This window comes from Neofelis nebulosa, chromosome 6 (assembly GCF_028018385.1).
Source record: "Neofelis nebulosa isolate mNeoNeb1 chromosome 6, mNeoNeb1.pri, whole genome shotgun sequence".
Taxonomy (NCBI): domain Eukaryota; kingdom Metazoa; phylum Chordata; class Mammalia; order Carnivora; family Felidae; genus Neofelis; species Neofelis nebulosa.
This window is the reverse complement of record NC_080787.1, coordinates 35,891,610-36,016,092: the sequence shown is the minus strand read 5'-3', so window position 1 is coordinate 36,016,092 and position 124,483 is coordinate 35,891,610. Positions and strand designations below refer to the sequence as shown.

Genomic DNA, 124,483 nt, shown 5'->3' with positions numbered 1-124,483 from the left:
GAGAGAGAGAGAGATCATGACCTGCGCCGAAATTAAGTCGGACCCTTAACCGACTGAGGCACCCAGGTGCCCCTAAGTAAGTTTAATTTTTATAAAAATAACACATGGGCATCATTTTTAAAATCAAATGGTGTTTCATGGTTGGTACATAGCAGGTGTCCCATGAATGAATGAATGAACGAACGAATGAACAAACAAAAGAGGAGCCCCTCTTGATGTTTCTCCAGTTCTTCACAACAGGGGCACCTAGTGAGAGAGGCAAGGAGCATTCACATCTTGCCTAATAGGTAAGGAAACTGAGGCCCAGAGCCGTGGTTAGGGGTGTTAGACAAAATACAGGCAGCCCAGGGACTTGACTGAGGTCACCTGCAGTTTGGGTCTAGACCCAAGCCCACCCCTGCTCTGGACTCTCCAGTCAGCTTGGGGCTGCCCTTCCTGGCAGAGCCCTAGGGCCACCGTGTTACCCCAGCCTGGGAAGGTGAACTGGCTTCTCACATAGCAGGCCTAATTTTATCTGCTTCTTTAGAAGGGCTGGAAAGGGTGCCAAAGGAGGCAAGGTCAGAGGGCCAGAGCTTTGGGGGCAAAGCTGGTCCAGGGCTGCAAGGGACTCCTCCAGCCCCAGAACCTAGGGTCCGGGCCTCCAACCTGGTCTTTCCTAGAAGGGCAGGCACCAGGTAGCCAGCTGGGCCAAAGTAAGACCAGAGGTGAGAGGGGAAGTTTGCAGGGCCTTGTGGGATCCATATGGCCAGGTCCTCACTGCATCTCACCTGGATCACTGCTGTACCCCCAGAATCTAGTGCCTCCCAGGGGCTTCTCAAGGAGAAGTACACTGAGTTGGGAGCCAGTGCCTCAGTCCTCCCATCCATGAAATGGAAATAATAATGGCACTTCCGTTACTCCATTACTCTGGGTGACTGGAGGGTTAACTAAATTGAGAGAATTAGGGTCTGTCTACAACAGTGCCTGGCACATAACAAGGGCTTCATTTGTATCTGCTGATGTTGCTATTCCAAACGTCATGATTTGAGCCCCTACTCTCACCCCCAGGCCACACAAGCCTCCCCCCTCCCCGCACCCCCTGGGGCTCCCAGGTCCTCCCAGCCCCTCCCCTCGCTGTCTGCAGCCTTCTCCTGGGGCAGGGGAGGGGGAAGGGGGAAGCAGCCTGCAGAGAACAAACTCCTTGACCACCAACACCCCCAGGCCCTGCCTGCGTAGGGATGGCTGCCAGGGGACAGGGTGGGGGCAGACCAAGGACGGATGGCCACTCCAGCCCTGCTTGCCCGACTCAGCAGAAACCAGGGCCGGCAGTAATGGGCTGGCGGCCCCCAGCTGCAACCAACTTCATTTTCTGTCACAATTAAATGATCACTCGAGTTTGCTCACGCTCACTTATTCAATTACCTTCTTGGCCCTGAAGGACTCACAGAGAAACAGCCATACATAACCCACATCAGCCAACCCCCCAGGCTGTCATCCCTGCACATCACTCACTGGCCCAGGCCAGACTTGTCTGCGAGCCCAGGACCATCGCCACGGGCATCCCTGTCCCCCAAGTCAATCCTCCCCGGCACCCATGGCCCACATCCGAAAGTCAATCCCTAGCCCGAGAGCTGGCAGATCTGGGCCTCTCCTGGCAATGCATGCCCACCCGTGTATCTCTGGGGGGCCGCTTCCTCCTGCAGGCCTCTCGTTCTAGGCCTCTGTCATCTGTGAAATGACAGAAAATTCTGTGTGAGTTGTGAAGTATTACCCTTGTAGGAAGCTGTGGTCCTGGCTTCACAGTCAAAATGTGGGCACGATCAAAGGTGAGACAAGGTGTCCTCTCTACCTGCCTGCACCCCCACCTCCTCTCTAGGCCCCTCCACTCCAGGCTTCCACACATGCCCTGCTCTTCTAGCCACCATGCCTTTGTGGGTGCTTTTCCCCTTGCTGTTCCCTGCATTCACTTCTCTTCCCTGCGTTCGCTTCTCCACCCTTTACGGTCCAGCTTGGATTCCATCGCCCCTGGGAGGCCTGAAGTCTGCCCCTACGGCAAGCATATTGACCTCTCCCTCCTTATGCTCCCACAACATCCTTTTTTTTTTTTTTTTTTTTTTAATGTTTTCTTATTTTTGAAAGAGAGAGCGTGAGCAGGGAAGGGGCAGAGAAAGAGGGAGACACAGAATCTGAAACAGGCTCCAGGCTCTGAGCTGTCAGCACAGAGCCCGATGTGGGGCTCGAACCCACGAACTGTGTGATCATGACCCGAGCCGAAGTCGGACACTTAACACTGAGCCACACTCCCACAGTATCCTAGGCACTTGTGTGGTACCTACAGGTTCTGCACATGGGAGACTATCCCAGGATCAAATATTCTGGGCCACTGTGCCCATAACCATGTCAGGGTACGAATCTCACTTCAGGGTTGGGAAGTGTAGTCACTGTGGTTCCCCTCCCTGAGTCCCATCTGCACAAGGTCTAACCATTTATAATCATAACAGTAGCCAATATCTTGGAGGCCTTGTGTCACACACAGTGCTAATCGGTTTTTACTTGCATTATCTCATTTAAACACTACAATAACCCTAAGAAAATTATCCCGGCTTTGCAGATGGGGAAACGGAGGTTCAGTAAGGTTGAGACGCTTGTCCAAGGTCCCATCACCAGGAAAAGGCTGGGCTGGGACTCAAACCCAGGTGTGTCCACACCCACAGTCCACGGTCTTTGCCTGCCCTCTGCCCGTTCGGCAAGAAGAACTAGCCGTCTCCGGACTTGGGTTCAAGTGTGGCGTGCGACTCTGGGCACCTCTCTGCTGTAGCCTCTCTTTGTCTCTCACCTTCTGTAAAATGAGAAGATTGTAACAGGTGGCCTCTGGGGGACCCTCCAGCACAGATGCTCTGGGATTCCACTTCTTTCTGTGAAGCACGGCTCTGACCAGCCCAGTGGAACCAAAAAAGCCGGAATGGGCTGGGGGTTGGGGGGGGGTGAGGCGAGCTCATCCTCCAGGAATGTTCTGGGGAAGGGCCCGGGCATGTTCCCGGAAGCAGGTGGCAGGCCGCCTGTTGTCTGGAGGAGGGCAGTTCTTGAGCCTAGCAATGGTGGCAAAGTTCTGTGGGCACTCACACGCCGGTCAGGGTCCTTCCTCTTATGGCCTTTGATGCCTGCCCCCAGGGAGGGCTGCTCAGCTCAACTGCGACTACAGTCGTTTAGGAGCAGAGGAGACACGCACCGCAGTACTGACAGCACTGGGTTCTCCGTGCCACACGTCAGCTCCTTCTCCCGAGAGCTGTCTTGGGAAGGCGTCCTCTCTGAGCCTTGGCCAGATGTGAGCTGGGGAACGCGGCCAGTAACGCCGCGCTGTGGGGAGAGCCAGCCCCAAGCTGGGTTCCCAGCAACACCTCCTCCTTGTCACCTCCCCAGCCCATACCTGGCCTGTGGGCTTGACGGGGAAAGTGGAGGGATCGCCCTGTGCTTTCCCCCCTTGGCATGGGGATGTGGCCTCGCATCGGTGTGTGTCTGTGGGGCTGTCTGGTGAGTCAAAGAGTCATTAGGAATGGGGGCCCTGAGTTCAAATCCCAGCTCTGCCACTTAATAGCTGTGTGACATGAGGCCTTTCTGAGCCTCTGTTTCTCAGCTGTGAAACAAGAGTAATAGAGGCCCCTCTCCCACAGGGCTGCTGTGAGAATCAAATGAGGTAGAGAGAGAGAGAGAGAGAGAGAGAGAGAGAGTGTGTGTGTGTGTGTGTGTGTGTGTGTGTGTGTAGAACAGGGAGCCACCATATACCTGAATGTTTGCTGTCCCTGCGGGTGGTTCTGGTGGCTCCCTCAGCACCCCCCACTGCCCTGAGCCAGCGCCCTGACCCCCCGCCCCAGCACCTGGCTGGCATCTTGGGCGTTCCTGATGCCACTCCCAGTCCCGGTTGATGACACCCCGCAGCTTCCTAGTCCAGGAGTCCATCTGACTTACAGAGGGTGTCATGCCTGCCCCACCGTGTCCATCTCCTCAGATTCCAGGCTTCCAGGAGGCAGGTGGAGGTCAGTAAGGGGGAAGTGCTGCCATGGCCTGGTCCCTCCTCTCTGAGGGGTCTTAGCTCATCAGCCTTCTGGGAGCCCAACACGAGCCCAGGCAGGCTCTGGGACGGGATCCCAATGCCCAGGCTAGAAGTTGCCAGGTGGGGCCAGGAGCTGAGCGCCGGGTCGGGCCGGGTCGCACTCGATCCTCTGCGAGCGGCCGGCCACTAGCCGTGAGCCCTCCTCCAGCTGCAAGGGGCTGGACAGGGGTCTTACTGTGTGTGCTCCATCCTGGGCTTTCCAGGGAACGGGGTGGCAGCTGATGCAGGAGGCAGCTGACCCCCAGAGGGCCCAAGTCGCTGCCATCCAGGGAGGCTCTGGACGACTGGGGGCAAGGGAGAGCAATGTGTCCATCGTGAAGGAAGCCAAGGCGCTCCATCCCTGAGACCTTGTTCCGGGATTCCCTTCGAGGCACCTGTGACAGGTCCCTCAGTGCCCAAGTCTCTGGGCAGAATCCTGTGCCCCTGTCCGCCCCAGAGCACCCATTGCCAAAGGCCCACTAATGAGGACATGCTTGTGCCGCCCAATGCGCTCTGCCATATCAAGGCACTCACACACCCACACGTGGCCTGAACACAGCACAGTGAGAACAAGAAGTACCAGTAGAAACAGAAAAGGTGATGAGAGAATGTGAGAGAAAAAAGAAAAACCAGAGACAGAAAAAGCCAGGACAGCGTAGGAAATAACCAACAGGCAGGAAAAGGAGGAGGAAGAAAAGAGTTTGTTGAGAGACTCACAAAACTGAGATGCCTTCCCTCTCTGAGCCTCAACATCCGGTCCTGGAAAATGGGTCTCCTCACAGAGCGGAAGTGGGGGAGGGTTGGGGAGGGGCCAGGGAGCGGAAGAGGAGAAGGAAGGAGAGGGCGGTATGCCAACCTGGGGTGTGGCAAGATGGGCCCGGCACAGGGGAGTAGGGGCTCTTGCCGGAACCCGGGCGGGTCAGCAACAACCGCAGCAGCCACGATGTTGATGCCATGAGAAGGGGGTGATGATATGTCCTGGAACATGTTGGCTCTAGAGCGGGAAAACTGGGTCATGGGGGCAGCAGAGGGAGAGGGGGAGGGTGACTGGGCCAGGGAGAGCAGGCAGGGCCTCCATGCCCAAGGCCAGGAAGAGGAAAGGCACCCCTGATACCAGCTGTGGTGGCTCATGAGCCCACACACCCCCAGTTGTGAAAGCCAGGGCATCGGGAGGCTTGAGAGGGAAGTCGTAGACCCAGAACGAGTTCATTCATTCATTCATTCATTCACCAAATGGGTACTAGGAAGCTGGCACTGTGCTACATGCTGGGGACACAGTGTGAAGCAACACGATTTCCGTCACTGCCCTCGTGGGAGGGAAACATGCGGGGAGCAAATAATCACATAAGTAAGAGTGCAACTGTATCTGGGACGAGTGCTTCGAAAGGAAGGTCTTGGGTAGCAGACCATGTCAGAGGGGTCAGGGAGGGCTGCTTGGAGGAGGTGACACTTGAGCTGGCATTTGAAGGGGGAAGAGGAGTTAACCAGGCAGAGAGGTGAAGAAAGGGCATCCTAGGCAGAAGGGACAGCAGGTACAAAGGCCCCGCACAAGGTGTGGCTAGACCACAGAAGGCGAGGGGGCACCCCGCGAGATGGGGCTGGGGAGGTGGACAGGGCTGTGTCCCCCAGGGGTAGGGGCAGGGCTTTGGACTTTATTCTAAGGACAGGGAGTCACTGAAGTGACAGGACCTGAACTGCCTCAAAGCATCACTCTGGGGAGAATGGATTGTAGGAGCAGGGGTGCAACGAGAAAGGAGGGTACCGTGAGGAACCACCAAAGTCACCATGGGAGATGGCAGGGCAGCGGGCCAGGGTGGTGGCTGTGGAGACACAGAAAAGGAGTCCAGTTTGGGACTTGAAATTTTACAGGATGTGGTGATGGATAAACTGCCAGGGAATGCAGCAATGAAGGAGGAGGTCCTAAAAGGTCAGTCGGGTATGGGGGGTGAAGGGAGAGCACCCTGTGGCCTAGAGCCAGCAGGGTGCCTGTGTGCTTATGAGCCCCGGGCATTTCCTGCCTCCAAATGGTGGCATCCAAGAGCTGACCTGGAGTGCTGTGTCCACAGAGGGGCCCCGTGGGTCAGGGCTGATTTCCTAAAGGAGAGGCAGGATCAGGCCCAGAGGGTGGGTGGGGAGTTGTCGTGGGGGCAGAGGTGGTCCCAGACATGGCTGTAGAAGGAGGCTTAGCTGCAAGCATCTTGCAGGCGAAGCTGAGCTTCAGAAAAATGAGCATGAAGAGAATTTGGCCGTAGTCATAAACGGAAATAGAGTGGCTCATTTGATTGCATAACAGAAAGCCCCAGATCACCGGCTCTGTGACCATAGGGCCCTGTGCATTTTGTTTACTGCCATGTGTCTCAGATCACATAGTAGGGGCTCAAGAATGATGTGAAAGAAACGCATGGAAAGGAAGTTGATATGGAACTTTGCTCTTAACAACAACAACAACAAAAACAACAGCAGCAGCAACAACAACAACAACAGGACAAAACAAGAAAGCAAGTACCGGGTCGCAGTCAGACCCTCCCAAGGCCCTGGGTTTGGCCACTCACTGGCCCAATGGCTCAGGTGGGAGGTCCCTTCTCCTCTACCCCCAGGGGCCTACGGGCTCAGCCTTGTGTTGATTCTAGGGTTCCCAGAACAGGGATTTGAGTCCAGTAGGTGGGAATGGGGAGGTGCGGGAGAGCTGGGGGGAAAGGAGGTCATACCCTCTTTCCCAGGGCCAGGTAACCGGAGCCCAGCACATAACTGGGCAGCGTGAGGGACTGAGCGCACAGGAGGCTCGCAGGGCAGCCTGACCATCTGCCTTCCCTGGTGAAATGTGATCTGCTGCCCTGGGGAGCAAGGAGGGGCATGGGATCCACACCCCATTAAACCCAGCCTCAGGGTGCCCAGGAATCCCTGTCATGCCTCCAGGGCGCTGCCCTGTCTGGGTATGGGGGAGGACTCAGGATGGGGATAGGAAAGGAGGTTGGCCGCAGGAAGGGCAGCAGAGGGCAGCCCCCAAGCTTGCTATGGCCTTCCCCTGACACTCTGTCCTGTGTTGCTAACCCATCTGTCCAGCAACTCCTGCATGCCAGGCCCCAGGATGGGCGCACGGCACACCGCTGGAATTGTGACAGAGGGTCCTCTGGGACAGGGGCCAGGAGACCAGCGTTCTAGACCCATCTCCTCTCCCATTTTGGCACCTTATCAAAGCCTGTGGCTCACCCGCTCCGTGCGTGAGCAGAGATTGAGGAGATTGAAAAGTCATCGTGGCTCAGCGCTGCAGCAACAAATCTGGGAGAACCCTGTTAGAACCAGGAGACAGGTGAGGGTGCCCGGAGGGAAGCAAGGACCTGGGGGATGTTGCCTGGAGTCAGAGAGAGGCTGGACCAGACCAAGGGGCAAGCTGGGCCTGAGGGGTCTGGGCAGAGCCCCCGGCTGGAGAGGAGGCCGAGCCCATGGCTGTGGCTGAGCCTCGGGGGCTGAGTGCCCACACTTGGAGAAGCCCGGGCAGGACCAGCCTAAGGTCCTGGGCCAGTGGGGCACCCAGTGCCCCAGACAACGGCAGCCAGAAATCTGGGGTATGAGTCGCCTGAAGGGCAGACTTCAGATCTTCCTAATACTTGGTCCAGAGTCACTCAGACATGAGGCCTGATGCTTAACGAGCCCCTGTCCTTTACCCACACCCCATCTCTCCCCATCCACGTGTCACCAGATCTTGTCAAACCTGCCTCAACATCTCACGAACTTACCATTCCCTTCCACTCCACTGCCTCTTCTCCCCACCACGCTGTACTCACCCGGAAGGCAGTATCTGGCAGCCTCATAACCTGTCTGCCCATCTTTGATCCACTCCTCCTCAAATAAGAATGGATGTGCTCAAAACACAAACCTGAGCCTGGCCCTTTCTGATACAAAGCCCTTCTGTTTCTCCTGAGAAGCTCAGATTAGAGGCCTGTGAGACCCACCTCCCTCACTGCAGACTCACGGGTCATCACTCCCCACCTCTCTCATGCTCCAGTGCTCTGAGTGCCTCCACCTCCCTGACTACCCTCTTCCCTGATGCCTCTGGGCCTTTGCACATGCTCTCCCTTAGCTAGAGTGCTCTTCCCACCACCCTCTCCCCACCCCAACCTGGATGACCCCATTTGTCCTTCGGGTCTCTGATGGCTACTTCCTCCAGGATGCCTTCCTTGCTCCCCCCAAGGCTGGGTGAGGGGCCCCCCTAAGCTCCATGTTCTCCCACCAAATGCATTGGGATTGCCCTTCAACCTGATGAACACCCCTTCCTCCACCCCCACTGTAATCCCCTGTCAAGAGTCATGGTCTGGCAGGTTCCTGGGTCAGCCTAGCGGAGCATCCGGAACAGAAGGGCCTCCAAAACTACTTGACTGACTGTCTTCAAGTTGATTGAGTGTTGATGAGCTGACTGTCTTCCTACATGACTTTCCCTCTCACTGGAGGCCACAGCATGGGACAAACTGGCAGTGGGGAACAGGGTGGAGGAACGGAAAAGAAAGGAAGGGAGAACACGATCCCCTAGCCTAGCCTTACCTCCAGGAGTGAAAAAACAGCCAGGGTCCTTACGCAATTGGCCCTTGATGCAAAGGGCCTGCCATCCAGGCAGCAGAGCAAAACACTTCTCTCTCAGACTTCTCCTCTTCTTCCTCCTCTTCATCCCCCCTCCCTCCTAGGCCCTCAGGCCCTGCTCAGAGCAGCCATACACCAGCTGACAGCTGGGCATGCCAGCCCCCGCCAGCCCTTCCCGAGGGTCAGGTGACCTCCCTTCCCCAGGGCCACTGGGCAGACCTGAGTCTAGGCAGACCTCTCCACCCGCGCTAGAGTGGACAGTGAGTTCTCTGTGCTGGACACTGGGAAGGGCCTTTTCTTTGCCCAGGGCCTGCAGTCAGGCAGGCACTGAAAAAAGAGACTATTTTCCACTGGATCTTCCCTTCCAGACACTCCCTGCTGCCCTTCCAGGAAGGAGGCCCTGGTGAGTGCTGCCTCAGGGGTAGGGCAGGGAGGGCCTGGTTGATGGGGCCTGAGGGTCCGTGCAGGACAGGGCAGCCCCCTACATCCCGACAAGGCTCTACCCAGTGGAGGTGCCAGTCTGTCTGTGTGTGTCTGTACATCTGTGCGTACCTGTGTATATGGAGCGGGTGCTGGGTCGGTTCAGGGACATGGAAATTCTGTCGTTTGCTCTTCTCCCATCTCTGTGCCCTTCCCCTAGAGTAATTCCAACCCTTCCTAGGGTGTCCAGAAGTCTCTAACCTTGGCTCCTGCATGAAGGCTGGGAGGGTTCTGGTGCGCTGGGACTGTAGAGGAAGCTGTGTGGCAGGTACAGGGGTTGGAGCCAATGATTCCCACCGTTTAACCCTTAACAGCGGCAGCTGTCCCAGGAGAAGTTGGCAATGCCCCCTGGGCTCCCAGAACGGTGTGTCCTGTCCCAGCAGCCCCACCCTTCCGCAGGGTGGGGGCGGTGCGCGAGGCTGGGATGATGTCAGGGCCTGTGGGCAGTAGCCCGTGGCCTGGGTACGGGGTGCCCCCGTGGAGTGTCGGTAGACCACCGGCACCACCAGGGGCCCCCCTGCCCTGGGTCCTCGTGGCCCTCCAGTAAACCTGAGACCTGAACCTGTCTGGGCCTGTCACAGTCCTCAGGATCTCTGGGGACCTAAAAACATCCACGCTAGGTTCCTTCTCCAAAGATTCTGATCCCATGGGGCAGGACCCAGGCTTCTCCAGTTTTTAAAAGCTACCAACTTATGTCTAAACCTTTTTTACTATGAAAAACTTTAAGCCTACAGGAAAAAGTTGAGGACATGATATCATGAATGCTTGCATATCCTACACCAGGTTTTTCACGGTTGTTTGACCTTGGCCGTAATTGCTTCATCGACTACTCTAAGGCCAAGGTATTTGAAGTCGTTTATGGACATCACCACAATCCCCTCAAAGTACTTCAGTAAGTTCTTACACAACCCCAATGCCATTATCCCATTAACAAAATTAACAACTCGCAAAGAACGTCCACATCTAGTTCATATTCAAATTTCCGCAATGCCCCCCTAGATGTTTCATATTGCTTTGTTTACACCAGGATCTAATCAAGGTATACGGGGTCACTATGTCTTCTAAGTCCTTTTCAATCTGAAAGCAGCTCCGCCAACCACCTCCCGCCACTCCCCACCCCACCCCCACCCCCAACCCACCTTGCTGACTTGAAGGGCCGGTTGTCCCACAGGAGGGTGAGAATATGGCTGGGTCAGAGAGCTCTCAGTGCAGAAAGGGAAACTGAGGCCCAGAGAGAAAGGGACAGGGAATCTGAGGCAGAACCAGGTCTCCTGGTCCCCTCCTGTGCTGTGCTCCCCCAGAACTCCCTCAGATCTCCTTATCAGAGATCTGAAAAACTCCTCCTCTGCAAAGGGCCTGTGGCCCCTGGGAGCCTCCCTGTGCTCTGTCCCAGGGCATCCTGGGGACGGCAGGCCAGGCTGAGCTATCCCATGGCTCCCCACCCCCCCCACCCCACCACCCCCGCTTTCTCCTGCTGGGAGCAGGGCACCTGAATAAATCCTTGCCGTATGGTTGCTATCTTGTTCACCAGCAGCCACAGGGAACAGCAATCAACTTTACGAGCATTGGGTTGTTCAGGGGAGTAAGATGAGAGGACGGGAGGAGCTCCAGGAATGGGGGACGCGGGGGCTCACTGAGTGCTGGTTACTCTTCCTCATCGAGCAGGACCGGCGCACCTGTAGCTGCAGGGGGAGTGGGGTCCAGCCGCCCCAGGGAGGGACTGGTTGAGCGGAGAGGCCGAGGACCACATTCCCCTCAACTCAAAGGTGCCCTCCAGCTCCTGTGCCCTGTCCCTCTTTGGCAAGCCCTGTGCCTGGCCTCACCCTGTGAATGGAGCCAGGCACGCCACTCCTCAGAACATGCCTCACCAAGGGCGGGAAGCTCCCCCCACTCCTCCGGCCAGATACCCCTTAGAAAAAGTGGGGTGCAGTGAGAGGAGGAGGGAATGTGGAGGGGCATTGACCTTGGTGCCAACTTCTGAATTCTTGAGAAACCGGCCCTGGGTAAGGCAGGCCCTTCAGCCACCGTTCTGGGCTCTGTGAGGACAGGCCTAGCAAACCCAGGTCCGGGATGTGTCCCCCCTCGGGGGCCGGGGCTGGCTGGCTGTGGAGTGTGGGCTGCAGTGACTCCCTCTCTGGGCGATTCTGGCATGCCTGCTGCTGCCCTCTGCTGGGGAGACGCCAGCTTGCGTTCTCCCTGAACAGGCTCGCTCACCAGAGTTGGCCAGTCCCACTCTGTGGGGACCACACACTCACACACGCGCACTCACACATTCGGCCGCACGCTCACACGTTTGCTCCACCCATTATCGCATTTTGACCTTAAAAGGCCGTTTCTTCTTGCAGCCACAAAGTTGCCATGCTAACCACTGACAAAACCTTCTATCTCTGGCTCAAAGGCCTCTTATGTAAGGCAGGTGGCTGCTGATCGTAGTACTTAAGAGAAAGGTGGGGAGAGGCGGCAAAGGGGGCCAGAGGCTGGGAAATGTGCAGGTCTGGGTGGTGAGCAGTATCCAAGATCCTGGACGCAGCTTCAAGGGGGTGAGGTCCTGAGGGGGTGCAGGGAGTTGGAAGATGCTGTGCAGCCATTACTAGCAGGCGCAAGGTGGCCGAGGCCCTGTGGTGCTGTCACGAGGTCAGGATGTGTCAGGAGTTGGGGAGGGAGAAGCCTCCCAGCCTCTGCCTCTCCCAGAGCAGGCCTTCCAGGGGCACTTGGATTCTTGAGTCATCTTTGGCCCATGCGTCTCCCGCCCTGACAGCAAGCTCGGAACATTGCTGCTGCTGCTGCTAAGGACATTTGTCAGTGGCTGAAGGGCTTCTAAACTAATAATCGCTGTATTAAAATCGCATTTGGTCCTCAAACTGGAGGAACATTGGGAGATTTTAAATGTTAAGAGAAAAGGAAAGAGAGAGAAAAAAAATCTTCTCTCAAAGGATGAAATCAGCCCCGAAATAAGTCTATGTGACTGGGGAATATGAAGCATTGCTCTGTGGTTCTGGGTGTCAAGCCTTCCCTGGGGAACAGAGGCTCTGCAAAGCCACATACTTCAGCCACGGCTGGGAAGGTGACGTGTGAAGTCCCCCAGTGTTCGGTATTGATCCCATCGGGTGGGGGACCACGCAGACGGGGGGCACACACCATCCTACAGCCCTTGAGTCATTTTTAGAATGGATTTTAAAACACGACTTTTTTTTCCCCAGAAAATAATCTTGTGCTTTCCCGGCTTGGATGGCCCCGGATGATACACAACCCTCTGCCACATGAGAAACTCCAAAATCCTCCTGCCCATTACGACCTAAGCAGTTTTAAACGGTTTTCGGGTCCTCTCATCTCTAATAGATTAAAAAAATGCTCCCTTGGGCATCGCAAAGACATTGAATGGTACTTGTACCAAACCTCTGGCTCCGAGAGACCCGTGAAATGTACGGCAGAGCTTCAGAGGCGAGAGGGCACCCATAAACCATGCTGGTTTTGAGTCCGCAGCCTGACACATCTCATACTGCGGTCTGCTTTTGACACAAGCTGTTTCGTAATTATCTCCTACCCTGAACGCTTCCCCCCATCAGACTTATGGGGATGCGGTCTGGAAGGCTTCCACACCTCACGGTCTCAAGCAGCCCCCTCCTCCCTGGCCTGAGCAGGAGCCAGATGGGCACCTCCGGTGCGTGTGGCCAGGCCCTCTCTGTGCCCCCTCTAGGCCAGTGACTAGAGCAGTTCGGAGGGCATTGAGCAGGCCAGGCTTACCGCCACTCAGAGCCCTTCCTCTGGTCTCCTGGCTGGTCCTGGCTCTTCCCTGTTGCTCCCTGCACATCCCCTCCCTGAGACTTACCACCACTCAGAGCCCCTCCTCAACCTCCCCCACCGCCCAGCCGGCATCTCTCCCCGTCTCAGACCCCATCCTGGACCCGTGACGCCACCCCTCCTCAGCCGACAGCAGTATCCCTCCTAACCTTTTCAACCAGGGCTCCATCTCAACATAATTTGTTCCCTACGAGTCCCCCTGCAATACTTATTATACTTTTAGTATCTGTTGATTGAGAAAATGGATGCTGATAAAAACTACTAGGAACTCAGTAATGCCTTTAAATGGAATTTGTATTTTGGTAATCACCAAAGTGTTTATATACATTTGAGAAGTTATCGTGCTCCAAGGGTATTACTGTTCCAGCCGGAAGATGATGCTGGATGGTGGTGTGGCTTGGGGAAGGTCTAGACTGGCCCACAGGAGGCCCACAGGAGGGGGCCTTCACCCTCGGCACTGCGAATCCACACCGCTGAGCGCCCCGTCGGACCCCGTCCACCAGCAGCACACTGCCCAGCCGGGTGCAAGCTCCTGGAAGGCCCCCATTTCTGGCCACTAAGGCACACAGTGTGGAGAGGGCCTCGGACAGGACCCTGACCCTCAGGCCTTTAGAACTGACAGGCCCCCTATGGCTGAATCCCACCTAGAGTACTCACTAGCTCTGGGCTGTGAGGAAGCTCTTTAACGTCTCTGACCCTCAGTTTCTCCACCTGAAAATGACTCTCTTCAGAAACAGAGATGGGGATGATAAAGCCAGTGATTCGCAGGAGTAGCTACCATCACGTAGGATATATTTGTGCAGTGAAGTATCTGAGGGCCCAATTCAAGTGAGGTCGCTTTCCATTTCCAGGCTCCATGCTGAGGACTGGACCGTGAGTTGGTCCATTAGTCAGGATGCACCAGGCTGTGTTGTATAACAAACTACCCCCAAATCTCAGGGGCCTACTAGAGCACAGATGTATTTCTCTATTAGGCTGCGTATCCAACATGCAGAGTCACTCAGAGAGTGACCGTGCTTCCGAGATGACCGGGGCCACCGTGGAACTGCTTACCGCTCCCACCAGAAATGACGTATGTCACTCCCGTTCCCGTTGTGTTGGTGGAGGCAAATCACGTGGCTGTACTTACCTCCAAAGGGCAAGGGAAGTGCAATCATCCCACATTCCCACAGGAAAGACCGGACTCTTTTTTTTTTTAAAAAAAATTTTTTTTTTCAACGTTTTTTATTTATTTTTGGGACAGAGAGAGACAGAGCGTGAACGGGGGAGGGGCAGAGAGAGAGGGAGACACAGAATCGGAAACAGGCTCCAGGCTCCGAGCCATCAGCCCAGAGCCCGACGCGGGGCTCAAACTCGCGGACCGCGAGATCGTGACCTGGCTGAAGTCGGACGCTTAACCGACTGCGCCACCCAGGCGCCCCAAGACCGGACTCTTTGTGAACAGCGCTGACAATGACCGCAGTCAGCCAGCTTGTTTCCAGGTATAAGGAACTGACAGGCTTTCATGAGATATAGTTCAGGACTAATTTAGTCCAAGTTTGCACTGGTACAAGTTTGATTTGTGGTTTCGCCTGCCATCTTCCTCTAAAATGGCAGTGGCAAGCTTGAAAAGAGGCCTATCTTCTGTAATTTTTAACGAACTTGGGTTTCGCATGTAGGTAGAGATTACACACACAGACTCTCAGGAAATAAAACGTGCCAACTGGTAGTGATGAGCCATGAGGCACTCATCCACCTCAGCTTGATGGTGGCCTCTGTCACTGTCCCTGGCATCACTTGTATTGTCATCTGTCTCCATTCTGGAAGCCAAATACAACTGCAGGCCCTGCTGTCCATGACCCTCCCCCCCCCCCCCCCAGCCCAGGGAGTGTCCTGCAACCCTACAGCAGGCTGACTCAGGACCCTTGGGGCTGCACTCACACAGGCATTTAACAACCAGCTGGATGGGGGGCCCATCAGAGAATTTAGCCCTTGAGTCTCCTGGAGTGAGCCCAGAGTTATTTCATTCAGGACATAACCCAGCGACAGGGGAGGAGGACACAGGGACCTGGGGCCATTTGTCCACCACTCCGGGGGGAGGGGGCTTTAAGCTGAGCTCTTCTGGCTGGGGGCATCTGACCCTCTTCCCTCCCTCGGTCTCTCCTCCTCCTCCCTCCCCAAGGAACACGAGGGCAGGATGCTGGGTGAAGGGGGCAGCTGTGGGCCTCTGGGGGCAGGCGTGGGCTGGAGAGAGCGACACTTGTCTCCCTTTGACGCACTAGAGAGAGCCCAGCGTTCTCAGCAAGTGTGTCAGAGGGCTGTAAGGTCCTGTCTCAGGCGGCGCCTCACCTGCCTTCCCAGCACCCAAGCTGAGTCAGTCCCGAGAACAACCCACGCAGTGACAAGCCTCGAGTGGTGGAGACGCTTGGGGAGAGGACTCCACAAAGGAATGCTGTGCATTTTGTCATCTGAGCATCGTGACAAGGCTATGGCAGTGGGCGGGAAACCAAGACTCAGACGAATGTTACCGGTTCGTCCTAGGGGCCTCAGCAAGCTAGTGGGAATGCCTGGTACAGATGTGGGCTCTGGACTCCTTGCCCAGTGCTCTGAGGAAACAGAACAGGGCCCAGAGGCACTGATCGAAGGCCAAGGCCCACGCCAATGACAGACGTGCCTGCATGTGGCAAAAGGAAGGTCTGGGTTGAGAAAGATCTGTCAGCTTGAATTACTTATCCGGCACTTTTGAGGGAGGATGGGGAAGAACGGAGGTCTTCCCTCGCTCATTCCCACAGAGCAGGAGGCTGCACGCAAAGACAGTGACACCCTGAGTTTCCTTGGGAATGGAAGGTCAGCATCAGTGTCAAGGGGAAGCCATGGTGTGCCTCCCTGAGCAGCACAAAGCCCACCTGCCCAGCTCAGGCAGGTGCTCTGGTGTGAATGCCACTGCCCTCCAGCCTCCCTCTGCCCCTTCGCACCAACCTGTGTCAGAACCCCAGATCATACTGTACTATGCTATCACCTCCTCTATACCCTAAGGAGACCCTCGAGAGGAAGGATCTCCATCGCCCTGTTGAGTCTAGATTTTTTTTAACTTTTTTTTTTTTTTAAGTAATCTCTATGCCTTACATGGGGCTCAAACTCATGACCCCAAGATCAAGAGTCACATGCTCTACCAACTGAGCCAGCCGGGTGCCCCAAGTCTAGATTTTTTTTTTTTAAGTACAGGCTGACTACCCATCAGACTCCCCATCACTACGACCCACCCTAAGTTTGCACTGCTGTGCCATGGGTTGCCTCGGAGACCCAGGGTCTTCCTGGCTCACTCTGCGCTCTCTGAGAAAGTTCAGCCAGGGCTCCTGAGAACATCTGGGAATGCCAGTGCTTCTCGGGTCTTGTTGACATCCTTAGCCAGAAAGTACCTCAAGCCCCAGCTCTATAGGTAGACCTCCCCGGACCCCTCATGATGGTTTTTGCAGAGGTACGGAGCCCACCCACCACTAGGACAAGCACTTACTTCATCAGGTTGGAGGAGGAAGGCTAGGGGTGGTCAGGAAAGGAGAGACCAGGCCTGGGGGACAAGAAAACCTGGGTTCCGTCCTAGCACAGCCAGTGACTTGCGGGCGACTTTGGCCAAGTCCCAGCCTCCTTGGGGCTCAGTTTCCTGACTGTCAAAGTGGATCCACAGCAGCCCTCAGCATCCCCGCAGCATGGCGGGTAAATGCGCTATGGGGCTAAGGTGTCTGGGTTCAAATCCCTGCCCCGTCCTTAACGGCGTCGTGCACATAGGCAAGTTACTTAACCTCTCTGTGCCCCATTTTCCCCATCCGTGAAACAGACTGCTAACACTACCTCATAGGGTAGTTGTGAAGCTTAACTGGGTTGATCTATATAACAGAGACCTGGCACACAGAAAGCACTCTGGGTTTATCACCATTTATTATTTCCTCCCCACACCACCACAGCAAGGTGACACTGATGTCCTTAGAGCTCCTTAGGGAGACAGGAGCGTGGGGAAGAAGGGCGGTGGGCCGCCCAGCGCGGCTGCACGAGGGCTTGCCTGGGATACCAGATGGACCTGTCGGCGCTTGCTCAGCAAGGCCAGGCCTGGTTGCTGGTCCTGGGCCACTTTGGTTTTTCTCTTCTTTCTTCCTTCTTGCCTTCGCCAAATTTGCAAGCAGAATTGGGTTTGCCAAACAATTGTGCTATCTTGTCATATACCAACTGATCCCCGAGCCAATTTCTGATCTGCCTCTGCATCTAGATGCCTCCTACCACCTTCCCAGCTTGTGGACCAGGCTCCAAATGGGGTTCTGTCTGTGCCGTCTTAGAGCAGACGGGATTAAGGCCTAGGGTGTTGTGTCAGCTCGGCCCCTTGCCATCGGGCCTCAGCTCCCACCCCCACAACACACACACCTGTCGCCTGGCCCCACAGCCCTAACCTCCCCAGTCACGCTCCAGCCACGCAGGCAGCTCTCAGAAGCTTCACCCTGCATCCAGCAAAGCAAAGGCACATACCAGACAAAATGCCTCACCCTTCCTAAAGGGGCACTCACTCTGTGGCCTGAAAGACAGTAGCCAACGTGAAAGAGGCCCTTGTAGGGCTGTGGGGCATATAAATGGGCTGGGCTGAGGCTTTCACTGCCACCTGGTGCCAGAGGTCTAGGTGGGTGGCGGGGGTGTCTCTGGGCTGGGGTCCTGAACAAATTGATAGGTACTCTGTGCATGCAGCCAGCTGGCCGTGCCCGTGGTCTGGACTGAAGGTCATTTAGAATGTTAATCATGTCCAGTCCTGCCTAGCTTGGTGGCATCCGTGGCCAGGAGTCCAGCGGAGAAGAGAATTAATAACTCGGCGGTGATGGGCACCCCTGTGAGAATGTCCTCTCACACAGGACAGGACGTATGTGGCCAGAAGAGCCTCCCCTCACAGTGTCTCCTTGGCACTCTCCTGAGACAAAGTCAGGAAGTCTTTTGGGGCTGCATTTCCAGCCCAGAGTTCCAGCAAGCCCACCCTTCAGGAGGGAAAGGGAACAGCAGGGAACAGAGGACAAGGCCCAGAGACAGGCGGCCCCCACTTTGCTCCTGCCTTGCTCCTGGTCCGCACCAGAGCCCAGGTAGGGCATTTCACGCCTCAATTCCCTCACGTGCAAAGCGGCAGTGAGAAAGGCTCCCTTTCTTACAACCCAGAGCTGTTGGGAAAATACGACTGCCACAGCAATAATGCTAGAAATAATAATGATAAATCACATTTATTGAGTCGTTAACTCTGGGCCTTCAGCTAACCTTTTCATGGGCTTTATCTCAATTTTGTCCTAAGTCCATGAGGTAGGTATCCTTACTATTTCTTTCTATAGATGGGGAAAGTGGGGCCCAGAGAGGTTTGGTAACTTCTCAAGGTCACACAGCAATTATGTTGTGGAGCCATGATGCAGACGGATGTGCACAGCTGTGCCGTACAAAACTGAAGCTTTCCTGTACCCCCTAAGCCCATCCATGCAAGAGGCCGAGTGCCCCAACAGCGGGGACTCTGCTCTATTCTGGGCCTGGAACGGACGTTCCCAAAGGCAGGCAGGAACCATGACAGGAGTTAAGACAATCTCTGCATTCTGGAAGGCTGCAGTTGTGTGTATTGTTTGATTTTTTTTTTAATTGTTTCAGTATTTAAATTCAAAAGGCACAGAACAGTATTTACAGAAGTCTACCTCTCATCCTGGCTCCCTGGAGCCAATCACTGTTACCAGTTTCTTGCAACAGATTATTCTGGAAGTGATTGATGTCTCTTTACAGTCTTGTTCAACTACCAGTGGGTCGTGGCTGGGGACCGTGGGTCCTTCTGCTTCCCCCAGCACCCCGTCTCCCTCATGTCATTTCTACCTTCCTCCTCTGCTCTCAGGGGTCCCCTCCCAGGCTCACAGAGAGACAGCTGTGCCCTGACGGTGGCAAAGGCCAAGAAGGAGAAAGCTGGGGAACACTGACAGCCCGCCTCCTGTCCAGGAGCCGCTACCCCTACCCCAGGCCTTCCTCCTGTGGATACATGGTTGTGCAGGACAGCACGGATGCCGGGGATGCCAGAGTGGGCGTGCAGCTAGAGCCCTTCCTGCACCAGGTCGGGGGGCACCTGAGCGTGATGAAGTATGACGAGCACACTGTGTGCAAGCCCCTCGTCTCCCGGGAGCAGAGGTTCTACGAATCCCTGCCTCTGGCCATGAAGCGGTTCACTCCTCAGTACAAAGGTGAGTGTCCAGACACGGCTCTGTGCCTGCCACACTGGGTGAGGCCTAGCCGCGTGCGCCCGCCGTTTCCTCGTGCCGGGTGGTGTGTGTAAGAGTTGCCATGGAGACACGCCCCCCTCCCACAGCCCGGTTGACCTTCACTGTCCTAGTTTCTCTGAACCCTTCAAGCCTCTGGGCCTGGAGTCTAATGCCGTTTGGCAACCCTACAAATTAGCGCAAGCCACCAGACTTCGAGGAATTGAGAACGGAATAAAATGATACCCCAGCCCCACCCTGCTCTGCTAGGGTATCCGGTCTGTGCTTCAGGAGTGCCATGGCTGGGTCCCGTGACCAGGGCTGGGAAAGACAGGACGGGCTGAGGCCTCCTTCACCTCTGGAGGCCCAGGCGGGTGAGAGGAGCCTCAGGCCTGGGTCAGGGCATGAAGGAGCTGGGACCTGACAGGTTTAGAAAACCAGAATTGCTGCCCTCAACTTGTGGCAAAGCCAGGGCCATGGGTTGTCTTTGAGGTTTAGCTGGGGAAACTGGGTACAGAGCAGTGTATGTTCTAGATCCGAGCACAAGGTGGGTTCTGGGGAGTGAAGGCGGGGTGGGGAGGGCTGCCGTCTGTGGGACTCCAGGCAGGGGCACTCTTGGCAGCCGGCCAGCATCCATGGGGCAGGCTTTTTTGTGCACACCCAGCCTTCAGTAAATGCAGTTCATAGGGCTCTGCCAGCCTCCAGCCCCTCAATGGGATGAGTGCCCAAAAATCTCTTTTAAAGGTGTTTAGATGTTGTGACTACAAGCTTCTGCCCTCATTATCTAAGCATTTGTAGTAAAAGTGATGATAATCTCCAAATAAGTCAGTCAAAAACTCACTTGCATTTCAATGATGAAGATACTTGGGAAGGATAGAGCCTATCTTTATGGGTGTTTCTCAGAGTGTGACCTGGGATTGACCAACTTCACCAGAATTGCTGGTGTGTGGGTTACAATGCAGATTCCCACGCTCCGTTCCAGACCTGTGAACCAGAACCCCTGGGGTCAGGGTCCAGGAATGTGTATTTAGCGTGTTCCAGACTGAGACTGACTGATAGGGGGTCAATGAGCCCTAGGCATTGCTTCAGCCCCAGCCTGCCAAGACCTTCTGAGAGTCTGAGACAAGACCCACGAGCATCATACACTGAGAGACGGGCGGACAGGTGGTGTGCAGCCTGTGTGGGCCTCCCCTGGGGCCTCTGGGGCCGTAGGCCGGTGTTGCCCATCAGTTGTGGGTCACTGCCCATCTTGTCAGAGCACCCACTGGAATGAATGTCTGTCCTTTTGCAACTAAACTCAACCTAGCAAAGCGGTGGCAGGATCTTGCGTGGGGTGGCCTCCTGCCCACAGCATTTCACGCTTGTTGGACACAGCCCTGAAGCTGAGACAGACTGCCAGGACGGCCACAGGCAAAGCAGGAAAGTGAAAGAGGCTCGTTGGTCTGCAGGACCCCATCCTGATGCTCTCCCTGTGTCCCATCTACACGTGCCCATTCCTCTGGGCAGGAGAACAATGGCACCACTCTCAGGCACCCTCAGGCACTGGTCTACTGTCCAGACCCCTACTCCACCCTGCCTCCCAGTTCTAGCTGGGCCCATCCCCAGTACTGCCTGCCTTAGGGCCCTGATAACTTGATAGATTAATTTCAGCCAAGGCATCACAGCTACGTGTTATCAATGGCCATAGAGCATGCTTCAGTCTCTGCCTTCCCCTAGGAGATGCCGTTTCCACACAAGTCAGGAGGGGACTGGGTCAGGGAAACACATGACACCCTCCGGCGAGACCACACAGCCCTGCTGAAGGTGAGGCAGAGCTTCCACACTGGGGCGACACCCAAACATGAGGTTTCAATGATGCAGAAACACGGATTCACTCAACAGCCAGAACACAATCCACGAGGTGCCACAGGCCAGGCACCACCTAAGGAAACACACATCTAGGGAGACACTAGAGAAAGGCGCCGAACCAGGACCCTCACACTCTCAGATGCCTGGAACAGGTTGCTGAGGTCAGGTTTTAGATGGGAAACAGTCCCTACAAGGGCCCTCGGGCTGCGCGGGCTTCTTGTTTCACCGGAGAAGAAAAGTGGTGTCAGCTTAGTGTTCACTCAGTAGTTTCCACGTGTTAACTCAATCCTCACGACAACCTTCTGACGGAGCTACTACTATTATCCCCGTTTCACAGGTGAGGAAACTGAGGTACAGAGAGGTGACATGACTTGCCTCAGGCCACACAGCCAGTGAGAGGCAGAGCCAGGATTCAAAGCTCTGAGGTCTGGCTCCCAAGCGTGGGCTCTCGGGCACCCAGACCCGCTCCACCAGCACGGTCACCCAAGAGATGGGCTCCTCACATGCCAGTGCTCAGGGGGTCATCTAGCCCAACAAAGGAGGGGATGTGACTTGCCCTGATCCGCTCAGCTAGTGACCTTAGATCAGGGAGGCTCGAAGGCCCACAAGGCTGCCACAGGGGGGTTTCCCTTTTTGTCCCCCATGGGAATGGCCCCAGAGAGAGGGGTTGTTTCTCTAGTGGCCACTGCAATGCCATGGAGCACACCCTCTCCCTTCTCACTGCCCCGTGCTGTGGTGGCATCAGGGAGTGTTAGGCAGGGATATCACTCCCAAGGGTAGCCTCCCCATGCCAGGAGCTTGCCTCGACCTCCTGCTGGGCTCCTTGGCCATGACATCTTAGGGGCTGCATCCCTCTGCCTCCCAGTGTACCTGTCAGCTTTGAGTGAGCAAGGACGTACTTCTAGGTCCAGCTGGTTGACGGATGAGCCAGATTCATATTACAGACACCGGCAAATAAATGCTCTCACGAGCTTAAAAATAAATGCATGACAGTATATTCATGGAGGCTGGGGAAGCTGCTTGGCCAAACCAAAATTGCTGAGATGCTCCGGGCATGGCGGTTGGGCCATAAGCACTCTTGTCTGCCCAGCTGGCAGGGCTGCAGGTTGAGGTGCTTGGGGAGGGCTGGTGAGCAGGCAGGCAGGGCTCCCCTGGCCAGGCAGAGGCAGCAGAGTGCCGGGAGCCCATGGCCCTCTGAGGCCTAGTTCCCACGGACACACAAGGCAAGCTGGAAAGCCAGGCCGGGCCCAACATGATTCTTGACTACAAACCAATCCAGGGCCCGAGGAGTCTGGATTCCGTTGACACGCTGCTTTGGTAAAGAGCTGGCATGTTGAGACAGCCAGGCGGCTATCTGCTATGGGTCTCAGGCTTCAGAAGGAAGGTCTGGGCTGAGCTGCAGAGTGATGTGGGAGACGGAGGGAAGGCAGATAGATAAGGACACAGAGCCAGAGGCGTGCAGGAAGCCGGAGCAAGAAGGCACAGACCTGGAGTCTGGCTGTGTAGCTCTGACAACATGAGAAATAGAAATGCCTTTTGGATTTTATTGGTTTTGGGTTCTCTGCACCTCTGCTCGCCTCCATTTATTTAGACACTCAGATCTGATGAGACCAGACAAGAGCTGGAGCCTACGGAAGCGGATGAAGGTCACATTTCTTGTCCTTCCAGGGAAGACTCCTGGGGTTGAGGCTCCCCGAGACAGCGGTTTCTTGCAGGCTTGGCACCACAGTCCCACAGATGGGAGAGGCCAGACGGTGAGCTGAACTTTACAAGTCCCCAAAGGGTCCTGCCCTTGGCTGGCACACCATCCAGGGCTCCCCCAGGCAGCCAGGAGACTCCAAGCTCCTCAAGGACAAGCACCAAGGCCGGTGCTCTCCTTTCTCCACTGTGGAGTGGTGGCTCTGGGGCCTGGTGCTGGTTTCTAGGTCAGTCCTCCTCCCCAGATCATGCACAGAGACCCTCCTGCCTGAGAAAACAGGAATGGAAATGTAAACACCATGTCCTCAGGCTTCTCGGCACTCCCAACCCTCTGTACTGATGACCCTCTCACACATTGGTGGCCTCATGGCTTCTCTGTCTGTTCCCACGGAACAGAATGGCCAAAACAAATGTGACAGGGACACAGCAGGAGTGTGCCTCGTCTACACACAAGTAAACACAGCATGATGACACCGGAGTCTCCCGATGAAGTCCCTGGCTCCGTGGTACAGCTTGTTCCTTCTTCCGTATCCGCACCTGGTGTGGCCTTCTCAGAGCTCCACTCCTCACAAACTGTGTGACCTCGGGCGAGTTATTCCAGCTCTCTGAGTCTCGGTGACCACAGGCAAGCACCTTACAGGCTAACTGTCACTCAGTGGAAACAAAGCAAAAGCATGCAATGCTGGCACCTGGCAGAGATTATCACTACAGTAGCTCTTGCCCTGACCTGCATCAGCCCTTGTTCTCACGAGCGGCACAGCTCAGGCGGGCTCCACCAAGAGATGCGTGCCAGTGTGCAGGTAAACTACAAAATGCCAGGTTCAGGTACAGTATTACTAGCAGTATCATCACTAGTTCACAGGACTCAGGGGCCTGAGAGATGCTGAGGCAGAGCGGAATTTTTTTAAAGGAACTGGAAAAAAACTGCATGTCACTGTCAGGCTGCAAAATTAGGGCACTGGGAATCTGAGATGACAGGACTGGCCCAGAGAGACCGCTGAGCCAGACGCAGATGGCCCTGAAGAGCGACTTGCTGAATTATAGAGCAGCCCTGAAAATGAGCGTCCGCCCTGACCAGCCCAGGCAGGGACGCGAGCAGGGAAATCAGCTGCCTTGAGTGCTGGTTCAGCAGAAATTACCACTTGTGCTGAGAAAGTGACCAAGTGGTCGGAGTAGGAAATGAATACCTGAGAGGACATGATCACATGCAACCCACCTTCTCTCAGTCAGAGTCCCAGCAGAAAATGAGCAGTGTGTTTAAAGGGGTTTAAATGAAGAGAATTTTTAGAGGGACTGCTTGTAGAAGGGCATGCAGGATTAAGGGAACAACTGGGGGTGACGAGGCACCCAGGGACCAGCACCACTGCAAGGCTGTAACCATCCCTAGACCTGAAGGGCCAAAGTCAGGGAGTGGTGTCACTGACCCAGCAAGAGGAAGGCCACAGAGGGACAGGATGACGCTGGGATAAGTACCTCGACCTCTCTCCCGCCCCGCCCCATCTCCTGCCAGTGCCAACGTCCTCCAATGGCCAAACCCATGGGAAACTGGGCGGGGGGGAGGGGGTGCAAGGAAGCCACTGGTGCACCCCACAGGGTCAGCCTCTGAGGCACAAGGCAGGTTGGAGACAGGCGGAGAGAAGCTTGGTGGGAGGAGGAGCAAACTGAATACTCATGGCATCAGCTGCAGAAGAACAGGGAACTAAGAACTCCAGTGATCCAGTCCTCACAAAACCATTCACATGGCTGTCTCCTGCCACCACCGAGAATAGGGTTCCACCTCCACCAGAACTCTGGCGAGGCTGAGCACCCATTGATACTGAGCCCCACGGAGGAAGACCTGGGCTGTGCCCTCTAAGAAATCCAAAAGGGGGTGCCCACAGAAGCACTGACATACACGCCAGAGCTAACTACCTGACCTGGCCGACGTCGTGGAGGGGAAGCCCAATTAGCACATTTGTTCACTGGGTCTCCTTACCCTCTTCACTCTCACAAGCAGCGACTGGAGCAGGCTGTCGTGCCTTGATTACAAACACCGATGGTCAGGAGGTACCATAGCTGGAGAAATCCCACCAGTCCTCTGTTTTATATCAAAGAACCATGTTCTGTCAATAATATTCATGTGCTATGTGTCTAACTGAAGGAAATGGTGAGCATCAGTGTTAAAGCCAGAGATGGGGCGGAGACAGGGTATAAATGAAGGCAACAGAGAAGCAGAGCCCCCAGAAGGCGGAGGCGAGCTTCCTGGCAGGAGCTGGTCAGACATAGATTAAAGGAAGGGAGAGCAAGGATGATGAAGGAGGTAAAGGGGAGGCATGGGATGGGCCCCAACTTCCCGCAAAGCCACCCTGGGAGAGGGGGCCCTCTTTGCAGAGGACCGGCTCTGATGACCCAAAGTTGGGCCCCTCTGGAAGAGCGGTGTTGTCACTGGGAAGGTGCCACTGTGCCCAGAGGAACCAGAAGGCGAGAACAAAATGTACAGGACCAGCTTTGCGAGCATGAAAGGGCAGAGAGATGCAATAAAGCAGAGGCTGTGCCCAGATCAGCCCAAGGCTATTTTTTTGCAGGCTCCATGGCCCTGGGCTCATTCTGGAACAGTCCCCATAGCTCTTCCTTGAGAGGAGAGTTAGGGAAGCGGAGAGGTCGATCAGTGCCATTAAAAACTACAATTCAAAAGGATGTCACCCCTTGTCACGTGTCCACCAGGTAAATTCCATCTGGTCTTCCCCTCCTCTCCCTCCCCCCGTGTGCTCTGCAGGCACCATCACGGTGCATCTCCGAAAAGACAGCCGAGGCCATCTCAGCCTGGTAGCGAACCCACTGAAGGAGAACCGGGGGCCCTTCAAGGTCTCCACGGAGTCGGCGGCAGTGGCAATATGGCAGACTCTCCAGCAGACCACCAGCGGCAGCGGTGGCGCCCACACCCTCGCCCAGTGGCAGCACACTCAGCTGGCACACTCATTCAAGGAGAGGTGAGGGCCACTTGGCAGGATGACAGAAACCCACTGGGGATCAGCACCGCTCCCACCTGGGCCAAGCCTAGCAGCTCCCCAATGGGGCCAAGAAAGTGAGAAATTCAGATGAAGGCTCCATCTAGAAACACCAATGTGACCAAAGAAACGAAAGGACTTCCGTTCGTGCCATTTTAGAGGGAGGACTCCGATGCCTTTCTCTCAGAAGCTGCCACACATGCAGAGTCCTGCACAGAGCAGGCATTTAGTACACGCTTGTTTGATTACATACCTGTTTCACTGAGACCATGAAGTGTCTCTGGTGGGGGGAGGGGGTGGAATCCAAAGACCCAGAACAGTTGACACGAAGGAAAAGTGGCTAATGGCAGTCAGAAATCACCTTTCCTTAAGGGCCAGGAAGGGACGAGGAGAGAGATCAACACAGCCACCCTGTGGGACCTAGGAGACGCAGGGAGCTCGGGGCACCCGAGGTCCTGGAGAGGTCTCCAAAACCTCTGATACTGTTAGCTGACCTTTCTCAGATGGAAAGCACCCCTGGGGACTTATAAACCATTTACGGGGAAACAAAAGGGAGCTAATACAATGAAAATACCTCCCTTCCCCAAGGAGCACAGCGGATGTAATTAAGCCTCTTGGCTCAGCATCAGGAAGCGGGTACACATTATCTCCATTTCACAAATGGGGAAGCCAAGGTGCACAGGACAGGAGAGAGGGTGGACCAAGGATCCCTGATTCCCACCCCTGTTGGCATTTTGAGGTCTCGAGGAAATAACAACACGGCACACAAACAGCCTAACCCCCGAGACTTCTGATTCCAGGCAGGGTCGCCGCCCCCGTGCTATGTTGCCTCAATAGTGCGAGAGTAATCCAGATCACTTACAAGTGAACTGAAACCACCACAGCCCTCTGATGAGGTGACACGCTCTAATGAATTATGGGGTTTAGAGAGACCCCCTGCCAGGGCGGCAGTGTGGCCTGATCTGGTGCCCAGGGCCTGAATGCAGCAGGAGGGACTCTCCGAGGCCCCGCAGGCTTCCTGGAGAGTAGCCAGGACAGTGCACTTCAGCGTCCAGCCCAGGAGAGCCCAGTCACAGGGACAGGCACCGGTGCCCTGACTGTCGTGCGCTTCCCTCGCCCACAGCTCAGCCACGTCACTCCTGAGGTCAGAGTTCCACCTCAACGCCCACGTGTCCTCGCTGGTAGAAGATGCTAACGGAAACCAGGCCGAGAGGAGGAGCTTTAACCCGTGGGGTCTGCAGTGCCACCTGGCCCACCTGACCCGCCTGTGCACTGAGTACCCGGAGAACCAGCTGCATCGTATCCTTGCCCGCACTCCCTGCCCCCTAGTGGGGTGGGGGTGGGGATTAAGAACAGCCATGCTGACGGAGGTGGGAGGGGGCCAGGGCCAGGGCCAGGGGAGGGGTGGGTGGCGAGACAGAGACTGACACGTGAGGGAGACTTTGAGGCACAAGCCCTCAAGCCTAGGACCTAGAAGAAATCTCATCTCTCCAAAAAAAAAAAATCAGAGCGGATGGGGAAGTCAGACTGGGATCTGGTCAGGCTGCTGGCTCTGCCACCCAGGGAAGCAAGGACGGGCTGGGCCAGGGGTCTCTGGGGGCAGACAGGAATGATGACTGCCACGCCGGGTGGGGGCGGCACACCCCATCCCCTCTTCTATCCCTCCAAATCCTCCCTGCAGATGTCTTCCTGTGGAGCTGATGGCGTGAGGGGGTGTGGCTCCCCCCTTAGGGAAGTGCCCCTAAGTGGACTCTTAGAGGAGTCACTCCCCCCTCATCCTCAGGCTGCCATGTTCTCAGTGAGCACATTTAGGCTTGCAATGCCCCTTTGTCAGCGCCGGGCTCCTTCCTGCAAACGAGTGACTGGTTTCACAGTGTTTACTAAGACACATCTGCAACCCTAATCCCTAAGAAGCTTTTGCAGGATAATTACTCCGCTGAAATTAATATTCCTGCAACTCATCTCCAAAGCTAACATCAACCCACTTCTCCCAAAAGGTATTGGCCCATTCAGTGACTTGAGGTTTTAGCCTTATGATTTTCTGCCATAAAATGTAAATTGGGCATGGCCTGCCAGGGATTTCACGCCCGCATTTAAATTTCAACCTCAGAGCAAAAAGGAAAAGGAAAAGCAGCTCACAAGCTCATAAACTCCCCCTAAGTAAATGGACTTATTAAAGCAGCCTGCAAAGCTAATACCTGAATTCTTAAGAGGGACGCCAGACTTGTCTGTAAGGAGAGAAGGGAGAGAAGGACTGGCACTCAGGGTGGGGGCCTTCACGTCCTCGGAGCCTTCCTGAACTTGGCGTGACCAGGGTTTCTGTTGCTGGAAAACGTCGTGTCACAGTACAAGTACCCCTGTATCCTTGACCTGAAGATGGGGACCCGGCAGCACGGGGACGATGTGTCCGAGGAGAAGAAGGCCCGTCACATGAGGAAGTGTGCTCAGAGCACGTCGGCCTGCCTGGGCGTCCGCATCTGCGGCATGCAGGTAGGTGGCAGAGGGCCCGCTGGAGGACGGGGCGTCCTGGCACGTCCACTGTGGGGCAAGGGTGTCTCCCAACTGCCACCACTGCCCACAGAGCCCTTCGCTTGGGAAGCAACACAGGAGGCAGTCGGGCACAGCCCTTCCGCCCCGGAAATGCATATCCTGGTCTGTGACACGCTGGGATTTTTTTTTAAGAGACACTTTCAGGATAGTGGTGTCAAAAATCCACCATTTTTTAAACTCCATCTCAGGGTCTCTGGCAGCTGAACTTCCCGGCAGCCACGTGGGTCCTGCCCACAGTGAGAGCAGACCTTTGACCGCAGCGTGTGAGCAGGGGCTGAGGAAAGAGCTGAAAAGGAGTCTCTCCACTCACTCGCTCACTCGGCGCACTCCGCTTCCTCAATTACTTGAATGATAAAGTCGAACCTCTCCTTCTCAGGGGCTGTTGAGGCACTCTGCTCTTTGAATTCTTATTAGCCATTCCTTCTTCCTCCTCCACCTTTTCTGCTTTTCGCTGCCTGTTCTGGTTAGTGAAGTGGGAAGGTGGTAACCTGTTCAGCGGAGGCAAAGGAACGGTTAATTTTTTTATTGCCCAGACTCTACCCTGTTTTTTGCAGCTCTGATGTGGCTTGTGGCAGAGGGGCTGCAGAACGGGAAGAATAAACTTTCCCCACGCGTTCACTCTTACAGTCTATCTCCTCAAAGCAAAACCAGACACCGATTTGACGGTACACGTTCAAGCTTTCCTTAATTGAAACTGCCACCCCTTGAAGCTGGAAGTTGAGTCTATAAATTTGTTGCACAGATGTCCCTTGGGAGGCTTGGAACGCAGTCCTCAGGAGAATGCAGTGTGATGATTTGGGGTGTAAATGGAATCTCTCTCTGGACCTCAAATCTTCTGAAATTGATCTGATTTATTTAGACAGTGACACCCGTCGTGTACTTATGACGGCTAATTTAGCAGCCGATCTCCAGCCCTCCAAAGCAAGTCTATCATATCTTTCTGATTTTTTTCCACACTGGTAGAAACATATCACATAATCTGAAGGCAGGAAAGACCTGAGAAACTGTCTTGGCCAGGTATGGGCTGCCCTTCCCAGGTGAGCCAGGGAAAGGTGTGCCAAGTCATGGCCATGCCAGCCACTGGCCTCGGTACAGCCTCTGCCATCTGAATGAAATGGGAGAGGTTGCCACTGTCCCCCCAATCAGCATCTCCTCCATCTGCTCCTTTCCTGTGGCCAAGACATGACAGGGGAGGGGAGAGGAGCTGGTGCCAAGGAGGACCCACCAGCCCCACAGACCTGCTGTGAACCACCCCCCACCCACCCAATCCAGGCTCCCCTCAGCTGCACTGGCTGATCCATACCTGATCGAGCCCATCTTTTTATCTTTTTCTCTTCAGTCACCCTGCTCTACCCCAAGAGCTCTGACTATTTCCTTAGAATCTGCAGAGAAAGGACTTTATAAACTTCATTGGGGAAAATTGAATCTAGTTGGCTTTCCAAGGCCATTGGCTGTGATTTCAGATTCCTGCTAAAGCTTACTAGCTTGGGTTTGCTAATATTTGAATTGAAGAGGGCCAGAAGCCAGGGTTTAAATCATGATTTGGAGGATGACATTGGAAATTCACAAGAAAGGCAATCCAAAGCTTTTCCTCATGGGTGGAGGGTCACCTCTGTGGGGTGAAGGATCTTTACACCTTGGATTCCTATTAAAGGCTTGCACAGAAAGCATTTTAAAATGTGAAAGTTCCACTGGTGCTTGATGAAAGATCATCCTTCCATTCATTTCAGCCACTCTTGCCCTGCATCTCCCGGAAATCTGTTTATATATCACGTTAGCTTGTAACACTGCAACCATAGCAGGGACAATATTTTTTTTAAGTTGGCAATTCTTCACATTTTCTTTCTCTTTTTATTGGAAGGTTTATCAAATTGATAAGAAGCACTTTCTCTGCAAAGACAAGTATTATGGAAGAAAACTCTCTGTTGAGGGGTTCAGACAAGCCCTCCATCAGTTCCTGCATGATGGAACCCGCCTCCGGACAGAGCTCCTGGAACCCATCCAGCGCCAGCTTCGGGCCCTCCTCTCGGTCATTCGGAACCAGAGCTCGTACCGGTTCTACTCCAGCTCTCTCCTCATCATCTATGATGGGCAGGAGCTGCCAGAAAGGACCTCAGAGGGCCTGCATCCTCCGGAGGCTCTGCAGCCGGACCACGGCAGCTCTTCTGGAAGCCTCTCCAAAGTTGACATCCGGATGATCGACTTTGCTCACACAACATACAAAGGCTCCTGGAATGAGCATACCACTTATGATGGACCAGATCCAGGCTATATTTTTGGCCTGGAAAACCTCATCCAGATCCTGCAGGATATTCAAGAGGGAGAATGAGGCTTGTTGGGCCTATCCAGATTTTTCTGGAGCGCAGATATCAAAAGGGACCTATTGGCAGCCGGGGTACTCTAGACACTGTTAGAGGTCTTTGTAATCATTATATCCATGTTCGAAAGCCATACGTGGCATATTAATGGCTGCTAAAGAAACCAGCTCTGGAGATAATTCCATGTACTCTGGCATCTTATGCTAATGTTGGTCGTCAGAGGCTGGACACGCAGTGTGAAATGGCACCATTTTAGAGTATACTGGAAGGCTGCAGCTTGAGTGAGAAGCCAGCATTACAGTGAGATTCTGGAGAATTCGCATTTAAAAATGCTTTTTGTTGTCATGCTGAAGTCTTGGCAAGCTGTGAGGCAAAAAACTCTACTTGAAGAAGACTCGAAGAGGGCGTTCATGAGTGTATGGCTTGTCTGCTCGCATGGGCTGCCCACTCCAAGGGCAGATACAACATTATAATGAATGACTGTCTCTTACCTTCTTAAGAGGCATTCTCTGTGGGGCAGGAAGAAGTGGAACAGATCTGCCCATCTCACCACCTTCCTGCCCAGGGTCTGAATGGACAAGGTCAATCCAGATACAGCCCAGGCAAATCAAGACCCCAGGTTCTCCATTGTTTCCTGTGGAGGTAAGGGTCTCTTTCTAGACTTCCGGGTACCTATTGGAAGTGATGACTCTGCCAGAATCTGGCCACAAAATGGCTCTAACCATGAAATGCAGCTTCCAGGTGGGGGTGGATTGCACAAAAGAATGAGCCACTGATGTTACATTACACTCCCCGCTTTCTATTTATTTATTTTGGGGGTGGGGTGGGGGAGTCAGAAGAGAGAAGCCTGGAGGGCCAAAGAAACCAGGCGCAATGTTTACAAGACTGGTGGACAAGTGTAAATACGGAACAAAGAGCAAACAGTTCTAATTAATTCCTTCTTCTGCAGTGTGGAAACCTATTACAATGCCCTTGAGTCGAGCACTAAGATACGTTACCCAATTAGGGAAATAAATTTGTTAATAAAATTGCTGAGGTCACCAGTGATTATTTGGTGCGCCTTATTACCCTTTCTGTTTGTTTATTCTGATCATCACAGTGCACGAAAGTTCCAATTTATGGCTGACTAGAGTATACAGCAAGAACAGTTCACCGATTTCCTGCAATCCTTTGGGGATCCGTGGGTGGGAAATGGTGGCTAATACAATATTTCCATGCATCTACAAGGCAGGTAGCAGGCCTGGGAAGTAGGTGGTCCTTTTATCTGAACTTTAGACAATACAGAGTTAAATAATTTCTGTATTCTCGTGGCTAATTACCATCAACTTTCCAAAATCCACATTTAGAGAAGGAAAGAGTGGCCTGGATAAAAAAACAAAAAACATTGTTTAATTTTAGGATACATTATATAGATTTCAAAGCAAGTTAACTTCCCTAATTAGGTTTGGCTGAGGTAACGATGTGTTAACTTGCATGCTTTGCACCCATGGTGGGAGAAGTGAGTCCAAGTATGTTGGGTAGCAAAAGGAAGTCAGCCGAAAACTAAATATTTGCTAATGACAAAATGGAGCCCTAAATGCTGCTTTTTCTAGGCCACTTCCTTGCTTGAAAATCTGGTTCACCAAGTCCAAAGCTCCCTGCCTTCGCTTCTGATTCCTGCCCCCGTTCTCAGCCCTGGGTGCTGTGGGACCTGCCTGAGGATGAGGGGGATGATCAGCTAGAATACAAGTCTTTTAGGGCTGGCCACCCATGTCACTAACTGTGCTGCCATCGCTGTGCTCACTCTTGCCCACATGACCCTTCTTCCCTTTAGTCACTCCTTTATCTGACAGTACCCTTCATATGAGGACTTCTTCCTCCTCCACCAATCACTCAAGCCCCAGCCCAAATCCCCACCTGCCCCTGAAGATGTCACCAACAAAAGCGCAGTTTGTCGCAAGGGGCAAAGTTGGCTAGTGGTTTTAGATTGTGCGTCCCAGACCACTGGGCTCACAGGGGTCGCTGCTGTCTGAAATGTATATGAGGCTTTGCTGACCCAGCTGAATGAGTCAACCCAAGCACCATAAACCCGGACAGAAGGAGAAGAACAGAGACGCATGGAAAGTAGAGAAGATGGCGGCCATGTATGTATTTGATCTCCAATGGGAGTTTACTTTAAAATGGCAAGAGGGGTGAGGGAGCCCTGAATATCTAGTAACCAGCAAGGGTACACCGACCTGAGAAGCTCTCCCCTGTCCATCTTTTTTGCTAAGCACTGGGGAAGATCCAGCTCTTGGGAGCATAGATTCTAGTTGAGGGGGCAAGAATAAGACACATGAACTGACGACAAACCGCATAAGACAGTACCCAATGATACAGAGGATTCATCTGTGTGGTGCAGATGATCAATCCTAAGAGTTGAAGAGGTCGGCTGACAGACAACACACATCATAGAAACTGTCGGAGGAGGTGAGACTTCATCTGGGCGCTGAAGGGTGACAAGAACAGGGAAGGGGTTGGCTGAGTGGAGGCAAGGAAAAGTCCAGCATGCTCACAAGTCTGCCAAACCATCCAGAATGAGGATTCTGTGGTTGGGAGTAGTACAATGAAGAGTAGAGAAGTGGAGTGAGCCCAGATGGTAGAGACACTTGAAAATCTGGCTGAGTAGCTCATTCATTTGTGATTTCATTAATCTGTCCTTCCTTCCTTCCATTCATCCATCCAACAAATACTTTCTGAGTGCCTGGTACATACAGCACAGTGCCAGGGCCGATGTAGAAAACAAGGAAGAGTGAGGATCATGTCGTTATCCTTAAGAACCTTATGACTTCAGGGGCGCCTGGGTGGCGCAGTCGGTTAAGCGTCCGACTTCAGCCAGGTCACGATCTCGCGGTCCGTGAGTTCGAGCCCCGCGTCAGGCTCTGGGCTGATGGCTCGGAGCCTGGAGCCTGTTTCCGGTTCTGTGTCTCCCTCTCTCTCTGCCCCTCCCCCGTTCATGCTATGTCTCTCTCTGTCCCCAAAATAAATAAAAAACGTTGAAAAAAAAAAATTTTTTAAAAAAAAAGAACCTTATGACTTCATAAGAAAGTGAAGCCTCTCATATGAAAATACCATGGCGGCTTCGACAAGGCATGGGAGCCGTTTGCTCAGCCATACAGAGTGCTACCCAGGAGAGGAGAGGCAGTTAGGGCTCACTGCCATGTGGGGTGATCATGGAGGTGTTTGAGCTGTGCCTTGAAAGGGAGGCAAGTCTGAGAGGTGATTAAGAAGGCAGGTATTATCGATGAGCGTGGGAATAGGAATCAAGGGTTTTGCTCAGGGAACAGCAGCGGAGGGTGTGGGCCACAGGGGCTAATGTGAAGAGGTACTAAGAGAGATAAAGATAGACCTGGAGAAAGCCCAGCACTTGAGGACTGAGAAGGACCTCCCAACCTTCCACCTCTATTGCTCCCTCTTGCAGGAAGCCCAGAAGGGCCTCCTGGCTGGCTTCCCTTTCCCGGTGCTGGGGAGCGCTCTTCTCCCTTGAACTGAGAAACATACAGGGATTAGTCAGGGTGGGTTAACCGTTATAACAAACGCTCCCCAATAACAGGAGCTTCATGTTACAATCAGGTTTGGTCAGCAGAGAGCCTCCGCTCCACACAGTCATCCAGGGACATTTCATCTTGTGACACCACCACCTTCAATCAGCCTCAAGGACTAAGAGTGAGACAGCACAGAGAAGGCACGCACACATTCCATAGGCAAGAACCAGCCATGCATGGGCCCTGCCCAGATGCCAGCAGGCTGAGATGTAGTTTGTGTGCCTGGAAACAGGTTTGATGAGACCCCGGTCAGTCTCTATTATAACCTCCAGGATCCTCATGTCAAATTGATACCTGATTTAAGGAAGGAGAAAGAAAGACACAAAGAGCACATAAGGGGGCACAGGGGGCAACAGGGGCCTGGCAGTGCCAGAGCTGCGGGCCCTGAGCAGATCCTTCCCCCGGCCATGTCCTCATACAGTGAGGGTGAGCCCAGAGCGCTGGTGGACCTGGTTCACGTCTCCCTACCTCAGCTGCCTCATCTGCCCCCAGGAGCTCTCACTGGGTCCTCGAGACAGGTGATGCAGAGGAATAACCTTCTCCTGACCTCCCCCCCAAGGGGGGACAAGGGCAGCCTGGGAGCCAGTCACCCAGCCCTGCCTCCGCCCTCTGTCGTCGCGGTGTGATTGAAGAGGAAGCGACAGTGTTATTACAGCTTTTCCATGACGCAATGTCATCAGGAAGCCCTGGGCCTCTGGACAGCACCCTGGCAGTCCCATCGCTCTTCCCAGCTGCCTGGAGTCTTGTAGCCCATGCTGGAAAGTGCAGGAAGCGGTCTAATAAAACAAATGGCCAAGCAAGGCCACTCATCAGCAGCTCTTCAAAATGATCTAAACTTCTGACTTTTGATTTAAATCTGCATCCACTGTGGCCAAAAACAGAAAACAGAAGATGAGGGAAGGAGCTGAAATGAAGGCATGGGTGCCAAGAACCGGAGGGGAGGGAGGGAGGGAGGGGGAAGCAGCTCTGGGACAATACCAAGTTGAGCACCAGCCAGGCCGGGCTGACTTGTGGCCAGGTTGGGTCCTTTTCATTAGGCATCGCTCAGAACTTCCCTCTTCTGTTCCTAGGCTGCCCTGGAAAGGGACAGGAAGTTTGAGGGCTAATCTGAATCCAGAAATCGATCTGCTCCTGATTTGCCCTTCACCCTTCTCCCTCAGACCTCTCAAGAGAAGAATCTTACAGGGGCGTCAGGTGGGGCCTGGCAGGCCAGGGGACCCGGGTCTGTACTCTAATGCCGTCTGTTCTCTTCAGATCGTTTACTGAGAGATGACTGTACCGCCAGGGCCTGCTGTCGAATAGTGACTAGTGTTTTGCGGGGGCCAAGAGTGGCAGGGCCACTCCTTGAACTGGGGGCCAGGGAGGACCTCTCTGAGGTGACATCCACTAGAGCAGAGTGAAGGGAGGGAGGCAGGGCCCAGGGCAGAGGACAGACGTCTCCACAGAGCGGAGGGGCTCTAGGTATGCTGGGCTGTGATTTAGGACCCCACCGAGGCCTACCCCGGCACACCTCAAACACCCGCCGATCTTGGTAAACAGCTCACCTCCGGAAAAGGGCCACAATCTACTGCCAGCCCGACCCTTGCCGGGCTTACCTCTATGCAGGGGCATTAAGTGACTAACTTCTCCCAGGCAAATCCAGACCCACTTTTGGTGGTAACATATCTGCATATTGCAGCCAATCATTTTCTCTGGTTGAATAAGTTGAAGGAAGAAAAATCAGGCGATTGTGCCCCACAATACAGCTAAGTATTTAATTCGTTTTTAATGTTTACAGTATTAACACCGGCATTACAAAACGATATTTTTACTTTCAAGCGATTTAAATCTGCAATTCGGTGTCTCAATTACTGGGATCATTATAACCTGAAAAACTGAAGCAACGCTCGCTCCCTCCTCTCCTCCCCCTGTGGTGCCGGTTTCTATAAGGAGCAACCGGGACTCCATGGAGCCCAAATACCCATTCCAAATGGATCAGGAGGCACAGCCCTGGTAGAGGTTTTCAAGAAGCCAGGGGAGGTCGCAGTCGGTGTGGAGTGAGTGACAGCAGGCAGGTGGGTGTTAAAATGGTCATCAACTCTCCGAGGACTGGCACTAACCAAGTCACATTCCAGGCGGTTGCCTATTAATGTGTCCAGAATGGTGCTGGGTGACTGACAAGCCAATGAGCTCAGACTCTGGCTCCAGCCACCCACAGGCATGAGAAGGTGGAGGGCACAGGTAAAACAAGACTGGAGAGGACCCGAGCCCCTCGGGAAACTACAGTGTGTCCTGAACCACACCACACATGCAGTTCACGGTAACACTGCAGAGAGGCCGGAAGGGGCATCCTGATGGAGGGGGCGAGAGCGGGGGCTCTGGAAGCCACTCAGCTAGGGTGCAAGTCCAGGTTTTGCCACTTACCAGCTAGTGACCTTGGCAAGTCCTCATCCTCTCTGTACCTCAGTCTCCACCTCTGTAAAATGGGGACAATGGTGGTACTTCTGAGCGCCATTATGAGGACGAAATAGCCAATATTGTGTAAGGCGTTTGCTGTGTGCCTGACACACAGCAAATACTCAGTGAGTGTTACTTTATCACTTTAATTCCCATTTTTTAAAGAACTGAAGCTCAGAGAGATTAAATAACCCACCCAAGGTTGGCTGCTCCAAAGACCTCTGCCGCTCCTGTGCCTGGAAGCCACTCCTGCCCCTCGTGTGACTCCGGTCTCTCTCAAATACAGGCTCCTCCAGACCACCCAGACCCCACCCCTGTCCCAATCGCTGTGGACCCAGCACCCTGCCTCGAATCTCTCCCTAGCACTTACTGTATATGAAATTATCTTGTTCCTTTATTAAATGACTTAACACATTTAAAAGCACTATTTTCATCGTTATAGGACATGTGTTCGGTTTGTTGCCCATCTCGTCTGACTTAAATGTAAAACCCACAGATCCGGAGGGGAGAATGGAGGGAGGCGGAAGCAGCTTTGGGACGATACCAAGCTGAGCGTCAGCCAGGCCGTGCCCTCGCCCGTCTTGTGCAGCATGGGGAAGGAACTCAGGACTGGCTTCATGGCTGTGTGAGCTGTGCAGTCACACAGGGCCCTGCGCTCCGAAGTGCCCCACACTTGGTTTAATGCTCTGCTGTTATGGTCTTACAATTCTTAATAATATTTTAACAAGGAACTTTACATTTTCATTTGGCAACGGTCCCCCACAAATCGTGTAGACAGTCCTGAATGAATGAATGAATGAATGAACAAGCCCACATTCCAACCCAGGTCTATAAGACTCCGAGGCCTCACTACTGAACCACCAAGCCCAACAAGATTCCAGTGGGGGTAAGAGAGGTGGGCAGAGCAGTCTGAACCAGGGGCAACCACAGCCTGCCTAGAAGACATTGTGATGGGGAAGGGAGAGCCTTAGAAGCAGACATTGGTTTGAGTTTCCTAGATGTCTAGTTGTTCTCAATCTCTCATTCCACTTGCGCCTCAAGTGGGGTGAAACCATTTAATGCCACCTAATGCTACTCTTCCTCTCACTGAACGAAACAGGGACCTCAGACCCTGCCTCCTAGGACACTGTCAGCCAGCCATGTGCTCTTCGAAGCCACAGCTGTGGTCAGGCCTCAGGCAGAATGACAAGGCCTCTGGGCACCCAGCACAGCCCTAGGCGCCTGGAACTTGACAGTAAACAGATACAATCCTTGACCTTTTAGGCCTGGGGTTGGCCATCAAAACTATGTGGCTATAAATACAGCTGATGATGAGAGCAGGGAGGTACTGTTGGACCGGGAACGAGGTGAGGGTGCCCCTGAAAGCCTCATTTTTCCACTCCTCCTGAGCTCTTCTAACCTCAGGTAGGCACCCCCTGAACTCACTTACCTCAAGTGAGCATTGCACACCCCAGGTCCCCAGTGGTTCTCGTTCAATAGGTATTTACTCTTAAGGCCTTCAGAACAGTTCAAAGCTGATCCTTGCTAAAATCATTCATTGATCTTTCCTCAAATTAAACCCCTCCCTCCTCTTCTCTCTCCCATTTCTGCCCCAGGCCTGGCTCTTACTGCTCACGTCCCTCCATTCCCACTTATCCAAATTCTAACCAGCCTTCAAGGTCCAGCCCAAATGCCATCTCCTTCAGAAGCCATCTCCGATCTTTCTCCCCTCACTCCCCCGAACAGCTAGAAGTAGTATTTCTTTCTCCAAACTCCCCAGCATCCTCTAACATTTCAAGTAAGGCCCTCGTGACTTTGAACTTTGGGTTGCGTATTCACTACTCCACATTCTACTCCTTGAAGGCAAGAGTCTCCTGGGTTCACCTTCACAAAGTGGGCAGGTAAGAAGAAAGAGGTTCGGAGAAGCTGAGTGTTGTAAGCAGAGGATGGTCTTGGCTAAATGCCAGGACAGTGAAGCTACAGAGCAGGGCTGAGGATTTCTTAAGGAAACTGGTGGGGTTATCTTGGGAAGAAAAATGATGGGTGCACCTGGGTTGCTCAGTCGGTTGAGTGACCGACTGACTCTTGATTTCAGCTCAGGTCATGATCCCAGGGTCCATGGACAGAGCCCCTTGTCGGGCTCGGCGCTGAGCATAAAGCCTGCTTGGGATTCACTTTCTCTCTCCCTCTCTCCCTCTCCCCTGCTCACGCTCTCTCTTAAAAAAAAGAAAAAAGAGAAGAAAAGGAAAAAATGATGACATTCCACATGATGTTGCAGCTGGAGATGTAAAAGAGAAGACTTGGTAAAACAAGTTTCCGAGGCTGAATCAACCCAGCTGACTTCACTCAAGCTGGGAAATCTGTGCCTCCCATGGAAAAGTGCCTGGTGTGGGCAGGGGGGCGCTATGAAGGGATACTAATATGGCTGGGTGAGAGGAACAAAAGCTAAGGAGCAGTACCAAGTGGTAGTGACAGGTACAGGGGCTGTGAGAAGAGAGAAGGGGAGGCGAACAACTTGTGCCTGCTACATGATTAAATTCAAACACATCTTCATCGAATAACAACCCGTATTTACATGCAAATGTATTCGTTTATGCAAATTAGCAGAGGTCTCAGAGGAAGTTTTTTAGTCTGGCTCTTGTGCAGTCATTGAAAAAGAGAAGCAAACCTGTCCCTGGGGTACTCCGCGTCTGACTTGCCCCTGGGAGCTGGGCCGGCTCCAGGAGGAGGAAGGCTGAATTAGCTCCGCGAGCAGAGACAGGAGAGCAGCGCCCCCATCCGGAGAGCGCCAGGGCGCCCGCGAAGTCGCGCATGCTCGTTCCTCCCACCCACCCCATCTCTTCGGGAAGCCGGAGAGCCTAAGTGCGCAAGCGCCACCGGCCGCTCCGACTCCTCCCATGAGGGCGGGGACAAGCGGGGCCCAAAATGGCGGCCAGCCGCTACCGGCGCTTCCTTAAGCTCTGTGAGGAATGGCCAGTGGACGAGACCAAACGGGGCCGGGACTTGGGCGCTTACCTGCGGCAGCGGGTGGCACAGGCCTTTCGGGAGGGAGAGAACACCCAGGTGACCGGACTGTGGGGTCCTCCTGCAGCGGGGAGGCGGTTGGGGCGATGGGAGGAAAGGACGAGGCAGGGACGGGGCCAACGAGCGGCTTGCCGAGGTGTTCACGCATGCGCGCGCCTTCCCACCCCGGTCGCACGTGCGCGCGGACCCTCCTGTACCCCCGGGAACTGCAGAGAGCGACGACCCAGCCTTTTATTCAGTGCTCTCATCTGGCTGCATTTTGGAGTGACTGAAGAAAGCTTTTTAAAAGTCTAGATGCCCGGGACCATCCTGAATCAGAACCACTGGGGGTGGGGCCTTGGCCTCAGTATTTTTTAAAGTTCTCCAGATGATTCAAGGTGCAGCCAGGGTTGAGACACACAGCAGCAGTCGTAGACAGTGACAGTCGCAGGCTTATAGCTCCCCCGACACGGTGCTGGTACCTCGCAGTGTTGTGCACTGACGTTGAGCTGAACCTCCGGGACCTCTGTAGGGCCTGAGCTAAGCCTTTGTGTGCTACCTGGGCCCCTGTTAGCCCGTGCAGCAGGTTTGGGACCTCAACCCATGCCCCTGTGTGTAAGTAGTAGACCTGATTCTTGCTATCCTCCAGGTTGGTGTGACGGCAGCTCTGGGACTCATTTATAAAGCACATCTTCGTTGAGCATCCACCATGTGCTAGGTGCTGGGGAGACGGATGAGGTCCTCTCTGCATCTCAGCGTGAAATTTAAGCTTAAATTCTAGTTCGGGACACAATAAGGAAGTAGACCTATGTAAAGTAGTCCAGATCAGTACTATGCTGGGTGTAAAACAGTAGCATGATAAAGGGGTACTATTAGTTATGGTAGAGGAGGACTTGCTCGGGAGGTGACACATAGATGAGACATAAGGGAAGATGAGCTGAACTGATACTAGGTGGGAAGGGGCATGCCAGGCAAAGGTCCTAGGCGGGAAACTGATGTGTTAGGGAGCCGAAAGAAAGCCAGAGTGGCCGAAGAGGAGTGAGTGGGAAGGAGTTTGCTAAGAGTTGAGGTCAGAGGAGGACAGGAGCCAGGCACAGTAGGGTCTTAATGGCACTGGCTAGGAGTTGGATTTTCTCATAAGGCCAGTGAGAAGCCATTGGCGAAGTTTGTGGAGACTTGAGTGTCCTAATTTAGTTGTTTTAAAAGATCATTCTGGTTGTGTGTGGTGAATGAATTATAGGGGGCAAGGATAGAAACAAGGAGGCCAGGGGTGCCTGGGTGGCTTAGCCGGTTAAGCGTCCAACTTCGGCTCAGGTCATGATCTCACGGTTGGTGAGTTCGGGCCCCGCGTCGGGTTCTGTGCTGACAGCTCAGAGCCTGGAACCTGTTTCAGATTCTGTGTCCCTCTCTTGATCTGCCCCTCCCCCATTCGCATTCTATGTCTTTCTGTCTCTCTCAAAAATAAATAAACGTTTAAAAAAAAAAGGAGGCTAGAGAAAAGGCAAGAAACAGTGGTGGTTTGGATGAAGTTAGCAGCACAGGAGATGGAGTGGCCAGATTCGGCTTGCAGAGTGAAGGTTGCTTCAACAGGACTTGCTAATATAGTGGATGTGACGTAAAGGAAAAAAGAGAAACCAATGATAACACCTAGATTTTTTTGGCGTGAGCAACTGGGTGGGAGGAGGTGCCGTTTATCAAGATGGGAAAGACTAGATGAGGAACAGGTGGGGTGTGGGAAGAACATCTTGAGTTCGGTGTTAGACATGTTAAATTTGAGATGCCAAGTGGACTTACCTCCAAGTGGAAATGTCAAGTAGTCAGTGAGATATTTGAGCCTGGGGCTCAGGCAAGAGGTCAGAGGGAGGAAATGTGATACATAAACACACAACCTGAACTTTTGCCAAACTTGGCCAAGACCTATCAAAGCAAGGACATGTTTTTTTTTTTTTTGCAACTTAGCCCAACACAGAGCCAAGCCAGCCTACCTAACGGAGCAGGAACATGGCCAGTGGCATCGTTGAAATCAGATTCCAGATTGGGTAGAGAGCATGGATGGAGTGTCTGGTTCAGGGCTTGTGAGGAGTGAGGCACTACACTGACACGCCTTTTACAGCGGTCTTCACTGGTCTGACGTATAAAGATCTTGAAAGCAAGAACTGTATCTCGCCCCAACTCTGCAAACTCCATAGACTTTCTAGGATTCTGCTCCCTACGTCATTTTAGTGTGAGCTTCCTGAGAAAAGAGATGGTGCCATTTTTATCTTTCTCCCCTGTCTAGCATAGTTCTTGACACATAAAAGACAATCAGTAAGTGTCTGGATAAACAAATAAATGACTGATTGGTTATGGCTCATGAGGTAAAAATCATTTGAATATGGTTCCAGATGTGGCAGAACTAGATGGACAGAAGTAGTGAAGAGAGAGAAGGAATAATTCTGTGTCCTGAGTGGTGAGAATTAATTTGAGAGCTTGCTGTGCGAGAGGGGGGCGGGGGGTACTGTGGGAACTCCAGAAGAGGGACACAGCCTGGTCCTTACCGCCAAGACAGAGCCGGGCAGATATGCAATTTACGCTACTGAAATCCAAGTGGTAAAACCAGCCAGCAGTGAGGCTGACAGAGGCTGGAGCCTTGGGGAGGAAGTGTGATGTTCGCCTACTTGACTTAGTGTAAGAGGAGCCAGAGGAGGAGGGTAGAGCTTTCTCTTTTGGAGTTGTCATCCTTTGTCATCACTTGGGGAGATAGTTCTAATCAGTCGAAGGCGCACACAAATTTGAGTCACGGTTTTAGATGCAAGTCATGGCTCTGTTGATGGTTCTGGAGCAGCTGATGAATGCATCCCTAGTAGAGCAACCCAGTATATCATGATGGCAGCGAGCACATTACTCAGGACCACTGTCATGGTACCTCATCCTGATGTCACCTGAGGATGCTCCTGGGCTTCGTAAATCTTGGTGATAATTTTTAGAGGGAGCAGCCCCTTGCCAGAATTGAGAACAGCACTGTGAGTCGCTCCCGCTGACGCCCGCGGGTCATCTATAAACCTTGAGAAAGAGAGGTGGTTCTTGTAGACTTTTCATTAAGCTGGCAGCCGGCAGCAGGCATTAGACCCGGTTGGCTGATTGGTGTGGAGTTTCTCCTTGGTTATGCCAGTTGCCAGAAACACAGCGACTGGAGGGGGAGGCGGCTCTAGTCCACAGCCTCCTTGTTCCTGTAGAGGAGAGAGGCAGGCAGTCCTCTCGGCCTCTTGGCTTCCTGCGTCTTAACAATAACACTGAATACATGCCTGGCACATTGTGCATGCATCATCTCATTTAATTTAATCCTTAGTGCAGCTGACTGAGGCAGCCATCGCTTATTCCCATTTTACGGATGAGAAAACAAAACCAGAAAAATAAAACAGCCTCCTCAGGGTCCCGTGGGAGTTAGGTGGCAAGACAAGTAAGCAGCAGACCCAGCTGTTCTGGCCCTGATCTTTCCTCAGCTGCCGTTTCTCGCAAGTTCTTTCTTGTTAGAAAGTCCCCTTGGTCCACAAACATCAAGCCACTCCTTTTCCCTCGTGCCCTGCTCGAGCCTTTTTGGACCATGGACAGTTTCGCCAAAGAATTAAATACCTCCCTGTGTTTACCCACCTGCTTTTCTTTGCCCCGGCCATGACCTCCCTAGGGTGGATGGGAGGAAAGATGACCCTCGGGTGGGACAGCAGTGCAGGAGAGCCAGACTCGCTGGAAGGCAAAAAAAAAAGCCCTTCAGACTTGAAAGCAGAGTACAGAAAGCACTGCCTCCATTTATTCCACCTCAGGATGCCCTTTGGGGAGTCTCACAGTCCACCCAGAACCCACCAAGAGGGAGGTGTGGTGGGAAGCAGGAACACACTCAACGCCTCTTACACCCTCTGTCCTTTTGTACAGTTTTTTCAAAGTTAATGGTTATGGGCTTTGCCCCCTTTGAATACAGTTTCTTCAAGAAACACGTACCCTGCCACACCAAGAGCTTAATAAAAGAACCTCAATGTGGAGGAAGGTGGCAAAACAACCGTAATTGTTCACTTAAGTACAGGGAAAGGAGCAAATCCTTCTACTGAGTTCATTAGGTACCCAAGCAGCTTCCTTTAAGCTCCCCAACTGCACACCAGCACCCACTAATCCAGCGTGGGGCACAGCTGTGAGGAACAGCCCGGAGATGCAGCCATCCGGGAAGGGGCTTACCCACCAGTGAGTTCTTGTATTATGTCCAGGTTGATACCATACCCACCTCGTTTGGAAAAACGTTGAACTGTGTTCTCAGGCTTGCAGTAATGGGAATGCTAGTTCCAGTTCTCAGAGGAGAATGTGAAAGTGTGTATAGAATTCTGTTTTCTCGGTCATCCAGCGGAGCCCCGGTCTTCGGCATTCCTGTGTGGCCAGGAGCTGGCTCCCAGCTTCCTGGCATGTGCTGGCAGGGGTAACGCTGCCTCCGCGCTGCCTGGCCCATATGTGGGCCCCCCGAAGGCAGGTTTTTGAGGAATGGGCTGAGGACAGATCATGCTGTTTTTGGTTGCGATATTGAACCCATTGCAAAACAGGAGTTACGAGGAGAATCCTCTCTGAGGCGGAATGCAGACGTCTCCATCTTTCCTCCTCTCCCAGGTCCAGGTGGAGCTAGAGTGGGGTGAGGTAGTGTTTAGACCTGGGGATGGCAGTCTTCTGTGCTTGGTTAAGGATGCAGGTGCTTCTCGGTGGGGGACAAACTACTGACCACTTTCAGTGGGTCTCCGCTTTACTCAGAGCTCTTTGGGTCTGCTTGTTGCCCTCTGGACAAGTGGCAGGCAGGTTTGTGAGGCCTTCACCATCCTCTGATCCTTGGCGCCAGCCTGAGTTTTGCCTCGCACCACACCCCAGCACCATACCCTGGCGTAGGGTGTCTTCTCTTGCCTCCCAAAATGGCTACGACCCAATTGGCTACGAACCAATAAGTGGTTCTTAACCCTTGAGGATCTCGTGCACTGTGGACACCGCCCCCCAAACACACAAGGCTCGCCAAGGTTTGCTGCCTTCCCAGGCCCTCCTGTGGTGGCTCAGCTTAAGACCCTGCTTGTCTTTGACCCATGCATCCTTGTCCCCTGCCTTTTCACACGTCCTGCCAGCCACTCCTCTGATCCGTATACCACCCCAGGCTCAGTCCTAGCCTTGCCAGGACGCTCCTCAGTGCGGGACTCTGGCTCCCCCTCGCTCTGTGAACTGTCACCCGCGGTGAAACTTGAGACCCCTGCCACACCTGTCCTGTTAGCCAAGCCTGGTGACCCGCTCCAACCTCTGATTTCCCGTTAACTCTGGCTCTCAGTTACACGCTACCCCGGAGCCATGTTTGATTTTTAATGAGCGCATGTCTTGTCTCCTCAGCATGATTGCCAACTTCTCCAAGGCCGAGGCTGGGTCTTTATGTCCCCTCACAGCCCCTAGCAGAGCATTCTGCATAGTAGGTGCTCAAGAAATAGATTTGCAACTGAAGGGAATAGGCTCCCATAACGGAATGAACTCATTTCAAAAGTTCATTACCAAGCCATGAAAACCTTTCTTCATAGATCCTCCTGGACTGAATCCAGCTCTACCTTAATTAGCAAAGCAATTTGCGACACCCTTTCCCAAAAGTGCTTATGCGTCCCTTTGTGTGACTAGAATCAGGGCCGCCGTGTGTACCAATTGCAGTCACCACCCAAAATTCAATTTTGAAAATCTACATCAGTGCCTGCGGCACTGATGTAGATTTGTATGTATAAAAGTTTAATATGGTAAAGAGAAATACACTGACGACTGAGCAGGGGAAATGCAAAAGGAGCAAAAATAGAGCCATAAAGGACACTGTGTCAGTTGCACATCTATTTTATTCACATTTAGGGAGCAGAGCTGAATTTTTCATAATGTCCCACTGCTGCCTTTCTCAAACCCAGAGCTGCTATTAGTCCTAAAATGTCCGTAATCTCATTAGGTGTGAATGCAAAATCAGGTAATTTAAAGCTTGTCTATAAGAATATTTCTAAAAGTGCACAGTACATTTCATCAGGAAAACTGTATATTTCAAAATTCAGAAATGTTTGTGCTGGCATCTGTGAATAAAAGTGTACGATGTACAAGTGTGGCCAGGCTTCTGGAATTAGAAAGATATTTCTCGATAATCTTTTGAGCAGTAACTGAGACTTTTTTAATTGCTGAGCTTGGGTTGGCTGTGCCTGGGACCCAGAGTTGGCCATGGCCACTTCTCTCCTTAAGCAGTAACATCTGGCCAGAAGTTGGCATACCTAGTTCTCATCGCCTCCGTCAAGCCACTTTTACAGCCTGATAGAGACATCTGACTTCAAATCAGAAGTTGGGTGACAAGTTCATTTTTTGGTGGTTATTGTCAGGTGTTTGGTTCCTTCTTGGATCGTTAATGGAGCACCAGGCATTATGTAAAATATCTAGGAGACTGTGTCTTTACTACTGAAGGAATTTTAAGAGATGGAAAAAACTCAGAGGATCCCTTTGTTGTTTGCACTCAGTCCCTGTGTTCTTTGCCCTCCCAGGAGCAGTGCTCTGCAAGGGTGACCTCAGCCTCCTCCTGTGCCCTTCCTCTGCCCTTTCAAAGAAGGGAAAGGACAGGAAGGGAGAGGACACCTGTCACCCACTTGAGGGTGTATGTGGTAGGAGGTAGCTGAGTAGCCCTGTAACAAATTCTCATGGTTAGAGAAGTTGGAGGAGCAGCAGGAGGGGAGCTTGCATGGGCAAGATTTTGGAGGGTGAGGATCTGGTCAGAATGGGGGTTTGATCAGGAAGCGCTGTGTTGGTGGCCGAGGAGGGCAAGTCCAAGGTGGGAACCCCTTTCCTCCACTTGGGTGGGAAGGTGGTCGGATGGCGGTAAGAGGGGAAGGTCCAGATGGGCGGCCACCAGGTGAAGAATAAGTGTGACAGATGACTGCTCACTTGGCAGAAACCGAGGGTTGGTGTTTCATCCCCGGCGAGCTGACCGCGGAATGCTTGGTGACTGCCAAGAGCCACAGGTCAGAGCCGGTGGTTCGGTCAGGTGCGGCGATTTTCCCTGCCTATGTTACTCCGTCTCTAGCCACGCCCCAGCCATCACACTGGCATCACTGATCCACCAAGAATGCCATCACTGCCTTTTCCCTGGACATGTGCTTAAGCCTGCCCTGGGCCTGGAAAGCCCCCACTCCCTTCTGTAGCCATGACCCTCCGGCCAGTCTTCCCCGGCAGTGTCCACGGCACCCTTCATGCCACTGTCACCAGGATTATCACTGTCTCCAGGCTTGTCCTGAACTGTTCTGCTCTTTCCTCTTGTAGTTTGCAAGCTAGAGGCCTGTGCTTCCTTCTACAACTATTCACTACCAGTAATATTAACAAAAGCTAATCGCTCACATTTATCAGTGTTCCAGGCCCCGAATTCAGAGCAACCCAGGCATTACCTCATTTTTCCTCACACCGCCCTCAGAAATAGGGGCTATTATTATCTTTTCTTTTAAAAGAAAGGTTAAGTTGGCGGGTATGCTTCAAAAATGTCAGTGCTTGAAAGACAAAAGAAAGGCCGAGGCACGAGGAACGATCCCAGCTGAAAGGAGAAAGATACACGACAGATAAATGCAGTAGGAGATCCTGGACCAAAAAGATTTTTTTTTCCTGTAAAGAGTATTACTGAGACAATTGACAGAATTGGAATATGGATGATGAACTAGATAAAAGTGTCATATCAATGTCAGATGTCCCGTATTTGATCACTGAACTGTGGTTATGTAAAAGAACGTCCTTGTTCTTAGGAAACATACTGAAATATTATGGAGTAAAGGAGCATCGTGCTCCAACTTACTATCAAATGGATCAGAAGGAAAATGCATAGAGATGGAGAGACTGATAAAGCAAATGTGGCAAACGTTTTCTTTATAATTTTTTAAATTTATTTTCAAGAGAGAAAATCTCTCTCGAAGCATGCGTGCACACGTGTGTGAGCAGGGGAGGGGCAGAGAGGGAGACACAGAATCCGAAGCAGGCTCCAGGCTCTGAGCTGTCAGCACAGAGCCCGATGTGGGGCTTGAACCCATTTATTTATTTATTTGTTTGTTTGTTTACTTATTCATTCATTCATTCATTCATTCATACATATTTATTTACTTACGGACTTAGTGGGAAATGTTTTCTAAAGTGTGGGAGGCAGGGGGAATTGCACGATTCGCCCAACATCCTGTAGCTAGCTGATAAGTGAAGGAGCCAAGATTCAAAGCTAGGCACTGTGACCCTACTGCTCTCCACAGCCACGGAGACCTGCTCATACACAGGGCTGAGCACGCCACGGGTTCTCGGTGCGCGATCTTTACATGTGTAAGTGAACTCATCCTCCCAAGAACGAAGACAGCAAGCAAAAGATGAAATGCGTGATTTTCTTTTGATAATTGACAGAATATTCTTCAAAACTTTGTGCTGGCATTGTTCTCATTCCTTTTGTGTCATGTACCTTCTGTTCCCCTACCTTCCGTGTTAGCTCTTGGTCGCACGTGCTCTGCTGAAGCCAGGATGTTCCATGTGCTTTCCTCCAAAGTGCATCCTTCAGAATTCTGCTCCAGCTGGACTTTTCCCTGGAAGCGCTGCCCCGCAGGGGTCAGAACGCGATCTCTGGTAGCACATTTCCCCATCCATTCTTTCTGTCCTTCCCTCAGCGCCAATCCACTCAAAGAAAGACTTTGATCATTATTCAGCGAACACTGGCTACCTCCCCAGCCCAGAATCCTCTCTCTTCTGATGTGGCTACCTGGGCATTCTCGTGATGAGTGGCCTGAACCCGGGGATGGATCAAATTAAACTAAGTGATGGATCGTCTTTTTTGTTGGCAATAAAGTGGAGACCTCATTTGACACGCGCACAGAGGCAGGAGCAGAGCTGCCTTATTAAAACGCTTAACTACTGATTTATTTGTGCTTTGCCTTCTTCGAGAAAGGATTTAAGTTGGAAAAATCCATCATTTGAATTCTGGGGAAAAAACATAAAAGTGAAAGTTTTGGTTTTGTTTTGTTCTTCTGGGGAGGTTTCAGAATTCTTGGCAGAGTAATATAAGGAACTGTAGATAAATAATAGCAAGAGCAGAAGGAAGGGAAAACTAAAAAGAGGTATGAAAGGGGAAAAAACACTTCACATCTGCACGGGCCCGTCTTTCCTGGAATTTCCAGCAGGGGCACCAAGGGTATTTCTTGTTTTTTTCCCCCTCTCTATTCACAAGGCCTCAGTGTTCGGGCCCTATCCTTTCCAGCGGCACTTAATTGGACTCTCCTTCTTGGTTCTCCTCAATTCAACTGTCTCATCTTAAAATACTGCCTTCTTCATGTTTCTTTCCTTATAAAATTGCAGCGGCTCACCACAGATGAGCGCTCACACGATTTTCTTTTTTCTTTTTTGCCTTTCCTAAAAGAATATTTAATACATTTCATATTGAAGGTTTAACTCAAAAAGCTCCTTCTCCCACCCAGGTTCTTACTGCATATTCGGGCCCTCAGCCAGATTGGTCTGGTCTGAAGCATAGATAGCATTCCTGCCTCCTCTTGCTCACACCATCCCCCCACCCGGAAGGCCTCTCAGCTCTCCCTTCTGCTCCCCAATTCCTTTGCATCCTCCAGAACCCAGCTTAGTGTCACTTCCACCATACACTGAGCACGGGAACTCCCCCTCCTCTGGTTCCTTGGAGCCCACACTCTCCACCACCACTCCCTGTCATGAGATCCACCCTTCTGATCATCTATTTTGATTGTGGTGCATCCCACTGCAGCCGGTGTGGGGGTACACGGGTCCCAGATGCCAGTTGATGGATGGAGTTTTTCTGCAGGTTGGGGAGTTGGTGAGGTGGAGCCATTACAAAAAGGTGATTTCTAATAGCTTTCTAATAGCTGGAGCTGTAGGCCAGGTTTGCCTCCCATGGAGTGAAGAAGCCAGTGCGGAAAGCCTTCTATAAGCGGGGTCCTACCCAGAGGTGCAGACACAGCGTGAGAGGCGGGGCTTATTTGCCTACTTCCTTGGGGGGTTCTTTGTTTTTCAGATCGCTGAGCCTGAGGCCTGTGATCAGATGTATGAGAGCTTAGCACGACTCCATTCAAACTATTACAAACACAAGGTGAGTGGGCCAGTCTTTTATATCCCCAGCCCTCGGACTGGAAATGACCAATGAGAGTGAGTGAAAATCTGATTATACAATCCTTTGTAAAGGATCATGGTTTTGCTACTTTCAGATGTAACCAGTAATTTCAAGCAAGCCAACAAAGGCGCCTGGTAGAGGCTTTTAGGTCACCTAAATAAAAGCTATTTATAATTTCGAATAAAGGCCATGTGTTTTATATGCCAGTGCGTGCCCAGGGTGTATCTGACAACCGTTGGGTCTTACACATATTTTCGCATCTACTCTGATGGAACTGGTACTTCCCCACACTCCGGTGATAAAGTTGGGTGCTTTGGGAAAGTCCTGTCAGACAAAGCTGGGCTTTTCCTCAGCCCTGACATGATTACTGTCAAATTCCACTTAGTGTGGTTTTTCCCAAGCCTGAAAAATGTGTTCAAGTGACTCCAGAAATATACACAGCCAAATGCCTAGCCTACAGGGAAAAGGGATTTCTTCTAAATCCTCATAACTGAGAGTGTGGTCCGTGAGCAGCAGCACCGGCGCCACCTGGGAGCAGGTTAAAAATGCAGGATCTTATATGCCAAGTAATTTGGATGTAAATTTAAAAAAAATAAAATTAAAACAAAAAAAAAAGAAGAAGAAATGCAGAATCATGGGCCACACCCAGACCTCCTGAATCACAGGCTACATTTCAAGAGGATTCTTGCGTACGCTCAAGCGAGGCCAAGTCTGACCTCTAGGTGGCGCTGCTCTTCTCCCAGCCCAGTCTCTGGCTTCCCAAGGCCCAGGCTGGTGAACTTTGCCCGGAGAGCAAGGCTTCCCCCCAGGATCATCAGGTCTCAGGTTGTGCTGCAAAACTAATCTCTCCCCCACCGTCTCTCTCCTCTCTGGCCCGTATGACCAGTACCCTCGCCCCAGAGACACGAGCTTCAGTGGCCTGTCCGTGGAAGAGTACAAGCTGATCCTGTCCACAGGTATTGACAGCACAGCTGCCCTTTCTGGTTGGTTTGCAAATGATTCTTTGAGTTTGAGCAGCCAAGGGGAATAGTCTACTAAGACCGCTCTGCTTGATGGAAATTCTTGTGGAATAGCCCAGAGGAAATTCTGAAGCTTCGGGGCTCATGCTTTTTGGCCGTAAAATATGGAGAAGGTCAAAGGTATTATTTAAAAAAGAAAATCCATCTTCAGAGCTTTTAAATTCAAAGCGTGCAGCAGGGAACCGGGGAATACGTATTTGCCAAATGGAAGTAGTTGAAATCAAGATGGAAGGAAAATAATTTTATTTTTATGGTCCTAAGGGGGCTTTATAAACAATGAGGGTTTTAATTAAAACAAAAAGCCATTCAATACACTTGTATGGGGATATCCGTCTGAGAGTTATCTGACCCAGGGGACATGGTTTGTGGGTTAGATATGGGTTTAACTAGGTGTGTTTGGGAGTTGTTGACAGACCTCGATTAACAGAAAGGAAATACCCTGCCTAGCCCATCCCCTCCTTACTTCCCCACCTCCATTGTCACTGGACAGGGAGATGGGGGGAGTGGCAGGGGGAGCCTGGGTTGAGGTAGGCAGGTTCTGGAAAATTACTATTTTTATCGCCAAGGATACCCTATACAAAAATAGGCTAACCTTTTCTGCAAGGGCATGGCCCTGAAACATTTGCCTTTGGGTACTCTAGAAATTTCTCTCTCCTAATCCTCTGGCAGCCTTTCAGCAACCAAGTTTTGGGGATTTGGCCTTCCAGAGAACTCTTACCTTCTGAACAGATAAAACCTGGTGGTATCACCTGCTATTGTGTGTCAACTCTGATCCTATTTTTTGTTACAGTACTCTGGAAAACCGGGGTAAGGATAGTTTGGCCAGGCGGAATTCCTTTATCGACGGTTTTTTCAAATGTACACATAAAATTTTTCCCATGTTTCTGGGCCCATGCAGTTACCAGTATTGGTGCACAGGGTCACTCTGAGGGCTCTAGAGGGTTTGAGCAAACTTTGGACTTGAAACTAGAATGGAAATAAGTTCCAGAGGCCCAGCCTCCACCTTCTTGTTGGCCCCTGGACACCTGTGTGAGTTGGGGGAGAGCAGGCTGCAGCAGACGAGGGGGGCACGGAAGACTCCCCACCACTGGCCTGTGCTGCGGCTTGTTCTGGCCAGAAGTTCAGCTCCAGCAAACCTGCTGATGGTTCGTTTTCACAGTAAGCCTCCTATTTTTGTTGCGACCGTGTGGCACGGGCTTACTGATTGTTTCCTCTGACAGGGCAAGAATACACCTTGCAGTGTTTGAGGGCCTAGCGAGTCTGAAATGTGACTGAGGTCTGGGTCCCAAGCATGTTCACCTGGGCTTGGGGCCATGGGAGACTCTAAAAGAGGCCTCGTGGCTTGTGAGTGGACAGGGACCGCCCAGCATCCCACTTCACGCCCACAAGAAAACCTGGAAAGATTTCAGGGTGGGATGTTGGGCTCGTGGCTGAGGTATAGCATATGTCCTGACTTAGTCAAGAGCACACTGACAATAAACGTAAGCTGCCTTTTTGTTCAGAAGAGCTGTTCTTTTTTCTCTAGAAGTTTTGCTAACTGATGAAAATCTAGGCTATGAAATTTAAACAAGATTATGTGAAAATCTAAATTTAAAATACAGGTAAAATTAGGTGTCATAGAACTTTAGCCCTGGAGAGACTTTAGACCAGTTGTTGGTTCTCCACTGGGGGCAAAACTGCCACAGTCCCGCATGGACGATGTCTGGAGACATTTTCAGACGTCACAGCTAGGGGCCGGGTATGGGGGCTGCTACTGACATCTAGTGGGTAGAGGCCAGGTTGCTGCTAAACATCCTACAACGCGCAGGTCAGCCCCACAGCAAAGGACTGTCTGGCCCAAAATGTCAATAGTGCCAGGACTGAGAAAGCTGGTTTTGATTCCTTTGGGGCGTGAGCGTGAGTGTGAGCGTGTGTGTGTTTGTGTTCTTACACAAGGGCCTCACCAGCTCTCACTGGCTCCCTGCTGCCTTCATAGCTATGAAGACTGCCGCCTCTTCTTGAGTGTGGGCCAGCTGCCAGGGAAATTCCTCTATTATTTCTTTTAGTCTGGACCTTTTGAGGCAGGCGTTTTTATCTCCACCTTACAGATGAGGAGCCCGAGGCTAAGAGGGTTAAATCACTTGTTTCCCAGAGAGGAAGTGATCGTGGGGACCCCAGTCCATCTCCTTCCCCAGTGCCTCTTCAGCTCCGCTGGATGTGATGCAGAGCTTCAAATCCCACCTCCACCACTTCCTGGCTGTGCGACCTGAGCAACTTACCTAACCTCCTTCCGCCTTCATTTCTACATCTGAGAAGTGGAGACAGTATGGTCTGTGTGTTACAGGCCAAGTTTTGAGAGAAAGTCTAAGGGCCATGGGTCATGTCACTGACAAGGGCAATACCGTTTCTTTGCTGTTCTCTGGCACCGGGTGGAGACCACTGGAAGGGGCAGGATGTTCATGTGGTGCCTGCTGCACAAGTGCTGCATCCACACGAGTTATTTTGCTGTCACCCTGTCTTGATTTGCTTATCAGAAGTTGGGGGCCACGCTTCCCTCTTTCAGGAACATACTGTGTAAAAATCAGGGTGTGCTCGGATGGGGCCAATTTACATATTCATATTGTAGACTTCAGTCTCTTTATTTATTTTTTGTCTTCCCCTTTTGCAGACACCCTAGAAGAATTTAAGGAAATGAATAAAGGCATGTGGAAGAAGCTGCAGGAGAAGTTTGCCCCCAGGAATCCCGAGGAGAAGCAGAAGGCCTGGGCCCGGTCCTTATCTCGCCCGCGCACCTAAGCGTGGAGTCTTGTACATCGCCATCATAAATAAAACTGCCCTGATTTCCCCATCCTCACGGTTCAGGAATCTCACCCAGCCTTCACAGAAAGAAAGGCATTGCTGCTCTAAAGAAAGCTTCTGCCTGAGAAGGGATGCCATGGAGCGTCCACCCCCACCCGCCGGTCAGGGTAGGGAAGTCTCCAGAGGAGAGGAAATGCGGGTCTCCGTCTGGGCCTGAGAAGGGAAGGTGACGGGGCCTCTGGGCAAGGTGCTTCCTGTGCAGCCCCAGGAGCCCCACCTGCCAGGGGGGATCTGCTGGCTCCTGGCAGGATTCTCAGGCTCCCTTTTGTTGGAGTTCCTGGGGGATAGCCAAAAATAGCGGTAAACATTGAAGAAGGCATCCTGTTGCAAACAGAAAGCAGGAGGTGGTGTGGCCGAGAGATGAGAAGAGGCTGCTTGGCCGTCATTCGCACTGACTCAGAAGGACGGATCCGGTCCTCTGCCCCTGACCTTGCAGAAAACCCATGTTCCAAGTTGGTTTGAGGGACAGAGCAGAGACACAGACGGTCTTCGGCCAAGTGGGGCTGCAGACTGCAGGTGGCTTTAGCACCCTAGGCAGGTTCCGTGGGAGGCCACAGGACACCAGCCCCCTGGCCAGGGACACACACACACGGTCACCTCATCCCATGGAACCTTAGCTGTCATAAATGCTCGTGGTCCCCACTTGAGCATTTACTCTGTCAACAACAGAGCTGAGAGAAGGTAGGGCAGGGGCTGACAGGCACCCCTCACCAGGAAGAAGTGGAAGTGAGCTCTTAACCTCCTTTGTCCTTGGACTCCTCAGTATGTTTTGAAATACATACAATAAAATACAGACCAGTTCTACTGCGATACAGTTCTGTCCAGGAATCACTGCGAGACAGGATGTCGCTCAGGGCATCTACCGAGAGCCCGAGGTGAGGCCGGGCCAGTGGGCACAGGAGCCCCCACCGCCCCTGGGGAGTGTAGGAAATAGCATCCCTTTCTCATGGACTAGCGTTCTATTAATTTATTTAAGGCAGTTAACATATTAGTTCTCGGGCCAGAGGGTTTGTAAAACGTTACACCAAAAGGAGATAAAACTAACAGTCGAAACCCAGCCGCTCCGACATGCCCCAGCCCTGCCCTCTGGGCCAGCGACTCTTCTCAGGAGGCCTAGAAGAGGCAGGTCCCAGGAGCAAGGCTCTTTTCCTCGGGTCACCAGTCCACCTGGGGCCGAGCTGGAGGGGTGGCCTGGATGATGAGGTCTACGCGCGGCCTACAGCAGATCTGCGGCCCGGAGGGAGCCGTGGAGCCGTGGCCTGGGCTGAACACGGCACCCGTGAATAAGTTAAATAAAAAGCCCTAAAATCACTAGCGACAACAGCATTACTGCACCTCCCTCAGGAGCAGGCAGAGACCAAAATGTAGTGCTTAGAATAAAGACGCGACCCCACTCCTAATCCCACGGAGGAACACAAGAGAATGTCAGTTACTGCTTTAAGGAACAAAGCAATTGTCCTTCCGGAAGACTTCTCTCCTCTAAGGCATTAAGGTAAGCTGAGTCCCCGTAAGTTTCTGAGTCGTTTCTAAGGGCTCTAGGCAGGACTGTCAGCTCTGTGGCTCCCCACTCCATGCTGGCCAGAGCCTGGCACGGCTTGGGGGGTGTCTGGCAGAATGGGAGCTGGAAGCCGAGTGGGCACCTGGCCTTGAGAGGCTGGCAGGCTGGCCGGGCCCCCTGACCCACAGGAAGGGGCAGTGTTCCCGGTCACCACTCTCTGCGATGACCATCCCCTGCTGGGGCCTCCGGTGGCTCTCAGCGGCTCATGCAGTTCTGGACGTCCACAAAGCCCAGGCGTTGCCTGCGTTTCCGCTGCTCTGTCATCTGGGATTAAACGGGTGCCCACAGGTCGGGTCAGGCAGCCCAGAGCCCTCTCTCCATGGGCACTGGGGAGGGGCTGGTGCCCACCCGTCACCCCCCACCCCCCGCCTCCACCCTGCCCCTCAGACCCAGCTGCTGCTCAGCCCTGGCAGCAGGCCACAGCCCCCCCCCCCACCCAGGGTGCCTTGAGGATGTCAGCCCCAAACGCTTGTCCTCAATTAGTGCATCACAAACCCCTGATTTGGTGCAGCTGGGAAACACCCCACCTAAAAGAGGGGCGCCTGAGCTCATTTAGTCACTCCGGACAGAGAGGAGGGTGCTCTGGGCAAGAGGGGATCTTGAGAAGTGGAAGGGTGCCCTGATATCCCCTATCAGCGGTGAGCCCCTCAGAGCCCCCGAGCAGCTGCTGGGAGTAGGGGTGAACGAGGGGGAGGACCCCTCACACCTGTAGCAAAGGTCCACTTGGCCATGTCTTTCGGTGGACTCAGGGGCTGCCAACCTCAGTCTAACTTCCCATGGGGGAGAGAGCGTATTTGGAACCTGTCTTCCACCCCAGACCCACAAAGGAAAGGAAGGAGCGTGAAGGCCCCAGTCCCCTCCCCCTCTCCCCCATGGCAGGCTGGGCTGTGACCTCCCATGGATGGTCTGGTCTGGAGCTGCTCGGCGTGGGACCCCAAGGGTGGGGCCAGGATAGGCCTGGGTGCACACCTGCTCCTTGAGCTCGTTCAGCTGGGCGGTGAGGTGGGACACCAGCTTCATGGTGGAGTTGAGCTTATCCTGAAGAATCCGGATCTCATTCTGCTCCCCTTCCCCCTCGTTGCTCACTAGGGACATGGCCCTCATCCGGGGGAACCAGTCCAGGTTCTTGTTCTGAAAAAAATCACTGGTGGGATGAGCAAGCTCCGGCCCAGGCTAGGAAGGCCTCATTTAGAAGAGCAGTCATGGAGGGGGAACCCGCCGTCACACCCTGGACACATTCCTCCCCAGGGCTGTGTCATGGGAAAATCTGAACTGACTGGGGTCCTCCCCGGAGCCAGAATGAGCTGGCAGTGAACCCTCGGCGGGCGCGGAGGCCACCACGCTGTGACAGGCTAACTTCCTTCAGCCGGCCTCAAGTCTCGCCAGTATCAGCACCATCTGTTTACACTCAGAACACCCTGCGAGGTGGAGGAGGGCTCTGCAGCAGACCCTGAAGCTCCTTCCTTCCTTCCGCCCCACCCCGCCATGCACGCCCCACGCCCCAGGAAGATGCGAGTCGGACAGATGGCACACTGAGGGAGGGGAGGCGCCGCCGAGGATGGCTGGCATCCGACACGTGTCTCAGAGGCAAGGCCACGTTTCCCACGACCGAGGAGGAGCGGGAGGGGGCCACCAGTTTTCTGGCTCCTCGTCACAAGCTGGGAGTTGTCAGACCAACAGATAAACCTGCACTCCAAGATCAGTTCCAATTATACACTCAAGAAACAAATAGAACTCCCCCCCCCCCCCAATAGGTCTTTCCCTTTAGCCTGCAATTTATCTGATGTGCAGTAATCTGAAGATGTACTACATTGAATGGAACTGACGGGGCTTCCTTTACCCGAAAAGCTACGAGACCTTTTTGTTTTTTTGGTTCACTGCCTTCACTCCCTTTTAGTCACTACAGAAATTGGACGGAGTAACTTTGATTCCTCCGAAGTCTGATAGTTGAAAGTTTTTCCAGGCTCCCTCTCGGCCTGGACCATCCAAGCTCCGGGAAGCTGCCCTTCCCCTTGCCGAGCTGGAAAAGGCTCCCTCAGAATGGTCCCCCAAGCAGCAGTCCCGGGACAGGGTCTGCCTGCTCCCCCACCTCCTCGGTATCGGGCAGCCACGGGCCCGGGGACACCACGCACGTCCTTTGGGGCTGACAGGTTTGTTGTGGGCTTTTCCCTGACAACAGGGGCCATGCAGAAGAGCTCGAGGACCCTCGGTAGGTAGCACGGGCAGCCGGCGGGGCCCCAGTGAGGGCTGCCCCCAGCTGCTCCTCAGCTGGCCCTCCCACAAGGGTTCGCGACTGTCCCCCCCCGCCCCCACCCCTGGCGGCCGCTGCTCCCGGGCGGGGTCCACACCTTGATCATCTGGGCCACGTAGCTCTCAGGCCCCGTGTAGTCCGTCTTGTTTTTGACGCGGACCAGCACGATGAAGTACAGGTAGTTCCACATGTTGTGCTCGAACTTGATGTGTTCCTCAAAGGACACCGTCTTGTTATCAAACTTGTCTCTCTCCAGACCTGACGATGCAGAGGGTGAGGACGAAACCATCAGGCTCCCAAGAGCCACCGTGGGGCCACCTGGCAGAGTAAACACCCGCCTCTTGGGGCAGTGGGGGTATTTGTTCCCCGGGCTAAAAGGACTGGTGAATGCATGTGACAGCCCACCCTGGGCTATTTAGGTCACTTCTATTTAAAGCACCAGCCACTTAGCCGTGGCGATCCCGCCCTGCCACAGCTGTAGCCTCCCACCAGGGCAGCTCAGCACCACGGTGGCCAGAATCCCAAGAGCCCGGCAAGCAGGAGTAGTTGATAAGGGATTTGTCCTGCAGGTGCCACCCGCTCCTTAGCCTGCAGTGGGTGGGGAGGGGACTTCACACCGGGAGTGGGAAAAGCCCTGGACAGAGACCGGGGGGCTTCAGTTTCCTCTGGAAACTGAGAAGGTGTAAGGGGGCCTCACCGCAGATGAAGCACGTGGTCTTAAGAATCTCCTCCTTCTTTTGCTTCTCGCTGCGCAGGTCAGCAAAGGTGTCAATGATCACCCCAAAGATGAGGTTCAGCACGATGATGATGACAATGAAGAAGAACAGGAGGTCGTAGACCACACGGGCTGGGAAGAGGGACTCCTGCAGGGGGGAGGCAGGGAGGCTAGGCCCCGTCACCTAGGCAAGCCAGACTCAGGCAGGGGTCAGGGCTGTGACAGAGGAGGCTCGGCCCTCAGCAGAGGGGGACGAAGGCCCCCGGCTCCCGGGGCCCTGAGGGAGGCAGAGCAGACCCAGCCTCACTGTGGGCAGTGAGAAGTACAATCACAAGCCCTGAGTGTGACTTAGGAGACAGCGGACTCAGAAAAGATACCAGCGAGGCCGGTGCCCTGTGATAGGAGTTTGGCGTGGGGCACTGAGGCTGTAGTTCGAGGCCTGTCTCTGCCCCTAACCTTGGGCTGGGGACAGAGCCAGCTCTGAACCCCTCTGCCCCACCCTCAGGACACCTGGCCTCACACATTCTAGAAACACTGTCTGACCTTGGAAGCGGCTTTCCCATGTGGCCGAGGACAGACTGAGTACTGGTAACGCCTGGCTGCCTGAGTCAAATCCTGAGGCGTCCTCACGGAGCAGACTCAGCTTCCCCACCCTGCCCTCCCCTGCTGTGGGCCGGGGCTCTGCCTCGCAGATGAAGCCAGCGCAGCCGGGGATCCGCCCGGTGTCTGACTCACGCCTTCCCCAGCCTGGGCAAAGCTCGGCTGCCAAGGTCTTTCCTGAGAGCAACTACAGGGAGCCGGTGGGGAGGCGTGAGCAGACGGGGGTGGGGAAGCTCAACAACCATGTAACCGCGCACTGGACCCGGTGGCCAAGCAGGGAGAGGGGATGCGAAGTGGGGGCTTGCAACATCGGAGAGGGAGGGGGGCCGAGCTGCTCCCCCAGGCCGTGACCGTGACCCGAGAGCAGGACCTCGCAGTGGCTGACGTGGCCAAGGCTCGGGCCACGTGGATTTGGGAGCGGGGCAGGGGATGCTCACGTCTTTGGAGGGCTTGCGGAGAATGTCGCCCACGCCACCACCATTGCGCAGCCCGTGGTTCATGACAGTGACGATGCACATGAGCAGCGTGTCGCAGGCCCGCTCCGTGCTCTCCAGCTCTTCGTTCCCTACAAGCGGAGTATGTGCTCACACCCAGGCCAAGCCACCCGCCTCTGCGCCCCTGCCCCAGGCGCCCAAGACACACTGCCCTCACCTTCCAGGACCTCAGGCACTGAGACCCCTGAGACACAGTCCAGCTTGTCCCCACTGCACGTGCCCACAAATGTGGCAGCTCCATGTGGCATCCCCAGGGGGCTGGCTAGAGAGGACGTGGGTGAGGTCACCAGGAAGTCCAGTGGCCATCATTCCCCTCGCTGTGCCCCCCGCCCCACATCCTCCACGAAGCCTTCCCTGATCCTGCGAGCTCTCCCCTCTGTCAGGCTACACGTGAAGGGTCCTCATGCCCCTGCTATGCACAAAGGACAGGAAGGGGGGGGGGGGTCCACACCCCTGAGCCTGGCACACAGGCAGCCCCTGCAAACACTGAGTTTCAGATGGATGCCAGGTCTGCAAGCAGGTGGCTCCTCAGGGAGCAGAAGACCAAGGCTGTCCCACCCATTCGGTGTGTCCCGGGGCAAAGGGAGTTCACAGATTGCTGTGAACTAGAAACCCCCACCCCAGGACCGGAGAGGAGGAACTGAGGCAGGGCTCCTGGTCCTGACACGGGTCGTCTGTGCAGCCCCTCTCAGCCCCCACACCCTCCCAGGAGAGGAGCCGCCAGACCTCCAGAGTGATTGCCGGGCAGCCGGTCAACCTCAAGGATGAAGTCATCCTTGAGGAAGAGGAAGCCAACGATGGAGAAGAGGTAGACCAGGATGAGGGCCAGCAGGGCGGTCAGCAGGATGGAACGGCCATTTCGAGTCACACTCTTGATGACGTTGAACAGCGTCTCCTCCCGGTAGATGAGGTCAAAGAGCTGCAGGGCAGGGACAGGGCCTTGAGGGGCTGCAGACGCTGCTGGATCCAAGGGCTGCCCGGCTCCCAGTGGTTTCCCACAGGCTCCTCCAGGAGGGTCTGTGCTTGGGCAGGTGGAACCAGCCTAGTGGGCCTGGCGGGGAAGGCTGCTCAGAGGCACCTGGAGTTCTAAGGCCAAGGGAAGGGAGTGGCCCGGGAGAAGGTGTGAGGGCTGAATGGGCAGGCAAACACCACACCCGGGGGAAGAATTTTTTGTGTGATTTGTGTGCGTTGCCTCACTTCAGCCTCACAATCACTCCAGGAGGTGGGTGCTATTAATCATCCTCATTTTATAGATACAGAAGTGAAGGCACGGGGCAGTTAAGAAACTTGCCCCAAATCACAGAGCTTGTAGGGGCCACGCTGGGATGCCAACCCAGGTAGTCTGGTTCGAGTCCAAGCTTAAAACCACTACCAGACAGGGGAGATGAGCCAGATGGGGGCCGGGAGTGGCCGTCAGGGCCCTGAAGGCTGGGCTGGGGCCAGGTAGAGGAGGACTCTGCAAATCCAGCCCTCCCAGCCCAGCAGCAAGAGGACCGGACAGAGAGACTAGCACTGGGGAACCACTAGCAACTTGAGGGAAGCCCCGACCGCCCCCACCCCCCCACCCCTGCCAGCCCCAGCCCCCAGAGGGCTCACCAGGATGCTGTAGAAGAGCTCATGGACAAAGAGGCCCAGGACACTCGTCAGGATGTAGCCCACATGGTAGAGGAACTCCATGTCCATGACCATGGCCTTATAGCCCCGGATGAAGGTTCCGCGGTTGCCCACAAAGCTCACCACAAATACAATCTTGTTGGTCAGCTGGGGGCAGGTAGAAGGCATGGGGATCAGTGGCCCATGGCCCACCCTGAATCTCCACTCCCTGCCGCCCTGCCCCCCCAGTGACCAGCTCGGAGGCCAGCCCTTGCCTGGAGTGGATCTGAGCTGGTCCTGCTCAACCTGGCAGGCTCAGCATTAATGAAAATGCCTCCAGAAATGTACCTGGACTCTTGGATAGAACAGGGGAGGAGCCCCGTGGGCCCCTGGCTCCAGGAAGAAAGTGAGATACAGATAGAGTCAGACCAAGCAGACCAACCTTGGCCTCTACGGTGACTTGGTAAGTTCGGAAAAGGGGTCTCCCCCCACCTTGCTCTGGGTACTTTATTTCCAGCTGTCAGGAACTGTCATAATATACAAATCTTTAATGTCTACAGTACACACAGTGCCTCTGGGCAGTGCCCGACTAACACCGTCTACACAGCAGCCCTGAAGCCGGTGCCCCAAAGTGACTCCTGGCTGGCTATCTCTGAGTGCCGGTTGCCCCAGGCTGTCCCGGGAGACAGTGGAGGCACAGAACGGTCCTAACCGTGGAGCTTTAACAAGCTTGATCCCGACACAGGCACAAGGGGGTTAGAGCAGAGCAGTGGCTGCCGGGAGGCAGCAGGCCAGCCCGAGGTCCAATGGCGCCATGAGCCCCAAGGGTGGTCTGGGGTGAGGGCTCCCTCTGGCACTCACGTTGAGGGCACCCAGGATGTTGAGTGTGGGCCCAATGCCCAGGTAGTAGATGGAGCGCAGGATGAGCGCCACAATGAGGGGGCGGATGCTGTAGCGCTTGGTGAACAGGGCCGCGATGGAGAAACAGATGAGGATCCAGAACAGCAGTGAGATGAGTGGGGAGCCCAGCACGCCTGGGGGCCAGGGTGCAGGGTGAGCACTGGTCTCTGAAGCCCACCACAGCCCCAACAGACCCCGAGAAGCCACCTCCTCCCGGAAACCTTCCCTATTAAGTTCTTGGTCACCTGGTATTAGGGCCTCTCCTGCACCACCACACCTGCATGTCTAGGGTTAAGGCAGGAGAGGCCCTATCCAGCTGCTGCTATCATAGCTGAGCTCTGGCTCATGCACGTGTGCCCGTGTGTATGAGAGAGACGTGTACTGTCTCCGGAAGTCAAGGACCCTGTCGTCGCACTGGACCCCATCTGTCTCTCCCCCCATGATGGGGTGCAAAGCCCAGAAAGTAGTGCAGGGGTGCCTTTCCCCCACTCTTGCATCTGGTCCCCTCAGAGCCTGGCTGGCCACAAGGCTCTGCCCAAACCCAGGGAGGAGGCACGGTGGTCTCCAGGGCCACAGTCTGCCAGCCTTGTGTCCCCACCTGTGGACGCGCCCTCCATGTAGGGGTAGAAGAAGGCAATGATGATGTTGATAAAAACTGCCAGATTGAAGGAAATACTGCCCCACAGGGTCATTCGGCGGGAGAACCAGTAGATCAGTGGCATGCCTGGGGGAGATGTGGGTGGGTCTCTGGTTAACATTGTCCCCTCATCCCACATGGCCTCCCCCTCCGGGGCCCCCAGCACCTGCTCAAGCTCCAGGCCCCGCTTCAGGGGGAAAACGTGACTGGAGCCCTCCTGGGGTGGGGTGGGGTGAGGCAGCCCCCCCTGACAGGTAAGAGGGTCACCAGGGGGCCTTGCCCTCCCGCCCCGCGGGGGTCCTCACTGCGGAGCTTGCGCTGCCACTCCATTTCGTTGTGCAGGAAGGAGGACTGGTCGAAGAAGTCGCTCACTTTGCTGCCCTGCTCATCCTGCTCCGTGGTGGTGAAGAGCCGGTGCTTGGTCTCCTCCGTCAGGAACTGGCAGATGCCAGGCACCGGGAACACGATCTGCTCCATGCTGCGGTCCTGTCGCACGATCTGGGTGCACACAGGCACGTGGTCACACCCAGGCCACAGCCCTCAAGGGCCAAGTTCACAGGCCCTCACTCACAGCGCCCCTACTGCCCTCGGGCCCCACCTCTATCTGGGATGTGTGGTTCTCATAGTAGGCCAGAGGGTCCTCCTCCTCCTCTTGTGCGGGCGCGGAGGACTTGAGCATCTGGGACAGCTGCTTGTTGTTGAGGCTGAGCTGGGGGGTAGAGGGGCCGCCGAGGTCAGGCCCCGCAACTTTCCACCGCTAGACCTCACACCAGAGCCCTACCTGCTCCAGGTGCCCCCCTGCCAGACGAGACCCAGCCTACTCCAACTAGGATGCAGCCCAGAAGAAAGAGGGGATAAGCGGGGAGAGCCTGTCGAAACAATTCTATGGGCCCCTCAGCACCCACGGCTCCAGCTCCAGGCTTCCAGACCTCTCCCACAACCCGGCTCCCACCTCTACCCTTAGGTTTCACCCCGGACCGCCCACCCTCCCGGCTCCTCCCACCCTGAGCCCCGCCTCCCCATTCCAGCCCTTTACTCAGGTTCAGGCCACACCCCCGAGTCGTGCTCCGCCCAGAGTTCCTGGACCTGCCCCCGGGCTCATCCCGTATTCCAACCGGCCCTCCGATCTCGCAGTACCCTCATCCCCTCCCTCAGTTCCTAGCCTCGCCCCCAGATACCAGCCCATCCAATCTCTCGCCCAGCCACGCCCCTAGACCTAAGCCCCGCCCCACACCCAGCCTTGTCCCCGCGCCCCCACCATAGAAGAGATGCCCTCGGCCTCCTCCTCTTGGATGCGCTTCACTGGCTTGAGCAGGTGCTGCAGCTGCTTGTTGTGCCTGGAAAGCTGAGTGAGAGGGCGGCGCAGAGTCACGGGGCGTGGTCGCTGGGGTGGAGGGGGGTGGGGGGCAGGACCGCCGGGGGCGGAGCCAGGGGTGGGGCTGGTACCTGCAGCGCCAGGATGTAGATGTTGTGGCCCACTTCCCGTGGGCTCACCTCCGAGTTTTCCCGCTCCTCCTCCTGCAGGTAGGCTTTCTTGATGACGTCCACCTGGCAGGGCAGGGCCTGTTTGCCGCCTTCCTGGCGCGTAGGGAATGCCCCGATCCCCGTTCCCCTACACCCCAGCCAGGCACGTCTTCCCACCTGACCCCTGGCCCCAGCCTCACCAGCTCCTGGGGCCGCAGGCTGATGAGGATTCGCTCAGCGTTTTCACTGTCGTGCCGGCTCTCCATCAGAGCCAGGAGCAGCTTGGAGGCATTGTCCTGTGGAGAGGTGGGGAGAGGTGGGGAGAGGGGGACAGGCCACAGTCTGAGAGCCCCTACGATGCCCCCCAACAACCTCTTCCACTGTCTACTCCATAATAGCCTCTCCTGGCCTGCAAGATGCGCCGTAACCTTCCCATCCCCGCTGGCCCCCAGGACTTGCTGAGCAGTGTCCTGCAAATCCAGCCCACCCACTAGCTGTCTTCACCGCCACCCCATGGCAAGCAGACGCAATCCCCAGAAAGCAGACATGTACGTGGGAGACCCTCAGATAAACCCAGAACACGTCCGCTCCTAGAGTGTACGTCCAACACGCTTGCTCACACATTCATTTACGTATGCATATTGACACGTACATATTAAACATGCCAACACACCCCGGTACGCACACTCAACACAGGTCGCGTCACGTGCATTTGTGCACACACATCCCATGCACACTCAACTTGGAGTGCCACGGGCCCCACCTTAAGCTGCAGCACCAGATCCATACGGTATTTGCACAGGGGACTGATGTCATTAAGAATCAGGGCCGTGATGATGTCTATGCCGTTGGACTCATGAGTCACGATGCAGGTCTGGCAGGAGGCAGTGGGAGACACGGGGCCCAGGCCCCTCAGAACTGTGGCGCTCCGGAGGCTCAGTGTCTCCCCTGCCCAGCCTGCTCCACCCACCCACACCTCCACACTCCCCCTCGGCTGCTCCTGGTTCTCATGGCGACTTACCTGGTTCTCGTGGCAGGGGCCCTGACAGTACTCAGTGAGGGTCTCCAGGGTCTGGATGACAAGGCCCACGTTGTCCTCATTGATGTAAAGCCCCAGCAGCCCCAGGCCACCGGTGGTGCTGCCGCACATGATGTCCAAGAACTGCAGTGTCTCACACACCAGGTTGTAGTTGGTCTTGTTGTTCTGGGAGCGCAGGAAGTTCTGCAGAGCACAGAAGGGTGGACATGGCACCGCTCCCGCAGGGAGGCAGAGGCCTGCACGGGACCACGACGGTGAGCGCCGCAGGGCGTGACCACCAGCCACAGAGCAGCCAAGGCACCGGCAGACAGGGAGGGCGGGGGCCCACGTGCTGGCTGGGGGAGGGGCGGGGCAGGCGCTCACCTGCAGGTCTCGGTTGTGGTTCTCACACAGCAGCTGCAGAAAGCGCAGGATGGGCTGCATGATGAGCACGGACGTGCCCATCTCGTTGCTCTGCACGCGCTCGCCCACCTCGTGCCCCCGGCGCAGGCTGGGGCCCAGCGAATAGCGGGATGGGGAGCCTGGCATCGAGAAGGAAGCCACGCGGCCTGTAGGGCGAAGCCCGGTAAGGCTGGGGCTGCTGGAAGTAACCGTACCCTGCGTTCCCACCCCCAGGCCCCTGCCTGCAGATCTCGCCCCGTGACCCCCCCTCACCCTGAAGCCTCTGACCCTGGCCCAGCACCCAGTACAGCATCCTGTACTGCTGTGACCTCTGACCTTTGGTGGTGGGGTCTGCCGACTCCCGGTCCTCACGTGGCTGGCTGCCCAGGTCATTCATGTTGACGGCCACCGTGGACTTGGTCTCCTGCTGGGCCCGCTTCATGCGGTCATGCAGCACCTTGAAGAAGCGCTCTGACTTCTTGTCACTTGTCATCAGGTTGTAGAAGGATTTCTGGGGGCAGATGGTGAGATGAGGGACAGCCTCAGCACTGGGCCTGGCTCTGAGCAGCCCTTCCTGGGTCCCTGGAGGGCTCTATCCTGTGCTGCAGGGAAAAGCACCTGCAGGACCACAGACAAGCCCCTAGACGTGCCCCAGGACTAAGGCTGGGGCAGGGTCGGTCAGGACTGTGGAGGCGGAGGGGAAGGGTCCGTATCTGCTGTCCATGTGATGCTGGAGGCCCACCCCAGGCTCCTCACCCCCATCTGCATCTGCCCTTGGCCCTCTGTCTGCTCCCCACACAGCAGCAGAGACGCCCCTCAGAAGTCTAAGTCTCGTATTTCCTCTGCCTGAAACCCTGCAGCAGCCCCATCTCACTCACAGGAAAAGCCACGCCTCACAGCTCGCATGAGGCCACACGATGGCCTGCCACCTCTCTGACCCCAGGGCCCACCACTCTCCACTCCTCTGCCCTCTCCAGCCACATCAGCCACTTCCTCCTCATGGCCTTTGCACCTGCTGCCTGCTCTCCCAGGACAGCGCCCGCCTGTTCACATGCTCACCTCTGGGTCCAACGTTTCCCTTTCCAGGACACGACCCTGATCCCTGCCCCAGCACTCCCTAGGCCCCTCACCTCCATCATCACTGTCCAGCATGCTCTCCATGTTATGTGGGGATTACGGTTATTGGCTGTTGTCCTCATTAGGATACAGGACCAAGAGAGCATGGATTTTGTCCTTTTTGTTCACTACTGAATCCTCAGTGCCTAGAACACTGACAGGCCGTGGAAGGCACTCGGTGCGGACTTACTGAAACAATGCACGAATGAATGAATGAATGAATGGGGATAAAGCAATCAGAGGGGGCTTTTCAGAGGAGGCAAAGGTGTCCTTTAGTTGGGCACCAAAGGCTGAGGAGGATGTGGAAGAGGAGGGAAGCAAGCCTGAGCAGAGGCCAAGAGGCAGGAATGATGGATGTGATGTGGGCAGCATGGTGGGGAGACAGGCTCAGGCCTGGCTTGAACAGGGTGGTCTGCGTGGATAGAAAAGAGGCCACATGACAGGAGGGCAGTTATGGGAGGTGGGACTGCCCACGGGTAGCCAGACTCGTGCCGGCCACCAGCACCTAGCCCTGCGGCCCCAGCTACGGGGCACACTGTACCTCCTCGTAGAAGGCACCACCCAGGACCCCCACCCAGTCCACACCTGGATCTCTGTGTTGCCACCGTCCAGCAGGCGGATGGCCAGGCCAATGCTCTCCTGGAAAATCTTCTCATTCTTGGTGCTGGTGATCAGGTCGCATACCAGCTTGGTGGCCCCCTCCTTGTCCAACCGGCACTGGGTGGCCGCAATTGCTGACCAGTCTTGGTCCAGGCCTGAAGTTGGGGAATCCGCTTGAGGGGAGCCGGTGGGGCAGGGGAACGGAAGGGGCGCCCAGGGACTAGGCAAAGGGTCACCCAGAGGCACAGCCAGGGGGCAGGTGGTACTGACCAGGGCTCATGGGGTCCGGAAGGTCCCCCCTCGAGCTGGACTTCCGGTTCTGGAGGTAGTTTTGTAGCAGCATCTTGCGCAGCTGATTGCCCTGGAGGACAGGGAGCGAGAGCCCACAGTGGCACTTTTCACCATTTAACCCCTGGCATGACAGTCCTGGCCCCGAGCCCCTGGCACTTGCGGCCGGGCCTGCATGGTGTCCAGCCCGCCTGGCCACTCACCCGGTCCCCGTACTTGGCCTTCTTGAGCAGCATTTGCTGCAGGGTCCGCAGCACCTTGACACACAGCTTCTCCTCCGACTCCATGAGGTCCTTGGTGTGCTGGATCAGCCTGGCCAGTGAGGAAGGAGGGCACACATGGGCAGCCCCTGATGCCTCCCTCCAGCCACTTCCCCTGCCCTGTGCCGGGCGGGAACACACCCGGCCCTCTGATCCCGCAGGCTGTCCAGTCCCCGCAGGGCCCTTCCCTGTCCCAGGCTGCCTCGCACCTGCCACCCCCACCCCCACCCCCGCCCCGGCCGGGCTGGCATCGCACTCACTTGGACAGGAAGCCCCCACTCTCACAGCGCTGGTAGGCCTCACTGCCCTCCAGGAAGAGCAGCTCGGGCCAGTGCAGGACGTCCACCAGCACGGACAGTTCAGCCTGTACCAGGGGCCTCAGCCGCTCCTCCAGGGCCGTGATGATGTCCTGGAGCGGGCACGGCACAGTCACTACCGGGCAGGTGCAGGCCATCCAGGCCCAAGAGATGAGTGAGGCTTGACTGCCATTCCCCACACCCCAACACCAAAGGGCCCCACGGATTTCTCTGAGCCTGTCTGAGGGGCCCTGGACCCACGGAACCCCTGAACAATGCAGGATGTCTGTCTGCCCAGAGTTCCTGGCTGGGAGCCACAAGCCCTGCCCTTTCACCCAGCCCCTCGTCTAGCTGTGTGACCCGGGCAAACCCCTCACCCTCACCCTCTCTGAGCCTCGGTCTCCCGCCACGTGGGGATAGCAAGCCACCACACCCCCCAGAAGTGTGTGTGTCAATAATGTGTTGCAAAAACAGGAAGGGGCTATAAGGACTGAGAGTTGTCCTGACCCCCTCCGTGAGCACCAACCCCACTAGCAGGTGCCTGGGTTCTCCTGGCTTCCCCTGGAAGGATGCCCCTCAGTCCCCGGCCCCTGGCCTGCCCGTAGCAGAGGACTCCTTCCTGGGGAGCGGGGGCAACACAGGAAGGGATGCTTCCCCGGAACATGCCCTTCCAAAGCAGCTCTCGTGGCAGATGCCAGGCAGCACCACACCCACCTGCAGCTTCTCGATGATGTTCTTGTAGTCCCACTGGTTGGCGGTGGGCGTGACACGGGGGAAGGCCCGCGTGGTCGCCTTGTAGTTGGAGGCGTTGCGCTGGGCTGCAGCTGCACAGCTGGTGCCGCTGCTGAGCAGCGAGCTGATGTGTGCATCCAGGTCCATGGGCAGTGAGATGCCCCGGCCTTTGGCTGGGGAGAGAGAGGAGGGGTGCTGGAGGGCGGGGGGTGGGGGGGGCAGGTGGAGGCCTCACCCAGCCAGAGAGGCCAGGCTCAGGGCTGCTCGACCAGGGCATAGGGTGAACTAACCAAGGTTCTGGGGTACACGCCGGCCCCCTCTTGGGCTGAGGTGCCCTCTTCCCCCTTTTTGGGTAAAAAGAGGGAGTTTCTGCCTCTTTGACTCTACCCTGGCTCCACTCTGACCCCTCCCCTTCCCCAATGCTCCCTAACAATCTTACAGCTGCCCTTCTGCCTGAAACCATTTGCAAGCACAGGCAACTTCGGTTGGGGAATGTCGCCCAGCATTCTCCTCTGGGGAACCGGCTCAAAGCAGAGAACAGCTTCTCTCAATTGCTAAGATGCTAGTCGGACACCAAGAAGGACCTACTGAGAACTACCTGGAAGCAGACGACGAGCGAGCTTAGGAATAACGTGTTTATTGTGAGGGCGGGTGTCCCTGTGGCGAAGGGAGGGGAGGGGTGGTTGGAGCTAGCCAGTGCCCCTGGCGCACTCACCCACCATGGCGAGCGTCCGGATACAGGCCTCCACGGAGCCCTTGTGCTGCTGCTGCAGCCACGGACACTCGAGCAGCCGTGTGGTGGACTGCAGCAGCTGCACCACGATTGTCTGGTGTGTCTGCAAGAGGCAACACGCCTACCGCTATAGCCCGACCCACCCTCCAACCTGGAAAGCCCCAGGCCCAGTGACCAGGGCCCACTGAGAATGGGCACGATAGAGGAAGAAGGCCTCCAACAGATACCATGTGTCTTTGTGCCAATCGGAAAAAGGTACTCCCTTTCCTCTCGGCAGTGCACAACCTGCCCGACTGTACATGGCAGCCCTGTGAGAACTCCCCAAAGTCCAGACCTGGGGCTTCTAGTCCTATTGCTGGCCTTTTCCTTCCTCTAAAAAAAGCATTTAACAAATTAATATTGTGGAAAGTTGATATATTTACATGGTTCAAAACCCAAAGCATGCTATGAAAAGGCACACTTCGAGAAGTGTCAGCCAACCTTGACCCCATCAGCTCCATTCTCCCACACTCTGCCCTGGGGCTCATGAGAGGTGGGGAAAATTGATACAATTACCCATAGTCCCAAAGAGGCCCCAGGGCGCAAACATATGTGTGTCAAAACAAACCCACCCATGCTGAGACCAGGACCCGCTCCTCCCTCAGTCCATCTATAGGTAGCCCCTTTCTTGGTCACTTGTGTGTCCATCCAGTGTTTCTTTAGGATTTAGGTATTGTCATAGGCTCCCTCCTAAAGGGAACCTGCCTCTCTTTCCTTCAAGAGGCTCTGGGCTATGACATCTGAGAATCTGGGAATCGATTAAGGGGCCATGACTCTTCCAGTGATTTAAGACAAACTCCTGTTGGCTAGCCTAGAACTTTTTTTGCTGATACAGGTAAGTAAGACTTCAAAAGGCTGTCTATTTCAGTCCTAGGGGCACCTGATCAATTAAGCCAAACACCAAAGATCTCTGTACATCGGACCCTCTGGATTACTGCTCTGACTCTGCTGTCCACTGAGGTAGGCATGACCATCTTGTCTTTGGGGAGTAAGTGCTGCCAGCTGCCCCCCGCCACCCTGGGATCCGTCATACCTAGTGAATTTACGAATTCCTGTTCTAGGGTACTGCCCCCACTGCAATTCCTGACCCGCAGAAATTACAGAAGAATAAATGTTTGTTGTTTTAAACTGCTAAGGTCTAGGGTGATTTGTTACACAGCATATGCAATTAACACACTTGTATATGTCCTTCTGCTACGTCTTTATGTGCCAAGAGCAAACAGGAATATATATCCTCTTTTCCCTCTTCGCTACACAAAAGCTGTGCGGGCAAGAGCGGCTCACCTGCAGGGAGGTGCTGTTCTCCGAGAACGGAGAGCTGAAGAAGGCGTTGATGGTGTCCAGCACGACAGTCAGCACATATTTCTCCAGGGTGGGGTCAGCCAGGCGCTTCTCACGCTTACTGCAGACCTGGGGTGGGAGAGAGAGATGCCTGGGGGGCCCCACCGCTCCTGCCCCCCGCCCTGAAGGCTGCCGGGGGCCCCCACCCACGCCCCTGCCCAGCACAGCGCACCCACAAGTCCACGCCCCACCCCCCGGGGACAGACCCGAGCCATGTCCAGGGTGAAGTTCTCAAAGAGTGTCCAGATGTGGTTGCTGGTGTAGATCTCCTTCATCTCCACCTCTGTGTCCACGTAGCAATGATTCACGAAGTTCACGTAGGCCATTTTCACCTGCACAGCCCGGAGCAAGGTCAGGGGCGCTAGCAAGGCCGCCAGCCCAGGCTCTCCCTCTCTGCACTCGGATTCCCCCCTGACCTCTCCGTTGCTCCTCTCCCCACACCCCTCCTACCAGCCCCCATGTCTGCCACTCCCCCACTTCCCTCACCAACCTCTTCCTGCCCTGCCATGGCAAGACTGAAAGGCTGCCTAGGCCTGGCTCTACCCTTCCCCCACCCCGGCCGTCCCCACCCACCCCAGCCACCTCTCCCAGTCCCCAGAGGACCTCGGTGATGCAGTCCTCGTGTGTCACCACAGACACCACGTCTTCCAGGGGCAGCAGGGAGGTGCACTTGATCTCAGTGTAGACGTTCTTGCCCTCGGCACAGGCAGCCAGCAGGTCCACCAGGGAGATGTGATACATGAGGGGGCTGTGGTCCTCCACACCATCCCGGGCAGCCTTCATCATGTCCAGCAGGTGGGCCAGTGAGGCCTTGTCATTGTAGAACACGACCACGTCGTCACCTGCATTGGTCAGCTGAAGGCAGGAGGGGTGCCCCATCAGACCCCCTGAGTCCAGCATTCCCTAGGTTTACCCGAGAGAGATGGGGACTCTGACCTCAGCCCTCACCTGACATTCAGGAAACCGCCCCCCTGCCTGGCCCTCGAGGCCGTAGGCTAATGTTTCGGGCCCTCTGCCATCAGGGCCGAACCCTGGACCCAGAAAGTGCCCCCCTCCACCCCTAAGGAAAGAAGTCCCACCCAGGCATGTTTCAGAGGTGCCCCCTCCAGGAAGCCCTTGCGAATCCCACCCCTGCCTGGCTCACCCCCCCTACCCCCACCAGTGCTCCCACACCGTGTAATTTAAAGGCTCACAGAGCACATGCCGCATCCTCTCGTGTCAGCAATTATGTTATTCACAGTAATATAATAACAGCAACTCATAATTCGCATCGCACAGCACTTCCAGCACAGGGCGTCTCGTTTATTAGGTCCCTCATCTCACTTCACCGGCTCCTTTCTCCCCTGCCCCCACACCATGCGGTAAGAGGCTCCAGGGCAGAGTCCACGTCTGTTCCAGATGTAGACTCAGCCCTCGACCCTTCATACCTTCAGGTAACGGGCCTACTGTGTACCCACGATGTGCCCGATGCTGGGGCCCATGTACGAAGGATGTGGTCCCCCGCCCTGAGCTCACACCCCAGTGCCTTCCCCCATGTGCACAGAACAGGTGCTTCATGATTTTTAAGTACATGATACTAGAAGGATAAACAAAGGAATGCGTGTTTGAGCTCTTTCAGGCCTGTTGTCTGAGTTCTACTAGACCGGCCTCTTTGACCTTAGTTTTCCCTCCTCCTTCCAGCACCCTCAGCATTCCTCTCGTGACCCCACTGCCTGACTCCTCCAACTCCGGGTCCTGCCTCCTGAGCGCTCCCTCTCTGTGGCCACCACCCATGAGTTCCCATGCACCCCGCGGCCTCGTCCTCACCTCCGTCATGATCATGTCCTGGCACTTCTTGACGTACTTGCCCTCGGCCTTGATGACGGTGTGCAGGAAGTCCAGATACTGAACGTGCCGCCCGTGCGTGGCCAGCAGGTGCACGAAGTGCTGCAACACGGGCTCGCTGATTTCAGAGCACAGCTGGTAGTTGTTCAGGAAGATGTGCTGCATGGTCTCTGCCTCCAGGAGCTAGCGGGGAGGGCTTCCGTCAGAAAGGGGGATCTGGGCCCCGCTCCACCCAGCCGCCTCCACCTGGCGTCCTTACCCCTGGTGTGAGGAAGAGGTGCAGGTGCTTATGCAGCAGGGCCTGGTTGCCGGGGTTCCCCGCGCAGAACTTCTGCAGGAACTGGTGCGTGTACCGCAGGATCTCCATCATCTTGGCATCACCCTGGGCACGGACAGGGGAGGAACGAGGTGAGGCCGGGCCTGGTGCCTGAGCTCAATGGGTGTGGGGGCAGATCGGGGCTCGGGATTGGGACCACAAGGAGGCCAGGTTCAAGGTGAAAGCTGGGCCTCCAGGTCAGGACAAGGAAATGTGTGAGGGGCTGAGGGTCAGCGGCTGAGGCGAGGCTGGAGCGGGGAAGCAAGGCTGAGGGGTCAGGGTCAGGTGAACGCTGGGATGGTGTCAGGCTCAAGAGTCAGTGTGAGGCTTGAGACATATCAAGATCAAGGTCGGTCAAGGGGAGGTGTGGGCGTCAAAGGTTGAAATGAGGCTCAATTTGGAGTCAGGGACCAGGTCGGGGTAGGAGGGCAGAGCGAGGCCAGGGTGTGGAATCCAAGTCAGGGGTCAGTATGAGGGGTCATGGGTCAGGGGTCAGCCTGTGCTGACATCATGGGTCAAGGGGAGGCCGGGGTCACATGGACCAAGGGGAGGCTGGCCAAAGGTTACAGTGAAGCTGAGATTATCAGGACGAAGCCAGGGAGGGAAACATAAGCTGGGGTCGGGGTCAAGAGTCAGGGTTAGGTTAGCATCAGGGGTTAGGGTGCGGTTTGGGTTAGACTGGGGTTCAGGGTGAAGCTGCCCGGGGGATGAGAGGTCACCTTGTCATAGGGGATCTGCAGCAGGTCCAGCATGACCTTGTGGGCGTCCATGTTCTTGAGCAGCCTCTGCTGCTTCTTCCTCATCTGCTCCCCAACACCGCACATCTTGTTCAGCCGCTCCAGGATCTGGGGAGGGTGGGGGGTGAGCCCAGAGCCCCTCCCCTCCTCCTCAAGCTCCCCCTCCACCCAGGGCCCCGCTCAGGCTGGTCGGAGTCCCCGGCCAACCCCAGCCAAGTCCCAGCTCACGCTGGGGACAGGAAGGGGGAAAGAGGCCGCGGTCACGGAGTCAGATCACTGCAACGAGGCAGGGAAGCACTAAAAACCCAGTCCCACCCATAAAAGTAAATAGAACAGTATGACTGTGAAATGGAATTTCATTAAATTCCTTCAGCTTTAAAATAATGCCATCTGGACTTCGGCAGGGCCGTTTTTAATGCACAGGAAAAGCCAGAGGATGTCAATTTTGAGGACCGGTGGCCGGCAGAGTGGGGAGGCGGGAGAGGCCAGGCCCCAGAGCCTCCAGGGGGTCCTCGGGGCCCCCAGCCACTCACGCCCTTGACGATCTGGTAGTTCTCACTGCTCTTCTCCCCAGGTGGGTGCAGAAAGCCCTCCTCGTCTGTGGGCCGCTGCGGACACAGGGAATGGGGGTCAGCCAGGCCCCGCCCTCGCTGGAAGCCCTGTCTCCCCAGCTCCCCACGACCTCGCTCACCTCCTTCTTGTCTTTGGTAGCACCTGCCTCCACCTCCTCGCCCTTGCTGCTGCCCTTCTTGTCGACCCACAGCTCCGACTTCTCGACCATGGTCCGCAGCCGGTCCAGCTCTGACTTGATCACCTTGTAGTTCTCCACATCCTGAGCTGAGATCAGCAGCTGCACCTGCAGGTTGAAGGCAGGCTTGCCTGGTGAGACGGGTGCCCCCAGGTCCACCGCCTCGCAAAGAACCCCGGTGCCTGATGCCCCGGCCTCTGGTCCTGGCATCTCCATTCTGCCTCTGCTCCCACTCAATGTGTATGGCCGTGCCATAGTCCACCACCTCCAGGAAGCCTTCCCTGATGGCCGAAGGCCTCCCTGCACTCCTTGGCATGAGCTGCCCCATCACCTGGCTTCAGCGACTCATTGACTTGTGCTGCGAAGGCCTGTCACTTGGTCACTCGGACCCCAAATGCAGGACAAAGCATCCTGGCATCACTGAATGCTGGCTGAAAGAGGGATCTGAACCTCGGCTCCCACTTTGCTCGCTCTGGTCAGTGGGTAAGGAGGGAAAGCTTCCTGGGCTTCAATGTCCCTCTAAAAAAACAGGAGAGTAGTAACCACGTTGCCAGGGCTGCCCCGAGAATTCCATTAACATGAGGCCAAGGCTCAGTGTCTGGCACACCCTTGCTAAATGCCAGTCCCGTTTCCCAGGGAGCTGTCAAGCCCACACGACATGGCGAGCACACAACCAGTCACCTTAGTGAGGGCTGACTGCACGCCGGGTGTGATTTGAAGCACTTAGCAAACGTGCACGTGGTGTAGTTTGTTAAACTATAAAGTGCCATCCACATCATAAAAAGTGACAGGACTTGAGTCAGGCTGAGAGGGAATAAAGATGGCCCAAGACTTGGCCTTCACCTTTAAGGAGCTCAGCAAGGCCAAGAACCCCAGAGAAGCATCTTGAACTTCCCCTGAGCTGTGAGCATCTACGTCACGGTCAACCCCCCGGTGCCCAGCACAGGCCAGCGCCCGGCCAGCGCACCTGCCTGCTCGGTGCCGGGGCCAGGTGGTCCTCTGGCCACCCCCCCCCGGGGAAGCCCCCTTGGGCCTCCTTCCCCCTCCCCAAGGGCAAGGGGGCGCAGACAGGAGCAGCACCTGCTTGAAGGTGTGCATGGCCTCCTGGCGCTGGCTGAAATGCTTGAAGAGCAACTGAAGGGCCCCCGAGACCAGCGGCGCGTAGTCGTGCATGCTGAGGTGGATAAGCACCCGTAGGAACATGCGGCCGCCCTCGTCGTCCACCTCCAGCATGCTGCTTGTCTTCCTGCAGCACAGGCGAGGGGAACGGGCGGCCCGTGAGCTCCCTGCCGGCCGAAGGGAAAAGCGTGCTCCCCACCCCCCCTCGGCAGAGGCAGCGCCCAGTGCAATACTTGCTGAAAGCAGTGATGGTTTCTCACCAGTTTGTAAACAGCCAACGCCCTGAGCTCCCTGAGTGATCCCCGGGTTCCCTTTGATTAAGCAGCCGAAGCGGCGACTCTTCACACGGGACCCACAGACACCCCCCAGGGACTCGCAGAGATCGGCCGGGGCCGTGGACAGAGGGCGGGCAAAATCCACGGCTTTGGTTTTACCAATCTCTAACTAAAAATGCAGCATTTCCTTCAGTGAGAAAAAAATCAGCACTACCTGTGATTCGGTCACCACTACAAATCACAGATGTTTTCACATCACCTTATGGGTGTTACAGAAATCGCGAAATGCCAGGTACGTTCATTGCCACTTGGAAATCGTGGTACTAATTATAGCCCTGGCCCAGTTTGTTACCTAATGTGTTAATAAAAAGGCCCATATCTAACTGGCGTGTCTAATTTGTTTTCTTCAATATTTTGATAGCTGTATCTCAAAGCACTTGCTTTCCTTTGCAATTCACATGCTTTATTTTATGAATTTAAAAATGCCATGCTGAGCAGGGGTCCAAAGGCTTCGCTAGATCCCAAGAGTGTGGCGTGGAAATGGTTAGGAGCCCCAACCCCCAGAAGGAGCCCTCCCCTTCCAGCCCTCTGTACAGCGGGCTATCCCCCCACCTCCCCCTGCTCCCCTCCAGCTACCTGGTCCAAATCCCAATGCACAAACAGGAGCACAACAGCCCTGGGTGAGGGCAGGGGAATGACCAAGATGACACTAAGGTCCAAGCGGCCCCTGTATCACTGGGGCCGGGGAGGCCTGACAGGGCAAACGCACAAAGCCAAGGAGACCCCTGCCGCAGAGCCCGGCAAGGGGCTGCGGGGAGTATGACCCAGGAGGAGGGGCCAGCCCCAGCCCTGGGAAACCCAGCCTTGGAGACCCCAAGAGGGAGGTTCTCACACCGGTGTCAGCATCACCCACCCAACCCCACACACAACCCCCCACCTCAACTCTGGCCTCACCCTACTCCAAACATGGCCTCCGCCTGCTCCCCGATGCGATCCAGGTTCATGTTGGCAGCTGTGGGGAGCAAGAGTGGGCAGATGGGGGCAGGTGGCCAGTCCGTGCCCAGGAAAGATAAGGATCACAGGGGGAGGGAGCAGGCAGGTCCCCAAACCACCTTGTTCCCTGCACTTGTTGGGTAGCAGCCCCACCTGCGTGCTCCTTCTCAGAGCAGCCCCACCGCCCTGCAGGGGTGAGCAGGGTTCTGAGCTGGGCATCCAGAGACCTGGGTCCTGGTCTGGTTCAGCCTCTGACTGGCTGTGACCTGAGGCAAGTCCCCGCCCCTCTATACGGGCCTCAGTTTCTCCATTTGGGAAATAGAGGCGATGATCTCTGCCTTTGCCTCTTACCGTGGCAAATAAATGAGATACTAGGGAGGAAAGGCCTTTGCAGGTTGGGAAACAGAGGCAGGGCTGGGGATCCAGCCCTAAGGTCTCCCTCAGCCTCCACCCCACTGATGTGTACCCCTGGGTGAGTCACATAGCCTCAGCCTGAAGGCGGGGGAAGGCAGGGGTGGGGAAGGCAGCGGTGGGGGCTCACTGGTGGAGTCGAAGGCCGGGGCTGTGCCGTCGGCCCCGCTGTCCTGCATGGGAAACACCTCCACAAACTCCTTCTTGAAGACGGACAGCAGGTAGGAGATGCGGTAATCCAGGCGGACATTGAGGATGAACTGGAGAATTGGGGAGGGACGGGGTGGCGATTGGACTGAGGTCGGAGGGCCAATTGTGCCCCGAGGGTGGGGGGGAAGGTGGTACCCTGAATGAGCTCTAGCATTTGGGTATCTCAGCATAGACGTTCCAGATGCTCCAGCATTATCACAACCTAAAAAATCAAGACTCCTCTCCCCAGGGAGGTCCAGGGTGCCCTCTCCTCCACTCTTGACCCAGTGATGAGGGATGACACCTCCTCTCCAAATTAGGCAGAGACACCCCCTGCCCCATCCCAGCCCACTCAGCCCCTCCTTCCCAGGCAAGATACTGACAGGAAAGAGAAGGAAGCTCCCCAGGCCCAGAGGCCGACTCTCATCCTCCAACCTTGCTCTGCCTGGGGCTGGGGGGGGCAGGCGGGTGGAGAATTGAAGACTGAAGGGGAGCAGGAGAGGCCACTGTGGGGCAGGGGGTGAGGACACAAGGTTTGAGGACACCCTTGACTGGCCTCTATCCTTATGGGGCACAGAGAGCTTCTGGCCATACCCCAGAACACAGATCTGGAAGCCCTTAGCCCCTAGATGAATCAGAATCCCCCTCCTCTGACTCCCCTCCTCTGAATCCCCTGACCAGGCCTTGCCCAGACTGGGTCCCCATGGAGGTCATGGTATTACCCTTCCCGTCCTCTGCTGACAATAAGGCAAAAGCAAGCAACCACTCCTTGGGATCCTACCAGCCCCTTCTCCAAGTGTTACTAGGGGGTCTCAGACAAGACTGAGAGCAGGAAAGACTATATCTGCCTCACCAGGAAACGGCTCTTAAGACTCTAGCTCTGCTTCAGAATCTCTGTGTGATGGCAGGAAAGTTCCCTCCCCACTTTTCCTTTCCTCATCCGTACAATGGAGGGACGGAGCTAGGCCTTGGTGCACCCCAGAATCACCCGGGGGGCTTGTCACAGCACAGACCGTGGGCCTGCCTCAGAGGCTTCTGGTCCATAGGTCTGGGGCGGGGCCCGAGAACATGCATTTCTGAGTTCCCTGGTGAGGCTGAGGTTGCTGGTCCAAGGACCACACTTTGAGAACCACTGGGCTACACAGCCGATCACTATGGAGCCCTCCAGTACTGGATCTTATAATCTGAGTGGGAGTTCACCCCACCAACCTTCCTGTCCCAGGCTCCCCTCTCCTGCCCTATTCCCAACACCTCCCACCACTGTTCTGGCCCAGCCACCTGCAAGATTTCCAGGATCTTCAGCTTGGTCTCCATCACCACAATGTCTTCATTGTCCTCAAACTTGCTTCGGTCCAGTGGCTCAGTGGCACCAGAGCCAGCAGGCAGGCTGGGGGCGCCAAAGACAGACTGCTTTCGGCTTAGCACCATGGTGGACATCATGTGGCCCACACCCTGGATGGACCGCCGCACGTTCTTGCCTGCGGAGTGGGAAGCACATGGGGATCACAGGGGGTGCACAGCAGGACCCCTCGGTCTGACTCTGTCTCTGTCAGCTGCAGGGCTAACCCAGAAAGCCTTCCTGGGGGAGGTGAGCTTTAAGCCAAATCTGGGCAAAGAAGGGATGGCCAGGGCAAAGGCGGCCATCTGACAATAGATGGCAGGGCTGTTCTCCCCCACCTTCCCCATCTGACAGGGGGCCCCTCAGGCAGGGCCTGTGTGTCTCCCCTCCTCCCTCATCATCTCCCCTCAAGACTAAGATGCCTTGGAAGGCAACGCCCCCAGGCCCCGGGGTCTCCACAGAGCCTGGACAGGAGCCCCTCTGGTCCAGCAGAGGCCAGGAGGCAGGCTGCACAGGGTGTTGATCAGAGGACTTCTGGCACTAGGAGGAGATGGAGAACGCCAGGGGTGGGGGTCTGGCCACAAAGCCTCACCGCCTGAGTCATCATAGGCCTGTAGCATGGCCGGGGGCCCCTGCACGCAGTCGATGATGCCCAACAGAGTGCGAGTGAGCCGCAGCAGCTCACTGAAGCTGTAGAAGCCGAAGTAGATGAGATTGTGCGCCAGGCTGACCACCTGCGGGAGGAGGAGGCGGGGCCGAGGTGAGTGGGGCGGGGCCTCGTGAAGGGCGGGGCCAGGGCGGGAAGGTAGGGCTGAGCAGGTGTAATGAGGGTGTGACTAAGTTCTTGGGTAAAGGCAGGATCTCGGGGAGCCTGGACACAGCCACCCTTGTGCCCTAGTGGGCTGATAAGGAAGTGAGGCCTACAAGGAAGAATACTGTGCTGGGGGGGTGGGGGGCGGTGGGGATAGAGCGGAAATGCAGGAAGGTGGGGGGGGGGGTAGCTCCCCACAGGCACCTATGAGCCAGGTGGGGCTGAAGGGGTGCGTGGACGAAGGGGAGTCAGCCCTCTCCCAGGTAGCAGGGGGAGAAGCCTCCCACTTGGGGAATCCCACTGGTCCACGCAGTCTCCCTGAACTGGCTGGGGCACTGAGGAAAGGTGGGGGTCATGGAGCCCCCAACGCACCCCAGGGGGCAACTGAGGCCTCGTGAGGAACCCCCCACCAGAGCCCCCTGCCAAGCACCAGCCCCCCCACCCCCCTGCCCAGCCAACCTCAAAGGTGAGCTTGTTCTTCTCCTCATTGGCAAAGGGCACAGCCTCGCTGACCACATTGTTGAGGTAGTCCTCCACGAAGTCCATGGTGCTGGCAAACTTGTTCTTCTTGTCGTCTCGAGAGGCGTTTAGGTTGGAATCATAGCTGGGGGGCGGAGGCAGTGAGGCATGAGGGTCCGTGAGATCCTCCCACCCCAGCCTCGCTCGCCTGGCCCACCCTCCCCTACCCATCTCACTCCTTGATGGTGATGGCTGTGGGGATCTCAGTCCAGAGGCGGGCAAACTTGACAGGTGTGACCAGCTCCTGGGGGTCCCTGTCCACGTGCACGTGCAGCATCAGGTGGCAGAAGGAGGCGCGTAGGTCAAAGGGCAGCATTTCGTCTGCCATACACAGGAAGATCAGGTCAACACCCAGCTGCTGGGAGATCTCGTCGATGGCCAGATACTGGCGGTCCAGGCACATGCGGGCAAAGAGCTTCAGCTGGTACCTGCAGGGAGGGCAGGGCGGAGGGTGAGGACATGGCAGGCGGGGGCCAGCGAGGGCTACTAGCAGTTGGACCTGAGCAAGTTGAGAATTTGGGAAAGTGGCAATGGGACGTAGGTCAAACCAGGCATCTGCCCACATAATAGGAAGGACACAATTCTGAGTGAGCGCGGTGAAAGGGAAAACAGCCTGGAGTTTTGCGTATTTGCAGCTCTCCCCGCTCCTTGCTGAGGAGGAAAGGAGGAAAGCACTTCCTGGCTCAGCCAGCCCAGGTCTTCACAGGGAAGAGGGCTGGCTGAGTGACGGGCCGGGAGAGGAAGGGGAGGGGAGTGCGGTAGGGGGACCAGCCTGGGCAGAGCGGGGGGTGCAGGGTGTGAGCCCGGGGTGTGAGAGCTACAGAAATGGCGGCTGCAGGCGACACTGCTCTGCCCCAGGGTGGCGGCACGCCCTCGGCTTCCTGCTCAGAGCCCTGCGTTACCTGCCGTGGGCCCTGGCGACAGATGGCCCACCACTAAGGATGTGTGAGCTTGGGCAAGTTGTTTTACCTCTCTGTGCTGTCGTCCAACTTCGAGGGTGACAATAGTCACAGGGTTACGGTGGGGCATCAGTGAGTGGCCAGGTCACTTTGAACAGTGCCTGGTACATGGCCCGCATTTGATACGTGTTACCCAGTATCTCATTTTCTAAATCAATACGTTTGGAGACAGGTTTCGGTTTCTTTCAGGCCCAGTCACTGTGCTGAGCTCTTTAGCTACACAGTTGCCCTCACTCAGCCTCCCTGAGGAAGGCTGCAAGGCTGCTGGGGCTCATCCCCCAGCAGGGACTGGCTGAAGGCCTTCTGAGAAGGCCCAAGGGCACAGGTAGCACGGCACGAAGCAGGGGAAGGAGCTGGCCCCGGACGCACCTGTAGTAGCTGAGCACGTTCTCGTCGTGGGCATTGCCGGCCCGCGCCTCCTGGGCCAGCTGCCTCACGCTCTTCTCGTGGTGCTCGTTATTCTTGTCGGTCCAAGTGAGCCACACCTCCTCCTCTGAGTACTCGATGCTCAGATACTCATGGGACTGGGCCATCTCCTTCACTGGCCGCAGCCTGCAAACCAGGGCCACCCATCACAGGGAGCAGGGGGCTGGGGCCGGACTCCGTGCCCACAGCCCTCCCCGAGCATGCCCAGCCACACGGACCCCTCCTGGAGCTTGGCTGAGTGCCAGCTCAGACAAGTTCCTCAGGCCACGCCCTTCTCGAGGACAAAGGATCCGGCTCATTCCCCTAGGCCTCCCTCCTCACGTAGCGCCAGCACAGGGCTGGGCACCCAGCAGGCAAGGGCACATGTCTGCAGACCACGAGGGTGTCAGTTCTAGCGGACGGGGCCCAGGCTCCAAGGCGGCTGAGGAGCAGGGCGAGGCAGAGCCCTGGATGTGGGCAGGAGGCAGCGCAATGGCTCACTCAGTCTGGATGAGAATGTCACTGTTCTTGGGGTCCAGCACACATTTGCAGATGAGCTCTTGGGTGACAGGGATGGCGATGTGGTTGGACACACACAGGTCAGAGAGGTAGTCCAGGAACCTGGGGTGGTGACAGCAAGGAGGGCCAGGGGGCTCAGAGGCTGGTCCCTGGTAGGGATAAAGCCCAACGTCCTCCTTCCCCAGCGGACGGCACTGGCTCCCTAAAACCGGTTTACTGTTTCTGCTCCTACCCCAAAGCTTGGGGTATGGGCACGATGGACTCCCAGCTGCCCAAGGAGAGACAGTCATGGGCATCACCCTGATCACCCTGGGCAGCGGGGGGAGGGTAGCTGGGGGTCCAAGGAGTCAGGGTAAAGGAGGCACAAGGACAGGAGTGATATTCAAAATATTTAACAACTGGTTCAATACAGGCACCGACTTTGTCACCAGAGAAGGGTCTTGGGCCTTCTGCTATACCAGGCATTGACCCTCTTGTTGTTAGATTGGGCCAAATTTGGGAGGGGTCCCAGAGAGGGGCTGCAGAGGCCAGGGCCTCAGAGAGGTGGCAATTTACCAATGGAGGCAATAGTTTTTCACTATTCGTAATGAGCAGCTGCAGCGGACTCTGTGCCCCCGGAGGACTGGGAAGGAGAAGGGCATAGGTGCAGTGAGAGGGTGGAGGGTGGGGGGTGGGGGGGTGGGCAGGCTCACCTGGGCTCCCTGTTCTTCCGTACGAGGCTGACGAAGGTCTCCACCTCGGTCTTGGTGATGTGCTTCTCCAGGAGCTTGCGGTTGTTGTGCAGGAGGGCAGTGATGGTGTCTTCTGCCAGGATGTCATAGCCGATCTGGGACTGCATCATCCCGAACTGCTTGGCGATGTGCTCCTGGGGAACAGACGGGCTGAGTCGTGGGGAGCCCAGCTCTGCTCCAGCACCCCGCCTTAGCCCTGAAGACAGGGGTCCCTCCCACAGGCGGGGGACCCCGACCCTGGCAAGGTGGCAGTCTGGGAGAGGAAACTGGCACCGGGCAGAAGAGTAGGTTTACGTAATCTAGTTCTTCAGCTCCCAGCCTGTCTCCCTATCAGAATGAAGCCTCCACAGGGGAGGAAATTATCGGGCAGGACCGGCTACATAATTTATGGGGCCCTGTGCAAAAATGAAATAGCAGGACCCTTCTTCAAAATTTGAGAATTTCAGGGGGCACCTGGGTGGCTCAGTCAGTTAAGCGGCCGACTTCAGCTCAGGTCATGATCTCACGGTCCGTGAGTTCGAGCCCCACGTCGGGCTCTGTGCTGCCAGCTCAGAGCCTGGAGCCTGTTTCAGATTCTGTGTCTCCCTCTCTCTGACCCTCCCCTGTTCATGCTCTGTCTCTCCCTGTCTCAAAAATAAATAAAATGTAAAAAAAAAAAAAAATTTGAGAATTTCAAGATGGCAACCGCAGAGCATTAAAGCCAGCTCGAGGTCCTTCTCTGCACACCCATGAAGCTGGCCGGGTCGCCTGGTTCCCTACAGTATCCCCAGGCCTAAAACGGTGCCTGTCACGCAGTGTGTGCGTGCCTCAGAAAACATTTGCTGAACGAACAAAAGCAGGAGTGAGCAAGAGAGCAAGCCAGTGAGCAGGTGTGTGGGGAGACCCCCGGGGCCAGGAAGGCTCAGGCCAGGGTGAGCAGCGCACCTGGTTCTTACGGTAATCCTCCTGGGAATGCCGCAGCACCCGGTAGCAGAGGCGGAACATGTGCTGGTAGGGGGCATTCTTCTGGTCTGACAGCTCCTCCAGCCGCACCAGGGGGCCCTCACCCCCCTTGTCACGGAAAGGGGCCTTCAGAATGCCAAAGATCTGGAAGGGCAGAGAGAATGAGGAGGGATCCCCCTATACCTGCCTGCAACCCTCATTATCCCAGAATCCCTCAGCCCCAAACTCACTGTGCCCCAAAGCCACACCACCATGAACCCCAAAGCTGATTTTAAGCTGGACTGAGACCTCCAAGCCCCCATCAAGGGCCCCTCTTCCAGCTCTCACCCCCTTCTCCTGGCCAGGATTCCAATGCTGCCCTAAGCCCACCCATCCCCACACGACTAGTCCCAGCTCAGATCCTGGACCAGGCTCAGCGTCTGGGGGAAGAGCTCAGGGCTGCCACAGCTCAGGGGTCTCAGGTTAAGAGAAAAGGCAGGTCAGGCCGGTGTGGCCAGAGGTCTCCACCTCTGGTCTCAGTAATGTGCTTCTCCAGGAGCTTGTGGTTATTGTGGAGGGCGGACACAGCCTGCCTCATCAAAACAATGTTAATGTAATTTAAAAATTTTTAAAGGCAGGGATTGGGTGAGGGTTCTGTTCTAGAACAGAAGCCAAAGAAATGCAACCATATGGAATGAGAAAACCTTCATTGGATCCTGCTTCAAAAGAAACAACAACAACAAAAAACCTTTAAAAGAACATTTTGGGTGAAAAGTAGGGAAACTTGATATGGATTGGGCACTATTACCAATTTTCTTAGGTGTGATGACAGTATTGTGTTTATCCCAGGAGATGCACACTGGAAAACTTAGGGGTGAGGTGCGCCCTGTTTGGAAACGCATGGGCGGGGGGACAGATGTATAGATGCATGGTTACGTAAAGCCAAACCGGCAAAATGGTAACAAGCGCATTCAGGCAGTGGTTGTAGTGTATTCACTGCGCTATTCTTTCAGCACTTTCTCATATTTGAACGTTTTCACAATAAAAATTTAGAAAGAATATTTAAAGTAATCTCCACACCCAATACGGGGCTCGAACCCACAACCTCGAGATCAAGAGTCGTGTGCTCCACTGGGTAAGTCAGGTGCCCCAGAGAAAAAAATATTTTTAAAGCACAAGTTCTGGGGGCACCTGGCTGGCTCAATCAGTACAGCCTGGGACTCTTGATCTCAGGGTCATGAGTTCAAGCCCCATGTTGGGCATGGAGCCTACTTAAAAAAAAAAAAAAAAAAAAAAGCACAAGTTCTAGACCCAACATCCTGAGTTCAAATCCTGGCCCTGCTGCTTCCTAGCTGCAAACTCTCGGTCAAGTTACTCCACCCTCTATGCCTCAGTCTCCTCACGGGTAACATGGGGATAATAATACTACCTCCCCCAGGTGGAGAAGATCAACTGAGCCAAGGGCACTGGTACGCGGTCAGTGCTCAACAAATACTCATTTTGGAAAAAGGGGTGACGAGAAGCTGCAGACACAGAAGGTCCACTGCAGATGGGAATGGCTCCTGTCCTGGACACCCGGCCCAGTCCCCAAGGCCACTGCAGGTCCCAGACGGGGGTCCGCCCCATTCCCCACGCCTGTGCACAGGCACCTGTTTGAGGATGTTCTGCTCACGCATCAGCTTCTGCCGTTCCCGGTTGGGCTTGGTGACCATGATGTCCAGCACATTCTGCCCATTGTTGGGCACATCGCTGACGAAGAACACCAGGTCCTCCAGCAGCTGGATGACAAACCTTCACAAAGGGACACCAGGGATGACAAGCGTGAGGCACCGACCCTGGGAAACAGCCTTGGGACACACCCGTCACATGCCCTTCATGGGCAACCAGCCCTGCCTGAAATACGCTCTCATCGAGTCACCCGCCCACCCTGCTGGCCAAAGCACAGAGCCCATCATCAGCCTTCAACTTCTCTCCCCAGCTTCACGGCTCTCAAAATGGCTCTCAAAACACACTCCTCGCCCCACCCGCCCTGGATTCCCAAGTGCCCCCAAAACAAAGAATCTCGTTACACTTCAGTCTGGAAAGGAACAACTGGGCACAAGGCAGGGTGTTTGATGTGAAGGGCTCCACATTTCTGTCCTGGCCCCACCACTGATTAGCTGTGTGACCATGGACAAGTCTCTTAACCTCTCTGAGCCTCAACCCATCATCAGGGTTAGTTCTGGCAGTACACGAGCAGTGAGGCAAGGGCCTGGGTCCACCAGAGCCTGCAGAAACCAGTCCCCACCTCTGTCTCCCCCACCCCAGCCACACCTGCCCGGCTTCTGCTTTGTGACTCCTTCGTCCATGAAAAGCAGACCCTTGGAGGACAAGGCCTCTCAGGAGACCTCGATGACCCCGCCCTGCAGCCCACCTGCGGTCATTCTGGCTGATGAAACCCTCACTGAGTTTCTCCACGGCACTGGCCAGCATGGAGCTGGCATCGTTGGCAAAGTCCAGGTCCCGAATCTCAGACACCGGAACTGACACGATGGCAAAGGCTTCCTTGTCCTCCTTGGTGGGGCAGGTGCCCAGCTGCAGGGACAGGGGTCAGCAGGGCACCCAGGGACGAGCTAAGGCCCCAGCCCCAGCCCCCCAGCCCCGGGCGCCTCGCACCATGAGCCGAATGGGCCGCTCTTCCTCAATGTCGATGGGTACGTTGGTGCTCTGGATCCACGTGTTGGTGCAGAGGTGCCGCAGCCGGACATAGGAGTTCCTACAGGTGGGGCCAGGGTCAGGGCTCGGGGATGGGGCTTCGGATCGCGTCCCGGCTGTCTGCTCTACCCCCGATGCTCCACATCTCCACCTGACTCCACACCCACGGGACAGGGAAACTGCTCCCCTCCAGGCGAGGAGCCCAAGCCAGAGAAGAGTGACCAGCAAACAGCCCCCAGGCCCCCTGCTGCCCTTACCGAGGCCCACGTGCCTCACCCGCACTCCCCAAAACCGGCTTGTTTGTAAACTTGGAACCAAGACTCATTTGGACAAATGGAACCACTTAGACTATTTATCCCACTTAGTGTCAAGACGTATGTGTTTCATAGCGGAAACACTCTTGTCTCTGATTATGAAATATCATTACCTTTCTGAAATGAAAAACAATCTGAATCTCAAAATGCACCTGGCCCCAAGAGTTTCAGCTAAGGGATCGTGGGGGCCTGTAGCGACTCAATTACGTCTCCCATGAGTCCTGTTGATATTCCCACTTGATATTCCCACTTGATATTCCCACTTGATATTCCCACTTCACAGATCAAGAAATCAGGGCAAAGTGATGGAGTAAGCTGCCTGAGGTCAGACGGCTAATAAACACTAAAGCCTGATGGACACCTGGGAAGTTGCTTGATGTCATGGCCCAGAATCTCAGGGTTGGGGGAAGAACTTAAAGATTGGGGAGCCCCGGCCCCACCCAGTGTGCCCTGGACAAACTCGTGCAGCCTGAGCTTGAGTAGGCAGACCGACGGGGGCAGGTGGCTGATAAAGATCCCTGGAGAGAAGGCATTTTGATAAAGCAACTTGCATGAGGCAGCACCCACATGCACAGAGCCCAGGGCCAGGCACACAGCAAGCGTTCAGTGGTGGTTAGCTGCCTACAGCTCTCAGAGCTCCATCCCCAGAGGAACGGGACATGCAGGTCCTGAGGCCAAAGGACCTCAGGAGGACAGAGGAGTGTGGGATTCAGGGAGCTCAGAGACAGGATGGCCCAGCCTGGAGACTCCCATCAGCCCCCAGGCACATGGCACCTACTCACCTGGGCACAAAGGAGTCAGTTTTCTGCAAGGTGGTGGGGTCCAGCTCAAAGAGGGAGGCAATGTCGTTGCCATGGGGCACAGCCACCAAGCGGTACTTGATCTTCTCCCCAGCGTTCCGGCGACCTGCACGACCCTGAGCACCCTGGGGTAAGGACCCCCACTCAGGCAGAGGCCCCTCCCTCCTCTCAGGCACCCTGAAACCACCTGGGGTTCCACCTGAGAGGCCTTCTCCCTCCAGCTCACCTCCCAGGGTTTCACGGCCACCCTCCCGTGGTCCCTCTTCCCCAGGCCCCAGAGCCCTACTTTGGTCCTCACCATTCCTGCCGCCTTGGACTCACAGGTATCGCCTTTGTAACTGGGGTTCTCCTGGACAGAGACATGAGTTGGGGAAGGCTATCGGACACTGAGCTATGCTCACATGACCCCAAAACAAGGTCCACCCCAAAATAGCCCCCACCCTCCCAGGGGCACCCACCCCAGCACTTAAACCCAAGTCACTCGTGAAGAAGCCACCAATGAGAGCCCCAGGCCTTGCCCTTCATTCCCCTCTCCGTGGACACCCACAGATGAACACACACACACACACACACACACACACACACACACACACACACGAATGCTCCAATATAACCGGCCTGCATATTCTGGACAGACATGAATGTGGAATGTAAGTTATACAAGGGCTGGGGATTTGGCTCACCGTTGTATCCCCAGGGCGTAGACTAGCTCCTGGCACATAGCAGAGGCACAGTAATACTCATTAGTATTACTAATATAATACTAATAGAATTACTAATAGTAATAATAATTACTAATATAATATGTATATACTCATATAATACTCAATTATATACATTCATGCACTTACTTGATAGTATTTGTTAAATGCAAGAGTGCAGATAAACCAGTGTCCACAGTCACGTGTGTCTGTGTGTGCAGACGTGCAACAGGCACACACGCTCACACATGCCCACATGCACACACACCCTGAGCCCCCAGGATGCCCCCCTCTCCCTCCCCACTCACCTCGGCAGCCAGGTAGTTGCCCGTGGCCAGGTGCTTGAAGCGATACAGGCCATTCCAGTGACCGGCTCCTCCACGGCAGGGGTCATGGTGGACCACCTGAGGGGTGCAGGGGTGAGGCAGGAAGGAGGACTGGCTAGGGAGGGGTGACCCTGGGGAGGCCTGGAGGAGTTTACTCTGGATGCCTGGAGAGCTCTGGGTGAGTGGCACCTGGACACCCCACCGCCACCCCAGCTCTACCCTCCAGGGGGATGGGGGAAGAAGGGGGGAGCCCAGGGCTGGGTCCTGGGTAAGACACAAGCTCTGACCTCCACTTCCCAGAGGGCATTGGAGCTGGTGGCCGAGGTGGCGGACTGGCGCAGCGTGGTGCGCAGGAACACCTGTAGCTTGCCCTTATACTCGTCACACGTCAGGAACTTCTCCTGCTCCGCATGGAACAGCCGCACCACGTCTCCCTGTAGGTGTGGGTCACGGGCTCAGGACGGCCGGCCCCACCTGCGTCAGATGCAGGAGCGGCTGGCCGGGCCCCCGTGGCTCCTCCCAGAGCCAGCAAGCAGAGGGTGAGATGTGTACTGGGCCCCACCGGCGGGTGGCCGGGGCCAGGGGCTGGCCCCTCAGCCGGGCGCTCTGCCCAGATCCCAAATCCAGGATGTCCAGATGACTGGGGCGGGCCAGGCTCTTATCCAGAGCCTTCCCCAGCTTCCTATGTCAAACCCACCCTTGACTGTCTCCTTCCCAGATTTATATCTCTAGAAACCCCACCTGACCTCTAAAGGCCAATCTCAAGTCACCCCCTCAATGAAGGCAGGAGGGATGTCACCTTCTGGGGCCCTTCTAGGCCCATGGCTGTACCTCCCTAGGGCCCTTTCTGCCCGAACATGGGTAGTTCTTGCCCATTTCTTCTGCTCCCACAGGACTAGAACAGCTGGCTTATTCATCCCCGAAGCTTTGGACACAGACACCAACTTTGGGTCCTGGCTCTGCTTCACAAGCTGTGCGACCTTGGATAAGTTCCCTAACATCTCCAAGCCTCAGTTTCCTCTCGTGTACAACGGGACTACTATGACCTCCTTGCAGAGATTACGAGGATTATAATTTGTATAATGGAGTCATGCTGCGCGCTTAGCACGTGCCAGCCTCTGCGTGCCCACCTCACGTGGACTTTCTCACCTCCTCCTCACACTGACTCCCTGGGTACATACATCGCTATCCCCACCCTACAGGTGGAGAGGCTCAGGCACGGAGAAGGTAAGTGTCCTGCCGAGGGTCACAGAGCTAGTGACAAATGGGACATGAATCCGTGCTGCAGCTCCAGAGCCCTTATCTTTCCACCTCACTTCCTCCGGCAGCGAACCTACAATCAGCGGGTCGTCTATTACCGTCTAGTAATATTATATCTATTACTCCAACCACCAGTTGCGACCACTAACAGCATTTATCTGGCTTCCCTACCACTGCGCTGGACACAAAGTTCTCAGCTAACACCTGTGGAGTGAACACACGCGTGAGTAACTAGACACAGATTATGTGAGTTGCTTTGGCGGAACCTTGTGACCCTTGTATCCACGAGGCGCAGGGTTGAGAACAAAAAAAAGGGGTGGACTTTGCACACTCAGATCTCACTTCCAGGTTGCCTGGCACTAACATCAAAGCCATGACAGATTCACCGAAACCAGTCCAGGCAGCACCACGGGGTTCGACCTGATGATGGTGCTTCATTTTCTCAGTGTCACACAGATTGGGGGCTGGAATGTATAATCGGAGAAGGCTTCTGGGAGGAGGTGGCACACAGGCTGAGGCTTGACTGATATGTGGATGACGCGCAGGCTTCAGGGAGACAGAAAGGCATTTGAACAGAGCGTGGGTGAACTGGAAAGAGCCTGGGAGACGGGAGAGGGAGAGTGATAGGCTGAGGCAGCCTGAGGGGGGCAGGAAAGTCTGATGGAGCAGCCTGGCTGGGAACGGAGGGTCAAGGGAGCCACTGCAGGCTTCTATGCAGGGGAAGATTCAGGGAACACAGGGCAGCCTCCTTAGGGGGCTGCTCTCGGGCCTATCCCCTGTCCCTTTAACAGATATCATGGTCAGATGCCTGCCAACTCCCCTAGCTGAGGAGCCCCACCCTCTTTGCTACCCCCATATCTGCCCCTCCCAACTGCCCCTCCACATACAACCCACACCCCAGTAGGCTGGTTCCATCCCCTGAAGCCCCACTTGAACCTCTGGATGCCTGGTTTTCAGGGCTTGTCTAATGGTGTCTCCAGCCCTCTTTCCCCCTTGCTCTGGTCCTTCCCTAAGTCATTGCCGCAGTGTTTCCCAGCAGTACTGTGTGCCCTCCAAGCCTGTCTAGAATCGGGGCACAGGCCCTGACTCAGCAGCCTCAGGCCCTTGCCCAAGAGGGCATAGGGCAAAGTGCAGGGCACCTGGCTTGGATCCATGGAGCAGGCGTGGGGGAGGAAACAGAGTGCTCAAAGGATCTGGCTCTCCAAGGTGAGGGAATGGGGACCCCTATCCACTGACACACTCTTAGCAAGAGGAAAAATCGAGGCTTGCCAGGATCCAGAAAAGATGGAGACTGAGGCTGGGAGGCTAGAAACAAAAGATGGGGTGGTCCGGTTCGTGGCGGTGGGGGGAGGTGGGGGACGGAGGGGAGGGCCTGACAGAGAGCAGGGCTGGGTAAGGGTAGGTGAGGGAAAGCAGAAAGGGGGACCTTCAGGGCCGGTCTGGGCAGCCGGCAGGCAGGTGGCAGTGGGCAGTGGGCTCCCAGTCCTTACCCCTTTCAACACCTCCTCCAGGTGGTCTCGGAACTGCATGAACAGGTTGATCTTCCAGCTGGTGTTGCAGTTCACAGAGTTGACCTGGGGAAAGGCAGAGAGAACCCTGATGCCAGGCGGACCGCCAGTGGTTGGAGAGTGGGGCATGAAAGGCCCAGTGAGGGGGTGGGGGGAGGACCAGCCCAGCTCCCATCAGAGCACAGAGAGGAGGTATCTTCTCGAAGCCAGGGCCCCCAGGCCCCAGCCAGCTGCCCTGGGGCTGCCAGCCTGTGGGGCGAAGAATGGAGCAGACGTAGAGAGACCCAGCTCGCCCAGCTGGCCGGGTGGGACTGGAGGAAAAGACCATGGTGGGGAGGGGCCCTTCTGTGCCCTCAAGGATGTTCAGACGCCCTTCCACTGTGGGCTGGCCCCACCACCTCACTCACCTCCTTGCAGCCAGCGTTGTCACTAAGCTCATAATTGCTGGCATGCAGAGGCTGCCCGGCGTTGACAGGATTCAGGATCACCTTGTCCCCCACCACCACCTATGGGGACAGGCGGAACAGGGTGAAGGTGGGAAGGGCCAGGCCTCCAGGCCTCTCACTGGTCTCAGTCTGCCCCTCTGAGAAACGGTCACGACCTCATCCAGTCCCCACATCAAAGACCCTGTCGAAGCCCCTCTGGTGCTGTGGCCCGCACCTCCCACCAGGCCCCTCCAGCAGAGCCCTGTCCTTACATTGTCCCCGTTGCTCCGCAGCTTCCAGAAGGGCTGGATGAAGAGCCAGGAGCCCTCGTTGCCTGTTGCATCCAGTGTCACCCGCATGGCATTCTTCTCCAGCAGGGCCGGCAGCCGCTTGTTCACTGTCAAGTACTTGTTGCTCTTCATGTGCAGGAGCTGGGGGGCAGGCAGGGTGCAAGTGAGGTCACCGGGCCCCAGGGGGCCAGCCCATCGAGGACGAGGACTCTGGGCGGCCCACTGGACCTTGGTCACAGCTGGACACACATACAGTGTCAGATACACAGACATAAACACACGAATTGAGACACGTGCAGTCACTCACGCGCGCGCACGCACATGCGCGCACACACACACACACACACACACACACACACACACTGTCAGGAGCCTAGGTGAACACAAAAACAGCTAGCATTTCTGAATCCTTCCCATGTATTCATTCCCGTAACCTTACAACTACCAAAAGGGAAGTAATATCATTGGCCTGATTTTGCAGATGGGGAAACAAAGGCACCGGGAAGTTAAGTAACTTGCCCGCGGTCACAGAGCCAAGATTTGAACTCAGACCATAAGGCTCCAGTGGCCGGTGACCACTGTGCTGGAAACACACCCACGGACACAGCTACTCAGGCCACACAGAAACAGGCACACCCAGAAGCAGATATGCAGTCACAGGGACACGCCCCAGAGGGCATGTCAGCTGGCACCCCTCTCCCCAACGCCAGCCCAGCCTCTTCAGGGGGGGATGCAGGTGGGTCTCACCTGGATGACACTGCCATACTTCACGACGTCCCCGTGCACCTTCTTGTTCTCCGTGTCATTCTGCTTCTGCTCCATCTGGGCTGCGTGCTGCACAGACACACGCAGAGGTGGAACGCAGGCTCGGAAGCCGGCTCCTGGAGGGCCACACCCCCCCCCCCACGCACAGGTGTGCACACACACACACAGCTTCTGGCACTGTACCCAGTGACCCCCCCCCCCCCACCCAGAGGCCATCTAGCCCATTCCCTCCGCAGGTGATGAGGGACTGAGACTCAGAATGCAGAGGGGCAGCCTGAGGTCAGACAGCCTGCAGCCGAGGGACCCGAACCCCGATCCCCTGCCCCCTCCCCCCATCTGGAGGAGGCATGCCAGCAGGCCCTTGAACTCCCTGTGCCGTCTGACACTGCCAGCAGACAACCTAAGCTGTGCCTCACTACCCCCAACTCAGCCGACTCCTGATGCCCCCATCACGGGACCCCTCCCCCAGCCCAAAAACCTGACAGCCGCGCCTGGCGCTACTTCCTCCGCCTCCTTCCCATCCCCCTCCACCCCACTCCTCTATGATCCTCCCTCCCAAAACTGTGTGTGCTCCTAGCCACTGTCTTCACTGGTGGCCCAGATCCAACTCTGACAGATCCAACGCCAAGGGCCTTGAGGGTTTGGCTGGCTTCCCATTAAGGACACGTTTTTAGGCACTTCTGTCACATTAGACTGGAGGCTGCTTAAGGATAGGCACTGTCTCCTCCATCAGATTGGGGGGTCCTAGACAGGGCTAGACAGGGTCCTAGACAGGGCTCTGTCTCCTCCATCAGACTGGCACTCCCTGAAAGCACTGGCCCTTCTACCTGGTTCTTCTCCTCAGTCCCTTCAGCCAGGCCTCACAACGGAGGCTGGGGCAAGGGTGGCTGTTAGGGAAACTGGCCGTGTACCACATGATTTCCCATAAACCCACAGTGTGACTACACGTGTGTGTGTGTGTGTGTGTGTCTGTGTACATGTAAATGCCCGACACCCAGGCCAGATCCCCAGTTCAGCCTCTGCGTGTGTCGCAGCAGCAAGGAAGCCTGTGACAGCCCCCAGCCCAGGAAGAAAGATGGGTTATCTGTAACAGACCTCAGGCAGCCCACCCTCAGCCCCCTCTTTCCAGCCCAGTTCATAGCTATGGGGTGAAGCCCACTCTTCCCCCATTTTACACCCACCTCCTCAAGGAAGGGGACACAGGGAAGCAAGGTCTACAGGACAGGGGCTGGGACACCAGACCTGAGGGAGGGTCTCAGAAACAGAGTGCCAAGCTGCCGACCACAGCCAAAGCCTCGTACTCTCTTTTTCATGGGGACTGGGCCCTGAGGTCTGTCCGGAGGGGACTGCTAGGATGTCAACTGAGCCACTGCCCCCAAGAGGTCCATGAGCAACCACCAGGCCTCTGCACTGTGCACTGTCCCTGTGTCCAACAAACCCAAGGTGAGTCAGAGACCTGAGGGCCGTTCAGGCCCTACTACAAACTCACAGGATGAAAGCACGGACTGCCCAGCCCCCTCTAATGGTCCCAGGACCCAGCTCTATAAAATGAGGAAGGAGGTTAAGACTGGTTTTCAAATCAGGTTCCCTGGAGGCACTGTCGCCAGGGGCTACTGGTAACTCCAGGTACAGTTGTACAGGTTGTTCACTGCACTATGGCATCCAGCTGAAGGGCTGGGTGGAAGCTGAAATCCAGTCCACCTTTCACTCACTGAGCCATGTGCCCAGGGCATCAGGGCTATGCCAGCCTGGAGGAAGGAGCACCTTCTTCTAACTGGCACAAAGGGTCATATAGACAAGTGGATCACTGGGAAGGCACTCTACTTCCTCTCTCTTACCTCATTCACACCCACACATACCAATCTCTTGCATCCTGGGGTTTCCCACTCAGCCACAGGGCCCCTCTTGGCTCTGATGGGCAGCGGCCCCCGTGTGTGCACCCGGATTCCTGAGGCACATACACAGGTGCATGCCTGTGCGCATACACACCTGTAACTTTTGGAGCAGCACCACGTCAGCGATCTTCTCCTTGTCCTGCTTCGTCTGTTTGGCCTTCCAGTACTGCTTCTGGGCCGAGTAGCGGTTCATGGGACACACCTTGAAGAGGCAGTCTGTGGTGGGGCAGGCCAAGGGAGGGAGATCCGTTCATGGAGGGCTCAGCCTACAGCCCCACCCCCCAAATTCCACCTCCACTCTCCCCACCCTCCTGCCCCACTGGGATGGAGAGGTAGTGGTAAGAAGGGCCCAGAAGAAGTTGGGGCAGGTGTGAAAGCAGGATCCCAGCTGGGAGGCAGACGCAGGCCCTCTTCCCCACGGGAGATTTATCAGAGGCTCTCAGGCCCGCACCCCATGCCCTGTCTGTGCCAGCTTTTGTGGACATTGGTGGCTGACAGTTCATACCTGCATCCTCCTCTGGCCCACTGCCATCTTGCCCACAGATGCCTGGGAAGTTGCATCCCTCTCCCTCCCCACCCCCAGGAGCAGCTGGCACAGGCACAGGATAGTCTGGCCTCTGGAGATGACTGTCGGCAGTGCTGGTCACTCCCCAGCTCCCTGTACGATCCGGCTGACGCTTCTATTTGGCCTGAAACCACATCCTTGCTTGGCTCTTCCCTTGCCCTGAGTCAGTGAGGTCTCCCCTGAGACCCCCCTTCAATAATTCTTCCTGTCATAGGCTCTGCTTCCAGGGAACTTGACCTAAGACCTGCCCAATCAAAATTCCAGAAACAGGTTCATTTTTACTCTTTTTCTTTTGGAAAGCAGACGAAACACTTATGATTTTCATAAGCCCCCACTCCAGAGAGGGCGTCAGATTTTTCTATTTATCAAAAGGATGCATGAGTTGAAAAATCCTATTCTAAAGTGTGGTGGGAGGGGATCGGGGATTCTGGGTCATGGTGACGTGCTGGCCCAGGCGGACGGACCCACCTGACAACAGCACAGGCTGTCCTGTGAGGCAGTGGGTGCCCCGTCACAGGAGGGAACAACACCCTGGACAAGGCGCTGGGCTTATGGTCCCTAAGACCCTTCTCACGCTACAGTACTGGGCCTCTCCGGCCGCTTGGAGCCCAGGACAGGGATGGCTGTGCTGGAGAGCCCCTCAAGCCCTCTCATCTACCCTCCAAAGGAAGGCTAGGTGCCTGCTCTGGTCAAAGCTGGTCATCCAGCCCCCAGCAACTAAAAGCAAAACTGGATTTTCTATCTAGCCCACGAGCAGGCAGAGGCCCCCTGGTGCCATCAGGAAGAGAGACCGAGTGAGTCAAAGACAGAGGGAAGGAAAAAATGGCAATTCTCTTCGAAGATGGAGCCGCCAAGGCCTGCTCTGCCTAGCCCACCTTGGCACCACCAGCATGAGGGGGCATCACTTCTAGAAATAAGCGCTCAGTTTGTCGGAGAGAGTATGTCTTTACAAGGATCTGCTTAGCCCTCCAGAAGAAGCTCATGTGTCACCGCCTCCCAGAAGTCCTCCTGCTTGGTCAGGCTGGGTTGGAGCTCCCAGGGCTCCCCAGGTCCCCCGGTTACCACATCGATCGCACTGCCTTGTTAGAGGCCACTGGTGCCCAAGAGAAGTCAGAGAAGTGGAGCATACCAGGAATTGTTTTGGAAAATGGGAGGGTGGTTGTCCTGATAGAGGTAACAGCTGGCATTTAGTGGGCAGGACAGGGACGCTGGACACCTGCACCATAAAGACCGTCCGGCATGACTCCTGCCGAGAGTGTCCTGCCGCACGTGTGCAGGTGGACAGCTGAGGACAGCACTCAGCCCAGAGTGGCCCACAGAAACACAAAGTACTTGTTGCACAGTTTTTAGCAAACACTGAATTTTTCAGGAATGCGACTCGTTTTGAAACTGAGGGAATTTGTGTTGTTCTTTGTGTTGCTCAAACTTGACCAGGAGTTTTTTGCTGTTTCAGAGAATGCATCACGCTCACGGCCGTGCCAGATGCCTGCGTTTGTGGCTGCCGTCTTCATGATTCACAGGCAAGCTCTGACTGCTTCCTTGGGTCTTCTAGTTGTGCCCAACATCGACTTCTAAAACATGTATTACTATATTATAAATTGTTTTCCTTTTATGTCTCTTTTTTATCACACTTAGGGCATTAGGCTGGCCTCGCTCCCTCCCCCCAGCTCCAAGCTCAGTCAGATCCGGGCCCTGGACCCCCCATTTTATGTTACATAAATATAGACATGCATAGATTGTATTATTTTTGAATTCCACTTAATAATATTAAAGGGGGTTCTGGATCTGACAGGCTCATCTGCAGGCTGGCAGGGCCACGTGTCCTTCCCCGTGTCTCCAGCACCAGGTCAGGTCTCAGAGAATATCTGCCAGATGAACACAGGAATCTAGAAATGAGTCCCTCACGTGGATGAGGTGGGGCCTGAATCTATAGCCTAGAAGGGAGGAAAGGGATGGGGCGCTCAAGTGGAGGGAATGAAAAGAGAGTGCCGGAGGAGGCGGTGAAGTGACAGCAGCCAGTCACACTTGGGGTCGGGCAAACTGAGACAGGAGGGGGCCGGCCAGGGCCCGGAGTCTGAGTGAGCCTGGAGCCCACGGGTCTTGGCGGTCATGAGCTCCCTGGTCTCCCCACCACCCCCTCCCACTCCCAATCCAGAACAGAGAACAGAAGGAAAGACAGATGCTGCCCCAGGTCGCCCTACAGCAGAGGGGCTCAAGCCTTTCTGAACTGACTCGCCTACGGAATACATTCTCGGATCACCACTTTGTGAAACCACATGGGGACTTCTGTCCCCGGTAATAGGGGCAGGCTGTGACAGGGCAGGGCTGAGAACCATCGTTATCATGTTTTTTGGACCAACCCAACCAGAAAACAACTAAAGCAACCAGGTTTTTCAAATGGATATTATTTTAAGACTTCTTAAAGAACTGACAAAACAGTGAAGAATTATTGGGCCCGATCAAAGGAAAGTTCGAACAGAAGATAGAAGATCAAAGGGAAGTTCGAGAGATACAGAAACACCCAAGCTACTTTCGCCCTGAGGATATTTGTTGATTCCAGAAAACACGGGCTTTTATTTGGATGACTCCATCAGGTGACAGGGACTGAAATCTAAGCCCAGGCCCATGGAAGATGGGAGTCTAACAGGCGACCCTCCACTCAGGAAGCTAAGACCCCAAAGGGCTACACCCCAGGTGAAAAGAGCTCCTTCCAGCAATGAGAGCCCTGTTGGAATCCCCTGGATGGTGCAAGAAACCCGAAATTCGTGCCTGGCTTTAGGCGGTCTTGGATGGGTGGAGCCCCAGGAGTCCAGTAACAGGATATGCACACCCTCTCTGGAGGAAGGTAACTTCCTCCTGGTCCACAACGACTCATACCAAATCTTTCAATTTTTTTAAGCGTTTATTTATTTTCAAGAGAGAGAGAAACAGAGCGCACATGGGGGAGGCGCAGAGAGAGAGAGGGACACACAGAATCCAAAGCAAGCTCCAGGCTCTGAGCTGCCAGCACAGAGCCCGACATGGGGCTCAAACCTGAGCCGAAGTTGGATGCTCAACCGACTGAGCCACCGAGGCACTCCGTACCAAATTTTTCAAATGCAATATCCAGTGTACAGTGAAAAACAACCAGGAACTCTTGGGAACTAGATGTCATGAGAGAGAACCAACCCACAAAACAGACAGTAGAAACAGACGTTGAAGAGACTTCAAACGCAGGCATCCGTAGAACAGATACACCTACCCTGCCTAAATCCACAAAAGCCTAAGGGATCCTTAGAAGGGGAAACTGTACAAAGTAACATCACAGGCTGAGAAAGAACCAGACAGAATCTCTAGAAATAAAAAAGCTTCAACAACCACACTTAAAACTCACTTAAGTATTTAACTGGGGAACAGGAGCTTAGGCAGGGCCGAAGGAAGAATTAATGAGACATTAACAACTCTTACTACCACGCATTCTATCCAATTCTTTAAAGGATGGTTGAGTCCCATTGAAGGGACTTCACAGCCCACTAATGGGTCAGAGCCCATGGCTGAATGAAGCACACTGCCCTGGAGCATCCCAGGAGTGGGAGGAAGCCAGCACTGATCCCTCCCTGCTCCCAACTCTTTCATCTCTGTCTTAGAAACTGACTACCTAGAACTTGTCAAATGTGCCTTTTTCTCTCACACAGATGGTCCCTTAGAGCCTTGCCCGTAATACACGTCAGAAGATGCTTGTTGAATGAATAAATGACTTGAGTCCTCTAAAATATTTGTGGCTCACCTCTCTGCGCACCTCCATGCTTTTACAATGCTGTGCTTTCTTGCCCAGAGGCAGCCCTGTCAGAACCCCAGAAGAGGCCAGAACCCTTCTTCTCACCAAACCACAGGGCAGAAGGGCAGTGAGGAGGAAGAGTGGGATGGGAGCGGGGAGACCGGGCTCACACGGGAGCTGCAGCCTCAAAGGCCAAGAGATAAGTCTGGGTCCGGGCAGGTTTCCAACAGTAAGGGCTGCGTGTGCTGGGGGACACATGCTCGCAGCGGAGGGGGCACCACTGCCTGTGAGGCTGCAGACAAGAGGATGTTCACCTAGTAAACAAAGTCAAGTGACCTTCCCTGAAACTAAGGTATGTAACACTCCAAAAGCCACTGCCACTGGGGGAGCTTTAAAAAATACAAACTCCTTTGGGGCGCCTGGGTGGCTCAGTCAGTTAGGCATCTGACTCCGGGTTTGGGCTCAGGTCATGATCTCACGGTCTGTGAGTTCGAGCCCTGCGTCAGACTCTGCGCTGACAGTGTGGAGCCTGCTTGGATTCTCTCTCTCCCTCTCTCTGCCCCTCCCCTGCCCATACTCTCTCTCTCTCTCTCTCAAAATAGTAAACATTAAAACAAAATTTTTTAAATACAAACTCCCAGGTCCCCTGTACATTCAGCAGGTTGGGGCGAGGCCTGGGGATATGCATTTGTAAAGGCACCCCAACCCCAAATAGTCCTCCTGTTCCCACCAGGTTGAAAAGCACCAGTGCAGACGACTCGAGATGCGAACACAGCACAGGGAATAAAGTTCTACAGTCACGATAACATCTAAGCCTTGTGTAAATCACGTAAACATCTGCTTTTAATTCTTGTCAACGTTTAGACTCAACCTGTCGAACAAAACACGGAAGACTCCATGGGTGTGTACAGAAGAGAAGGCAAGGTCGTTCAGCCTTGATGTAAAACTGAAAGTGAGCCTGGCAGAGGAGGGAGGGGGCGGGGGGCAGCGCTGGGGTTGCTGGTGGCCGAGAAATGAAGGCGGACCCATGATCATCAGGTTTATGAAGGTGACAGTGGAGAATCACAACAGGCTACCCTCAGGAGGATAGGGCAGAGGAAGTGGACGAGTGGTCCAGGGGAGCTAAATTCTCCTAGAATAAGCAAAACATTGAAAGACCTGGGAGCGACAGGGGAAACATCGAAGAGTTCAAAGGGACTGCCTTCCGAAGTGGCTGAGGAGGCATAACATGGTACAACCCAGTGGGGGGCAGCTGGCAGACTAGCAGCCCAGATGCCCCTGCCCCCGACTCAGCAGCCTCGCCACTGGTCCAGCCTTCAAACAGCACACCTGCGTTTGCACAAAATGACAAGAGACAGGGGTCTTCGCTGCAGCACTGGCGGGAAAGCTGGAGATTAGGGATAGCCCAAGTGTCCATCGGAGGGGACTGGTTAAATACTTCCCAACAGAGCCGCATAATGGAATGCTCTGCAGGTGTAAGAGACAGAGGTCAGAACTTCGGACACACGCTCCACGCCACACGTGCGTAAACCGTGAGGCCATTATGCTAAGTGAAAGAAGCCAGTCACAAAAGGACAAATACTGGGTAATTCCGCTCATGTGGGTACTTCGAACAGTCAAATTTACAGAGTTGGAAAGCAGCACTGTGGCGGGGGTGGGGGGGGTGGGGGGGGTTGGGGGGGGTGGCAGTGGCGGTGGAGAACGGCTGGTGGTGGTGATTATTTAACAGGTTAGACTTTCAGTGTTCTGGGAAGAAAAGAGTTCTGAGGCCGGAAGGTGGTGATGGCTGTATAACAGTGAGAATGTGCTTAATGACACTTAACTGTACACTTAAAAATGGCTAAAGATGGGGCACTTTATGCTATGGATCTTTACCACGATGTAAAAATAAATACTTTTTTTAACGTTTAAAACTATGTAAGTAGGGGCACCTGGGTGGCTCAGTCGGTTAAGCGGCTGACTTCGGCTCAGGTCATGATCTCACAGTCCGTGAGTTCGAGCCCCGCGTCGGGCTCTGTGCTGACAGCTCAGAGCCTGGAGCTGGTTTCAGATTCTGTGTCTGCCTCTCTCTGACCCTCCCCCGTTCATGCTCTGTCTCTTTCTCAAAAATAAATAAATAAACGTTGAAAAAGATTTTTTTTTTAAATATGTAAGTAGTAGAAACACTATTTTCACACAGTTGTGGAGGATACAGAACAAAAATGAGTTGGTTTTTGTTTTGTTTGTTTCTTTTGAGAGTGTGGGGGGGGGGGCACGTGTGCACGCGCAAGCACAAGTGGGGGAGGGGCAGAGAGAGCATGAGAAAGAATCTTCAGCAGGCTCTACACCTAGCTCAGAGCCCGACACAGGGCTCGATCTCACAGCCCTGGGATCAGGAACGATCTGAGCCGAAATCAAAATTCAGACACTCAACCGAGTCACCCAGGCACCCAAAAATGAGTTTCTAAGTGGAAGAAAAAAACAGAGACATTTCAAGGTTTCTACATACTAATATGAAAAGGTCCCCAGTAGGATCCATAGTAAGATTTATAAAGTAAAAACAAAAAAACAGAATAGTGTATACAGAATGCTACCTTTATGTAAGAAAAGGGGGGAAATCCGAAGAGTGTATATGTTTGTATTTGACAAAGGAACCCTGGAGGACGCATAAGGAGCTCAGGAAAGTGGTCCCCTGAAGGGACCACAGTAGAGGAGCGAAGCAGGGGGAGAAGGCGGGCGGGAGCAGACTCTCTATGCCTATTTGTACAATGTTTTGATGTTTTCATATATGAATAAATTTCCTAGTCTGTTTTTCTTTTTTTTTTTTAATTTTTTTTTCAACGTTTTTTATTTATTTTTGGGACAGAGAGAGACAGAGCATGAACGGGGGAGGGGCAGAGAGAGAGGGAGACACAGAATCGGAAACAGGCTCCAGGCTCCGAGCCATCAGCCCAGAGCCTGACGCGGGGCTCGAACTCATGGACCGCGAGATCGTGACCTGGCTGAAGTCGGACGCTTAACCGACTGCGCCACCCAGGCGCCCCTCCTAGTCTGTTTTTCTATACCGTTGCCCCCAGAAAAGGGGGCAGAAGGTGAGTGAGGGTGAGGTGGGGGGCAATGTTGCCTTCATCTTGAACCTGGAGCCTGTATTCACATTACTTTTATAAAATGGGGGGGAGGGAATAAGAACAAAATTTTAAGTGGCCAATAAACATATGAAAAGATGCTCCATCTCATTGGTAGTCAGAGGAACGCAAATTAAAACCGCAGTGAGATGCCATTTCACACCCAGCAGGCTGGAAGAAATTTAGTGGGACAGAACCAAGTGCAGAGAGAGGGGGGGTGGAAGCAGGGGGGGACGCACCCATAGTCTGGGTGGGGGGGGTGGTGTGTGAGCATGCACAGCCCTGCAGGAAGGCTCAGAAGAGCTCCCTTGCACCAGGTGTCCCCCACCTCGGGACACACCCAAGACACTGCTGCACATGAGCCCCAGGAGACCGGTATGGCAGTGCCCGCCGCAGCATGGCCGGCAGCTGCCAAAAGCCAGAAATGAGCTAAATGTCCATCAATAGGAGAACCGATAAGTGGATTGCAGTTTATTCACCCGATGGAGTATTACATAGCAATTAACCAGATGAACTAAAGCCAAATGTGTCAACATGGAGAAACCTCAAAAACCATGCTGAATTAAAAATGTGCGGAAAGATTTTAATACGCGGGGTTATAAAGATGGGAAATCGTACCCTGTATCGTTCATGAATACAGCCCTACATATTAATAGCAAAAGTATAAAAACAGGCTCCTGAATGGTACACACCAATTTCTTTTTTTTTTTTTTCAACGTTTTTTATTTATTTTTGGGACAGAGAGAGACAGAGCATGAAGGGGGGAGGGGCAGAGAGAGAGGGAGACACAGAATCGGAAACAGGCTCCAGGCTCCGAGCCATCAGCCCAGAGCCTGACGCGGGGCTCGAACTCACAGACCGCGAGATCGTGACCTGGCTGAAGTCGGACGCCCAACCGACGGCGCCACCCAGGCGCCCCGGTACACACCAATTTCTGATGAGTGTTTGCCTCTGGAGAGAGAGGGAGGGGAAAGGGATCAGGGGAAAAACCCAAAGGGCTTCAGCTACAGGCATAAGATGCTTTAAAAATGACAAAGTCTGAAATAAACGTGGCAAGAAGGATCTGACAGAGCTCTCTTGACTTTTGTGTAGAGTTGAAATATGTCTTAATAATAACAAAAATAACAATAAACTGGGCTTGGAAGGTGGGACAGGGAGAGCAGAGGCATAGCCTTGGGGGAGGTGGGGGGCCCCCAGCCATATAAGCACGGGGAGGTCACTTCATCAGCCTCTCCCCGGCATGGGCTCCCCCCAGTCTGGGTGGGTAAGTGGGTAAGTGGCCACTACATACATTCCTGGGGTTGCCATAGCTAGGTATGTGGGCTCTGAGCTTCCCTAAGGTAGACTGGGAGACAAGAGCTCCCCAAGCCCTGTACCGGGTCTCCCCGTGCCCCCAAGTGGAAATGGAGATAGAAAAAGGGCTCACAGGAGAGAATTGCTCAGACCCCAGGCCCAGTCAGCAGTGTGAGACTCAGAGCAGCCATAACCCCAAGACCCCTACAGCAAAGCAAAGGTCAGGGAGGGTGGGCTGGCATGGGGTGCCCTACACATTGGGGCACCAGCAACCTGGGCCTCCCAGGGCCCTGCAGAGTCTGGAAAGAATTCCCAGAACGTGTTAGGGCTTGGAATGGCCTCAGAAGATGGCTAGAGCTGAAACCACAAACAAGAAGCCTATCAGGGACTGGTGGAGGCTGGTCGGGAGCTTCACTGGGCTTTGCCAGCCCGGCCTGGGGGCCTCCAGGGTCAGCATGTGAGGATAACCAAGCTTTTGGGGGAGAGAGGGAGAAACCAGAGTTCCCAGCAACGGTTGGGCCCACCCAGGATGCTGTGACTGCACTTGTGGGGCCTCAGGAAACGGCCATCTCTGATGACATCTAGCCAACTTCTAACATGCCTGCCATGGCCCCCACATCCTTGCTGGGGACCTCCTTCCAGTGCCTTACAGGGTGTTTACAGGAGGGATGTGGAACAATGAGAACTAGGACTCCCAGGTTTGAGGCCAAGCTATGCTTTCCTCTTCTCTGGGCGTTAGTCTCAAAACTGAAGTAGTGGGAGGCCATGTCTCTTGTCCAAGTTCTCACACTTCCAACTACCTGCCAGCTATGGGGTGCACAGAGACCTGGTTCTGTCCCAAAGGTTGGCTCTTCTCAGGTTCAAATGGGGCCACAGGGAGTTCAGAGGGGCCTCTGCCTGCCTCATCAACATACCCCGGGCCAGGACCTGGGGCAGGGAGGGCACGGAAGAAGCTGGAGGCTGAGTCCCCCCTTCCCCTTCTCTGAGCTGGCTGGGCGCAGTGAGGCCACAGGGACCACAGGGCAACCCCCAGATCTTGGGGAGGGCCCCACTCACAGGCTTTGGGAAAACGGAGAGGAAAAGAAAGTAGGGAGTTTTTTTGTTGCCAAAAATTGGCCCCAGACTCTGTCCACTGGAACTCTAGAGCAAATCTTCCTCGGCCACACCCACCTGCCTGCCACCACCTGTCACACCACAAAGCTGACTGCGCACACCTTCCCTTTTTGTTTCAGTGCCCTCCCTGCCCTGGCACAGCCCACCCTGGGGACCCTCACCCTTACTAACTTCCTCCCAAGAATTTACCTAAATCCCCCAGCTAGAGTAGAAATCTGCCCCTCCATGAGCCGCTCCAAAGCTCTCCTACTTCTGGCTCCAGGAAAGGCCCAGGCTCCATCACTACCCACTCTCAACCTTCAGGATCCAGGGGCAGGCATGGTCAGAGCTGGGCCTCCAAGCAGGGGGCCCGCACCAGCACCCTGAAACCCCCAAAGCCCAGGCTCAATGCTTTCGAGGTTGGGTTCAACCTAAGGACTTTGGACGGGTCACAGCAACGGGAGCAGCCAGGCCTGAGAGAGGCAGCAGGAGCGGAAGGAAGCCTGAGGAGGGGCTGATGCCTGCATTTATTCCTCAGATGTGTACCAGGCACGCACTATGTGGCAGACGCTGCAGCCAGAACAGAGAACAAAACAACCAGAGATCCCTGCCCTGGCGGAGCTGACATTCTAGCTCCACAGACGATAAACACATAACTAGAATGCATGGGGCATGTCAGATTCACGCTGTAGAGAAAAGGAAAGCAGGGAAGGGAGATGAGGGGTGCTATTTGATACTGGGTGGTCAACGAATGCCCCACCAAGGATATGAGACCTGAAGCACAAGCCAGGTGAATATGCGGAGTAAGAACCTTCCAGGCAGAGGAACAGCAAGTACAAAGGTACCGGGGGGGGGGGGGGGGGGGGGGATGCTTGGCTGATAAATATGAGGAACAGCAAGGAGGCGGTGTGGCTGGAGGGAATGAGAGGGGGGCAAGGGGTGGGGGATGAGGTGAGAGAGGCAGCGGGCAGAGTCTACGGTGGTGAGGAATGTCCAGTGCCAGAGGCAGTTCCCACATACCAGGGCACGTCCTGGCCTAAGACCCCCAGACTCAGCCCCCACTCAGAGGCCCCCAGTACAAGCAGAAGCAGAACAACAGGTGTGGGGCCCTTCTTCCAGCTGGGAGGGCCCCCCTCTATCTCCTCCACCCTTCAATGGATGGGCAAGGCCCGGGCAGACAGACGGTCAAGGATGCCGCAGGATTATCTTAAACCCCGCTCGCCTCCCAGCATCCCCCTCAAGCACAATCCCAGCTAATCTCTCCCCAGAGGAGCAGCCACGTGGGCAGACCAGGCGGCAGCAGCCCGGCGTGTTCCTACCTGCTCCCACCCTGCCCACCACACCCAGGATCTGTCTGATTGTCGGTCTCAGCCTCACAGGTAATCACAACAATAACACTTTACCCTGGCTGGGCACGGTGACAGCAGGGTGTCATTTCATTCTCTCAGCGCCCTTGGGCCTGTGGGGCGGGCCTGAGGAGCCCACTGACCATGGAGGACACAGAGGTCCCGAGAGCAAAGGCCCTTGCCAAGGTCACTCAGCAGAGTGAGGTCTGGGCTCCACAAGCTCCCCTCGGGTGGGAGTCCTCCACAAGGCCCGGGCCTGGGGACACCACCAGGGTCAGGAGCGGGGACCCAGAGATCACTGACTCCAATCCCCTCACCACGCGGATAAGGAGACTGCGGCACCCAGAAGGGCTCTCACCCTGGGCCTCCTAAAGCCCGGGGAAATTCTCTTCCCCTCCCCTGCTCCCTCAGAAAATGCCCAGTCATGCAAACAAAGAAGGCCTTGTGGCCGGTGGGGAGTTCGGGGGAGAACGGCTCCCAGCCAGATGTGGGTGTGTCCCTGAGAAGCGGGGTGTGGCCCCCCGGAAATGAAGGCAGAGGCTGTCTGCGCCGAGGTAGCAGCAGCACAGCCTGATGGGGGTTCCGCAGAGAGTAGTAGGAGGGCTGCAGGGCAGCTCCTGGTCTAACCCGGCCCGTTGGGGCTGGATGGAGTTGAGTGAGTTCTGTCCCAGGGCCAAGACTCAGCAGCCTGGGAGGGAGGCTGGCGGCGAGAGCGGAGGTCTTACCTCGGAACTTCTTAGGGGGGTTGTCCAGGTCCCCTGCCGCGGGCTCCACCACACAGCGGTCATCCACCAACCTGAGGGACAAGGCAGCTCCATCAGCGGGACAGAAGAGACCATCTCCCCAGGCGTGCCTCCCTCAGGGCAGGGGATTCCAGGGCACTGGGGAGACCTCCAAAAAAACCTCTCCATCGCTGTCAACCGCCCCCCCCCCCCCACCATCAAGTCTTTCCCTTTCCTGGCACTGCTGTTAAAAGGCAAGGTCTTTTGGGGTGGGGATGGGGGGACCCCAGAAGAAGCACAGAGACACATCCAGCTCCCCGACCCTCCCACCCCCCACCCCTCACTTCACGGGGCTAGAGCTGTCTTGTAGGGGGGTCTGTCTCCAGTCTGGGCTGTTGCACACTGCAGATATAAATCCTATGAAAGCCCTGAGTGAGACACTGCTGCCCAGACCTAAGGGACACTGGGCAGTGTAGGAAGGCAAGGGAAAAGGACCAACAGAGACACAAAGTCAGAGAAACTCAAAGAGGGAGGAAGGGAGAGACAGAGAGAGCACAGCAGAAAAGATAGAGTCAGAAAAATAAGCAGGATACAAACAGAGACAGAGAGAGACTAGAGACAGATGGACAAATGGGAAAAGCTTATGAGACACCAAACTAGGAGGACCATCCTTTGGTCTCAAAGACAGGACAATGAACCTTGCACCTTCTCAACCTCAGTCAGGCCCCATTCCATACCCTCCCTTTTGGCCTATCCTGGGGCCTAAAATCTCTTAAGCCACAGCTGTGATTAATCCGGAATCTCTGGAGGACATCCATCCACCCACTTACTCATCCATCCATCTACCCACCCATTCATCTATCCATCTACCCATCCATCCAACTACCCACTTATCCATCCATCCATCCATCCATCCATCCATCCATCCATCCACCCACCCACTCATCTATCCATCTACCCATCCATCCAACTACCCACTCATCCATCCATCCATCCATCCATCCATCCATCCATCCATCCATCCATCCATCTACCCACCCACTCATCTATCCATCTACCCATCCATCCAACTACCCACTTATACATCCATCCATCCATCCATCCATCCACCTACCTGTTCCTACATTTAAAATTATTCAATGCCATCCTAGCCTCTAGGATAAAGTGATGATGATGATCCATCATTTCAGAAGCCAGATCTTATCTCAGCATTTCACAACTGTTACCTCTGAATTCTCACCAACTTCCCCACAAGGGGCTATTCATTAACTCCATTTTACAGAGGAGGAAACTGAGTTTGAATGCAAAATAATTTGCCTGAAGTCACAGAGTTGATTCCAAAACCTCCTTCTCCTCCCCTCCTTAGGTTGGCTAACAAGGCCTTTTGTGGACTGACTCCACCCACTCCCTAACTGGCCTCACAACTTCTGCTCCAACCATGCTAAACCTCCAGTTGATCCCAAGGTCCCTGGAGCTCTCATCTCTACATAGGTGATCCTGGAAGCCTGCAATGCCCTTCATGCCCAGCCCTCCCTGGCTCCCCACCAAGACCCGGGCCTAGCAGACCTCATTTATTCTTCCACCCTCGGCCCCTCTCTCTACTCTGTGAAACCTTCCTTGGCCAGCGCCCTCCCTCCCCCTGGGCCTCCTTCCCCCGTGTTCCCACAGCACCAGGTCCCGGTCTCTCCTGCTGCCATGCCTCTTCCTACTGCAACTGGTTGCCGTGTCTACACTATGGGTTCCTTGAGGACAGGACCCCAGTTTTTCCTTTGGCATCACCAGCACTTTGCACAGTGTGATCCATAAGAATAATAAAAGCAAGCAGGATTTTGTTTCTAATGTTTTCATATGTTATTTAATTTTCTAAATCTGCTTTATTATTATTTCCATTTGGTGGGCCGAGAAGCCAGAGCACAGAGAGGTAAACAATCTGGCCAGGAACATAGCAGCCAGCAAGCAGAAGGGCCGAGCTTTGAAGCCAGGCCGCTCAGTGTCAGAGTGGATGCTGTGCAGGACCTCACCATGATGGGGAGGGGAGAAGGCAGGTTGCTCTGTGAGGACCCCTTGGTCTTCTTCCCTCTCCCTAGCTCCCAGACTGGCTCAGAGCTTGGCCCTCTTTCCTCTTCCATCTGCACGCACACCCTTGGGCATCTCGGCCACATTCGTGGGCTCCAAAGACCACTTAGACACTCACCAATGACTCCCATATCCACCTCGCCCCCAAACTCCAGATCGCGGATCTAACTGCCCACCCAACACCTCCACTTGGATGCCCATAGCACCTCACACTCAGCACGTTCAAAACTGAGCTCCTGGTCTGCCACCTGAACATGCTCCTCTGAAAGTCCTCCCCATCTCAGTTGATGGCAACTCCGTCCTTCTGATTGGTTGGGCCAAAAACCTTGGACCAATCTCTGGCTCCTCTTCCACCCACGCTTACACCCAATCTGTGAGGAAACCTTGTGGGCTCTATCTTTAAGATACGTGCAGACTATGACCTCTTCTCATCACTGCCACCACCACCTGACCCAAACCACCACCCGCAGTCATCTGGATGTGGAACTGCGTCCTCACTGATCTCCTGATGTCCCCCCTTAACCCCCTAATTCCTGTTCCCCACACAGCACACACACCTTTACTTGAGAAGGTGAGTCAAATCAGGGCAGTCCTCTGCTCAGAATCCTCCGGAACTACCCATCTCGGAGTAAAAGCCTAGAATTCACACGGGCCTAAACCCACATGACCCAGCCCTCACCTCTCTGACCTCATCTCCTCCCCCTGCCCCTTGCCCACTCTGCTCCAGCCCACGGCCCTCCTCCAGGCTCCTCAAACTTTCCAGGAGATTTGGCACTGGCTCTTTTGTCTGCCCCCAGATGACACCCTCCTGGTTCCCTCCCTCACCTCCTTCAGATGGCGGCTCAAATGACCCATTCCCCTGAACACCCTTCCTCCCTCCCTCCCTATTCTTTTTAAAACTGGAAACTGCTGTTTCTCACACCCGTTATGCACCTCCCTGCCTCACTGTTCCCATAGTACTTCTCACCACCTGGCCTGCTCTATATTTTACTTATTTATTTTGGTCACAACCCCCCTCACTTGGAATGGAAGATCCATGAAGACAGGGATGTGTCTGTTTTGCTTCCTGCTGTATCCCCAGAATCTAGACCACTGCCGGGCACAGGGCAGGCACACATGGACTATATAGTGAGCGAATTAATTCGTTTCACTAGCTGCTAGGGAAAGTATACAAGAAGCAAAAGATAAGGTCCCTGCCTCAGGGAGTTTAAACTCTCATTGGGAAGACAAATCACATACTCAGAGGAGTTAATGATATAAAGAATATGTATGAGTGCCAACTGGTGGTACCAACTGTGGATTTTGTCCAAATTCAGGGAAGGAACAGGTCAGAGCTTGGCCAATCAGAGGTGTGAAAGAAGAGGCAGGAACTGTACAGAGCCTTGAATAATTCATAGAATTTCCTGTAAGACATTAGTGAATCAGATTAGCTGGTTGCCTCTTAGCAAAGCCCTGAAGGAAGGGGACACAGGATGGATATGTTTTGATGGGGGAGGGGAGGAAGCACTGGCCAGGACTGGGGGCCTGGCACTACCAGGGGGTGCCGGACAGCCATAGGGCGTCGTAGAAGTCAGTGTGGCTGAGGAGAGGCTGGGGTAGCCCCCAACAGCCCCGATCTTGTCCAGCGCTCAAGGCATTGGGGTGGTCCCCTCCTCAGAGATTCTGTCTGAGGAAAGTCCACCCTCACCCTGACCCCACCATGACTCCCCTGGGGACTCCTTGTCTGGGCCACACGTGCAGGAAAAACACATGTAAATTCGGATGCCTGGCATGCTTTTCCTAATCCCCCTGGCACAAATCTGCCCTGTCATTACGCGGATGTCCTTCTGTCCCCACCCACTCTGGCACAGCTTCTGAAGCCCTGATATCTCCAACTCAGCCCCTCCCCAGTGCCCCATGGAGTGCGGGAGTGCAGGCTAAAAACACATAGGGAAAGGGAGGGATTGATCAGGAGGGGAGCATGGCCTCCAGGAGGAGAACTTCAACAAGGTTGGGAAGGAAAACATCCTCCACCTGCAGCTGAGAGAGGGCAGGAACGGTCTGTAGGAGGGACCAGAGCAGAGAGGCAAGCCATGTGGGAGGATTAAAGAGGCAGGGGTGTTCCCGGGAGGTATCAAGAAAACAAGGTCAGTAGATGGGACTTTCAGAGGTTCCTCCTGGCTCTCACATTCCACCCCCTCCGTCCTCAAAGTGTGGGTCCGGAGTAGCAAAATCAACATCGCCTGGGAACGCTGGGCTACATTCCGACCCCTCCCCAGGAACAACTAAGGGATGGCACCTTGCCCTACTCAGCATTTTATTTCCCATCTGATGCATAGGGGAGCTCCCCGCCTAGCCTGTAAGCAAAGCAGCTGTCAGCAGAATGTTTAGCGTCTCCAATGTCCCCAAGCGCCCCCGCGAAAGCCTCCATTCCTCTGTGTGTACTCATTAAGACTGAGGCAACCCCTGAACAGGCTATCAGTCGGGAGGGGCGGGAGGGGTGCCTCGAGAAACCATTAACAGATTAAGCAGGAAAGTCCTTATCAGATGGGCTGCAGGTAGACCTGAGGCCAGAAGGAGGCCCGAGGGCCGGGACCCACGACAGGTAAGTTCTGATGGAGGGGGCGCCTCAGGGGGCAGGCAGACCGGACGGGGGCGCGGGCCAGACGGTGGTCGCGAACGCCCCTCCAGCCCCTCCCCCGGAACCCGCCTACCCGGCGTCTGCAGTGCGCTCCCGGCGCCCCGCCCCCGCCGCCAGGCCCCGCCCCTTCCCCACCGCCCGGCGAAACTCGCCGCCCCACGTGCGGCCGTCACCCGGCCGCGCCGCCTCGCCCGGGCCTGCCTCCGACTGCAGGCGCGCGCGGGGGCGGGAGGGTGACGTGCGCTGCGTCCGCGCTTTCCTCCCTTGCGCTGCCCGGCTGCCCCCGCGGCGGCCCCGGACCCCTCCCCAGCCGGTGGCACCCACGTCCGGGGGCCGTACCCCCGCACTCTCCTCATGGGGGGAATCTGCGTTGATTAAAGGAGCCGGACACCGATCACAGGTGCGCGGCTTCGCGTGCGCACCTGGCGCTGTAAGGAGAGCCGAGCTCTCCAGAGGGAGGTGGCGGCGGCGTCGCTTCACCCCACCCCTGACCTCTCCCGAGCGCGTCTCCGTCTCCGTCTCCGCCTGAGGTCCCGGGAAGGGTTGACTCCCACCCTCCGCCAGCCCGCTGATCTCATCGTCCCACCTCCAGGCGTTTGCACACCAGAATCCCTGTCCCTGTCAGAGTCCTGCCAAGCCCTGCCATTTTCAAGGCTGTGCTTAGACTCCTGCAGAGTTCCCTGCCCATTCCCACCACATCGCTCCTCATCTAAAAGCAGGTGACACCCCAGCCACAACCACGTTAGAAAAACTAGTTTTCCCGTGTGCGGAACACGTTGTAAATTGTTGTAAATTTTATATCCAATACCTAATTCTGTTCTTACCACGTGTGTGGTTCAAGGAGTGAAATTAAACACCACCGTCACCCTACCCCCTCCGGTCACACACACACACAGCTGGTCAGTTGGTGGCACATGCACAACCGAGGTCTCCATGGGTTCAACAAAACCTTACAGAGAAGCCATTAGGTGCTGGGTGTCACCTCTACCATCAGGAAGCTCATACCCAACATGCTGAGTGACCTGAAGACAGGAGTCATGTCCTAGACCCCTGCATCTCCCCACCTCAGGGCCAGCCCAGAGGACACTCAGCAGCCCTGAGGACAGTCCCTACTGTGAGCCTTCCATCCGCTGGGAGGCACAAAGCCAGTTTGAGCCTGCACCATGCAGGGCCCAACAGGGCATCCACGAAGTGGGCACAGAGAGATGAGCGCAAGTGGGGAGGGGTCTGGCCGGAGGCCTGTATTCAGGGCTGCCCTGGACCCTCTGAAGAAGAGATGCTTGAAAACTCTGCTCTACACAGTTGTGGCGGAGGTTGCTGTCCCTGAAATGTCCATGGGGTCTGCACCCCCAGACCTCAGTCTAAGGGAAGAGAGGAAGGCAAATGCATCCGGGGACCAGAGTGGCCCCATTCTGCCCTGGCTGGACTTTGAGATCCAGGTGGGAGTCATAGAAAAGGCAGTGGGGCGGGTCAATGCTGTCTGGAAAGATTAGATAAGGAGGAGGAAGAAAGGACCTAGAAGTGGGTCAGGTGACGATCAGAAGAGCCTGAATCAAAACCTGCACCTACCAACATGGCCACTATCACAGAAGCCACAGGAGGGGGAATCATAGACTGGGAAATGCCTGAGGGACTCTAGTCAGCCCCTCCCAATCTGGCCTGGAAACTGAGGCATGGAGGGGAAACTGAGCAGCAGGTCACACAACAAGTTAAAGGAACAGCCAGAAAATAAATAAATAAATAAATAAATAAATAAATAAATAAATAAATAAAAATAAAGGAACAGCCAGTTCCAGACCCCAGATCTCTGACTCCCAGACCAGGACACTGGCCACCACCCCAAAAATCTAGGCCAGATCCATGGAAGGCCTCTCCCAATGCAGGCCCTGTTGGAATACTGGGATTGGCTGGTGGTGGATGAGGGCCTTAGAATCCCTTTCTCCAAATACCCAAAGTCCCACCCACTAGGTGGGGGTGGGGAGGAATGTTGGAAGAGGAAACCAGGTTCACTGGCTGGGATGGATCTCTGGCTCGGATCTCTGGCTCATCGGAGAAAAGAAATTCATTTCTGCATCCCTACAAAAACATCCATTTACTTCACCTCTACATATCTTTCTTTATGAAGGATCCACCATGTATCACCAGAGAGCCCAGTATATGGAACTTAAAACAAGCATGAATCAGTAAATGTTTGTTGAATGACTTAATGCAGTCTGATGAACGCTAAGAGATAGACTCCCTGGACCTAAGGGCAGGCAAGGTAGGCTTCCTCTTCAGAGAGCGTAAGTCTAAAAAGGACAGTAAGCCACACACTCCGTGAACTCCAAGAATATTTCCAGAGATAATGGAGGTGGTAAAAATGACTAAATTTGGTCCAACAGAAATAAAGAGCAGGGCACTTGGGTGGCTCATTCAGTTGTGTCCAACTTTGGCTCAGGTCATGATCTTACAGTCTGTGAGTTCCAGCCCCGCATCGGGCTCTCTGCTATCATCGCGGAGTCTGCTTTGGGGCCTCTTTCCCCCTCTTTCTCTGCCCCTCCCCTGCTCACTCTCTCTCTCTCTCTCTCTCAAAAATAAATAAACACTTTAAAAACAAAAGAAAGAAAGAAAGAACGATCCCGGGCTAATGTGCAAGCCTTCAGGGCACTGCCTCTGCCCACAGGCCTGGGTTTTTGGCTTTCAGGATTGGTGGACTCTGGTAAGTCCCAGGGTCTCAACAATGCTGCTTGGTACACAGGGGGATGTATCTGTTAGGCTAAGAAGAGGGACGGAGAGCTGGAGAGACAAGAGGGAAAGCTGAGACGAGACAGAAAAGTTTAAACAGGGGCTGCCCCGCTGGTCGGACTTCATCTCACCCACTGGCCTTGCCGGCCCAAGCCTTTCTCCTGCTCTGCATAACCCGGAACTGGACTTGTCCTGTCCTGCTTGACATAGTAACTGAGGCCTTAGGATTCAGGCCCTGAGGCCTGGTCTGCCTGGCTCCAGACTGCCGCAGAGCTCTCTGGGAAACAGAGCCGCAAAATCCAGAAAGTGAGACAGTCTATAGCATAACCCACCCTGTCTTGTCAGGAACTCGGTGTCATCGTGGGAAAGAAAGAGGTGGGGGCATAAGAATCAGATGTAACATGTGGACCTTGATTGGATCCTGAATTAAAGAAACCAGTGGTCAAAGACAGACTGAGGACAATGGGGCACATCTGACTACCAACTGGGCATTGGATGCTATTAGGAAATTATTGAAGGGTGTGGTAACAGTACTATGGTTACACAGGAACATACCCTTATTTCTTAGAGATGTGTAATGAAGTATTTAGAGGCGAAAACATGCAATTATGTAATTTACCATAAAATACTTCAGCAAAAAATAGATGCAGCATATATGGCAAAATGTGGGCAATTATCGTCTAAGTAACGGGCATATGGGTATTCTAAATGGTTCTTTTTACTTTTTTTGAATTATATGTATGCCTCTGGCTGGAGGTGAGGGACCAAAGTGACAGCCTAAGTGAAGGCCAGGGCCACCCACTGTAAAAGCTCTGTAAAGTCTCCCCGTTGCCAGCAGCAGCAGCATCTCTGAGACACAGACTGAATTCTGCCTTCCATGACCTAGATCATTCCCGTCACCGGTTTCTAGACTCCCAGCCTGGAGAGGACAGCTCTCCTACAGGCTGGGGGAAGCGGGTGATGGCTGGCTGGCTGAGTAATGGGAGGGATTTGCGAACCAAATATACTGCCCCAGCACCTGCAGCTGCCCCAGGGCTGAGGTTCATGTTCACTGCCTCTTCTGGCTCCGCCCACCTGATAGCCAAAAAAATACCTACGTTTACACACCACTGTGATCACTGTGCTCCTCTGCTCTGTCCCCTGAGGAGTCCCTCCTGCCTGTCTCCCCAGGTGGAAACCCCTCTGCAGTGTGTCCCCATCCAGCCCCAGCCCCATCCCCCACCCACACCCTGGGCTCACTGTGTAGTCAAGGCCTAGCCTCGTCTCTGTGCCCACAGTCTCCAGTGTGAAAGGCCCCTGCTACGTGAACCAGGGCAAGTCCTTTAGCCTTGCTAAACCAGGGGCCTTCGTGCAGGGAACTGTGACTGCAGGGGCTCTGTGCTGGGTACCACTGCCAGCATGACCAGCATGACACATTCAGGGGGACTCGGAACTCACACTCAGAGGCCTGAGGTGAACTTCCTGGAGGTCTGGGTTCTGCCCACCTCCCCTCTCCCAGACCTCCTTCCCTCCTCTCTCACAGCCCCCACTTCCAGGGAGGAGCCCCCCAGCTCCACATGGGGTGTTAGCATGGACAACAGGCCCGGGGTGGACTGCAGGGGCTCCATATGCGGGCCCAGGGGCAGTCGAAACCCAGAAACTTCCCCCTGAGCTGAGAGCAGAGCGCTGGTGTGGCCTCACCCTAAAATCCAGCACATCACCCCACCCCCAACCCAAGCCACTGCCCCACCCACCCCATAGCCCCACTGGGCCAAGTCGGGAGGGGATTCAGGGTCAGGAATGTAGGGCAGGGCAGAGTGTGAGCAAGTGTCTACAGCAGGATTCTTTAAGGCCCGAGAGTTGGATGCAGCCTGGGTCCCTGGCGTCCCCGCCCCCACCTCCACGTGGAACCCTGGATTCTGCCCTCAGGCAACCCCCACACAGCCCCTCTCTCCAGTTCACCCCTCCTCTCTCCATCACGGTCACCACGCCCAACTCTGAGGGTGGAAGCTGGTCTTTCTCCCCACACCCCCTAGTACAGCACCCCCAAACTTAGGACATGAAGGGGGGATAGAGCCCCTGAGGCACAGGGTCACCTTCTCAGTACCTCTACCACCAGAGAAACAGGCAGAGTTTTGAGAGAGCCTGTGATGTAAATATGTGCTTTTTCTTTGATCTCAGAATTCCACTTCTGGGAATTTAGCCTGAGAGGAAAACCGGACAAGTGTTAGGGCATGTATGGACTAGGATGTTCAGTGCGGATTGTTTATAAGGGCAAAACTTTAGAAACAACCTGAATGCCCGATACTAGAGTTGCTTGAATAAATGAGGATACATCTTACCGAGGGACACTATGCAGCTGTAACAATGGCGTGTGGGCATAAGAAAATACAGCTTGGGGCGCCTGGGTGGCTCAGTTGGTTAAGGCGGCCGACTTCGGCTCAGGTCATGATCTTGTGGTCCGTGAGTTCTAGCCCCGCGTCGGGCTCTGTGCTGACAGCTCAGAGCCTGAAGCCTGCTTCATATTCTGTGTCTCCCTCTCTCTGACCCTCCCCTGTTCATGCTCTGTCTCTCCCTGTCTCAAAAATAAACGTTAAAAAAAAAAAATTTAAAAAAAAATACAGCTTAACATACCCACCCCCCTGTATGACAGGATACAAAGCCATATGTGCGGTTTGACATCATTTTGTAACTGTTTATTTGTGTAAATAAAAGGCTTGAAGATTCACATGCAGAATGTTAATATAAGTCACAGTGGTATCACAGATCATTTTTTTGAGTTTTTCCAGTTTTCTCTGTGGAACATATATATATTTTTTTTAATTTAAATTTATTTATTTATTTTTGAGAGACAGAGGGAGACAGAGCACAAGCAGGGGAGGGGCAGAGAGAGGAGACACAGAATCTGAAGCAGACTCCAGGCTCTGGGTTATCAGCACAGAGCCTGACGTGGGGCTCGAATTCACAAACCGTGAGATCATGACCTGTGCTGAAGTCAGACGCTTAACCGACTGAGCCACCCAGGCGCCCCATATATTATTTTTTCAACAAAAAAATATGTATTTTCAAAAAACGAGTTGCATGAATTAGCCTAGCTGAGGCCCAGACCCTGCCCTGTGCCCCAGGGCATCTCCAGGTGAAAGGAGTCCGGCATCTCCAGTGAAATCACAATTAAATGAAAGCCAAACGCAGGTCTGAAATCTGCCCCAGGAATGTAGTCTGCACGGGAGGGGCAGTGCCCTCCCCCCTGGAATTACATGTTCTCAGAGACTTAAGGCTCAAAGGGCCCTTATAGACCATCTCAACCAGCTCCCCATTGTATAGACTGGAACAGGCTGGAACTCTATCGTGGTTACTACTGACTCCCCAGTGACTAGAACAGTGCCTGGCACATAGTAGGTGCTCAATAAAGGTTTGTTAAATGGCTTAAAGAAGTCTGATGAAGGCAAAGAGATGGGTCCTCTGGACCAGGTAGGCTTCCCTACAGCCTGTCAGTCTAGGAGGGCCCTTAGATCAGGGATCCCCACGCCAGGTAAAATCACTGAGGAGTTTTTATTTATTTTTTTTTTTTATTTTATTTTATTTTTTTTTTTTTTCCACTGGGGAGTTTTTAAAAAATCCAACCCTTAGACCCCAGTTGGTCTGACATGGGACTTGGAAGCTGGAAAAAAAATGTTTTTTTAAAGCTCCCAGGGGAGAGGCGCCTGAGTGGCTCAGTCAGTTAAGCAACTGACTTCGGCTCAGGTCATGATCTCACGGTTCATGGGTTTGAGCCCCACATCGGGCTCTGTGCTGACAGCTCGGAGTCTGGAGCCTGCTTCAGATTCTGTGTCTCCCTCTCTCTCTCTGCCCATCCCCCATTTGTGCTCTCTCGCTCTCTCTCTCTCAGTTAGGTGGCTGACTTTAGCTCTCAAAAATAAATAAGATGTAAAGAAAAAAAAAATTAAAGATACCAGGGGATTCTCAGGTGCAGAGCACCTTAGAGAACATCAGGCTGAAGGAAACACACTCTGAGAAGGCAGAGTCTTGCCAAAATCAACCAGAGAGTTGGTGACAAAGCAGGAGAACCCTGCCCCTGGGACTACTGATGTAAGGGTCCTGACCCTGGGGACCTGGAGCTTCCTCCATATTTACCTCCATGTTTTCTGGGTGCTGACCTCCAGTGCCCACCCTTCTGGGGAAGTGAATCAGGCTGGAAGGTGAACAGAGAACCCCAAGGGGGGCGTCTTTTGACCCTATTCCCTGTGATCACCCAGCCCTGGGCAATACAGTTCGGAGGCCCTGAAAGCCCCCAAATGGAACTCCAAGCAAGGAAGGCACCTTGACAAACGTTGGAAGCTCAGTTTCAAGACCCAGTTCACCTGCACTCCCCAACTTACTCCTTATGGGCCAAGGCCCACCCCTCTGGCCACTCAGAGAGACCTGCAAGGAACTGGATGTCAGACTCTGAGGGGCCCACCCTGCACACTCAGGGCCAGTTCCCCACAGCCACTGGCCAGGAGTCGCATTAAATCCTCCACCTTTCACTGGCCCTGATTAGTCACTCCAGCCCTGGCCTCTGCTGCCTTCCACTCAGAGTGAGGTGCAAGGCAGTGGTCCTGGCTGCACTCTCTTGCCAAGAACAGGCATGGGCCTGCTTTCCCTTCCCTGCCAAGGTCCCAACCTGCTCCAGGATCTGCTGCCCAGACCCCTCCCATCCTCTCAACCCGGAGTTAATGTACAATCTTCACCAGGAGCTCTAATTATTCAGGCAGCTCTAATTAGCTTTCTCCACTTTGCCCTGTAGTGCCTGGCCAGAAACTGAAGGCTGCCCCGGACTCCCTCCTCCACCCATGCACCCCCCCCAATCTCCCAGCTGACCAGCTCCTCTGCCCACCAAGGGGGCCCCTGTCTTCAACAAATTCATTTCATCCAGCCCTTACTGGGCACCTCCTGGATATCAAACATTGGACTAGCCTGGGAACTCACTCAAATCACAGACATGGGCACCCACAGCCAGGGTGAAGGCCAAGGGGCCCCTTTCTGGGGCTACCAGAAAGATTCTGGTGAGGATGGGGCAGACAGAGAATGACTTAAAGCAGTGCAGCTCACACTTTGAGGCACCAAATCCCATGGGGATCAGCAGGCATATTCCGAGGGACAGGCAGAGGTCAGAGATTCTGTACTTGTAGCAAGCTTCTAGGCGACACTCCTGCTGCTGTACCAAGGACTATACTTTGAGTAGGGAGGACTTAGCAGTGCTTAGAAATCATTCTCTCATTGACTGAGTTCCAAGAAGGTGAGACACAAGGCTCCCTCTTTCCCCACAGAGGCCCCCGTGCCCAGTACTGTGCCTGCGGACAGCCTGAGCGGATGAATGGTGTAATGAATTAGTTAATCCTGGCAAATTGCCCAGCATTAGATGGCCCTACAGAAAAATCCCCAACTAATCGTGAAGCAACACAATCCCAGAGAGGAGTTTGTGCTAAGCAGTGCAAAGCACAGAGAAAGAAGGGTTAATTCTGCCAGGCTGGGGGAGGAGGAGCTGGATCTCTCAAAAAAGGTCACTTCCCACGAGGTCTTAGAGGGTGGGTCAGATTTACCCAGGTGGAGACTGGCTGAAGGGCGGGGGCAACCCAGGAGCAAAGGTAAAGAGACCTAGAGCGTGGGGTAGATTCCAGGAATCAGGGTAGTATCGTGCACCTAGAACTTCAGAGGGTGTGAATGGGAAAAAAAAATAGGAAATTAAGTGAGGGTGCCAGAATGCCAAGCTGGGAGGGGGTTATCCATCGGTGGAAAGTCAGGAGCTGTTGGAGGTGTTTGCATAGGGAACAGGCACCCTGGAGTAGAAGTGCTATTGCAGGTCACCAAGTCCTGCCCCAGGGTCAAAATGGACTGGAGGAAGCACTCCTGGGGGCAGGAAGGGCCAAGGCAGGAGGGAGCTGTGTTGGGAGGTGACAGATCTGTTTTGAGGGGATGAGGACTGTGTGGAGGGCAGAAGATCCTTCCCCTGATTCTGACAGATCTCATAGATACTTAAAAACCACCCACTTCGGGGGTGCCTGGGTGGCCCAGTCGGTTAAGCATCCGACTCCTGATTTCAGCTCAGGTCAGGATCTCACAGTTTGTGGGATCAAAGCCCTGGGTCAGGCTCTGTGCTGACAGCTTGGAGCCTGCTTGGGATCCTCTCCCTCTCTCCCCCTCTCTCTGCCTTTGCACTCTCTCTCTCAAAATAAATAAACATTTATTAAAAAAAAAAAAGGGGGGGTTCCTTGGTGGCACAGTTGGTTAGGTGGCTGACTTCAGCTCAGGTCATGATATCGCAGTCCGTGAGTTCGAGCCCCGCATCCGGCTCTGTGCTGACAGCTCAGAGCCTGGAGCCTGCTTTGGATTCTGTGTCTCTCTCTCTCTGTCTGCTCCTCCCCTGCTTGTGCTCTATCTCTCTCTGTCTCTCAAAAATAAATAAATGTTAAAAAAAAATTTTTTAAACCCCACTCACTTTGTGCTCAGCCCTGAACCAGGCACTAAGCAACAGTGGAGATGATCATTTGCCAAAAGCTCCCAGTGCTGTTCAGACACAAGGTGGGGGGCTTCCGTCTGCCCCCGATTCCCCCACATTCTCTCCTCCTTCCCTCAGCATTATGGGAGGTGTTTACTGTGTGCACACTATGTGCAGGCTAGTAGTTTCAAACAGCAGCCCTGGCCAGAGCAGCAGCAAGGGGTCCCCCCGGCCGGTGCTCTCTGGGGGAGGCCTGCACAGATGCTGGCCCAGATGTGGTTCCACCCCCATCCTCTGGGGAAAGGAGCAAGAGAAGTCAAATCTAGTGAGGGCGAGGACATGTGGATGGGGATTCCACATCTGAACGGGGAGGGGAACGAGAGAGGCACCAAGAAGGATAAGGAGAGCAGGTATGCTGGAGTCAGAATCCTCTGCTGGCAGAGCCAGCCCTCCAAGCCCCAGTCCTGTTGGATTCCCCTTCCTACAGGACTAAAGCCAAACTCCCAAATACCCTGGGAGACATCAAGAGAACCCGGTGACTCCCACTTCCCAGCCTCAGGGGTGAGCCAGGCCAGGTCCAGAGCCAGACCCGGGTTGCGGGCTCCAGGGCTGTCCTCCAAAACCCCCAGAGAGGAGGCACCTTGTGGCTGGCGGGTGTCCTGATGAGTAGGGAGAGCAGAGGAGGGTGCGTTTATCCTAAAGGCAGCGGGGAGGGGGGAGGAGGAAGATGAGCCAACTTAACACAAGTCCCCAGACTGAACATAGGACAAGGGCAGCAGGACCTGCCCTGGAGCCTGGCTGGAGAGGTGGAGAAACCACTCTACCTCCTCACTCCCCCCCCGCCCCCCCCCCCACCCCTGCGACTCACCCAACTACTCCTTTGAAGATAAACCTATGGCTCTGCCTAATTCCTTTCCTGCCCTATGCCTGCTTCAGGCCTAGGCCTCTCCAGGGACTTGAATAGATTCCCTGCTTATCCAGACCCTGGGGGGTGATGGCCAGAATTAATTAATGTTTGTAAAGAGCTCGGGAGATCCTGGGACCGGGGACCCAGGGGCGCCAGATGAGCCGCGCAGGAAATTGACCGGGAGAGGCGGAGAGAAGGGGCCAGGACCTAGGATTCTTGGTAGGGGAGGGCTGAGATGGCACTCCTACTTAAGGGGGGCAGGGGAGGACAGAGCTAGAAGGAAAAGATGCGACCCTTCAAAGGTGCGACTGGACCCTAACAAGAGGATTTCGGGCTCCAAGCTGCCCCTGCCTTCCCCCACAGCTCCGCCCCTTCCCCCTCCCCCCCCCTCCCCCAGCCAGTCACGTCCAGGCCCGGATGCCTTCCCCAACTCAGGCCCCAGCCACCCACCTGCCCCGCCCCGGGACCACCTGCAGAGGAAGTCTCAACCTCTCCTCCGGCTCCGAAGAAAGTCGAGCGCGCGAGGGTGGAGGCTTCGCCTAAGGGGCGCCTCCTACCAACTCCCGCAGCGTGCCCGACTTCTACCTGGGCAAACATTTCACTTCCTTTCTCTAAAAGAAGGAGGCGAGCCGTTACCCCGCTCCTTGAAGCTGGGGACTTCCAGGTCCTCTGTCGGGGGGCGGCGGCAGGACGCACGCAACTGGTACCAGGGCCTACGGCGCCCCCTCCCTGCCCGCGCCCCCCTTGTACTCGGCTCACTCACCCCAAAGTGCTGATGAAGCCATTGACGGAGCCCTCGGCGTACAGGGAGACGATGTCCCCGATGTGGAGAAAGCTGGACATCTCGCTCATGGCTGCGGCCCTCCGGGGACCCGGGGCGGTGGGAGCGCCAAGGGGCGCAAGGCCAGGCTCGGTGCAGAGGACGGAGGTGACCGTGGAGGCCGGAGGGGCGCGCCCCCACCCGCGAGCAGGGCGCTCGGCGCGGCCAGGGCGGGCTAGCGGCCACCGGAGCGGAAGGCGGCGCGGCGCGGCCCGGGAACCTCTGGTGGCGTCCGGGTGAGGAGGTGCCCGCGTCTCGGCGCGCCCGCCGCCCGCGCGCCCGGCCCGGCCCGCGCGTACCTGCAGTGTAGAAGGAGCAGGAAGTCTGGGGCCGCCACACACACATGCAAATCCCGCCCGGGAGGCGGGGAAGCCACACCCCGGCCCCCCCCGCACCCCACCGCCGCCGGCCCGCCTGCACCCATGTGCGCCTGCCCGCCTCCCCGCGCCCTGCGCCCCTCGCGCGTCCGGGGCCAGGCCTCCCGGGCGCCGAACCAGCCGCCTGCCCTGCGCTACTCCGAGGAGTCCTGGAGCTCCCGCTGGCTCCCGGGTTCGGAGTTCCAGCTCCAGCGACTCCCTAGACAGACTCGCGGAACCGCCATCCCTGGGAGGCCCAGCCGTATGGGGGCTCTCTCCCCTTGGGGTTCCCCGGGTTCTCTATTCCTCTGCCCTCGGGTCGGTGAGAGCCAGTGCGGGCGCCGGCGGAAAGGGGTCCAGCGCCCCTGCGGGCGCTACCTTGAACCGCGCGCAGAGGACCCGGGAGCGTCCCAGCTGAGAGCCGTCTCGCACCGAGAGGCGCGCTCATTCCTTTGCAGCGCAAATCGGGATTCATTTTTCTCAACGTGAAAAGCCTTTTCATTGCACAATAGAAAGTGCTTGGGCTTGGAGGGGAAATGAAGCAATGGGGTGGGTTTTGTTTTTTTCTCTCCACATTCCTGTGTACAAAGAGATCCAACTTCCGAATCAGTTCGGCCGCTCCCTCTCCAGGAGTTGGCTCCCAAACTCTTGGCTCCTTCTGTCTTTCTTTTTAAAGGGGGGTGGGGAAGTGGCGAAAGAGAAAGCTACCTTCTCTCGCTAATAGCGCACCGAGTGCCAACAATGACAAGGCCGGTGCTGGCCCTCTGGGAGTGACCCGCTGCGGTGTCGCCGCCGAGCTCTTGCTCACGAAGTCCTGCCCTCAAACCCACGTCCCCAGCTCGCCTACTTTCTGTTCTGTTCCTGGGTGCTTGGGTGTTTGCTTCTTAGTCCTTTTATCTTAACTCCTGGCACAGAGTGCCCACAGCCACCCCCATTGGATCACATTTATTCTTCTGAAATCCCCACCCGGACTTCCTGGGAAGGGGGGTGAAGGGGGGCTTGTCCCTGGGAGAAAGGGAGGAGGGGACTGGATTGAAGCAGGAAGAAGAGAGACCCAGGGAGGGGTGGAGGCAGCTAAGAGCAAAGAGACCAGCTGCTGACCCAGGGGAATGAAGAGAAGAGTCCTGGGTGTGTGGCTTTTTCACAAAGACCCCTAGAATTGGGGGGTGGGGGGGAATACCTCCAGGATTGCTGAGTTCAGTGTTTTAGTTTCTTATCAGGACCCATAGTAATAAATACATTTTACATCAGAGCAGTCCACCCCCTTACCCCCTATATGTAAGTGAAACAATAGTTTCACAAAACAATACTTACCCTTGTGACCTGTGATGCACTCTGATATTTTCTGTTCTATTTCTGTATTTTGTTTTGTTTTTCAATACTGATTGTGACCCATTTAATTGCTTTTTTTGATGTAACCAAACATTTAACTGCAGTTTGGAAAAACCTCATCCAGACTTCTCTGCCAAAAAGAGATGACAAAAGCCCAGAGAAGGAGCACCAAACCTCAAGGTCACACACGCATATTCATGGCAGCTGGAGCCAGAAGCCCAGCCCCTGACTGGCAGCCCAGTAGTCTCTCCAGTACCCCCACACAGCACTGGAGCTGGAGATGTCCATCCCTGGAGCGAGCCCTGCTGGAACAGCTCTTCTTGCTTCCAGAAGTCAGGCCCCCACTGATAGAGCCCACAGATGCTGGGAGCCCAATGCGGGCCTTGATCCTGAGACCCTGGGATCGTGATCTGAGCAGAAATCAAGAGTCCCACCCTTAACCGACTGAGCTGCCCAGGCATCCCCCCAAAAGGTTTTTTTTAAGAACAGATGCTACAGCTGCAGTGAGTTCACTCCGCTGCTCCCCTGCTTGAAATCCTCCTGAATCTCCTCATCCCTGACGGAATAATGCCTACCCATCTTAGCTCAGCACACCAGACCCTGTCTGTCTCCACCCCTCCCCACCCCTGCCCCCGGGGCAGACACAAAGATGGCTCCTCAAGGAGGAACCATGGTGCAGACTGCTCAAGAGCGCAGGCTCTGATTCACAGGCCTGAGTTCGAATCCCAGCTTCTGTTTCCATCTGTTCAGTAGGAAGGCCTCTGTTTCCTCATCTGTTAAATGGGAAGAGTGTGGTGCCGACACGTGAGGGAAGTGGGATAAAGCCATCCATCAGCACAGGATCCCCTGTTAGGAAGGACTGGGTGTTCATTCTCATTACCCAGGACCTCATCCACTCCTACCCCTGCGCCTGGGCTCATGCGCTTGCCTCTATACTCCCTCTCTCTATTCCCAC

The 124,483-nt window shown here is 55.0% G+C and overlaps 3 protein-coding genes and 1 long non-coding RNA gene across 7 annotated transcripts; 2 read left to right on the top strand and 2 right to left on the bottom strand.

Moving 5' to 3' along the window:
* Positions 1–8,868: 8,868 nt before the first annotated feature.
* Positions 8,869–31,617, top strand: IP6K3 (inositol hexakisphosphate kinase 3). Its single transcript, XM_058733604.1, has 6 exons — positions 8,869–9,047; positions 18,795–19,134; positions 25,451–25,664; positions 26,806–26,981; positions 27,997–28,172; positions 30,094–31,617. The coding sequence occupies exons 2-6, from the start codon at positions 18,936–18,938 to the stop codon at positions 30,559–30,561; spliced, it is 1,233 nt and encodes a 410-aa protein (XP_058589587.1). The 5' UTR covers positions 8,869–9,047; positions 18,795–18,935; the 3' UTR covers positions 30,562–31,617.
* On the bottom strand, positions 31,329–39,704 carry LOC131514051 (uncharacterized). 2 transcript variants are annotated; one of them, XR_009262909.1, is made up of 3 exons: positions 39,544–39,704; positions 36,517–36,568; positions 31,329–31,912 (listed from the first exon to the last, which is right to left on the bottom strand). It is a non-coding gene; the product is annotated as an uncharacterized LOC131514051 (long non-coding RNA). The 2 variants fall into 2 exon arrangements; XR_009262908.1 differs by lacking the exon at positions 31,329–31,912 and adding an exon at positions 35,860–36,235.
* Positions 39,417–53,517, top strand: LOC131514050 (ubiquinol-cytochrome-c reductase complex assembly factor 2). Its single transcript, XM_058733605.1, has 4 exons — positions 39,417–39,591; positions 49,574–49,648; positions 50,556–50,625; positions 53,336–53,517. Exons 1-4 carry the CDS (start codon positions 39,454–39,456, stop codon positions 53,461–53,463), a joined length of 411 nt encoding a protein of 136 aa, XP_058589588.1. The 5' UTR covers positions 39,417–39,453; the 3' UTR covers positions 53,464–53,517.
* Positions 53,518–54,478: 961 nt separating this feature from the next.
* ITPR3 (inositol 1,4,5-trisphosphate receptor type 3) lies at positions 54,479–122,169 on the bottom strand. Of its 3 annotated transcripts, none has more exons than XM_058733599.1 (58): positions 121,784–122,158; positions 106,240–106,310; positions 94,452–94,573; positions 92,445–92,531; positions 91,680–91,838; positions 91,390–91,488; positions 90,965–91,048; positions 88,502–88,648; positions 88,197–88,292; positions 87,486–87,536; positions 87,170–87,312; positions 86,035–86,134; positions 85,793–85,953; positions 85,029–85,170; positions 83,383–83,544; positions 82,420–82,592; positions 81,710–81,829; positions 81,173–81,355; positions 80,021–80,272; positions 79,785–79,929; positions 79,107–79,248; positions 78,454–78,653; positions 77,117–77,246; positions 76,537–76,594; positions 75,269–75,434; positions 74,132–74,296; positions 73,974–74,048; positions 73,423–73,548; positions 72,647–72,769; positions 72,370–72,570; positions 71,167–71,418; positions 70,770–70,895; positions 70,507–70,632; positions 69,166–69,286; positions 68,433–68,623; positions 67,683–67,831; positions 67,366–67,474; positions 67,145–67,235; positions 66,860–67,029; positions 65,495–65,669; positions 65,141–65,325; positions 64,760–64,960; positions 64,502–64,612; positions 63,939–64,034; positions 63,721–63,822; positions 63,533–63,619; positions 62,873–62,983; positions 62,580–62,772; positions 62,236–62,361; positions 61,599–61,771; positions 60,741–60,905; positions 59,871–60,063; positions 59,302–59,406; positions 59,088–59,215; positions 58,033–58,198; positions 57,433–57,593; positions 56,054–56,215; positions 54,479–55,348 (listed from the first exon to the last, which is right to left on the bottom strand). In XM_058733599.1, exons 1-58 carry the CDS (start codon positions 121,870–121,872, stop codon positions 55,280–55,282), a joined length of 8,016 nt encoding a protein of 2,671 aa, XP_058589582.1. In that variant the 5' UTR covers positions 121,873–122,158; the 3' UTR covers positions 54,479–55,279. The 3 variants fall into 3 exon arrangements, with proteins under 3 accessions (XP_058589582.1, XP_058589583.1, XP_058589584.1); XM_058733600.1 differs by having other exon boundaries at positions 87,170–87,303; XM_058733601.1 differs by lacking the exons at positions 54,479–55,348; positions 56,054–56,215; positions 57,433–57,593; ... (2 more) ...; positions 59,302–59,406; positions 59,871–60,063 and adding an exon at positions 60,077–60,230 and having other exon boundaries at positions 121,784–122,169.
* Positions 122,170–124,483: the final 2,314 nt, after the last annotated feature.

Coding starts and splice junctions, on each gene's coding strand:
- IP6K3 (XM_058733604.1), top strand. CDS start 18,936: ATGGTTGTGCAGGACAGCACGGATGCCGGGGATGCCAGAGTGGGCGTG. Junction 25,665..26,805: donor GCACACTCATTCAAGGAGAG/GTGAGGGCCACT, acceptor CCTCGCCCACAG/CTCAGCCACGTCACTCCTGA. Junction 26,982..27,996: donor CCCGGAGAACCAGCTGCATC/GTATCCTTGCCC, acceptor TGGCGTGACCAG/GGTTTCTGTTGCTGGAAAAC.
- LOC131514050 (XM_058733605.1), top strand. CDS start 39,454: ATGGCGGCCAGCCGCTACCGGCGCTTCCTTAAGCTCTGTGAGGAATGG. Junction 39,592..49,573: donor GGGAGGGAGAGAACACCCAG/GTGACCGGACTG, acceptor TTTGTTTTTCAG/ATCGCTGAGCCTGAGGCCTG. Junction 50,626..53,335: donor CAAGCTGATCCTGTCCACAG/GTATTGACAGCA, acceptor CCCCTTTTGCAG/ACACCCTAGAAGAATTTAAG.
- ITPR3 (XM_058733599.1), bottom strand. CDS start 121,872: ATGAGCGAGATGTCCAGCTTTCTCCACATCGGGGACATCGTCTCCCTG. Junction 67,832..68,432: donor ACATCATCGAGAAGCTGCAG/GTGGGTGTGGTG, acceptor TGCCCGCTCCAG/GACATCATCACGGCCCTGGA. Junction 64,035..64,501: donor ATCTGGTGCTGCAGCTTAAG/GTGGGGCCCGTG, acceptor ACCTCTCCACAG/GACAATGCCTCCAAGCTGCT.